General features: G+C 47.5%; 8 protein-coding genes and 4 long non-coding RNA genes across 21 annotated transcripts in view; 5 read left to right on the top strand and 7 right to left on the bottom strand.

Annotated features, from left to right (window-relative positions):
* Positions 1–28,736, bottom strand: part of LOC101075047 (transmembrane protein 132D) — a 135,554-nt gene extending 106,818 nt beyond the window's left edge. The window contains exon 1 of the mRNA XM_029830175.1: positions 27,931–28,736. Coding sequence (XP_029686035.1) covers positions 27,931–28,009 — 79 coding nt within the window. The 5' untranslated portion in view covers positions 28,010–28,736. The remainder of the gene's footprint in view (positions 1–27,930) is intronic.
* A 4,747-nt stretch (positions 28,737–33,483) lies between these two features.
* Positions 33,484–37,121, bottom strand: LOC105418063 (uncharacterized). Its single transcript, XR_965461.2, has 3 exons — positions 37,067–37,121; positions 36,912–36,996; positions 33,484–33,709 (listed from the first exon to the last, which is right to left on the bottom strand). It is a non-coding gene; the product is annotated as an uncharacterized lncRNA (long non-coding RNA).
* Positions 37,122–42,740: 5,619 nt separating this feature from the next.
* aacs (acetoacetyl-CoA synthetase) lies at positions 42,741–60,545 on the bottom strand. Of its 2 annotated transcripts, none has more exons than XM_003975118.3 (18): positions 60,158–60,545; positions 58,980–59,083; positions 57,810–57,930; positions 57,310–57,423; positions 54,764–54,861; positions 54,328–54,442; positions 54,126–54,207; positions 53,880–54,033; positions 53,197–53,277; positions 52,758–52,882; positions 49,026–49,090; positions 47,484–47,606; positions 44,732–44,845; positions 44,248–44,373; positions 44,088–44,157; positions 43,916–43,974; positions 43,622–43,824; positions 42,741–43,530 (listed from the first exon to the last, which is right to left on the bottom strand). In XM_003975118.3, exons 1-18 carry the CDS (start codon positions 60,294–60,296, stop codon positions 43,393–43,395), a joined length of 2,031 nt encoding a protein of 676 aa, XP_003975167.1. In that variant the 5' UTR covers positions 60,297–60,545; the 3' UTR covers positions 42,741–43,392. The 2 variants fall into 2 exon arrangements, with proteins under 2 accessions (XP_003975167.1, XP_029685727.1); XM_029829867.1 differs by lacking the exon at positions 60,158–60,545 and adding an exon at positions 58,201–58,270.
* A 630-nt stretch (positions 60,546–61,175) lies between these two features.
* On the top strand, positions 61,176–62,062 carry LOC115247578 (uncharacterized). 2 transcript variants are annotated; one of them, XR_003886625.1, is made up of 4 exons: positions 61,201–61,250; positions 61,391–61,491; positions 61,605–61,635; positions 61,961–62,062. It is a non-coding gene; the product is annotated as an uncharacterized lncRNA (long non-coding RNA). The 2 variants fall into 2 exon arrangements; XR_003886624.1 differs by having other exon boundaries at positions 61,176–61,491.
* A 462-nt stretch (positions 62,063–62,524) lies between these two features.
* gak (cyclin G associated kinase) lies at positions 62,525–76,784 on the top strand. Of its 3 annotated transcripts, none has more exons than XM_011616014.2 (30): positions 62,525–62,696; positions 64,249–64,310; positions 65,117–65,176; positions 65,400–65,514; positions 65,887–66,029; positions 66,116–66,241; positions 66,779–66,868; positions 66,953–67,088; positions 67,203–67,315; positions 68,544–68,622; positions 69,263–69,380; positions 69,835–69,843; positions 70,606–70,655; positions 70,746–70,894; positions 70,999–71,121; positions 71,216–71,349; positions 71,507–71,701; positions 71,776–71,893; positions 71,978–72,057; positions 72,149–72,342; positions 72,449–72,610; positions 72,685–72,851; positions 72,939–73,194; positions 73,300–73,491; positions 73,624–73,761; positions 73,859–73,948; positions 74,026–74,271; positions 74,387–74,535; positions 74,868–75,044; positions 75,150–76,784. In XM_011616014.2, the coding sequence occupies exons 1-30, from the start codon at positions 62,555–62,557 to the stop codon at positions 75,249–75,251; spliced, it is 3,915 nt and encodes a 1,304-aa protein (XP_011614316.2). In that variant the 5' UTR covers positions 62,525–62,554; the 3' UTR covers positions 75,252–76,784. The 3 variants fall into 3 exon arrangements, with proteins under 3 accessions (XP_011614316.2, XP_029685623.1, XP_029685624.1); XM_029829763.1 differs by having other exon boundaries at positions 73,862–73,948; positions 75,150–75,291; XM_029829764.1 differs by lacking the exon at positions 69,835–69,843 and having other exon boundaries at positions 75,150–75,291.
* Positions 76,785–77,106: 322 nt separating this feature from the next.
* Positions 77,107–83,743, bottom strand: LOC105418832 (fibrous sheath CABYR-binding protein-like). Of its 3 annotated transcripts, XM_011619666.2 has the most exons (10): positions 83,615–83,743; positions 82,008–82,361; positions 79,676–79,723; positions 79,170–79,214; positions 78,700–79,098; positions 78,519–78,572; positions 78,243–78,332; positions 78,048–78,155; positions 77,951–77,983; positions 77,107–77,920 (listed from the first exon to the last, which is right to left on the bottom strand). In XM_011619666.2, the coding sequence occupies exons 1-10, from the start codon at positions 83,657–83,659 to the stop codon at positions 77,777–77,779; spliced, it is 1,320 nt and encodes a 439-aa protein (XP_011617968.2). In that variant the 5' UTR covers positions 83,660–83,743; the 3' UTR covers positions 77,107–77,776. The 3 variants fall into 3 exon arrangements, with proteins under 3 accessions (XP_011617968.2, XP_011617965.2, XP_011617970.2); XM_011619663.2 differs by having other exon boundaries at positions 77,107–77,983; XM_011619668.2 differs by lacking the exons at positions 82,008–82,361; positions 83,615–83,743 and adding an exon at positions 80,955–81,238 and having other exon boundaries at positions 77,107–77,983.
* LOC115247577 (uncharacterized) lies at positions 82,312–84,390 on the top strand. Of its 2 annotated transcripts, none has more exons than XR_003886623.1 (3): positions 82,312–82,439; positions 82,579–83,878; positions 83,965–84,390. It is a non-coding gene; the product is annotated as an uncharacterized lncRNA (long non-coding RNA). The 2 variants fall into 2 exon arrangements; XR_003886622.1 differs by having other exon boundaries at positions 82,356–83,487; positions 83,583–83,878.
* A 4,784-nt stretch (positions 84,391–89,174) lies between these two features.
* Positions 89,175–94,495, bottom strand: erap1b (endoplasmic reticulum aminopeptidase 1b). The gene is made up of 19 exons (XM_011619661.2): positions 94,398–94,495; positions 93,574–94,076; positions 93,343–93,481; positions 93,119–93,253; positions 92,916–93,036; positions 92,684–92,838; positions 92,474–92,587; positions 92,256–92,387; positions 92,029–92,160; positions 91,754–91,837; positions 91,510–91,667; positions 91,349–91,428; positions 91,086–91,269; positions 90,849–91,005; positions 90,588–90,772; positions 90,345–90,506; positions 90,091–90,231; positions 89,918–89,999; positions 89,175–89,844 (listed from the first exon to the last, which is right to left on the bottom strand). The coding sequence occupies exons 2-19, from the start codon at positions 94,062–94,064 to the stop codon at positions 89,674–89,676; spliced, it is 2,823 nt and encodes a 940-aa protein (XP_011617963.2). The 5' UTR covers positions 94,065–94,076; positions 94,398–94,495; the 3' UTR covers positions 89,175–89,673.
* Positions 94,496–95,504: 1,009 nt separating this feature from the next.
* Positions 95,505–100,479, top strand: naaladl1 (N-acetylated alpha-linked acidic dipeptidase like 1). The gene is made up of 19 exons (XM_003978328.3): positions 95,505–95,836; positions 95,908–96,080; positions 96,214–96,338; positions 97,042–97,161; positions 97,240–97,432; positions 97,504–97,597; positions 97,699–97,803; positions 97,885–97,970; positions 98,029–98,148; positions 98,224–98,309; positions 98,420–98,483; positions 98,707–98,774; positions 98,854–98,945; positions 99,099–99,192; positions 99,259–99,340; positions 99,415–99,588; positions 99,669–99,756; positions 99,827–99,919; positions 99,989–100,479. The coding sequence occupies exons 1-19, from the start codon at positions 95,640–95,642 to the stop codon at positions 100,164–100,166; spliced, it is 2,232 nt and encodes a 743-aa protein (XP_003978377.1). The 5' UTR covers positions 95,505–95,639; the 3' UTR covers positions 100,167–100,479.
* Positions 100,480–100,726: 247 nt separating this feature from the next.
* Positions 100,727–113,926, bottom strand: atosb (atos homolog b). Of its 3 annotated transcripts, none has more exons than XM_011619660.2 (10): positions 113,795–113,926; positions 104,774–104,933; positions 104,567–104,676; positions 103,003–104,483; positions 102,818–102,876; positions 102,628–102,724; positions 102,352–102,510; positions 102,139–102,207; positions 101,836–102,047; positions 100,727–101,759 (listed from the first exon to the last, which is right to left on the bottom strand). In XM_011619660.2, exons 4-10 carry the CDS (start codon positions 104,320–104,322, stop codon positions 101,606–101,608), a joined length of 2,070 nt encoding a protein of 689 aa, XP_011617962.1. In that variant the 5' UTR covers positions 104,323–104,483; positions 104,567–104,676; positions 104,774–104,933; positions 113,795–113,926; the 3' UTR covers positions 100,727–101,605. The 3 variants fall into 3 exon arrangements, with proteins under 3 accessions (XP_011617962.1, XP_011617960.1, XP_011617961.1); XM_011619658.2 differs by having other exon boundaries at positions 113,542–113,916; XM_011619659.2 differs by lacking the exon at positions 113,795–113,926 and adding an exon at positions 107,166–107,427.
* A 703-nt stretch (positions 113,927–114,629) lies between these two features.
* LOC115247579 (uncharacterized) lies at positions 114,630–115,741 on the top strand. The gene is made up of 2 exons (XR_003886626.1): positions 114,630–114,702; positions 115,431–115,741. It is a non-coding gene; the product is annotated as an uncharacterized lncRNA (long non-coding RNA).
* On the bottom strand, positions 114,693–118,664 carry cenatac (centrosomal AT-AC splicing factor). Its single transcript, XM_011619657.2, has 11 exons — positions 118,291–118,664; positions 117,548–117,714; positions 117,147–117,245; positions 117,012–117,078; positions 116,806–116,868; positions 116,469–116,536; positions 116,270–116,372; positions 116,149–116,179; positions 115,799–115,900; positions 115,579–115,711; positions 114,693–115,415 (listed from the first exon to the last, which is right to left on the bottom strand). The coding sequence occupies exons 1-11, from the start codon at positions 118,405–118,407 to the stop codon at positions 115,301–115,303; spliced, it is 1,065 nt and encodes a 354-aa protein (XP_011617959.2). The 5' UTR covers positions 118,408–118,664; the 3' UTR covers positions 114,693–115,300.
* Between the last annotated feature and the right edge of the window lie 20,319 nt (positions 118,665–138,983).

Below are 138,983 nucleotides of genomic sequence, written 5' to 3'. Positions count from 1 at the left end.
CGGACTGAATGAGCTTCGGCTGTTTTGAAATGCAGATAAGGTAGCACTCACTGTCATTACGCACATGTCTGCCTGTTACACCCCCATCCCCCCCCTCACATTGGAGCATTAACCCCGGCAATAATGCATCTTAACTCCACCCTGCAATTCTTGGCTCTCCGCGGTTTAAGACCCCCCGCTGGAAAATCTTACAGTGGTAAGAAAAATCAAAAAATGACTTCTTACAAATCCTCCTCACAAGGGCAAAAGCGCTCCGATGCCGAGCGAAAAGTGCTTCTTAGAAAGTTTTCTGCTGCTGAAGGAAGCAGCGGGACACTCGCCGGTGCACTCACGGCTCGTCTCTTGTTCTGAACCCACAGCTAAGAAAATCACAAAACGGCTCCCTTTGTGCGTGCGTGCGTGCGCAGACGTGTTGAGGATGCATTGATTACGCGTGGTAAAAATCAAAGCCGGCTTTGGGTGTCGATCGATCAAAAAAGCCAACTTTTCTGCATCCAGACGAAACAGAAAGCAGATTATTTTTAAAGAATTGTGGCTTTTTTCCCGCCTCTCCTCCCCAACTCCGAATTGAAGAGCAGGAAATTGCACCTAATGCACACTTTAACCACGCAGGCCTGATGCACAGATGCGGGCTGACACGTTGGCTGGAACAAACACACGCACGGGCGCGCACACGTGCGCTCGTGCGCAGCTGATTCTGACAGGACGGCGCCCACGCAGCCAAAACACAGACATGCAGATAGGCAGGCTGCAAGCGGGAGGCAGAGGTGGGATGGGGGGGGTGGACACGGGTGGGGAAGAGGAGAACATATGGAGGAGTGAAGGCATGATTGTGGGTTGAAAGGGAGAGAAAACAAGAGAAACAAGAGAAGACAGATGAGTGATAAAGAGATGAAAGGGACTTCCTGTGAAACACGGAGCCTGGTCCCATTAGTGTGCACAGACAACAGCAACTTCCAGTCTGGCGTCTGGAAACAAACCAGGCGTCAGTTTACCGTCTGCAGCACAGACTTTAAACTCGCCATACCTTCACTGAGCGGAGAACGGGCCCTCCCGGAGCTGTGGTAACACAGGAACGAGGCGCTTCGGGAGCTCGGGGGAAGAATACACACGTGCTCCTCCCAAATTTGGACGTTCAGGCTCCGTGTTCGTGAGTGGGCTTGTACATATGGATTCCCTGGTGAGCTCCGTGAACAAGACAAAGCTTTTTCCCTCTCTGCTCCAGCTCCGTTTATGTTCTCTTCCTGTTACGTTTGGAGTATTACATAAAAACCAGCTGTTAAAGCCACGACTGCGGCCGCAGTAAATCAAACTCAGGGGTTCATATAATGTTATTTATGTTAATATAGAGCAAAATAAAGATGGAAGTCCGTCTTGTGTCGAGAGAGATGAGACTAAATTTCAACTACCAAAATTTTAAAGAGATGATTTAAAGGTTCCTTATAACATCTGATAATTCTGTGTGTGTGTGTGTGTGTGTGTGTGTGCGTGTGTGTGTGTGTGTGTGTGTGTGTGTGTGTGTTCTTGTTAATGCTACATAGTGAGGACCAAACTATACATTTTAAGGGCAAACTGGATAAATATTCATTTTGCCCTCACAACTACAAAGTTCACTTCTGTGGGATCAACTTTTGAGGGGGGTGAAAATTAGATCTACATTTTTTTCTTATTTAATTATGGTCCTAATCCAAACGGGGTTCCAGTTGTAACATGGCTCATAAAAGCCAGCGTGCTAAAGGCAGGAGAGCATTCAACGGTGTTCTGTTGAACCAGTTCCAAGAACCACAAACACAACAACTGAACACATGAACAGTAAAAACATGGCTGCACAAAGGGGGGGGGGGGGCAATGAATGGAAAATTTAGACACAAAGGGAGGAACCCGGACAAGAAAGATCACAGGTGATTGGATGGATGTTTACAGGCCTTCTGTGCTGGTTGGAAGGAATGGAGCCATCAGTCATTCTACACCGCAGATCTGAGAGGGTTTAATGAGCTAGCGTTGCCAAAGCACAGTTTGTGGGTGGTTTGTTGGCTTAGCAACAAATTGCACTTCACTGAAAATAAAAGTGGATCACTGAAGCCCCAAGGACTGTAATTTTAAAAGACTCCTGGTGGTCTGTTGAATAAAACAAGACCATGGATGGATGGATGGACGGATGGATTAGCATTAAACTTTGGCTAATGGTTAATGTGTTGCATATTTGATGTCTCGCAGTCAGACACAAACGCATCCAAATGGGGAGGTTTCTCTTTCTTTTGTTAGGTTCCCAGTGGTGAGTTGTGGTGCGACGGTCTTTTCTTCCTCTTTACCCTCAGCCTAACAGCAGCTGACCCCACACCGTGATGCAAAAAGAGCATAATGACAGAGAGAGGGACTGTGTCTGTGTTTGACCTCCCACTCTCTCTCTGCCGCCGCCTCCTCCCCCCGTGGGGATGTCTAACAGCCAAAGCTGAAAAAAGCAGAAGGGAAGAAGGACAAGAGCAGAGAGGAGAGGATAAAGAGACCTTTGAGCGGAAGTGTGAGAGACCAACGCCGCTCTTCCACGGCTGCATGTGTCAGTAATGCTCTGTGGGGGGGACAGTCGGTGCTGGGCGCAGTCGTTTTCTCAGGGAGGGCACAGAAAAGGGCAAAAGACAGGGCTTTAAAGACAGAAAAAAAGAATTCTAAATACTTACTGTTTGGAATCAATACGGCCGTAATCTGGGGGAAATAAGAAGCCCTAATTGGGAGTTTTTCCCTGTTCCTCAAAATGAAACCAGACGTTTGCTGGAGTTGAAGACGACCCCTTAACACAAGACGCCAAAATCAGCAACAAAAATTCACACAGAGACCTTCAGAAATGAAGCCACGTGGTTCTGATAAAGCAGGTCGGCTCCTTCTAAACACATCTGGGACGTGTGATGCGTGTAGCCCCTTCTGTTGGACGTAACCATGCAGCCTTCAACCACGTGACTAGTGGACAATCACTTCATAAAAGTTCTGAATGCAACATTAAGCTCGATAGTTGGGCACGTTGTTTGGGTTTTCACGTCTAAAACTCAAACTCCAACTCAAACCTGGCGTACAAATGTTCCCGTCAGTGTTTAAGGGTGACGTTTTTGGCCTGAAACACACAAAACAACAACAAAGCTTGACGTCCTGGACCATTTGTTGGTCTGTGAGTAGAAACACATGCTGCACTCTGGACCAGCGTGACGGGAGTAGCGCTGATAGCGAGGCCCGTTTCAGAGGTAAAACGGCCCCTGAGGAACATACTTCCCACTCAGAACGAGTCCTGTTGGTGCAGTATCCACGTAACCATTCAGAAAAATGTGAGAAGCTTCAACAGCGTCATGGCTTATTCAGCCATGGAGTTTTTCCCTGTTCCTCAAAATGAAACCAGACATTTGCTGGAGTTGAAGACGACCCCTTAACACAAGACCCCAAAACCAGCGACAAAAATTGACGTGAGGATTAAAAAAAGGAGACGTTCTGTGAAGTGAAGCAACAAAATTTAAAAGCAGAACCAGGTTTATCTTCTTTCAAATTTATGACACCCATAATTCAACTTTGCACAGTAAACGTCGGCGACAACATGTGACGATGGGCTGGTGGAGCAGCATAACTCAGGACGTTAACGCAGATTAATGTCATCAGATTTAATCACTAATGATTCCCTCAGGTCACCCAGAGCCACGGAGGAACCCTCCGTCACATTTACAGGTGAGCCAAGTTGCTCAACCAAGTTTTAAACATTATTTATCAGGTTTAAATTTTAAAAATCCGCACGACACAATAGAAAATAGCTAAAGCAAAGAAGGAGTAATAGAAAGTCATTATTACATTCTAAAAAAGGACGGATACCAACCCTGCAAGGCTGCCGACGCCACTGAGGCCCTAAATTGGCTGAATGAAAGTGAAAAATAGCCCAACATTGATACAAAGCACCAGAACTCTATGCAACAACAGCGACTGATAAAAGGGAAGTCCAACTCGCAGGAGCTTTGTTTCCTGCTTTGAAGAATTCTTTTATGCTCCTTTCTTAGAAATACAAAGAGGGAGATAGAGACAGCTGGAAACTAAGACTAGAGACATGACGTTTTAGCTTGAAGAAGTTTGTTTTGGTGGTAATGACAGTGATTGGTGTGTGTGTGTGTGTGTGTGTGTGTGTGTGTGTGTGTGTGTGTGTGTGTAAATGTTATTTACTGAGGAACAAATTATCAAACTGCCAAACGAGGCGAATTTGTGGGATCTTGATTTAAAATAATTGAATTTGGGTCATATCAATTTAGCTTGGTAACTTGGTTACCATGGTGAGGGTGGGGAGAATGTGCGAGACGGAGACGTGTGTGCTGCATAACTGACTGACATCTGTGCACGCGTGAACACAAGGATCCAATTGTGCACACGTTGATGGGTGTACTGTAAATGTGTGTTAGTGGCAAAGGATTGTGTGACTATGAGAATGAATAAAAGGAAAAAAATACTGTGTGTGTGTGTGTGTGTATGTGTGTGTGTGTGTGTGTGTGTGTGTGCGTCCACGTGTGTGTGTTCATTTATATTTTTAGAAATGGTGAAGTTTAGTACATCTGGTACCCATAGCCCCAGGGAGGCTGCAACCCCCTCACAGTCTCTCTCTCTCTCTCACTCACACACACACACACACACACACACACACCCCTGTAAACACAGGACACATGAACAACATGCCTCACTGATCAGTGCTCTGTCTTCATGCCTCGCGCCTCCCTTATGAATCTCCGTTTCCAGTCATCATATCTCTCCGTCTGCTCTCATCTGCATCCGCCTGGTTGAAATTTTGCTCCACCTCTCCGATTCTTCCTCCTCTCCGCCGTCTGTTACAGTTTCCGCGCGCAATAAGTTGCTCAGCGTTTGCATATCTGCCCCTCCGAGGACTGGTTCCCATCCCATCAGCAATCGCGTTGGCATCTTGCTGACAGTCGCTGTTCTCTGCAGCGTTCTTCACTCGCTTCATGATTCGCTCCCGTCCCGTCGGCCTGGACAATTCACTCACTGCAGTTCAAAGCGCCCTTGTTTAAAATGGAATTATTCAAATTTCACACACTATTGTCCATTAAATGGGAACAAACATCCGAGATGTTCCTCCATCCGTGCCTATGGACCCTACACACTGGCCCTCAGTCACACACAGAAGTCGGGGTCACTAAAATTAATTGACTCCAAACGCTGTTTTCACCGCTTGAGGGGGATTTTCTTTAAAATTTACAGTCAATTCCAGAAGAAAAATACCAGAGAGGATGATAAAATGACCAGAATATGAGCATCTGTATGATTAGTTCAGAAGCCCATCAGCAGCATTTTTGTTGGGTCAAAATAGTGAGTTTTTTTATTTAGTCTGGCCAATTATGTCCAGAGGGACCCCCCCCACACACACTTGTGCTCATTCATCTCCCATTAAAAAACACTCTCATTCTTCTGTCATCAGGTCAGAAGAAGAAAACTCCTGGGAAGTTTCCACAGAGTCTTTTTTGAGTGGTAATGCTTTAAATTCCCTATAGGAGCAGCAGGTTGCAGGTCAGCCTAAAGCAGCGTTGGGTAATTCTCTGGAGACGGATCCAGTCGGAACCATCAGTGGGAATAAGTCATTGTGGCTCCACTCGGTTCAGAAGACGTGATGATCAACTTCCCACTTTGGGAGGAAGGCGAAAATCAGGCCCTCCGTTTAATTTCAGTCAGTTTGAGGGAATTAACTGAAAACCGCCCTCCAACGTCCGCAACAGTGTCAGCAGAACCCTGACGGCAGCGATTCTCGGAGCTTTTAACAGCATGAATCTGGAGTCTGAAGCTTGAATGGAACCAAAGAGGGGCGCTGACGGTAACTGGAGGAAGGGAGAAAAAAAGAAGACATGGAGAAGAAAGCAAAGGAAAGATGAAAGAAAAGCAGGACAGCAGGTGCAGGAGATAAGAGGGAATGAGACTGAATGGAAGGAGGACGGAGAGAACAATAAAAGCTACAGAGGAGAACAAATGAGCAACAGAGGAAGTAAAAAGGACAAGGAGGCCAAGCTGACAGCACGAGTGGAGCAGCAGGTAGGAGGAACCGCCCAAACTGCCTCGTTCACCAGATTCTCCTCTCGCAGACGTGCAGAAACAGATCCGACACCGGTTCTCCGGTTAGTGTCTGATGGTACCCTGGACCACCTTCGGAGACTTTCAGGAGTTTTCTCTGATTCACCGGCATCTCAAACAGAAGCTGAAATAACTCGTGAATCAAGCGGCCTCAAAGTCAGCGACACCTCAGCGATTTCAAGGTCATTTTTTTGGGTTTGATGCCACCTTGAAGAGGAGTTTTTTTTATGCTTGACTGTCTGCTGGTGGGGACACGCGTTCCTACAGGAAGGAACCAGAACCGGGGTTGGATTTCCCGCAGAAATAGAGGCAGCAGCAGCCGGGAGGGAAGAGATCAAGCTGAGTTAATGAGGAGGCAAAAAAAAGGAGAGAGAAAATGCTAATAGTGCTAATTAAAATGCTAATACTTTAATCCAGCAGCTCTTGATTTTTATGAGATATCAAATAATGTGAACAGATCGTTTTGGAAACCAAATAAAACTTTACTTTTGTCATTTTAGTTTGTGAAATAGGGAACTTTCTTCCTAAAGGTTGCGGCTGTTGCAGCACGTTTGCTTTAGCCCAGATAATATTTCAAACATCAGTCAGTTATCTTCATCTGGATTAACGGTAACATAATCCCCCCCGAAGCTTCTTTGCGCTGGATTCCTGATCTCAGGCAGTCACGCAGAGACCTTCAGAAATGAAGCCACGTGGTTCTGATAGAGCAGGTCGGCTCCTTCTAAACACATCTGGGACGTGTGATGCGTGTAGCCCCTTCTGTTGGACGTAACCATGCAGCCTTCAACCACGTGACTAGTGGACAATCACTTCATAAAAGTTCTGAATGCAACATTAAGCTCGATAGTTGGGCACGTTGTTTGGGTTTTCACGTCTAAAACTCAAACTCGGCGTACAAATGTTCCCGTCAGTGTTTGAGGGTGACGTTTTTGGCCTGAAACACACAAAAAAACAACAAAGCTTGATGTCCTGGACCATTTGTTGGTCTGTGAGTAGAAACACATGCTGCACTCTGGACCAGCGTGACGGGAGTAGCGCTGATAGCGAGGCCCGTTTCAGAGGTAAAACGGCCCCTGAGGAACATACTTCCCACTCAGAACGAGTCCTGTTGGTGCAGTATCCACGTAACCATTCAGAAAAATGTGAGAAGCTTCAACAGCGTCATGGCTTATTCAGCCGTTAATCACGCTCTTAAGGAGAAAGACCACAATCGCTTCTCTAACAGATGAACGTGGCTGCTCCCAGCGTGCACGTTAAAGGGGAGCAGAGGTGAGTCGGAGGGGGACTGGGGGGACACCCTGAGGGACCACGTAGTTTACAAACCAGGAGGAATGTGTTGGGGCGTGTGAAGACACGTATGCATCATGTAAAGTGTGTGTGTGTGGGAGGGAGTGTGTGTGTGTGGGTGGGTGTGTGTTGGGGAGGAAGAGTAATCTTTTTCCTGTCCTGCTGCCCTACAGCCTGCAGAGAGGATGAAAAAGATTTAATACCACTGCCAAGGTGATGCCCTATGGTGCTGCCTGTCTCACACACACACACACACAAACACACACAAACACACACACACTTTGTCAGAGGATTAGTGAAACTCCTCTGGTGGCAAAGTACAACAGGCTCTAGGCATGTCCAGCCAGGCTCCTGGAATTAAGTCAAACTCTGGATGCACACACACACACACACACACACACACACACACACACACACACACACACCTATCTTTCTAAGGACTTTCATAGGCACACTGCACCCTCACACAGTCCTTTGAAGTTGTGAGGACCAGACCAAATGTCTTCCCTTCCCAAAAATGTCCTCACTTGGTTAGTGAGCCACCTATGCAAGAACACACACACACACACACAAAAAAAAAACCCTTTATAAAAGTAAAATTAACTCTCCCACTCTGATTGAATCCCGGGGAAGTTTCCTCTGACTGCCATCACCCCCCCTTCTTGCCAATTCTCTTTATTTACTGTTTTTTCGGTGCGAATTTGATCGTGTCGTTTTAATTCGGAGCAGTGATCTTGCTGTCGCTGGTTAAATCCCCTGGCAGCTGTAAGGCTCTCCGTGGGTCACACAATGAGAAATTTCCTCTCAAGTCTTTGCTCAATCATCATAAAGTTCCTTCTGAGAGCTTTTTATGTTCGTTGCCAGAAGACAAACACAACGTATTCCTGGTGTAATTGTCTTTTTTACTGCATAATTAAAAGGTATTTGGGAGTAGTTCAAAGCTGCAGCGCGTCGCTGAATTCATGTCCAAGTCCTTCAAACCCTTGTAAATCAAATCCAGTCAGGAAAATCTCTCTCTATTTGACAGCAGCCTGTTTGACTTTGACAAATCTGCTGTTGTGGTGGACGATTCCCAAGGGGTCTAACCTTTAGTCCTGTATTTTACACTGATGCTCCCGCTCAGAATTAGCCAGAGGGAGCGTTGCCCACATGGACCGCGGGGCAGTTAAGCGGCATAGTTTAAGAGCCCCCTGGAGTCTGAAATATGAAAGAAACATCAGAGGAGCAAAGAATCTGGCAGAGGAGGGATTACTGCCGCAGCAGAACCTGGACAGGTCTTTAAGGGACAAGAATCTGAGCTGCTCTTCATTTGGGGTCTTGGGTCACTGTTTGACATCAATTCCAGAGGCAGAACTACCCCAAAAGTAGGAACCAAGTGCCCGCATGGCAGACGGGCCTGTGGAATTCCACACAGTCTGGACTGGACTGTGGAAAATGAACCCTCCCGTAATCGTCTCCCGTCACTGCCCTCAGAAAAATCCTTCGGTCTCGGCCCACGCAGGAGCGATCAGCCCAACACTGGTGTTTTCCTGTTAGCATTAGCAGGGGCTCAGGGACCGTTAGGGAGCGGGGTGCTCACTTTCCCGCGTGTGAGACTCCCAAAAAATCCCCCTCGGTTACGACGCGGCTCCGTCCGAGCATCAGTATTCGGTGCGCACGCTTAAAAACTATTAAAAACCCCAAGACGGGGACAGAAACACACAGCCGCCCTGAACGCACGACAGCACACAAACGGCGAGCTGAGGAGGACTCTGGGAACAAATCAGCCAGACGGAAAAAGCCGGGAGAAAAGAGCGAAAGAAAGGGATGGAAACAGCCATTTTCCTCTGTGAGCCGCCAGCGCGCATTAATGCAAATTCTCTCATTCTGCTTCCTTTATTTCTTGTTTTCCCTCCTCCAACCATTTCACCCCCCCCCCCCCACGTCTCTCCTCCTCATTGCGCTCTCATCTCCTTGTTTTCCTTCCACGCTGAGCTCCCAGCACACATTGTTTTCATATCATTTGTGTATTTGGTTTCACATCTCTAAAGTGTGGCGCCTGCGCACCACGAGGGCCTTCGACACATGGCTCTTCTCGTCGTTCGTGCGCTCGTCCTCCTCCTCTTCTCATTCACGTGTTGTTATTTTCTCATCCTCTCTTACCCATCACATATTTGCGTACTCTCTGAACGATCACTCATCCCGGTTCTGAGCCGCCATCTTTTAACCACAATTAGAGAGCTTCTCTGACAGACTGTCAGACTGGAGGCGTGAAACCCACATGCACGGTGCCCACATGTCCGGGAGCACCCAGCGTCTCAGACAGACAGACACGGAGTTATGAGCAGACACTCTTTTCCAACACTCACCCACACACACACACACACACAGAGGATGCACGGCCATCATCACTCACGCCACTCCCTTGACAGCTGTTCTCTCAGCATCACGTCCAGTGACCCCTACGCGCACACACGTGCACGCCCCCCCCCCCATGAGAGTACAGAGTGTTTTAATCGCTGGAGGAGCAAGTGCACACACACATACACACACACACACACAACTCACTGAAGTAATACCACAAAGAAAATGTCTCCAATCCAGCATAAAATAAGTGGTGACGCAGCAGCTCGGGGCATAAAGTGGTCTCCCATCTGGTGCACCTGAGGCTGGGGGGGGCAGGGGGGGGGGGGGGGGGGGTTCACCTAGTCTTACCTCCATGATCACTTCACCGTTAATTTAGTGTTGTGCAGCAAATGTTGTGATGTGCAACTAATAAAGATGTTAAATAAGTGCACGGCAGAGCTGCACACAGGCAGGGTCTCACCTGATTTGAGCCTCATTTTGAGTCGTTTCTCTGATGCTAAGATCATGTTTTCCATGTCGCAGCACGTGAGCAGAACCAATTTCAGCAGTGCTTCTTTTCCACACATATGAACTTCATATCCAAATGAGCCTGGACTCAAAAGGAGCCCAAATGTGAATAAAAACAGGTGAAATCCCTCTTTGACCGAGCTTTAGTTTACGCAGAAACAAGACATCGGGTGTGAAAAACGTCTTATCTGGTCAGAACTTTCAAGCACAACATTCTGCTAGATGATCCTCCATTAAGACAGAAAAAGAGTCCGAAGCGATGGTGCTAAACTGGAGCAATCTGAGAGGCTCTTCTGCCAAGAGAGCAAACAAAGTGAAGAAAGTAAAAAAAAGGTGCCCTCACTTTCACCCAGAATAATATCGCTGCCATTTTTTTCTTTATCTCTAATCTGATCCTCATTTCATACCATTCTGCTTCCCCCCTCTCTCTTCAGCTGCCCGTCTAAGCAGCTTCCTCCTGAACACTCAGATCTTTAAGGCCAAAACACCTAGGTTTTTTTTTTATTATTATTATTTTTACAATAAACAAACATCTGCTGCTTTTTAGCACAAGTTAAATGATTAATGCAAAGCTAAAATGACCACTGTTTTTCTATCTAAGCTTACAGACCTGAATATGGGAGCTTTTTTAACTTTACTCCTTCTACTCTCCCCCTCATCACCTTCAGTCTTTCCTCCAGTAGTTAGCTCAGTTAGCTCTGTTTCTCTTTACCTTTACTCACCCTTTCCCTCTCCGTCATGCTCTGGCATTTGGTTTCACAGAGCAGATGGAGGATTACATCATGCCATCAAAACTCTTGTTATTACCACCACGGTGGTTAAGTCAGCTCCCAGATCTGGGTTGTGTTTACTTCAGTGCAGGATGGGCAAGTTCAGTTTTTGTTCTGTCATCAACTGCAATCTGTCACTTTTGGAACATGAGCCTCTCAACTGGAAATGCACAAGGGCACGGGGCAATGCGTTCCTTTGCTGATTGTAATGTGACGGAAATCAGTGTTGCAGTAGGACAGCCGGACTGTGATGATGCCATGGAAGGCAGCAAAGGCAATGGTCCTACTTTTCCTGGAGTGAGTTGTTCCATAACCCATGTGTTCTACTGGGATCAGAGGAGCAGGAGCTGTCCATGGTGCTGGTTCCGGGATCTGCAAGGTTGGACAGGAGCTGTCCATGGTGCTGTTTCCGGGATATGCAAGGTTGGACAGGAGCTGTCCATGGTGCTGTTTCCGGGATCTGCAAGGTTGGACAGGAGCTGTCCATGGTGCTGTTTCCGGGATATGCAAGGTTGGACAGGAGCTGTCCATGGTGTTGTTTCCGGGATATGCAAGGTGGGACAGGAGCTGTCTATGGTGCTGGAACGATCTGCAAGGTTGGACAGGAGCTGTCTATGGTGCTGGAACGATCTGCACGGTTGGACAGGAGCTGTCCATGGTGCTGGTTCGGGGGATCTGCACGGTTGGACAGGAGCTGTCCATGGTGCTGGTTCGGGGGATCTGCAAGGTTGGACAGGAGCTGTCCATGGTGCTGTTTCCGGGTTCTGCAAGGTTGGACAGGAGCTGTCCATGATGCTGTTTCTGGGATCTGCAAGGTTGGACAGGAGCTGTCCATGGTGCTGTTTCCGGGATCTGCAAGGTTGGACAGGAGCTGTCCATGGTGCTGTTTCCGGGACCTAAAGATTAGAATACTGTACTGCAAACACGTGTATACAAGCCAAGTTTCCATTTCCTCCCATCATTGTCCGTCCTTTCCTGCTTTACAGTCTCAGCCTTCCATAGATTGTGGAGCTGTCAGTACATTAAGCTCTATATCCCTCTTTTCTGGTACATAACATAACCATGGGGGCCTGCCAGGCTGGGAGATGTTTCCGGTCTACCGCTGGGGGTGCTGTCCGGTGGTCGACGCTGGCCTGGGTGGTTAGGGGGCTCTGTGCCTTGGTGGGCCTCCAAAGGTGGCGTCTCCTTCGCATCAGGTCTCGGTGCCCAGCCATGACTCAGCTTGTTTGTGTGTGTGGGTGTGTGTGTTTGAGTGTGTGTATGCATGTGTGTGTGTGTATCTGTGTGTGTCCTTTTTCTTGATTCTCTTTGTTGTTTGTATCCTTTGTGAGGCACTGTGTGCTACCCAGTGTATGAAAAGTGCCATATAAATAAAGATTGAATTGAATACATTCAAAGGTATTTTAATCCTCAAACATCGTGGACAAATACAGGAACTTTCAATCAATAAACTGCAGTCTCAGTTGTTTGTCTCTCCTCCCTGTCTCCCTTTTGGTCCTCGGCATGTTTAACACTCCTTTCAAGCCAGTCCTGTAGATTTTCCAGACTGGCTGATTCTCCCTCACTTTTTCTCTCACTTTTTTCAGTTTTTATTGATTTGAAGCCTGTTCGGACCGAGTTTGACAAATTGCAGCTGATATTTTCCAGGTTCTTCTTTTTTGCCCCTATACATCAAACTGAAGAGAATATAATGTTTCAACAATAAATCTCAATCAATAAAAGTCTCAAACAATATGCCTCTGCACTCTGAGGCTATATGGAGAAATAAGAAAATAGCCATTAAGCCACTGAGCTGTGGTTCAGTCACCCTTTAACTACTATAAAATGTTGATGCCTCACTTGTCCTCTGGCATAATGTGAACATTAAGAAGGAAAATGTCTTATTCAATGTTCTAAATTAAGAATTGCCATTTTTAATGCAGATAACCATAAATCTGTTTATATAGCAGTAAACTAGTGTTTCAGCAGTAAACTAGTGTTTGCACTTAGAGAGAAATAGCCTGTAGAGGAGCATAGCCCATAACCAGAAACGGGCCTTCTACCATGACTGAGACAAGACTGCCGACATTGGTTTGGTAGTTGTTGAAAAGCAGCTCAACATGCACCATTAGCATGGTGCTAATTAAAATGTGGGCATGAGGCATTGCAACAGCTTGGTTATGTGAAGTAATTCTTCGTCTAGTCTAACCTGCTCCATAAGGGCTGATGAAAGGCGGTGTTAGCTCAGTCTGTTGGGGACTGGGCTGATACCTGGGGGGTTCTCGGGTTGAGCCCCAGTGCAGACAAAACCTGGAAGGTGTTCTGGCAGGCAGCACCAGAGCACTGCTGAGGTACCCTTGAGGAAGCTAGCAAACCCACAAATATACTCACATAGGAAGACAATGGGGATTTTCTATAGGAGTTAAACAACTAGTCTTTTTTTAAAATGTGAAGTGTACTAATAAGCACAAATGTAAATGAAACACAATGAGCGCAGGGATGAATTCTTCAGCAGAGCAATTAGCCCAGCAGAGCAGCTCTGCGGTGAACAGTTACACTCTGCGGTTGAACGGGGCAGCTCCCAGGTGTGAACACGTGTAATTGGATAAATGTGAAGTGCAGCTCCGCTGAAAATGCTCATTCAACCATCGCGGGATAAATAAAGCATGAGACAGCGGGGTACTAAACGTTAATTTACTAGCTTGTTAACTCGTGTTTAACTCGTGTCATGTTGTAGTTAATAATGCAGAAGTGAACCAGATTTGACAGGCAGCCTAGCGAGGTAATCCGCACTTTATCGCATTGTCTTCGCATCTCCTCCTCGCCCTTCCTCCCAACACCAAACGCTGATCAAGCAGATTAAAAACACAAAAGACAACCAATACCGAGCCCAGCGTCTCAATCCATCTTCCTCTCGCTCTCCGGCTCTCGAAAATACACATGTGGAACGAAAGAAAAAAGGCGAAAGGTGATGGATGAGGCGAAGCAGCTGCGAGGGGAGTGGCTGAAGTGGGGATAGAAAAATGGGGTAAACGCGGGGGAGACGAGCAGATGAGATAAAGCAGAAGAGAGACACAGAAGGATGGATGGAAGGAGGAAAGACTCAGGAGGGGAAAGTACAGTGTTTGACCTCGGCTGGTCTGAATAGCCGCCATGATCAGAGGCCTTTCCTGAGTAGGTGATGCATTTGTGGAATGAAATGTTCATGGTTGACTGCTGCCGCTGGAAGTGGGCCCGAATCGAATTCCTGTTCCACAGCAGGAGGAAGTCTGGCCTTAAATCTCACACTAAGAAGCTTAAAATTTAGTTTTATTATTCTGTTGGTTTCACTGTTTATGAACACAACCGACGTCCCTGGAGAACAGACAGTGTTGCGTTTAGTGTAGCGAAATGGTTCTGGGTTCAATCCCGGCTCAGGGTTTAAGTGGGAGGGTTAAGATCCAGGTATGGGAGTCTGACTCTATCTCTAAAGATTGAAGATGCTTATAGAACAGTAATTCTGTAGTTGCAGCTATTATTCTAGTCAGACTAATGATCATATTTAGGGGGTTGTCTAATTATTAGGTTAACATCTTACAGTCATGCTGCTACAGGCCGAGGCTGCTGGGGTCCAGAAACATGATCACCTGACAGGCCTCCGTCACCCATTCACAGCTTCCTCCACTCTCCTCTCCATCTATAGGCGTAGCTGTATGCTGACCTGCTGACCTCTGACCCCACTGGCCCACTCAACTCTTATACCAGCAGCTTGTTACAATTAATGTACTTGCATGATCTCCACCTGTCCTCCCCCCTCTCCTCTCCCCAGCCCCCCCATCAGCAGGAGGGTCCCCCTACATGAGCCTGGTCCTGCTCAAGGTTTCTTCCTGTTAAAGAGGAGTTTTTCCTGCCACTGTTGCTTGTTGGGGGTCAGGCCCTGGGATTCTGGAAAGCACCTAGAAACAATTCTGATTGTAACAAATAGTATATAAATAAAGATTGACTGACTGACTGACTGACTGACTCCCACAGTCTAAAACCCTGACAGGACTCTAAAAACCCAGTGACTACTGGGATGGACTCCAGAAGATCCAGCCACATGATGGATGGATGGAGTCTTGAGTTCATGATGCCAGTCTCTTTAAAATTGGCTGAGAGGGAACACACACACACACACACACACACACACATGCACACACACACACGCACACACACACACTTCATTGTAGGATTTAATTGCCTCTCATAGGAACATCAAATGGCAAACGGCTCTTAAACAGCCTGCTGGGAAATGGAAAAAGAAATAGAGAAAGTGCTTGAGATAAGACAGAAAGAAAAACAGGAGTTCCAGATAGAAAACTCTCATTGTGTGTGAGGAATGGCCCATTTAAGCGATAAGGAATAAAACTTAAAACAGAAAAGAAAGACCGAAAAAAGAGAGATCAAACTGTGCGTAGGACAGGAGACAGAGAAAAGGCATCGTGGGAGGTGGTGATGGTGTGTGTGTGTGCGTGTGTGTGTGTGTGTGTGTGTGGGGGGGGGGGGGGGGGGTCCCCTTGTCCCCTCTTCTCCTTTTCTCCCCCAGTGCTGAAGGGAGGATGAACAGATGTGAAACAGAGAAGCACAGTCAGAGGGTGAACAAGGATAGAGCGTTCTGAGCTGGAAGATGGCGCGTTGGGTCATAACTGAACACACACACACACACACACACACACACACACACACACACTACCCTTTAAGACCACAATCAGACTTTTGAACTGGCCATGTGAATACTGCACACCTGACGCGATGCCCAGCCCAGAACAAACGTGTATTTTTATCGCCTTCAGCGTCTGTTTGCATTCCTTCTTTAAAGCGAGGCCCTAAGAAAGAGTGAGGAGGTTGTAAAAAGAGTCGGATCAGAGCGCAGCACCAGAGGCTGCAGCTTCCTGCTGAGCTGTACTGACAGGCTAATCCCTCACCGCTCTGTCTATATGGAGCTGAGATATACCATCATCAATGGGATAAAAGGGCAGGAAAGAAGGCCGGTGCTGCAAAATGGACCTTGGTTTATATCTACTCGCCTCCATCTGAGCTAAATGAACCCCCCCCCCACCCTTTTTTTTTTCTTAAACAAAAGCTGATCTCCCAGATCAAAAAGAAATTGTAATAAAGACAAAGCAAACTTTACTTTGTTTACAGTATAATAATATTACTTTACTGCTCCGTGTAAATGTTATATTGCTTATTAATTCTTACAGCCACAGCACATAAAATTCATAAATGTGGGCAGGGGAGAATGTCGCTGGTGCCCCCTTCTGTGACATTCGGCAACTTTTATTTTTGTAATTTTTATTACCTCGGCTTTCGGTCAACAATTTCCCAATTTGCGGTCTGAATATTGGAGTTGGTTGTGGGAACAGAACTTCAACCACACGCTCCGTCAGTGCTGACCGCTTCTTGCTTTGGTTTCAGGTGGAATGAGATCATTTATTTCAATGGAAACGATACTTTTACCTTCACATTAGATGATGAGGTTCCCATTATTTTTCTTCCCTAAAAATGAAATAAAATGACAAGCTAATTTGAGCGCCTTCGTCTCGAGCTTCAAAGCAAACGCGCTAGCTGCTATTGCGCGCCTGCAATCATAGCAACGGTGAGATAATGATGAAATTACAGTTACCCATAACACTTTACTCTCCAGCACTGAACAGTTTTTTTACCAGCTACATCGGTGGGAATGTGCCTGGAGGCAGAAAATGTATCTTCCCGTCATACTGGAATTCACAAAATAAACAGATACAAACATGAGTGTCAGAAAGAGGTACAGAAGACGGAGAAAGGGAGAGACGGTTTCACTACAGGTGACGCTGGTCACAATGATGGAGAGGAGAGCGGTAGAACAGTGGAGTGATAGAGAGGTGGAGGTGGGAGTCCTTATCAGAGAAGAGCAGACACCTTTATCTCCCTGCCCTCCAGACACACACGCATGGGAGGACAGAGGGCCACTGCCTGCCAGCACAAACACCGACACACACGCGCGCTCGCCGGCAAAGAGCAAACATGCCAGCTCGTCCACAAACACCCTCCAACTCGCGCTATCTCGGGAATTGCACGCGCCTACAGGTGACTGACAGCCGCCATTTACACATGGACAGGGATGCCCGCCTCTCCGCCAGCTGCCATGGCGATGAATACTATTAGCATCCAATAAAATGTCAGGGGGGCATACCCAAGTAACTCATCACTGCGCGCACACACGCACACACACACACACACACACCCAGTCAGAAATGTCAGAGGCCTGTGCCCAGTAATGTATCTGATGGAGAGAGAAGGCAAATGTCAGCTGTTCCTCAAAATGGCAGCCAGCAGCTGTGTTGGCTGAAAGGTTGCGACGGTGGACTGATACCGCCAGACGTACAGACAGCGTATCTGTTAAACCTGACATATAGCTATTATTCGCCGCCATATTTGGCCTTGACTGTGAACTAACTGCCCAGTTCGCTCATATCAGTTAGTTATTCAAATGTATTAGAGCACGGACAAAGTTAATGTCCTCACGAGGTTGAAAATGAAACATTTTTAAACGGCGTTCTTGGAAACCGGAGCTGGAATCCGGAGCAGAGCATAACAAATGAACTCCTCATCACTTCCTGCAAACTCCAGCAGCCATCTGTCAAGGCAGAGGGGGAAAAAAACTTTCTTTTCTCTCATCCATCAGCAGGATGAACGGATGGATGGAGGGATGGGAGTCGTGTGATCCCCGGCCAAGACTTTCTCCATCCGCCCTCCAACCCCCTGCACAGAAATCGCAGCAGCAGCAGCCACTGGCAACACTTGCCCAAGGTCATAGGGACAAAGTCAGGGGTGGGGGGGGGGGGGGATACAGCCAGGACCAGAGTGAAAGTGAGAGTGTGTGAGCGTGTGCCGACTGTCCCGCAACTCAGCAGGCTGAGGAAAACGATAATAAATAATCACCTCTGAACTGCTGCATTAATGAGCCTCACACACACACACACACACACACACACACACACACACACACACACACACACACACACACACCTCGTGCTCTCACTCTATAAGAAAAGGGGATTTATTCTTTGACCTTCCTGAATAGAGAGACTTAAGACAACAGCTTAAAAAAATGATACAGCTCCCAGGAGACGCACACTCGCTCAGACATCCAGCATTAGGAAGGTTTCGAGGAGCCCACTCACAATATAGAGCATCTGTATCAGCCAGACAAGTCTCAGTGATGGGCCCTGATCCGCCAGGAACCCTACAGCCAGGCAGAGGTCAAACCCATCAACCCTGGAGACCGGTGCCCCGAGGATACACACTTCAACCAAGAACCAATCACGACAAGCCTTTTTGTGCTTCGCAGCACACCGTACGTCACTTGTGGACAGGACCGAACGGAGTTTAGTCTACAGACCCAAAAAGAAGCCAACGTTTTGTTCCATATGAGTTTGGATAGATACATTCCAGAGACGGTGCATCTCCACGTGTTCAGTAAACTAGGCTACGCTGCTCTTGCCGACTTCAATAACTCGTTAGTTTAGGTCACGTGTAACTAGCGAGACTGTGCTGCTTCTCTGCTAACTTGTTTCCACAAGTCCCGAAGGTCAGATGAGCAGCTTTGTTGCTCTCGTCCTGCAGTCGTTTCCGTGGCGTCACTGAAAAGCAAACCACCGTAGTTTAAACTTGGGATGGGTGGCTGTTCAAGCTGATTTTGTTGGTCCTAAAATGTAATCAGGAATATCAAAAAGTGCTGAGTGTGCCCGTTCCATACAGCACTAAAGCTGGATCCACGCATCTTTCCTCCCCTTTTTCATCCCCCTCTGCTCTTCTCCTTCTCGTCGCCTTTGGGTAAACATTTGTCATTGTAATGTGATGTTTCAGGTAAAGATATGCAGATTAACTTTAACTCCTTTGCATAACGAGCTCTTATTCGCCGGTCTAATTACAGTGCTGCGCTGAGGCCGTCCCAGAGCTGCCCCCGGGGTTCATTACTGGGGTTCGTTAAGAGGTTTGTTAACAGGCAGCTAATCGCTTCCTCGCTCTTTAACAAATAGCAGAGCCAGAAAGTCCTGAAAGGAAGGAAGCGCTCAGCAAGAGGACGCGCATGAACGCTGCGCACGAGATGACTCAGTGCTCGTGGGACAAAGAGCTGCTCAATGCACAGCTCTGTGAGGGTTTACTTCCTTCCTGACAGCAGCGCCCAGACACAAACGTACACACTAAACACCCGGCTGACGTAAAGCGTTCGCTGGCGCAGCTTAAGAGGCAGAACTGGGTCCCAGTAAGCACAATGGCAGAGAAGCCAAGGACCAGAGTTGGGTTTTTACTGGGAGCCCGGGCCTTTAAATAATGACACCGAATGTATGTTGCGTCTGTTTTGAACTCTCCAGCTTGGAATTGCACATTGGATCCCTTTTCTATCATCCATATGCACGCGCTATTTATATGTCAACACTGGCATTGGGACAACCTACAGGGGCCTCCAGGATCTAAAATGTCAGTTAACTGGAGCAAACGGCGGCGCCCAACTGAGCCTCATCACGCGAGGACGTGCTGGTCTCGGAACACGTCGGGCTCGGAACAAGGCCTATCCTGTTGTGGAGCAATGAATATGGATGAGTTTGGTAAACGTTGTACGCCAGTCTGCGTTTACGACGGGGACACGCGGATCTGGCGCACAGGCAGGCAGAAATGAACAGACCATTTCAATGGAAATGGGAACGGCTTCCTCTACAGAGGCTGAAGAAGCGTGTGACTGTGAGGCAATCAGCGGGAATGGTCTTCAGCGCCTCGCCGTCTGTAATCACCGTTCTGCCGCCGCGCTCGTTCAGTTCTGAGGCACGAGCGTCGAACGTCATCAACAGGTTCCTGGAGGTTAGACGGGGGGAGAACAGGTCCGCTGCTCCGATGAAGAACTCCGATAAAGTGCAGTTTGTTTGGAGTTCTTTTTAAAACCTATTTTAACTCAATTACCGAGTGGAACGCAGATCTTCCCCCTCCAAAAACATCTTCCTCTGGTGACCGCAGCTCAGTCGATTGGAGCAGTTTAAACAGCAGCTCCGAAGGCACCAGCAGTCTCGTTGAGAGCAGAATTCCTGCCTGGGGGCTCGGAACAGAACCTCCTGTCTCCCAAAATTAATTCTCCTTTTTTACTGTACAAAATGACAGTTTTTCCACTCAATCTGTTCATCATGTTCGGTCTTCTTCCTCAACTCCTTTTCTAATATTTGACCTCAAATTTGCTCTTTGCCCCTCCCCCCACCCTTCTGTCACCACCCTGTCCCCCCCCCAATCTCCCACTCTGACCTCCACCACCCAAAGTCTCATTTCACACTACTTCTTGTTCATCCCCTTTTCATCTCCCACTCTCTTCACCGGTTTTCCCCCCACAGCATCCAGATTGTGGCCTGGTCTGGCCTTTTAATGTCTCCCTCTGCTTCTCATTCCCCTTAACTCCTCCAATTCTCTCTCTTTCTTTCAGGCTGCAGCTAATGCCATCAAGTGTTTGCAGCCTTCTTGAGCCACATTTTCAAAGCCAGTGTTTCCTCAGCCCGACTCAGACATGATGCCAAGAGGAGGCGTTCCTTCATGCATTTACAGTCTAAATGAAAAGTAATATGCCATTTCCTCCAAACAAGATTGCTGCAATATGAACTAGTCACACGGGTCACATGTCTAGAATTATTCCATTTAAGCATTTGTGCACGCGTAATCACTTTGTTTGATTCTAAAGCGGTGTGGTCTTGGAGAGTTCTATGGATCCGTCATCCCACCTGAGATTCCAACAGTTTGCCACAGGAGCAGGCTGTTGTCCAGTTGTTCCCCAGCGTCTACAGGAAGTGGGAGGAGACCTTGAGTGTTTTTTCCAGGAATGTACCCACGATGTGAAAAAGAAAAAAAACACGGCAGCGCGTTTCTACTAAAGTTTCCCAGGCTCAAAAACCCTTTCCATCAATCCCAAACATTCCCTGAAACATGTACCTGGTCATTTTTATTACCCAGAATTCTTGTGGGCGGAGCAGGCAAAGACTGACTGGCTGATTCACCTGCCATTTTTAAGCCAGTGTGCAGCTGCAAACATCTCTATTTCCACAAGCTCAACTTCACTTGTGTTACAGCTAAAAATTCTGGCTAAAATGGAGAAAAAAAGTGGACGTATGAAGAGGCCCAGACTGTTTTCAGAGGAGGAGGAAATTCAGCAGGAGCCCCAAGTCTACGGATGAGCAGCCAAACAGCTGCTGGACCTAAATGGACACATGGCAGCATATTCATGAGAAGCTAAAAAGTCATCAGCCTGATTTGGGGGGGGAAATCCTAAACTTTGATATGCACTTAACACACAAACCACACTGAGGAACCTTTTCCATCATTTCCTGGAACGACTTTAGGGGGTCACCGTGACAAAACGACTCCACAATTGATAGTTATGTCACCTTCATGCACCTTCTGACGAGCAGGGATACAAGTCCAGAATCAAAATGAGGCCATAACTAAAATCATGTGACCAGGAAATTCCAAAAAATGACAACTTACTTTTCAAAGCTAATCTTTGGCTGCAGGTTTACGCCCAGATGCTCTGACGCAGAGCTCTGCTGTTGGAAAACACCGGGGAATTTAAAGAATAAGGTTGTTTTCTATTCAGCAGGCAGCATTCCCACATTCTTCTTCGGCTACTTTTCTTTTGGGCCACGTGTGATTTCAGGTTTGAAATCAATTTGGCCGAGATGAAAGTTTTCAATTTCATTAGCTTGATCAAATGGAGCGCTGTTAACAGGCAGCGGTAATAGAAAATCATTTAGGCCGAGCAGCTCACACGCTCTCAAAGGAGCGGCTGAGAGCCGCTCAGAGCGGGAAGATAGAGGAGGAGAGATGGAGTGAAGCAGACGAAGGAAGAGAGGAAGATGGCAGGTGCGGAAATATTGATGAGAGACAGCGGCTGGGAGAAAAAAAAGTCGACTAAATGTGAAAAAGATAGGCGAGACAAGTTTAGACTGACAGGAGGAGGAGGAATACGGCATTTTAGAGGAAGGTGGGAAACAGCAGGGAAATCTGAGATTAGATGAAAGAAATGAAGACACTTTGGGGAACAAAGTAAAACTGAAGAGCGGCAGTAAAAGCAAGAAGAGTTTACAAAGGAACACAAAAAGCTCGTATACTTACAGTTAATAATTGTGCCGATACGAGCCAAGAGGAACCATAAAGCAAAGAAGGAGAAAAGCAAAGGAGCAGAGAAATTTGTCTCTTCCCCTTGTGATTTTTCTAAGTGCTGGCCCATTAAACTCCTATTATTGCTCCTCAGATGTTTGTCACAGAAAAATAGTGTTGTGATGAAAGAACATAAACTATGAGCTATCAAAGGAGTCAGCCAGGCAGCATGTCGGCAGCTAAATATCACCCATGTGATGGTGGGGGGGGGGGGCAAATACTAAATCAGAAATGGACTAATGAGAGGAATCCGGGGGGGGGGGGAGAGGGACATTTCAAATTGTTCCCCGGTACAGCGAGCGTCAACCTCTGCTGCATTTAATTGAACGCATGTAAAATTAAAGCAAAAAAATCGCTCCCTCAACGCTAATAAAACAGATTTGGTTTCCCCCTGGTGGTAGGCTGCAGTAATACTGGGATAATATGGGCTGTTGCAGCAGCCTGAAGAGAATGCGCGAGTCTTTATGGCCACGTCAGCACAGGGTCGTCTGACAGCACTGCCCAATGCTGGGACCGCACAGGCAATAAAGTGCAACATCAGAAAGTGCTAAAGTGGATCTCCTCTCCTCCTGCAGATGACCCGGTCCTCCTTTAGCCCAGGGTGAAGCGGCTGTTGCGAGGATCAGCCCTTCTAAGTCTCAAGTCACGCTTCTCCAGAAGGGAAAAAATAAATGGCAGATGTGGAAGTTGAAGTCAGCCCAAGTGTAAACGCACTGAACCTCTTTGTCCGTGTCCAGCCAGGACGTGACGCCGGGGTCAGAGCCCGGACAGACGGGAGGGATTACATCACCTTTCTGAATTAGGGGAGCCTTTGAATGATCACAGGAGCTGGTGGCTAGTGGTGGGGGGGGGGGGGTTTGGACTTCCCGACCCAGATAAAAGATGAAATGCAGCACGACGGGGAGTGGGTTTTCTGTATATATAATTCATTTATATTAAATCGGGACTCGGGAGCGTTTGTTACATAATTAAGGGTGTGGCCAATTTGAATGACAGTCTCTACTACCAATATTTGAGTCATTGAAGACTTAAGTGTCCAAATGTTACTTGTAATTACCTGTATAACACATTTTGCACCGTGTTGAAGTATAGAAATAAAACCATCTGTTATCTACAGCAGATACATCCCAGACTTTATCATTGCTATTGTTGCTTTCACAACCACTAGATGGCGCATCGTTTCAAAACAATAACTCACTACTAAAACCAATGATTGGGATCATGGTGCAGTCTGCCGAATTTTTATATAAAGTACAAGCACTCAACCTGGACAGGCATCGTGTGACCTTCCGTGGCCTTCAAATGGGGCAGAATGCCACAGGGGAAGGTACAAATCCTGTAAACGTTCGCAACAGTGAAGCCTTTATGCAAGTTTGATAAATAATCAGTAAAAGTTCAATGAAAACATGAAAGCTAATGTTGCTACTTTGGTAGTTTCCCCTGAGTCAGTGTTACAATGATAAGCAGTTTCTCTCTCTCACACACACACATACACACACACAAGCTAATCTGTTAACTGACACAGGAGGAAATAGGGAAAATATATTGCTAATTAGCTCAACCTTAAACCCCCACAAACATGACTTTTAGATCCAGTTCAGGCTCACACACTTGCACAAAGTGACACACACCAAATTAGGAGGCCATTCATATTAATCTGAAGGAAAACGACTTCCTCATTAGCGAGACCCTTAAACCCCTCGACAGGCCTTTAAACGGTGGTCACAGAGCTCGGAGGAGCGCGGGCAGACGTGCACCCGCAGCGCTCGAAATAACCCCATGACTTTTTTTGGAAAGGAAACAAAACAGAGGTGGATAAAACATCTACACAAAAGACCAAAATGCTTCAAAGCTGAACCGAGTGGCCGGTAATGGAGAACCAGGCTGGGATCCACACACGCGCTGGCTCTGCTCCACCTTCTAACCTACAGACCTTCCTCGGGTGGAGCATCAAATAAAAAGCACAGCTAATTTGATACGAGTTTCATCCACATGCCTGACCTTGACCCCGACCTCCCACCTCAGCATTGGGCCTCACGGTCAACAAGAAACTAAACGGAGAAATTAAAAAATAAGGATACGACACATCAGCATTTGTGCAAAAATTCCACTTTTCCTCTTTTTAGAGTTGTAATCTAGCTTCTAATATGCCCACACTGTGAGACCCCAATTGTAATTGCATGTTGTGGCTTCCTAATGATGCTGCTGTCATGCGTACGCCGAAGAGAGATAATGTGCGCCGGGGTGTGCGAGCACGTCGCCAGTGTAAATATGTCCACAGCCTGCAGCGGGCGGCATCTGCAGGGATGAGATCGGGCGATAAAGGAGGAGAGGACAGAGAATGGATACGCTCTCAAGGGATGGAGACCCACCCCCAGTCGCGTTCCTCAATCTCTCCATCTCTGAGGCTCCCTCTTCCCCTGTGCCACGACAAGAAAAGTTGTTCTCCTTGTGTCAATGAAAGCCAATTATTTTCCTTATCTTCCGTGTACTCCAGAGTGGACGTGCGCTTCCCCGTGTGTCCGGGTGTGGATACAGCGTTTACACACTTCAGTTGGGATGGCACAAAAAAAAATAGGTGGAAAAGTGAGACGAACAAAACATTTATTTCAATTAAGGGAACAATTTCACAGATTGTGTGCCTAGTCCCCCCCCCCGGTGGCCCCAATCGCCAGTTTTTCTGCAACATGCATGACCCCACGGAGACGCAACTCCACCCCCCCCCCCCCCCCCCCAGAAAAACGGAATGCTGCATTGACGGTGGCTGCAACAGACCGTTTTTTGGGGGGGGGGTTTCCCCTGGCACCACCTAGTTTAGTTCCATTTCCTGATAAATTGAGGGCGAGTCGGACGTGGAGCGATCGAGTGAGCCTGCAAATATCAACATTTGTGCAAGTTTTCATGCGAATTCTCGAAACACCACAGAACGACTGGAGAGAAAAATGTGCAAACATCAATAATCCGTCCAGTGATCACACAAATTATAGCAGAGTAACAAAAGCACACCTCTCTATCACACTCTCCAGCTCCCCATCTGCTGGACAACCCCCCCCCAAACCTCCCTCACTGATGACTCTTTGCACATAGAGCCGATCAGAATAGCTGAACTTCCAGGGTTTCTTGGATTAAAGTTTCAACCCAGAGTGTCTTTGTTTAGTTCTCTGCCCTAATATCTCCTCCCTCCATCGCTGCTGTCACACCATGAGGAAATCCTTATTTTAGGCATCAGAATATTAGACTTCCCCCCCAGCTAACTGGCTCTCATCACACTCGGAGGCCTCCCGGCAACAGTCCTTGGACAAAATTAGAACATCTTAGGGTTTCAGACTGGCTATTTCTTTAACCGTTTCCTGAACGAACGCCAAACGTTTTTCCAAGGGTTTTTCTTTTTCTTTTTTGTTGTCCCAGAGAGGCGACCTCGCCGTCACGCTTCAATAATCCAGGACGTGTGAATCAGCGCAGCGGAAGATCTGCTGAAAAACCTTGATTTCAAATCAGCACCTGAAGAGCCCCTCGTATCCCTGCCTCACAGTTCAAAAGCATTCCTCCAGTGCCTCTGTGACTGTTCCGCCTCTGCCCCCTCACCGTCGCCATGACAAAAAAAAGTCATGTGACGGTGTGCCGAGAGAGAGAGAGAGATAAACGTTCCATTTCCACCACCGCTGTTTTAGCAGCCTACCCCACTGTGCTGCATTCAGGAGGACATGTTTTAAGTTCACCACCGTTTCCGTCACACTCACACACACATTGTCATGTGGAGCTGCGAGTCGGGGTCGGGGGGGGGGGGGGGGGCAAGGGAAATATGCAGAGGACAAACAGAAGAGTGCACAAGGACAGGACGAGTTATTTGTGCATGTGTATGCGTGTGCATGTGCAGGTGTGTGCATGCAGGCCAGAGATTTTACATCGGTAGTTATTAATGTTCTCATTCTACGAGTAATGCTGCAGAACCCTCACGTTCTGCCACAGGTTTAGTGGAGAAGGCATTCAAGTGAACACACTCGAAATTCTCCCTCCTCTCCTCTTTTCTTCCCTTCGCCGCCTCACAAGCGTCGCCTTTGAACAAACCAGCAACGAGAACCTGGATGACGACAGTGTGTTGTAATTACCATGAAAGAGTCGCAGCACTTGTGGAATTATGAGTGGCTGACTCTGGAGACGAGATGAAAGCCCATTACAGAACTTTGTCAGGGGCTCTGCGCTCCACTCTGCCACACCTGGGTTTAACGTTAGCAAGACTCGGCTGTGACAACCTCAGAAACTGGGCGACAATCTGAGGAGTGAGGAGGTGATTTCCTGCTGGTGTACATGTGTTCGCCCAGGGAAAAGGGGGCAAGCAAATGCTGAGATGACCACGCTCAGAAAGGTGGGGAGGGGTGAAAAATCTTGCAAGGTTTGCTTTCTTTATCGGGCTAAAGTGGGTGCTTCGGCATGACAGCCAGAGCTCCCTGATGTCCGGTAAAAGGATGTTTAAACCACTGTGGTGTTAGAGGGACGGAGACAGCGGGGGAGGGTTTTCTGCTTTGCTTCATCTTTTGGTTACTCAGCCGTTTCGCCGGGCGCAGCTGTTTTCCTGCCCTCTCCTGATGGTGCGCCGTGCGCCAAAGCGGCAGAGGCGACGGCGACCACCGCGTTCCGGTGCGCACGACCACAGCTCAGTGAGCCGCGTGTGAGCGAAGCTGATTAAACAGGCGCACACAGCGCCGGATGGGGGCGACGCTGGCGCGGAGCACTAGAGCCGTGGCGCAGAGGAATTTAAACTTTAAAGAGAGATGTTCAACTTCCTCCCGTCTTTTCCCTCGGAAGGAAATGAGTGGTTGTGGTGCCCGCGCTCGATTTCGAATACACCAGCCCCGATTTCACGTTCATGTTTTGACGTAGTTGCCTCGGAGATATTTTCTGTCACTTCACCGCCTCCTTTCACAGCCTCTCAAGTCAAATGGGGGAGCGCGTCTTTATACGACATTCCATGAAACGCAAAAGAGGTCACGAGTGGTCAGACAGTCTTTCCTTCACTCCCATTTTTGTTAAAAACAAATCTGGATGTGATTTCGGAAGAACGGGCGCTTCCCCAGCTGTCCACATCCTCCAACACTTCACCGACCCGAGCACCAACTTCGGTTACGCATCCGTCATTTAATGCGATGGTTTATTATTCCGGTCACATGTGCGGATACAGCAGGTGTCAAGGTGAACGGGGGCTGATCGATCGTCATTTGGCACCAAAAAAGACAGCTGTGAGCTTCGGGAGATTTTTTTTTTTTAACCGTGAAAATAATCGTTAAATCACAACGATTATAACGTAAACGCGTGTGTTCGTCCTCAAAGATATATATTATATATATTTTAAACTTGCTTTAGTTTGATAATTTGGGGGGGGGGAATCAACCAATGCAATGTTCTAGATGAAATAACTAAGTGTGACTTTGACTCGGTCTCGAATTGTGCGCATACGTCCAACAACATTTCTCCTTAAAGCGTCCACTCACGCACGGAAAAAGCGGGATTCACACGCGCAGACACACATTAAGAGGTCAGAAAGAAAATAAAAACACCAAATGTCACGCAACCTGGATGGAGTGGGTGTGAGCCTGGCATTTCCAGCCCGGAGCATTGACGCGTCCCAAAAAAACGCATCTTTGTGGATGATGCAGCGCTTTAAACGCGCGGTGCATCCTTTCAATGTTGGACTACGTCGACATTGTTTCGAACCCGCAACAAGTTTTCATTTTCAGTCCTAATTTGCGTGTCTTACCTCTACACGCGAAGAGAAGAAACACGGTCTTCCACAGGCACCAGCCCGCAGACGCGCCTCGCCTCCGCGTCGTCTCCATCCCTCCAGTCGGCACCAAAAGGTCCGGAACTGTTCTCAAAAATGTGGAGGGAGGCTCGTTCGGGATTTGAGCTGTTTTCCTTCACCTCTAAGCAGATCACTGAGGCATCGGTGCACTGATAATCGAGTTTTGAACAAACTGCGATCTTGACCCGAGACAGCGCGCAGATGAGGGTTTAAAGTCAACTATAAATCCTCTTGGAGTCTGGAATTAAAGAAACAAAGGTCCAATTCCGATGCAGGCGGGCTTATTTTAATTCCACTTCTCCTTAAAAGTCCGCGGTGTTTCTCCTTAGAGCCAGAAGCGTGTTGGATCCTTTCTTTTCGCCCGATGGTGAGCTTTTTCCTCCGGCGCGCTCCTCTGGCCTGTTTATCCAAACTGGAGAGTCAAAACAGGGAAGAGACGTCGGAGTCTCCGCTGATCTCCGCACTTTCCTTTCTTCAAAAGTTTAAGCACGGCTGCGGAGTTGACGTGGAGCCGCGCCGGCGAATTTAAAAGTCAACTTGATGCGCCGTTTCGAGCCATCAAAACCCAAGAAGAAGAAAAAAACTGTCACTTAAGGCTTGCGCATCAAACAAGCCCGAATTAAATTCCGCTCTCCTGGCAGCAGCAGCTCCTTCTTTCCCGAACAGCGTGCGTGTGCTCGTGTCACCCGACTCTCTTGCTCTGCTCGTCTTGACTCAACTCGAGAGGCTGCTTCCACAATCGTCCGCGGGATACAGAGAGCAGAGAACAGGAGGAGTTCTGACGCCTCCACCAGCCGGCGGAGCGGAGCGGAGCGGGGAGGAGGAGGGTCTGCGAAGGCTTGGGGACTGAAGGTGGGGAGGGGGCGGGGTTTGGCCATTTGAATGGCAGGTACGCGCAGCCAATTATGGGTGTGGGAATTTATTGAGACGTTTTGGATTCCATCACGCACTGAAACGTTTTTCTCGGTTTTCAAACTTAAGGGGCTGTTGAGGCATTTAGGCTCCCAAAAACAAATAAAAACCACCTCAAAGAGAACATGAACGCGCACAAACCACAGAAGAGAAGAATGAAACACTAAAAACTCAGGGGGCGAGTGGTGAAAGACAGTCAAAGGTGATCGAGGCCTGTGCGTGGTTAACCCAGCTTCGGTCTACATTATTCATTCAAACACAGGCGAAGCACCTGTTCCCGCGATCGATACCTTCAAAACGCACGCGCGCCCCTGTTCTCCACGCGCGTACGGAAAATGGGATACGCCTGCTGCCTCGTAACACAAAAGTCATTCACTTTCTCACTTTCGGAAGGGTGGAAAAAGCCACGAGATCACCGAGATCTTCTGTGAGTCCGACATTTCCTAATGCGCCGCGCCTGGTTATCTGTGTCAGCTAAATGTGCAAAAGCTAAAGAGATGACATTGTGACTTATTGAATTGCAAATCAGTCCGCCGGCGGAGGGATGGGAGGATTTCCGGAGATGGAGATACGTGCGTCCCCGCGTCCCTGTCTCTCTCTCAGCGCGGCTCAGTCCGCGGCCCCCGACTCCAAAGAAGAAGCGACAGCCCCCCCTAGTGTTGCAATGTGAGAAGAGACAAGAGGTTCAGGTCCTCATTGACGAGGACGCCTCTCTGGCTCACAGATTAAATCAATGTCACCACCGCCGCCTCATGTGTATTCCACTTCCATATTCTCGTCTTTCCTGATTTTGCACAACAGTTCTTACCTCCCCGCTCACCTGGATTTTAAAAACTTAAACCAGCACTAGTTCAGCAAGGAAGAAACAAAAATATTTGCACGAGTGCAGTGTGTAAAGGCTTTTTAAAAACATCCAAAAAAAAAACAACGAGTCCTTGAGGACGAGCAAACAAATCTGTAGAAATAAATTTTTAAAAAGGTTTCTATAGAGCTGTTATGTCTCCACTGTTGAGTTCCAGTGGTCGGCTTAAGACAATCTGAGAGGAAACTAATATTTCCCTTTTTTCTCTAAGGTTGTTGGAGAGAAAACCTGGAGGCATCAAATATTCATTCAATCACAGAAAGATACACATTCATCATAAAGGAGGGACTGTCAGGTTTCCAAATACAGCTCGCAGTAGATGTTTAGTGATAAATGGAGATTGTTGTTTTGCTGCGTGTGTTGCGACTTGTGTGTTGTCACAGCCACACTGATCGATGAGCTGTTTCAGCTTCCTCCTTCAGTCAAGATGGCCACAGCAAAAATGTGATTAGAAGGTCATTATAAGGATCTTCTCAAACCCCTAGCAGGGTCTCTTCCTGCTGCTTCTTTTCAGAGACTGTGGTAAAGGTGAATGCAGCGCCACCTCCAGTAGAGGTGCAGTAGTGCGCTGCCAGAGGCCATTTATCTTTTAAGGGAGCTGCAGATTCTCTGTTTAGAGGAGTAGTGTCCAGCCCGACTGTCTGGAGGTCACCTTGAAACACAATCTCTGCGCAAATAAAACCCCGGAGGCGGCGCCGGTGCCTCTCTGAGTCGTGGGTGTCCACCCCGAGGCCGCTGCATCTCAGCCTGTCTGTTTCAGTCGTCAGGGAGGCGACCTTTAAACCGTGACTGACGCCACATCTGTGCTGCTGGCTGCCAATTCTGAAGCACTGAAGACCTAAAATACGTTCTGGATGCAGGTCCACGTGTCACATGCGTGCTAACCCTAACCGCTGTCAACCAATCACAGAGCACATCTTGTGGTTGGATCGTGGCAGGGTAGGTAGGTCTGGGAGTTGGGAGTTTGGAACTGGAGACATCGTTTGCAGCCAAGCTCTGTGGAACGCCTGTAGTGAGGACCAGGTATCAGAGGCAGCCTGATCAATACCGTTAAAGCAAATTGCACTTGTTTGTGGATTGCGGAAGAAAACCTACTCGACAAAACCTGCATAACCACGAGGAGCTGGTGCTTTCATGCCCAGTAGCAGCGACAACAACTCACAGTATCCGTCCACCAGGAATTCCTTTCACTGTCAGCACAAGATTGTAAAGATGCAGCCAAGAGCAGCCCCGACGTTCTGTTAATACGTATTTACAGGAGCTTTGAACGTTTCTGCCTTCTGCCTGTGAGTCTGGTTTACTCCAGGTTTGTGGCACCGGCGTAGCATGGAAACTTCTTTGCTGCTCCACGTAAATCAAAACTGGTGCTGATGAAGGTGAGAAGTGTGTTTGCCTCATAAATGTCAGACGGAGGAGAAGCAAAAACAGGTCAACGATGTCATTTATGAAAATCTGTCAACTTGTGCCGACAGCTAACGAAGGAGATGACACTGACTGACCTCTGATTATCACACACACACACACACACACACACACACACACACACACACACACACACACACACACACACCCTTTGCTCAGCGGAGCAAACTGAATACATCAGAATCCAATTAAACCTGGAAAGAACTGCTCAGGCTGGGAGTGTGCAGCCGCCACGCGGTGTTCGCCGCGCCGCGTCTGCGTGTCTGATCTGTGTCTGAGCTTACAGGTCGTGTCAGTCGGGTCGAGGCAGTCGGGTGCAGAGTCGCGTTCTGCTGTCATGCTGACCCGGTGCCAGAACATCACGAGGCGTGTTCAGCCAGCCTCGCGGCGTCTGCATGCGTGTGGAATCAATAACCCAGTGTTGCATTCTACACTGGCCATGTTCAGTCTGAAATTGGGGGATGCCGAATAACTGCATTCACACACACGGACTTCTGCCTTTGTGAGGACTTTCACAGGCATTAATTCCACAGCTCCTAACCCTTCCAAATAACCCGACCCTAACCTAAATCCAGGCACAACCCTTAAACGGCCCTTTGAAACTGGGAGGAGTCAGCCAAAATGTCCTCATGTCCCAAAATTGTCCCCACTTTGCTAGTAAAATGCATATGTGGGTGCTCAACATGTAGCAAGAACACACACACTCACTGGAGCTGCAGCAAAGAACTGCAGGGTTGATCTTGCTGCAACTGTGAGTTCAGCCACACAGCTGAACCTTCTGATATCCCAGAATATACAGTCATCCACACGTGGAGACGTCGGCAGAGTCTGGGCACAGAGACCCAACAGCCAAAAACACAGGAAGCTCAGCGGAACCACACAGGGGTCCCAATAAATGCCAGGAATCACATGGTCGGGATTAGAGGCTCCTCTTATTTCTGCTGGACAGTTCTTATTACCGTGGAAACGCTGCAACAGCAGCCACAAGCAACCCCCCCCCCCCCATACTCTCTTTGTGCAGATGCACTTTACTCAACCACCGTAAATCAATGGAGACAAGTGGGGCTAATTTAGCCCATTTGATGTCAGTTTGGCCTTGACCCCTCACTATCACACACAGACGTGCATGCGCACGCGTGCATCCTGTAACTTGTATCTTGCTCGGTTTAAATTTTCATGTTAGTTTACACCTCCGTTGGATGAAATAACCCTGGTCACTGTCATTTAATAAGAGACAGGAGACTGGTGATGGTGGGAGCAATGACCAGGAACCCCACTACAGCTGGGGCTAGGTCGAGCTTGGAAAATCATTTGTGGTGGGAAAGACCTGCAGGTACTGAACATTTGACCTTTACGACCCCCCCCCCCCCCCCCAAGAGGCCTCCCGTCTTGACTGCCGCCCTCTGGCTCGTGCTTCCCACCGTTTGTTTGCTTTAGTTTGTTACCAGGTTGGCCTCCCCGCGAGGAGCGTTTCATCGCGTCAGCGTGCCGTCCCTCCCGAGTCCCCGTTTTTGATTCTTCAGCGGTTGAACTCTTAAAACGCTCGCAGTCCCCGCCGTTATCGAGCACGGCACACGCTAGCCCCGGCGGCGAAGGCGCATTCGCGCACGTGTTTTATGTTTACTCTATTTCTGTGTTCCTGTGAGATTGTGCACAGGTGGCACTCAGACAAAGGGAGATATTCTCTGTGGGTATATTTGTAGGTTTGTTTGATTCTGCTGAAGAAGCAGAAAATCTGAATCTCAGTTCACGGCAGCTTTCCCCACAGGTAAACAAACATTTTTCAGATCTGGTCAACTGGATTTTCTTTTCCTCCAACACGAGTGTAAGAATTAATGGATGGCTGCAAGTGTGTTCCAACAATCCGTGTTCTTCAGCACAAAGCTCTGCCGCTCAAGTATTTAACTTGACTATGTGTTATTTTCAGGGAAAGTTTGAGGATGGGGGGGTGGGGGGGGATTCCCTGGTCATTTCAGATGAAACACTATTTTTCAAAATCCTGGGTCACAATTTTTTTTTTTTTGCAGAGGAAAAGAGGCTAATAATTGCTACACACACTGAAAACCATGAAGAGTTGGCATCATTCTTGTCCCGTTGACTGTTCCAGACGGATTGGGAGGGGGGCGTATGTGTACAAACATGTTTGATCGTCAATAGGTGAGGCAACATGGCGACCTCCAACTGGAACCCAGTAAACCCAAGTCGGCGACCATAATGTCACGAACCAGCTCAGGGCTCAGACAAATTAGGGAGAACACACGTGACGGATTTTAGAAAAAAGGGAATTTATTGATAGGAATTCTCTTCAACCAAAAGGATCAACAAGTTGTGAGAAGTCTGTAAGGTCAGTAATGAATGCAAGTGCTGGCATGAGGGAACATCTAGAGTAGGAAGGTGGTGCATGCAAAAAACCAAACCAAACCACCCAAGCAGACCGGGAGGGAGCCAAGCAAGAGACTGTGGAGCATGTGTAGCCCTCACAGCTGATCAGTCCAGGTGAGCTGGATGGCCACTTAGCAGCATCGGCCCACCCACTGCCTGCAGAGAGGGAGGAGACAACAGAGAGGCAGGAAGACACAGCCAGGGTCCTCACAATAATCCCTTCTGTATAAAACAGCGCCACTAAATGATGGCGTCCACTAGTCTGCTGGATCGCTGACGAACACGGCCCCAGCGCTTCCCTATTATTCAAGGTAGTTTTCTCTGTCAACTGGACTGGGTTGACAGAGAAAACTACCTTGGATACAATGACCTGGATGACTGAGAATTTACACAGACTTCCCTATTATTCCGATTGTCCCAGTGAAATTAGCTGATCGGCAGAAGGCAACATTTCAATATTCCGCTTTCGTGTTTGAGATTACGCAATTACCCAAACTAACAATAACACACACAACACGGGCGGGCCCGAGCCCGGTGGCGTTTCAAACAAACATCCAATTTACTTGGCAGATTACCCAGGGGAGGCATTGCTGTTTACAACTGGGGGGGGGGGTAATGGTGACTCGTAAGAATGATGTTAATGTCACGCAGACAAGGCCAGTAAATATAATTCAACTAGAAGCTGCCGTGACAGCGGAGAAAAAGAAACCAGGACACACAATTCAAGGGAATTCACTGTAGATTCTGTTCCAGCCTGCCATAGGTCCACACACTTTATCACCGTATTTCCACTCCTTTATTCTCTTTAGTCATTTAAGGCCTTTTTAAACGTAAAAGCAAATGGTTTGTCTCCGTTGATTAAAGTCAGATTGAAAAGAAAGCAGCCCTCTTGCTTTCAACTTGCTATAAAGGGAATCCCAAATAATTGAGGACCCTGGCATTATTTGCTTCAGTAGAATGACGATAAATTTAGATTATAAGGATAAAGGATGACTACAGAAACGAAGATGAAGGCCTATACAGACGCAAAGTGGGCCTGGCAGATGGAGGGAGCGGCGAGCAAATAAGAGTTGGCGGCTGTGGCGGTGGTGAAAGTGAGCAGGACAGAGTTTAGGGCCACTTGTTTGGACAGATGGCCGTCTGTGTGCTAATTACAGACTGAGAGCTTGACACTGTGAACACAATCAAAGAGGAAACGAGCTTTATTTGCTCAGCTTCCCCCACACGCACGAGTGACCGGCCTGGCCGTCCGACACAGACAGAGCTACACACAGCTCATCCTGGACCTGCTCAACAACACCACAAACCTCAGGTTTCATTCATTGTTCTTCCCCGTAGCTTCTGTAACATTGGGAAATAGATCTTGGATCCGTTTGGACCCGCTTTGTTTCAGAGCGGACAGGCGAGAGACGCCTGATTTAGAGCGTGTGATCAACCAGATGAGTTCTTGGACTTTGGGAGCAAACTGGAGAAAACCTAAACAGGGAGAACGTGCAGAATCCAGAAAAAAGGGTCCCAGTTGGAACCAAAGCCAGAACCTGCTGCCCAGTGCATCGTGGCGCACCTTAAAATACAGTCAATTGTGTTATGAATCCAGCCAAAATTGAGTTATTCCATAATTGTTTTAGTGCAAACAACCTTTTTCACATTAATGATGTTTTCTTTAGTGAATTGATACCTTTTTGACATGAACTTTGACCTTGTACCCAGTTTATCTGGAGCTACCAATGATTTGTCCTCGACTCGTTTTTAAATGCAGGACTGAATAATACTGAACAATGCTGAGAATGACCCCTGGTGAAGCTCCAACAAGGAGTCATGCTCAGAGTTTAATGCTGCGCGAGTGTTTAAAGCACAAAGCTTGAGGATCATAATGGCTTAAAAACAGTGACAACCCCCCCGTCAATTTGGTCTAACCTAGACCCTTCGTCGTTCACTGGTTCCTGGAGGATGCACCCACACCTCCTCTGGTCTGAGCACAGGATGAGCAGGACACAACGGTGGTTGTGGTTCACAGCTCATCAGCTCCAGATGTTCTAACATCTGAGTGTTTGAAGATGTCGATTAAAGTTGGGTAAAATTCTCTAATTCTTTCTCACACACACACACACACACACACACACACACACACAGTAAGCAAAACACAAAAGGTTGCTTTCGACCGACTACACACACAAACACCTTGGCTCGTTTAATCTTTTATCCATCCGCTCTTAATACTCAGGATTCTGCCTTTTTCTTTTAATTATGAATTATGCGGCAGCAGGTTGCTGAACCAATTTTCCCTTCGGAAAAACATCGGGAACAATTACTTGTTTTAAACCTTGAATATGAATTGGAGTGATCTCCAAGCACGCGTGGCGTCAGACCTGAATAAAGAAAAACCTTCATTATGAGGTATTCATCAGCACTTTTATGAATCCATTCCATTAAATTGGCATTTGTTCAGATTGAACAAAAAACTACTTTGTGTTTTATTTGCGCTCTTTTTTTTGTCCACTCACAATTTTTTGTAAAAAATGGTCTCAAGTGCACATTACACTATAGTATTGCCTTAAATCCATATAGCTAATGCCCCTCAAGAGACAAGAGGCTCATTAGTCTTTGTTAGGAAACTTCAGGTAGCATTTGCATCGCTAATTAGACAAGCGTAGTTTCTGAGCGTGGTTGGAGCGGATAACAAATGAGCTGATTAATTTTCTAATGAGAGATGATTGGATAAATTGACAGCAGGATAATGTGTGATCATATGATCAGTCTGCTTGCTAATCAAGGCGTCTTTTTTCAAGTCACACTTTCACTCCAGTTCATTTGTAAGCAGACAGAAAAGCATAATCAATAAACATCACGCCGTTTGCTGTGGAGCAAGGTTTCAAATGTGGGGAATATATTTGAAGCTGTACAAGTGACATGACTAATGTGCTGAACAATATATTAATGTTTAGGTTGGTGCGCAGGTGATCTGTCAGACATTTTCGCCTCCAGTTTACTCACCCACCGTTTTTCAATAAATCGATCATTGTTTAGTCACTTTTAATGAAAAAATGTTACAATTTCATTCTTTTTTTTTTAAACTGATGATTCAAAACAGTGTGAAAGAGGATATGTGATGCAAATCTAACTGCCTTGGACCCTGTAAGTTAGCGTTATCACCTCCAACGAAAGATGGGCCCAGTTGGCCCGTTCACCAAAGCATTTTTCTGCTGCTACGAGCCACATTTATTAACTAAAGCATCACACTCATCACTGTGGTATGAACAGAGACTAGCACGTAGCATCCAGAGACTGGAGGTCCAACATGCTAGAAGAGAAGCAAATAAGGTGGACTCATACGGAGAGGAAAAACTCAGAACTTTACCTTGGTGATGAAACGTCCCCGGCGGTTCGTAATCGTAGGTAAATGAAGCCAAAGATGGTTGATGCATGATGATGGATGATGTTTACTGACAAAATAAACACCTGTTTACTGCAGAAAACACATCAGAAACGTGAAGCAAACCAGACGGACCATACAGGAACACACCGGTGACACACCTGAAGATCTGAGACTGGAGGGAAAAACGGAGGGAGCGAGGTGAGGATGAGCAGGTGACATCAATAAGGTCAATCAGGAAGGTGAGGAGGATGAGGCAGGAATGACAAAACCAGACAGGAAGGACGACACAGCAAGATCATTTAACGCAGGTTTACTCAAGTGAAAGAGAAATAAAAGAATATCACACCGAAAGAATGTGTGTCCACCAAAATAATGAAGATCTGAGCCTGCCTCTCACCCGCTGTCTTCTTCTGGAAGAGCAGCGCTGCAAAATTGCAACCATGACGATGAAATTTAGTGCTAACAGTGGTGCCATCGCAGGAAAATCGCTTCCAAAGCGGTTCCAGAGCTGCCGTTAGTCGATTATTTGCCCGGCCTTTAATAAGTTTGTGTCAGCTCCGTCCATATCAGACATGATATTAGTGGTCCACCAAGACTTTCAGCTTCCTCCCCGAGGGACCCACGTAGCTGGGAAAACACTCCCGGGTGATGATTCTTTAGCCCTCTTTAATATTTTAGATGGAGATGTAATCGATCCACAGTCCCATGGAGGGCTGGGGTGAGGATCTTCCCACAGTGAGGCTCCAGGAGTTATATAAAGCAGATTAATATCACTTCCAGACTTGCAGTAATGATCTCTGCACCTAATTTACAGGAGTACTGATCTGTGCTGGATGTGTTTGCTTGCTACAGAAGCATAATGCAGGTTGTGATGGAAGAAATATGGATGGATGGATGGATGGATGGATGGATGGATGGATGGATGGATGGATGGATGGATGGATGGGTGGGTGGGTGGGTGGATGGATGGATGGATGGATGGATGGATGGATGGATGGATGGATGGATGGATGGGGTAAAGATCAGACTGGCCATTGTCTGCGTCAGTATGTTTTGTGTACACAGTGTGAGTGAGCATGCGTATGTCTGTGTGTGTGTGTGTGTGTGTGTGTGTGTGTGTGTGTGTGTGTTTAGAGAGTGGGTCAATAACGAGAGTTGAGCTTTATCCCTGTGTAATCCAGCTGCTCTGATAAAGGTGTTTTTCTGCCTGTGTGTATGCATGTGAAAGTGTAAACACACACACGTGCAGGACACACACTTTATCCCTCAGTAATCCAGTGACCCTGACAAACACAAACAGGAAGTATCTGTGCGTCGGACAGGTTTTTTTTTGCTTGCTCGGTGAATGTGATCAGGGCCGCCGGTCGATGCAGATGTGGAATATAGACTCAAGTGTGGGAAAAAGCTGCCAGCTTCTATCCTGACTCATAATTATCATTACCAAGGCTGAAACTTTCCAGATGTGGAGGTCACCTCAAATGTCTCTTTTCCATTCAGTTGCGTCCTCAAAACTTTAATTACAAAACAGTTCAGAGAGTAAAACACACATCGAAACGCTTTAAACAGCAAAAACGATGTGATGTTACAAGAAGAAAATAGATTCAAGCTCCCTGGACATGATGTAGTGAGAGGGGAGACATTATGGGCCACATCTGCAGTCACACGTCAGTTCTGAGCTCGCTCTCAAACTGTGTGAAGGAGCTGATGTCGACAGCAGAGGTGGGACCGCACGGACGCGTTGGCCCAAGTAGCAGCGAGGGGGGGGGGGGGGTGTTGCAAGATATTTAAATGTTGGCCGCCCCGGCTGATTTAAGAGTGACAGCTTTAATTTAGTCGCTGTTTCTATTTTCTGCCATCTATCTGTTGCGGCGTCGCTGGTTTGTTTTGCTGCCAAAACACATCCCACTTCATTGGCAGCTTTTGATGAAACTAAGTCCAGTTTTGTGGGGGAAAAAAAGTACAACTTCCACCACGTTTGGACCAATCAGTGAGTCACGTGTCACCGAGGAGAGCCAGGATATTTCAGGATGCGTCGGACAGAAAGAGTCCATCTTCAGGAGCTGGAAACTCAACATATATCAAGCTGTGAGAGTGAGAGAAGGAGCCACGTCCACAATGACGGGCGCCGCCTACGGCCCCTCCAACCTGGGGGTGGGGGGGGGAGAAAAAAACACATCACAAGATTGACAGCTGAAATTGGAGAAAACTCCAAATGTTGATGGCGCTCACCCCGTCTGTGACTTCAAATATTGTTCCCGGCTCCCATTTCTCTCCTCCTTTGCCTTCCCCTTGTTTAGTTCTTCCTCCTTGTTCCTCAACGGTGCCACCTCGCCTCACCTGTCTCTACCTGATTACACCTTTCTCATGCTCCCTCTTTCTTATTGTAATTTGTTTCTATGCTTCGTGCCCTCGCTGCAGCAATTCATCAGACACAGACGCGGGGAGATTTTTATTTTCCCCTTCAAATTTCCTGCCAATTAAAATGTCTCCAATGTGTTGATTATTTATCTTCGTTCTTTTTCTTGTTTAACGCCTTGTTTGCTTTGCTGCTTTAGTTTCTCTTCTGCTTTTATTTTGAAAGGGTGTAGTTACCAGCTCCTTAAGTTCGACAGCCTGGATTTGCCGTCGATCAGAAAGGGAGAATATCGGACTCTTGCGGACGCGACGCCTCTGTTGAACTTCTGTCTGTGGCGTTCCCGGCGGGAACACGTTGGGTTGTTTCAGTTTGAGAAGTGGGTCAGACTCCGGATAAGGCAACTTCTTTTTCCGCACAACACTCGTGGGTGGTTCTGAAGGCGACAGGAGTGGAAAGGCTTCAGAATCCTCCCGCTCCGCGTGCAGTCGGGAGGGGATGTGGGCCTCCTGCGCCGACAGATCGTCGACATCAGATAGCTGAAACTCTTGAAAGCGGTAATGAAGTATCAGAGAGCGATTCCACCGCTCTCGCCTGGCACTCCTAATGGGGGGGGGGGGGCTGTTTCATACCTTTAATACCAATGGAAGAGGAGTTTCGGTGATTTTGAAAAAGGGGGTTTCTGAATAAATGCTGGTTGCCCCGGAAGTTAGATGATTGCTGCGACACACAGGGAGGCAGGTCGAGCGTTTAGCTGTAGGTTGACACAAAACTGGCAGGTTTGCCCAGTTTATGTGGTCCACTGTGCCGTAAACACACCAGCGTAGCGCCAAATAAATCTCCTTTGAACAGTTTGAGGACAGACACGCTATCACAACCCTGCACTGTCTGACCTCACAGCAAAATAATGCCATGAACCCCCGGAGTTCCGCTGGGCACTTAATCAGCCGTGGCAGCCTGCAACACCTCATTTTCACAGCGGCCATTTTGGAAGAAAGCTAAATACGCTGCACCTTTAAACTCACTTAGGCAACAAAGGTGCATTTGGTCAGTATGGAGACTCGCACCATCAAGAAAAGCCTTTTGTTTACCCCGATAAAATATGAATATTGCGAACTAACCTCAAATGTAGCGGTCCTAAACTTGAATCCACCCACCTCGATGAACACGAATCTTATAGTGACACCTTGTTATGAAAAGTTCCAGGAGAGCACAGAATCCCCGAGCTAGAAGTTGTCTTTGCGGGTGTCAGCCGAAGAACGCCTGAAAAAGTCATTCATTAGCAAACACCTACGCTCGGGCTCCAGCTACACACTGAGTGGGTGGGTAAACAAAACAACCCAGGAGGCTTAAAAAAGTCCCGCTGCTAATTGGGCAAAACACACTTTTGCCTGTTTAGCTGCGCGTGTCACCTTTAAAAAGACAGCAAGACCGATGAAGTGACGATTAAATCGTCTCGTCGTCGAGGTGTTGGTGAGCTTAATTATCACCACTGCAGGACGTGCAATCGGTTTGGATATTTGGATCTCAGACTTGGTGGATTCGGCTGTTGGATCACCCCCGAGGCTCAATCAGCCTCTTTAAGTTTGTTTCAAAGCAGATTAAGAGCAACACAAACCTTCCTGAGAATGAGCTCAATCAAAGTCGACATGAAGAAGCTGCTGATACCTCGCAGAGAATTTCATTTGTTCGTCATCATGTAGAGAAACCAATAAAAATTTATAAAAAAAACATCACAGCTTGAGCTGTGAGTGTTTCGCATTTCGTGTTTAAGGTTCCTTCCTTTCTGTTCTGCCCCTCCTGAACCTGCAGCGTCAGACCAGATCAAAATGGTGCTGCTCCGACGAGGGAATCCGTCTCCTTTGACCCAACTAAAAAGGGTGCCCCCCCCCCCTCTTCAAAGCGCCGCAGCAGGTCGCCGACGTGCTGCCTGTTTCATTTCAGGATTGAACACGTCTGGGAGGCCCTTTACCATCGCTGTGATCAGGCGTCTCTGTGGGAACCAACTTAGATTTAACAGCCTGTGTGTTGGGGCGAGAGGGAGGCGGGAGGCTTTGGTGCACAGGTCCTCACCTCTGGAGCGTCTCTGAGGAGGTGGAATATGGGATGTACGGAGGTCTGGGGCAACTGAGAGCTTTCAGCCCGGCGCAAGAGTGGAGCAGGAAGGCAAATGTGTGAAATCCTCACAGCTGGAGGATGGAGATCATGGGAGACATCACAGGTTCCTTCACATGGGAGGAATAAAACGCTGCGTTGCTTTTTGTTTATTTATTTATAATTTGAAGATCCATTCAAAGCTTTGCAGATTTGATTTTTTCCAGGTTTCCTCTATCCCACCGAAATTCTGTGTGAGCCGTTGTCACAACAACGTATTTATTAGCTTCACAAGAAGATGCTAAAGGCCAAATGAATTTGGGTTGTTTCATCCATCCATCATCCATCCATCCTCCATCCATCCATCCTCCATGTTTTCCTGCTGTGTAGTCAGAACCAGTGTCCCAGCAGGATGCCTGAAGCTCCGTTAACAAGTGAGCCACCTGCTGGAACAGTGTAGTTTTCCCCTTTTTCATTTATCTAATTGAAACAGATTCAAATTCTTTTGAAAACAAGTGCTGTTTACACAAAAGCACACAAGGCGCTAAAAAAGCTGTCGTTTCCCACCCTGGTCTACTTGCTGGCTGCACTTTTTCCTGATGCAACACTTGTATCGTGCACGCGGACACGTGCGTTCTGGAAAACCATCATTTCCTTTATTTGTACAGAAACCGGGGGAAGTTTGAAACACACATTTCCATGTCAGCTGATTTCACTTGAAAAGGTCCCCATGTGAATGTAGAAGAAACACGGGTCACCAGTACTTCACACTCATCTTTCATAGGGCTCCTGACCCTCAGCCCCCCCATCTACCCCCCAACCATAACCCCAGCTCTAACCATTCTAACCTTTAATCCTCCTCTACGAGCTACTGGAGTGGCAGCTGAACACTTCCCTTTGTTTAAAGACTGAAGGCGTCTCTCCTCAGTGAAGAACCAGACACTTCATTCTTACAGTGTTGATGTCGGGCTGACTGGCAGGTCTCAGCTTTCACGCTCATAAAGGTACGAAGAATTTCCGAGCTTCTTGCTAAAGCAGACGTCTGTCGAAACAACACAGACAGATTTAATCAAACGAGCACAGTGTTCTTTTTCTCCACCCGTCTGACACTTTTTTTTTAACACCCCCCCCCAAAAAAAAAAAAAAACACAACTCTGCTGAGTCATCAAAACTGGGGTGCCGGTTCGTATTAATCACAGTTCGTTACTGACATCTTCATGGCGTTGATGCTATAAAGCTGTAAAGAATAAATCATTTATATACATTTGACTTCATGCTGAAGATCGTCACCCTAAATGAATCGCCGGGGAGACGGCGTGGCGGAGAAACTCCTGAATTAAAACAAATAAACCCCGGACTCCCTCTCATATTTAAACCATTTATTGAATGCAGGAAAAGCCACTCGAGATTAATCCAGGTTCCAAGTCACGTATTTACATTCGTACTTATTCAATCTGAAATATTGAAACACCCAACATTCCTGTAATCATCAGAAATCAGCCGATTCAAAGACAACACATGTTAGAACAAAGGTGGGATAAAATCTCAGATATATGGTGGGAATAATTTAAATGTCATGTTAAGTGAACCATGATTGTAATCCACGAACCCAACATCAGTTTTCCAGTGTTTAATTATAATGTTAAAATAACTGCAAAGGCAACTATATAGATATATTCATATACATTTATATATACATTTCACAGAGCGACAAAGCACATAAAAATGACAGGAGCTAAAAAGACGGTGGTAATTTTTTAGTACGTCCGCACGTTTCATCAGCAAAGTGCTTCTGACTTCTCTGTTGAGGCTCAAAGGTGCCTGAAGCTTTCCATTCAGTTTAAAGTCTGTCTCCTCACGCCATTAAAGCACCGAAGCATCTGTCATCTGAATTAACAGTATTTGCGAAGTTGCCATCGACAGGTTTTGCTCCTCTTTCTCCCGCTCGGCCCCCGTGTGGCCACAGCTGTAATTACACAGACACAAGTCTGGTCCAGCAGCGACGGTTCCGCGTCTCTAATAGTTCTGCAGTTCAGGAATGTTCTTGTAAAGGTCCAGTGAAGCGGGGTTGGAAAAGGCCCCCCTCTGCGCCACCTCCCGGCCGGAGATCACCTGCTTGACCGCCACTTCCACCTTCTTGCCACTGATGGTGTACTGCGGAGGAAGAAGGGTGGTTCACGTCAGAGCTGATTTTACAGGCCACAGTTGCTTCACTGATTATCCAATTGATCTGGGATTTTCTTACGGGAATGTCGGCGGTCTCCAGCACCAGAGCAGGGACATGTCGGGCAGACAGAGCTTTACGAATGGCCCCTTTGATCTTTGCTACCAAATCTGAAGAGAAAGCCTTTCCGGGCGCCATCTTTAAGAACAAAATAACCCTCTCCTCCCCGTCCGCATTGTACTGAGGGACACAAAGGCTGTCTGACACCTCCTCAAAAGCCTCCACTGTGGGAAGAGGAGATAAAAAGGTCTTCAGTTTACAGCAAAAACTTTTTTTTAAAAATAGAAGCAGGTTATCGTTAGCACCCCCGCTCACCGATGTTGTAGATCTCTGAGCTGCCAAATCGGACGCCATTAGGATTCAAAGTGCCATCACTTCAAAACGAAACACAAGACGGTGATTTTAGAGGCGTCGTACGATGCAGATTACTCACATAAAAAGTGCAACGTAATGTTGGGGAAAAGCTCTGGAAGGCTTCATGGCTGACCTCCTGCCCAGCATCACAATGCCTCCTGTCTCTGGGTTGATTTTGCAGTAATCCCCATGAGCCCACACGCCTGAGCAGACAGAACACTATTAAAAAACGCCATTCTATCTTTTTTTTTTTTTGCTTTTAAGGAAAACAATGTTGATGGTTTATGGATTACCTGGATATGTGGAAAAGTAGGCTTTGTGGTATTTGCTCCCATTCTCGTCGTTCCAGAAGTGTGTTGGCTGGCAGGGGATCGGCTTCAAGCAGACCAGCTCCCCACTGTCCCCCCACACAGGCTTACCTGGACACACAAACACACAGAACGCACACTTAAACACATGATGTGGATGCATTTACATCATGGAGAGAATAATCCCGCTGGCTGTGTCCCCGTGACTGCTGGGAGAGACTGGGACTCTGATTATTTATAACGGAAAGTGGCAGCGAGCCTCTCGCTTCTTCTATCTCTAGGTCGTCATCTGTTCTCTACTTCTGTCGCTCTTCTTGGGCTCGCATTGCTCAGGTTGGAGTGCCGATCGGGGCTTCGCTCTTGTCAACAGCACCACATGTTGAATCGGAGTGACAGCAGACTGTCAGCTTAGAGGGCGGACGCAAACGTGCGCACACACACACACACACACACGCACACACACACTCACCATCAAGACTCCAGGCCTCCACGGCCATGCCAAGGTTTCTGGTTTGGATCTCGCCACGGTACACTGGGACAGTCGGGTTCTGACCCATGAAACAGGAGACTATGTCGGTGCCCCCTGGACAGGGAGAAAAAGAAGGAGTTTGATTGGTTGGTTAATGAACGGAAACACATTTCCAAAGATTTGCGCGGACATCAAACTAATACTTCAACAAAAAAATGAAACCAATCTAGTCAGAGCAGCAGAACACACCCACACTGAAGAGTTTGGCTTTGAAAATGTGTGAATAGCTTATTTTTATATGACTTTGGGTTCTCTGCACTTCAAAGACGCGAGAAACGAACATTTTAGGTGGGTTTATAGAGTTTAAAAACAAGCTTTTATGCAAATGTTAAGTTATTAGGAATCTCCTCATGGTACAGTACATAATAAGAATCACAACAATTGTAGTAATAATAATAATAGTAACATTAATAATTGTAATAAATACAGCTCATTATAGCTTATTCTAAATGGTAAGTGGAGGTAAATGGCCCAGCTCAGGACAACTTCTGTGACGAGAGCTCCGACCTTGCTCAGGCTGCTGGAAGCGTCTCGCAACACGTGGTTGGAGGCTGCAACCAGCGGCACGATTTGCTAAATGGCAAGAAAATTAACTATTTCATGTCTTTTTAGTTTGCGTTAAGGATTAGGCCTACCGATTTCCTGTTTTTCACATCCCCCTCTATTCTTTTGACAAGTCACATCCTGACTGGAACCCTCCCCAACTGAGCTGGTATGGTGATGATTTGGGATCTGTCTCCGTCCTTGATGAGGTTCGAAACATTGAAGGTTTCACATATGAACCAGAGGCTGCACACCTCTCTGCACCTGTACCGACCTATTTATGAGTTCAACACCGTTACAGCTGTCAAGCCTGTGGTTAGCACACACATACATGTACACACACCCTCGCCCTCCATTCATCTCCCTTTCTCCGATCATATACTATTCCTGACTCCTATTCATCTCCTTTCCCTCTGTTCCTTCGCCACCTTGTTGTGTCGCTACCTCTCCATATCACAGACTCATCCATCCATCTTCCTTGCTTCCCCTCTCTGTCCTTCCAATGCCTCGCTTTCTCTCGCTTTATTTTTTGTTCTCTACACTCATCCACTCTCCCTCTCTCCCTCTGCCAAGTTCTTTATTGAGCTTTAATTGGCTCCCTGGAGGTAGTGGAAACTTTGTCTTCTGATTAAATAGTGGGAAGACGTGCAGCTATTTTATGATTACACTCTAATGGTAGGTACGCATGAGGAAAACACACACAAAGTGTATTTTCAGCCAAAAACCCCCCACTCACGCTTTCTCGGGATGCCTTCCATCACCAGCCATTAAATCTGCACGGTGTGTGTATACACCAGAGGGCAACTTCTCACAAAGACTGCTCTGAACACTGAGTAAAATCATCCACTGAACCCCCCACTTGGTGTCTAGCTGTTCGCCTTCGTGTGCACGCGCAAGTCTGCTCTCACACGTCAAGCGTTTGAGCATCCCGCACAGTGGGGGGTCGGGGGGAAAAGCCAGGGGAGAGGAGAGGAGAGGAGAGGAGAGGAGAGGAGAGGAGAGGAGAGGAGAGGAGAGGAGAGGAGGGGAAGGGAGGAGACATACGGGTAGTCAGACGGAGGTATATTAGAACAGACAAAATCCAACAGTGAAAGTGATAAAATCTCCCACTGACAGAGAACAGGGGTCTGATATCCCACCTGACACACACACACACTCTCTCACACACACACACACACACACACACAGGATGATTTGTGTGAAGGAGCCCCATCACATATGTTGCCATGGTCACAGTCAGTCACATATGCTTCAGTAAATCCCATGACCCCCAAATCCACTACACACACACACACACACACACACACACACACACACACACACACACACACACACACACACACACACAGCGATGACCTCAGGGGTCAAGGTTAGGTCTGTTGGCAGCCAAAGGGGTTTACGCCTGCTGTTGCCCTTGGCAACAAAAAGGAAGCTGCTGGGCCAGGACCTCCGTCAGGAAGACACACAGAACCAAAAAGAGCACAAACACATAACCGCTCATCATTTCAGAGGAAGATAATCCCTGATTGGGCCTGAAGAGAAGTGCACATTACATATTACACCTTTGAGTTCTTTCCTGGTCATTCAAAACAGAGGTAGAAACTTTTTAAAGTGAATTTATAAGAGAATCACTCGCATTTTTTCACTGTCACAGATTCTTTTGTGTAACATCCTTCAACCTGGATGCCATCGGGTGTGCCCCCGCGCCCATGTGTGTGTGTGTCTGTGTGTCTGTGTGTATATACATCAGTGCATCTTTGGCGGTTGTCTTTCACAGCATGAGCTTTGCTGCTTTTAGTGTTGTGCACGTGTGACGCACGCGAAATGCGTCCGTCATCCGGGCTGAGTGCATTCTTTTGCTCTGTCAACACAACAATAAGCTGAACGAGCCGCTCTTTGTGTACGAGTGTGGGCTGCGGGGAAAGACTAAAGTTCTATACAATTTATCTGAATGACAGGATTGTGTTTTGGAATTTCATTTCCTTTCTGCGCCTCAGCTCTTTTGTGTGTATATGTTGCGTTGCTTGATTTTTTAAATTTATTCTTTTTATTTTTTTATTTTTTTTTACAGGTACCAGGGAGTTTTCAAACCTCCACGAAACTGCTACATAGAGACTGACTTTATGCGTCAGAGTAAACGTTGGGTCACCTGAGATGGAGCCCAGCAGCACGTGGCTCTTGATGCAGCGGTAAACGTAGTCGTAGCTCTGCGGCTTGAGGGGAGACCCCGTCGACAGGATGGTGTGGAGAGAGTGGAGATTGTGCGTTTCCACTGTTCAGAAAAAGAAAATGCACAACATTTATGTACAGAAGACACATTTGAGTAACTTTACCAAGATGTGACCGATCTTATCGGGGCCAGCCGGTGGTTGTCTGTTTGTCTCTTCTGTTTCAATCTTGCAAGTTCTGTTTTAATACGCCAAGTAAATGCAAGTTGTTTTCATTGGTTTGATGTTCCGGTGGGGGACACCTCCCAAAAACCTTTTCAGGAGCCACATGGCGCTACCGCCTTGGTGTCTGACCGGGGCCATCCTACCCAACAGCACGTGTGACATGTGTGAACACCAGTTGAGACTGTTTCCCACAGGAGCTACATCAGCCCTCGCTGAACAGCTCCAATCAGACACAACTCTGGAGTTAACAAAGGTGCTGAGGTCATGACAAGGGCGGCGGCTGTTGGCGAGTGGTTCTTTTCCAACAATAAAGCAAAATGCCTCCATGTAATACAACACACACACACAACTTGTACTTCTATTTTTCCTAGACACAACGCATTCCATAGCTCCTTATACATATATGTAACATCACAACTAACCCCCTCACACTTACCTTTCCTAACCCCAATTCTAACCTCAACCCTAAAACTTAGCTTAACAATCAACCAGGCCTGTGTAGTTGTGAGGACCAACCAAAATCTTAGCACTTCCCAAAAATGTCCTCACTTTGTCAGTAGAATGAGTATTGTGGTACTCAATATTTAGTAAGTCCACACATCCACAAACACACACTAAAATACTCCTTTTCTGTCACCCCCCCCCCTTCAAAGGTCAAAACTTTCAAACATTTGTGCAAAGAAGAACCCTCCAGCAACCAAATCTGACCTAATGAATGCCAACGCACACACACACGCACACAAACACACACACATACACACACACAGTTCCTGCTACCCCCTGCCATGTCACCAGGTGTCCAGTCCAAATGTCAGGCAGAGAAAAGAGACCCACTGCTGAGGAAAACCAATGGAGAATCTCCTCCTATCCCAGTGGAGGCAAGATCGCTTAAACACACACACGCACACACTTTCAAACGCAAAATGGCATCCTCTGCCATGCTCCATTTCCGTGATAAGCATCCAAATAAGCAAACAAAGACACAAACAAACAAGCACAAAGTCAGGAGGATGAATAAAAAAGGGTGTAACTGAGAGTGACTACAGTACAACTGTTTATACAGCAAACATCAGGCACGCCGGCTAATTCAACATCAAGTGATAAGACAGAACAGAAATTGGAAACGTTATCTCAAGTTTGAGAAATTGAGTTCTTGAAAAAACTATCTGCAACAGCATTTTAAAGGGATTCTAAAGGGATTATTTACCTTTAAAAGCGAGAGAGAAGGAGGACGACAGAGGGCCTTTACAGGCAGAGAGCACCAGCATTTGAACAAGCGGGGCTAGACCAACACTTACTGGGTTTCAGGTTCCTCTCCTGCAGGACAGACAGCCACTTGGCTCCAGTTCCAAAGATAGTGATTCTAAAAAGAACAAGAATATATATATTCTTTTAAAAAGGCAGAAATAACAGGACCTACATGGATTTCTGGAGGTGAAAGATGGCGTCAAAAGGAAGACGATCATTTGTGTTCCTGCAGAAGTGACAGTTATTGTGTGTCCTCCCACACCACGTAGGCCCGCTGCGTTCTGCAGTATGACAGCAGAACCTTTAAAGAGAACCAAACGCGCAAACATGAATCATTCCCTGGGGTGGCGCGGCCATTGTTGGCAGATTCCATGGCAATCTGGCTGCTATTGAGTTATGACATATCTGGTTCGAGGCAGGGAAGCGCCGGGTTGTGAGGTTTCATCATCTCTAATAACACTCATTTGGGTTTGCGGCAGAACACAACCCGCCTTCAACAGGCAAGCCCCCGTCAGCCCAAGCAGTGGAAAGTCTTCCTCCCCCGACATGAATCATTTGCAAAAGCATCATTAGAAAGCACTCAATCAAATGTTTGTTCATTCTTTAATAAATGTATATATTAAAAAAAAATCTCTTCCTCGCCCACGTGGGCGGTACCTCCTTCAGACTCGGGTCCTCTACCGGAGGGCTGGGAGTCTGAGGGTTCTGACAGCTCTCGGGACAGACGAGTGTGTGTGTGTGACTCTTCACAGGGCTAAAAATAAACCACAAAATCAAAAATGTTTCGCTGGCTTTGTGGTCTCTTTGTGGAAATGACTTCAGGTGTGTGAAAGGAGACGCGCCTGACGCCTGACAGTGGACGGACGACACCTTCGGGGGGGGGGGAGTTGTCAGCTGCGCGGCTGCAGCCTCGGAGGCGGCGGGCCTCCGCAAATGGCCGAGCGCGTCTCTTAAATCAATCACGCCTCCTTTCAGTGTGATAACCACGTGTGTCACTCAGGAAGATTAAAAAAAACAAACAAACAAGTCTCTTGGAAAATAATTGCCTCGCAGGTTCAAATCGATTACTGGTAATAGACGTGTCGGGCGCGCGTCTGGTGAGTGGGGGGTGGGGGTTTATCACAGGTGAAAAATGCTGGGATTTTAAAGACGATGATGCTTTAAAAGCCTTTAAGTCATGTGACAAACATTCACTGCCTCTGACCTCTGACCCCTGACCAACATCTGGAATTGACTTCCTGCCAATTACCATGGTGATGGTCCCTCCGTTGACCAGGGGAACCTCTCTGGTGAGGATGGATGACGCTAGATGTACAGCTGTCCCTCTATGGCCGTTCCCATGGAAACGTATTACCAGTGGCCACCAAGTCAGTGTTAAGCCAACAAGGCTCGATGTAGTTCACGTTTCTCTAATTTTTCCGTCCCTCCAAAAACGGAAATCTGAATTAGTGAATGCTTGAAAACCAAAAAAATGCATTTTTGTTCCCTATGAGCCACCGTAGCCGTGGCCCCTCTCTACTTTTACTTGGCTCCAACTATCAGTGTACTCGTTCCTTAGCTATAGATTCCTTCCACAACAATGTTTCTTTGACTTCAGAACATTCTCCACTCATATGAAGCAGCAGCAGGAAACTCCTCTCGTGCATCCGTCTTCACCCTTTTCCCTTTACGCGAAGCATTAAAACGCCGTTAATCCACTTCTGCCAGCGTTTTGGCATAACTGGAAATGTCATCTTTCTTGAAAAAAAATAATCTATGAAGACAATTAAACTCTGCAAATGTCAAGCGTTAGGCAGAATGAAGAAAAGAAGCTGGAACTGCAGCGCTAACTAACCAACAAAAGTCAGGGTGATGGGGGCACTTTGGAGTAAATTCAAGACCCTCCGAACAGCTGACAGATTTAGCCCCAATTAAAATGTCCGGCCTCCATTCAAACGATGAGGGTGTAAAAATGTCTCCTGTCAGCATCTCCCTGAGGACTGCATCATATAGAGCTGAGATATGGGAAAAACGAGCGAGGGGGGGGGGCAACATCACCTAATTGGTTCAAAATTTCTGGAGCTTTCGAAGGTTCCATCCATCTTTCTGTCACACAGTCCGTTGAAGTTCTTTATGGAAGCGCGTTTCTAAATGTAAATACCTCCGCACAACAGGCGGCGGAGCTGGACGGGAGGAGTAATTCCGTTAGCGTCCACACGGCGTAGACGGATTTAAACACAACACGCAGGACTGAGAGGCTTCGACCAGCGGACGGATCAGCCTCAGCGCACCCCTGTGCATCTCTGCAGACATTTCTGCAGAGGAAGGACTATTTCCTGGCTGCCGCTCCTCCCCGCCCGTGTCATTACTCCGCTCGCTGGCGGCGATCTGCTGCCTCTGCAGCGGCGCCGCCGCCGTAAGGGTCACACTTGTGCTGACCGCATCGGATTTCTTTTTCGGAATCCAACCAAAGCTGAACTAGGTGACACACTCTCACCCTCGTGTGGCACAATCTGCCGGCTCACACACGTGGGGGGGGGGGGGCAGCAGGTGAACAGCTTTTATGGTTTTTTGTGGGGATTCTTAATCTTTATCAAAAGAGTCCTTGTGAAATATCACATTTCCCAGCAGATGTCAAAAAATCTGTTGACCAAAGCCTGTCGTTTCTTGTGATCGAATTTATTTTACTTAGATCAAGTTTATCTGATCAAACATAAAAAACATGTGCACTTTGTCCTAATGAACAGTTAGCATTGGGAGCTTTTAAAAAATAAATAAATAAAAGTCCCGATTAAATTGAGTGTAAATCGTGTTGTTATTAAGCAACATTTCATCAGTCCAAAACTTTCAACATCACAAATAACAAAGAAATCGATTTTAATCTGAAACGTGACTGAATTTAATGAGAGTTTCATTGAACTGACAATGTAAAACGTTGTTTAAATGAACAAAAATGAAAAAGTGCAACAATCTGAAGGCGCCTGGTTTTCTTCTCCAGACATAATAAAAAGAGGAAAGGTGCTGAAACCGATACGCAACTGTCCTCTTCCCAGTTAGATTAGGTGAAATTAATTGCATGCCTGAGCACACACAGACTTTGCTTCTCACTCATTTGTTTCTCCTTTTTCCTTAAAAGACAAAAGCAGATCGATTCAGGCGTCTGCAACCTCTATATTGATGGTGGTGATCTTCTATATCCTCTAAACTACTTGAGATGGGAACCAAAGCTGGGTGGAAAGAGCAATCAAAAGGTGGTATTGTAGTCATCTCAGACAGCGGGTACTCGTGTGTTATTAAGTCTTTTGATTAAACCCACCAGCCAATCAAAGAGCAGCAAAGAGGTGACCCAATCATCCATCCAAATTTCCAGTGCGCGTGAGTAGCTTGCACGTTGTCAAGAAGGAACACCTCCACCTGGTGGTCGGCGGTGATATAAAGCCTAAAGTCTAAAGCTTATCTGTGCTCATCATTCTCCTTGCCCCCCCTTTCCTTTTCTCTCTGGCAAACATTAATAAGTGAATAAACATCAGAAATGTTTATTACATGAGGAGTTGAATAAGATCCTAGTTTAGAATACACATGGTAATGAGCATAACTTTTCATGGCTCAGCTCTGCTCTCGTGTGCACGGCAACAGTTCAGATGATGAATGCTAGATTTCCAAGACAGACCTTGCTTTTGGCTAAAACCCATCATATGTTTACTATCAGCATTTTTATGCGCTCTCATCCATTTAAACATTTAAAAAGACAGTGGGTGGATACATTAATAAGTGTTGCTTTTGTTCCTGTTCGACTAACTCACCCCAGCTGGTCTGTCAGGTTCCACAGCACACTGGCCGTGGGCATCAGCGGCGATCCATCGTACAGAACCACAGAGGCCCCTACTGCCAGCGCCGACACCAGCCAGTTCCACATCATCCAGCCGGTCTGCGGACAAAAAAACCCAGAGGTCAGCGGGTTCCTGTCATCGACACAAGTTAAACTGGCTGAAAAATTGAGGCAGCAAAGCTGCAAGTTAGACAGTAAATTGCCGGTTTGATTGACAGACGCTCAATCAATAGTCCGGGAAATTCAAAGAACTTTAACATAATTTATCCAATATGTCATTAAATGATAATGTGTGTTCTAAAGAAATCATTACAAGATTAACAATGAATACGTGTTGGATTCCGCTTCTCTTAAAACTAATGTTAAATAACAAAGGGGTGGCAGAAGCTCCTGCAGACTGACTGTAGACCTACTGTGGTGTAGTAAATGATGACATCGCTGCTGGTCATGTTCCCGTGGAGAACGTGTTCTTTCAGGTGCTGGATCAGGGTGCCCTGCAGAGCCAGGGAAACAAAGCACAGCCCCTAAATACTTTCAGCAATCATCAGTACAGAGAAACAAGGAAGACAGAGAGGAAGAATGATTAAAACCCAAGCTGAAAGGGAGGCGTTTCAAACATGAAAAAGCATTTTCAAGATTAGGGTATAAAAGCTTTTAGAAAGAAAAGGCAGTGGGTTAAAAGCAAACACGAAACCCGGCAGAGCTGCGAAAAGCATCCGTGACAAAGAGGTAGAATTAACACAAATGTGCAGTTTTTTTCTAAATTTAACTTAATGATGAGTGTTTCAGCCTTCAAAAATAATTAAAAAAAACATTTGCTGACAGTCTCACTCACTCCGATGTGGTTTGTAGTGGGTGTATGTGTGTGTGGGGTGTGTCATTCAAACGCTCAGAGGAGCTCAGGAAAAATCTGCAGATGGGCTCTGGTGCCACCTTGTGGCAATTATTGTAGCATCAAACCAAAACATTTATTTAACGTATGCAAACATCTGAAAAATTCTGCAAATAACTAGAAAATGCCATCAATTGTGAATCCTTTGTGACCCCCCCATGAAGTGATAGAGATATCTCTCTTCCCTCAGCATAATGTTCTTACCCCGGCAGAGTGGACCATACATTTAGGAGCCCCCGTGGTGCCAGAGGAGTACATGATGAACAGAGGGTGGCTGAATGGAAGCTGCTCAAACTCCAGCTGAGGAAACTGGTCCAACTCACCGCGTCCAGAGGCTAAAAAGTCATCTATAAATACACTGAAGTAGATGAAGAGAAACTCAGACCAGGTAATGACCATGACCTCAGCATCCTGTCTTTACATGAATGTGCTTTTCTTGCTGCTCCTTACCTGTTGGGGATTCTGGCGAGATCGGTTTCTTGTTTGGAGCGAGCGTAAGGAATCACCACGACTTTCATTAGGTCGGGAAGACCTACGGAGAAAGAGAAAAAAAATCACAAGTCGGGTCAGGTACATCGTGAACAGGTCACCAGGTCATCATGAGACATAAAACACACCATTTGCCACCAGGCAACAACACGGGGACACCAACCTTTGACAACACTGTGGAGCTTTTCCATGTGGTCGTGTGTTTTGCCATTGTACACCACTGCAGCGACGGAGAAGATCAGCTTCGGCTGTATCTGAGAGAATCTATCGAGCACACCCTGACACACAAAAGGGCGGGAAATGATAAATCGATACAAACAAACCAAAATATATAATTACAACACAATCTGAAGAATTGCTAAATGGCACAAAGCTTTTAAAAGCATGCAAAAACTACAGATTATTATGTCATTAATGCTGTAGTTCTCTGATCTGCATGAGGGGGGCAGTGTCACCACAAACCCAGTTTAAACAGAAGAAAGAAAGAAACATTAATGAACATTATAGTTATTCCACTAAATAACACTTAAAAGACATTTCCTTTTTTAAACATGTTGATTCGAGCTATTGCCTTATTGGAGTGAGTAGTTTGTACTTACATTGACTCCAAAGTCCACAGATGTAGAGCTCCAGATAGCTCCGATGCTAGCTGCGGCTAACATGGCCTCTACTGCATGGATACTGTTGGGGAGGTAGCCTGGAAATAGAGAGAGGCCATCAAACGGTCATTAAAAACAATCGTCAGTGTGTTTCCTAAAGAGGTACGAGAGACATGTGACCATCCAGAGTGCTGAGAATATATAAGCAGTTTTACTGTAATTTATTACTTAATCAATGTGGTATGTGACACAGGGACACTACAATTGTTTTTACAGGGCAAACTTAGATGTAAATGAGAGAGAAAGGGAGGAATAAAAGCCAATATATTGACAACTGCATAATGGAATATGATTGCTACTGAACAATGATGCAAATGACATTTAAATCCCCCTGCAATTCAAATGTTGATACAAGAAATCCATTACAGTCTTCATTTATTTAATTTATGCACATATTCTGCTCTGCATTAATGGTGAGATTTTTATTCCAAAACATCCCCTGCCGGCAAAAAAACTCCAAAAAAATGTTAAAAATGAGACAGAATGATACATCTAGGAGTCATGTAGACATAATCCACCAGAAAGCCATCATTTCCCCTCCTGTGCTTCATGATTAATCCCAGTTTGCTGCCCACAGCTGGGACCAGACGCCTGCGTCAGACTGGATGACAGTTTATTTCCACAGACTCTCGTGGCACTTTGCACCAGGACAAACGTTATCATGGTTAATAATCTCTGGACAACATTTCGCTGCCCCGGTGGCCCATCTAATCCTGGTGTTTGCTCTGCGGATTTGCTGCTTGCCAAAGCAACACACCGTTTCTTCTTCTACAAACCCGACAAGGTCTGAGGGTTCAGGCAAACAGTGTGCCATCATATCAGCCTGTCCACTCATCAGAGGACCTGCAGCCACTGGCTTCCACGGGGCACATCTGCAGGGTCACCAATGCTATCAAGGTGAATCAGAGGTTTCCTGATCACCACCCAGATGCGCACACACCTACACACAGGTCGGGAATTACAACATAAGCTTTATGTCAACATGATCAACAGGAGGAACTTGCAACAGTGAGTCACACCAGGAAATGTGCAACACCTTTAAACCCCAGCGCTATTGAGCTATGCCAGACATCAATGTATGAAGGTATCTGAAGCAACTGCATGTGTGAATACAACCATTTTGTACCACATTTCATGCCTGTGGAGGACTTTTATGTGAGAATGCAGCAAAGAGTCCCCAGAGTAGAGAGAGAGGGCATAGGAAGTGGAAAGCAAACACCAAAGATATTGGGGAAAAGTGCGATATTGTTCTGGGAAATGGTGCGGCATTCTAAATAGCAATGAGAGGATGTTTCATATGTGTGAGAACAAAAACTAGTGGCATAATGTTAGTGTGTGTGTGTGTGTGTGTGTGTGTGTGTGTGTGTGTGTGTGTGCGTGCGTGCGTGCGTGCGTGCGTGCGTGCGTGTGTGCGTATCATGTACATTTTCATTAGCTAAGTGCTTATATATCTTTTGGATTATAGGCACTGACTTCTTTGCTACAACACTTACAACTGCACATTAGTATTCTCTCTTTCTTTCTTACTTTCTCTCTCTCTCTCTCCTCAAATATCTCTCTCCATCCCTCCCTTGTGTCTAATGAGATTCCCACAGACCTCCAGTCCTTTACTTAATGGATTTCGCTACCGCAGCAGGATGGAATCTTTCCCTTGAGTATGTGCTCAGGCAAGATAGCCAGCGTCACTCAACGGATCATGGACAGACCTGGAAACCTCCATTGTTCAATTAATATCTAACAGGGGAAGCACAACTTTTATTCTGGGCAGAGGAGATAACAGACAGGCCTCCTTTCCCCTTAAATGCTCTTTGTATGAACATGAGTATCAAGAAAGACCAGAATTTGGTTCAGGACGTGTTAGAATTTGAAACACTCATTGGCACGGATCACAGTGTTCCCCTATGCACGCATCCTTTAATAACCACGCCGACGATCCCTCACATAAAGGACAGTAAAAGGCAGCATTTGGTTTTGCAGCTAAAACAAGGAAACTGTGTGAAGATGCCTCGTTTATGAAAAGAGCTGGCAACAATCTTTCAAATGACCCATCAACAGCTGAGCTGCTCTGCTTTCACGTCCAATTCCAAGAGACAATGTGGTGCTTTGAAAAGTCTTTTGGCCAAAATGTAGGAGAAATATGGAGTCCCTGGCATGTGTGTGTGTGTGTGTGTGTGTGTGTGTGTGTGTGTGTGTGTGTGTCTAGTGCTGAATGTACAATGCAGTGGAGTGTTTCAGAAAGCATCAGCATTGAGCTCAGCCTCCCTCTGCAAATATGAGCTATAAGGCAACTTTCAGTAAGACCCGGAGACGGGGGCCAATCCAGTAAGAGCACCCCCCCCACCTCAGACCACAAGCACAGACTGTGTGTGTGTGTGTGTGTGTGTGTGTGTGTGTGTGTGTGTGTGTGTGTGTGTGTGTTAAAGATGCTCCAACACAAACAGACACCCGCTCAGAACAACAGCAGTACTCATGTGGGAGAGACTCACCTACGACCCTGTCACCGGTCTGAACGCCCATCTTCCTCATGGCGGCGGCGTACAGAGCCACGTCCCGCCGCAGCTCCCCGTACGTCACCTTCACTATCTCCTCGTTTGCTTCCGCTGGGGAGCAGAAACAGGAAGAGATCTCAACTCTGAGGAAGTGTCTCTGTCTTTAAGTAATAGCCAAGATGGCCCCACAAAGCTCCAAAACCTTCTCATAATCAAATGACAGCTCCCAGTGAAGGTCACGCTCACGCATGTGTGACCGTGCACAGACACTGTCATGCAGATAGGAAAAGCAGAGAGCAGCGGTTAATCTAATAAGGTGTCAGGCAACGGGCCTGGGACGCATCGTTGTGCGACAGCATGAGCGAGCACAAGAAGAGCAGAAACTGTGTGTTTCTGAACCCTCCTGGTGTGTGAGGATGCTTTAACGGAGGGAAAACCACAGCAGTCCACTGCACCCCGCCTCTCTCCTCGTGCACGAACACAGCTCTTCTACTCACTCGCAGCATAGAGAGCAACTTTGTCCTGGTCGGCGTGTTTGAGCAGGTTCTCGGCGTAGTTGAGCCGGGCTCCCTTGAACCACTCTGGGACATCCGAGATCCGTTTGGTGACATCCACAACCTGGAATACACACCCACAAAGCACATATGAGAGCGATGCGGCGTTGACGAGGCATCCGAGACCTTTGTGCATTAAACAGAATCCTCATTCTTCCTGCGTTCCATACATTTTAACTTAAATTTTTCGCTACAGACGACACAGGAAAATCCTTAAACGCATTCCCCTCATCACCCAGGGCCACGCATAGGGGCACAAATCCAAGTGAGACGTGGAAGGAATTATCTGTGCTTATAAAAGGAAAGATAACAACAAACACAGCTGCACTTTTACCTGAGACCTCATTTATGAGGACACACGCCCAGCTGAGCAGCTACCGTGTATCCTGGAACAAAGCTGCACCCTGAGACCAGACAGTACCATAAATTAAATAAACACAAATTAAGATAAAGGAATTACGCATACATCGGCCTCATTAGAAATGTTTGATTTTAGCTGTAAATCAAGAGAATGTGCACCTTGTGACAGGTATGACTGGTAAAAAAAGGATGCAGGTAATTTCCCCCTCATGTTGTGACACCCGTAAGAAGCATTTTCCGACATTTTTGGAGGCAGTAGCGATAGAAAGTTACATAACAGGTTCCTTTATTGGATGATCAAATACCCTTGGCTTTGATCTTTGGAGGATCAAAGGTCAATGTCCCTCCGGAATTTGAAATATCACCAGATTTAATCAGCTCTTCCTTGGCCCATTATCAATCTTTGCCTCCCAATTTCAGATTCATAACTGAGTTATTTTACATCCTGGGCGTGGTAATTATACATTTTCCTCAGAAGTGTTGGTTCTCCAGCATCAGCCACGACTCTAGATTAGATGTATGTCCAGGATGTTACAAAAGTCTTCTGAATGCTCTACATTAAGTAGAATCTACAATCATCTGTCAGATGCCTGGCAGGTTATTGAAATAATATCTGGGAACGCCTTGTCCCAGACAGATAGAGGACAAACATCCCGAATAACATCAGAGCCACAAAGCGTTGTCTGGGCGTCAGACCAGAGACACAAGCCATCACCTCAGGCTAGACAACGTCCGTGACCACATCGGACTGACCTCTTCGTAAGGTTTGGAGCTGAGGACGCCACAAAAGCGCCACACTTCCCCCCAGAACTCAGAGTGGCGGTCCACGGACCACTGGTACAGGTCGTTGTAGTTGGCTGAGGGAGGGAGAGCGGCGATTATTGACTAGAGCATTATGACGATTAGCAAACACAGAAAGTTAAGTTGCAACAGTTGAGTAAACAGAAGAAAGAGCAGACGTTTGAACATTGATTACATGCAGCGTGGACTGAACTCCCCCTCTGTGTCCAACGCATGGATAAAACTCACCGTTACCATTCTGTCACGTTAAACTGATTCAGTCGATGGACACAGTTTCTCTCTGGGGTGTAATTACTGCTGTTTGGCCTCTTTTGTGCAGACCTCAGAACTCTGACTCAAAGCTGTGTGTGAAAATCTAGGTGTGGAAAAGTACAAAACCTCCTCAGCTGTGATTCAAGTTGTTCTAACCAAGATCAGGCCTGTTTGCTTCAAAAAAAAAATTAATTCAAAAGTGTTTCATTAAAAACATGCAGACAAATTAAGAAGTACAAAGTTGATTTAATTGCATACCTACACCATGCAACAGGGCACCTTTCAAATTTAAAGCAGCTGCACATCACAAGATATATAGTATAATATTCCCCTCTGTATATAATGTATAATGTACATAGTAATGTACATAACATAATAGTTTTTCATTTAGTGTTGTATACCACTGGCTACTACTGTAACATGTGAATTTCTCCGATGTGGGATCAATAAAGTTTATCTTATCTTATCTTAAGATATTTGCAATGCAACTGATGGTTTTTTAATGTGTTGGGAAATGTTTCTATATATGAGTGGGGTTGCAAGGTAACTAAAATAAACCATATGGTATATCCAGATTTTCTTGTACTTATTATATTCATTCTATTGCGTCTGTCTTGGATCATCACCCAGCTGGCCAGGTTTTTCCACATTCCTCCAGATCTAAAAGAAGCATGCTTCTTTTAAATGGGATTTTGAACGTTAGAACAAGTAGATGTGCATTGCCATGTAAAAATCAGATACTACTGCTGCTTTCTGTTATGAATTAGCAAAAGGGTGCATAACAAACCAAACTGATGTAGCTAACAGGGTATTTAAAATGACTGATTAGACTCACGCTAACGCACCCATTCTCTGTCTGCGTCCTCCAGCCTACTCACCCAGATTAAGCCCATAGTCCCTGTTGACCTGCATCCTGAACCTGTCCATGTGTGTGTTCCGCTTGGAGTCCGGGTACCACAGCACTTTGCTGTCCATATCCATGATTTTGTCGCTCTTTCTCTCCGTGTCCTTAGACATGTTAGTGCCGTATCGTTAACTGCTGGACAACGTCGTGAAGGTGAAGGTCCAGCGGGCCTCTCTTAAAATAACAATCTCGACAGATGAGGGCTCCTGTGGAATTAGATCGCCGGGCTACTTAGTCTGGGTTAGCGATTACAGAGCGCGTCAGCTAGCAACTGTCACCGGAGCGTGGAGCGACCGAAGTAAAGTGACAGAGGGCCACGCCCCGGCGTGATGACGTATCCAAGGTGGATTCAAGAGCAAAGTGTTGCTTAATTTAGCGCACCCTCACGTTATCACGGTTCATTTGAATTTCGTTGGAAAATGGAAAAGTAGAATGCGAAGAAACGTTAAAAGCGGTTCGTACGCATACTAAACTGGCTACTTGAGTTCATGTGTGTGTGTGTGTGTGTGTGTGTGTGTTATGAAAGCGTACACTCACTAACACGCGCCAATAGATTGTAAATGTTCAAATAGAAATCAACAATACATTAATATTTCGAAAATTTTCTAAATATGACTGAAAATCTATAATGAACCAGTACACCAAGCAGGTGGCGACGGTTCTTGTGAATTTCTCATCAGCAGCAGCGCGTGAACGCGCCATGGTCCCAGCGTGGTTGAGGGGCTCGCGTGTGCTCTCGTGCCAGGCCTGTCGGAGTGCAGCGCTGTGATTGGTCCGCCGCGCTCTGGTCCCACATCAGCCGACCCATCGGTCTATGTGGGAGGCGGACCATCAGCGTCGGACCGGCGGCTTCCTGCGGCCCGGATAACGGCTTTGATTCGCCTCGCGGCTGGAAAATGAACCAATCAGAGGGTGGTGGTATAGACGCGTTTCAGGGGTGTGACCAATCACTGGAGAGAAAGCGCGACTCTCCTCGCGTGTGCTCTGATCAATCCCAGTTTTTCCATTAACTGGTATTACAAAACACGAACAGCGATCTTTGAACCAATATTTTGACATCTCTAGAGGTCTATTCATTTCCTGTAAAAAAAAATTAAAATAGAGTAAATGTGCTTTTTGAAAAGCTAACTATAATTGCGCGTGCTGTTATTTAATGCAGTCTAAAAGTAATAATCTTTTGAATTTACGATCTTATCCTATGTGGTAGGGTGCATCCGTCGTTCGTTGCAGAACGGCTAAAAAAGGAAAACGCGAAGCAGAGGATTTAAAGCGTGCAAGTTTTCCATGCAGCCACCTAAATATGTCTGTGTAAGTGATAAATCGTAAGAAATCACATTAACGAAGATTTTTAAGCCATGGTATTGGTGTATGTCTTTTAAAATGGTCTCGTCTCGTCTTCATAACCGCGTTATCCTTTTCAGGGTCGAGGAGAGGCGAAGGGTCCACCCCTGGGTGAGTCGCCAATTCATCGCAGTTCGCTATATGAGTGTTTATGGGTTCGGTACCTTGCTCAAGGGTAACTCGGCAGTGCTCTGAAGGTGTTCTGGCACCTTTCCCTACTACCAGAACACCTATGTTTTGTCCGCTTCTCATCCTATTACCAATGGATTGAACCACCACCACCATGTCTTTATTTATCTCAAGCCGGTGGGTTGTGGTCTGATTACAAGCAAAAAAAAAATTAAAAACTTACTCATCCTGGGTGCACGTGCACTTGCATCTTTTATCAAATATTTTATTTGTATTTATATTTAAATTTTGATCTGTACACCTGCAGTTGTGATAGAGTTTATCCCAACACTCACCAGCAGAGGGGAGAAAAACACCTTTCAAAAGTCGGCAGAATACACGAAACATGTTCTCAAACACGCACTGAGGGGTAAGTTAGAGTCTCTAACCTCATTTTAACCGTTAGAAAGACTTTGGTAAAGGTTTCTGTAGTCGTGAATTTTTAGAAAAAGTGCCTTTTTTGGAAGCAGTTGCAAACAGGAAAATGTAGTAGATAAATTTGATGACGGATCACCGTTTTTTGGTTCGATATTGTTTATTCGCATGCAGTATTTCACTATTGCAAGTTGGTCCGTTTGCTCCATACAAGCGACGTCTTTTTCTGTATTTTGTTTTTTGCGTCACATGACCGAGTCGTGTCGTGACGTAATCATCCTTCACGGAAGTCGGTGTGGATGATGGCGGCGGCCTTGTCAGAATAGAAGGAAGGGGATGTTTTTCTTTACTCAAATGATATTATCAGCCGATCGTTCACTATTGTAGTAAGATAAACCGATTTTTTTACGATAAACCTGTTGGGGGTCGAACAAGGTTTTCCTCCATTTCCGGGCTTCGTGAGACTAAAAGCTGGGAGCTGGATAAAATGTCTCTGTTTCAGTCGGCGTTGGATTTCCTAGCCGGGCCCGGCTCGTCGGGAGCGGCCAGTCGGGACCAGAATGATTTCGTAGGACAGGTGGTTGAACTCGGTGACATGAAACTGAGGATAAAGAGGGTTATTGCGGAAGGTAAGACAGTTTGCCGCCACAAGAATCATTGATAGCACTCCACTGCTTAGCTTGCTAGCTAGGTCAGCTACCTAAAGGTTAGCATCAGGGGCATACCTGAACTGGAACCAAAACCTCTACAACAGCAGAAAAACTAGTTAATAAGTAAGCGATGTCTCACAGATCAACGGTTGTTTCGTCCAGTTCTCAATTAGTTCATCCCTGTGGGTATTTTGATTGTCACAAATACATATTTTGTTGGCACAACTAGTCTGGTTGAACATTGAGGTCCAGTAAAATGCTGTTTGTATCTTTCCTGCCGCATTCGCCTCGTATCTTTAATAAATGGTTGTGTTGTTAGTAGTTTTACATGTACATAACCTAAAGTTCATGCTTACACTGAAAAACATGCAAGAGATGTTAGAAATCCAAAAAATTCAATATGTACCTAACGTGATTAAACCCCATTGAGCAACAGTTATTATAATTGTCCTTCAATAACACCAAAAACTTGAGCTGAATTAACTGCAAGCTATGGCTGTATTAAAGCATTTCTGTCCTCCTGACAAAATAATACATCTTTTAATAGCTTTTACCTTTTGTTTTGGACTCATTGTTGTGGTCGTGAGATCGCGACTGTGTGTTCTGTGTCTCTTCAGTCTTGACAGGACAAACAAGATTTTTGGCAACAATGGCACCTGAGCAGGAGAACCCGTAGTAAAGAAAGTGCTCTTTTGGCTCAACTCTTAAGCACGGTGTTCTTCCTTATTCTCACATTGTTTCACCATAGTGAGGAAAAAGGGTCTCTGTCGACAAGCTCGACATAAAACAAGAGGAAAGAATCCGCTCTCTGGGATGGGTGTGTTTTCTACGCCTGAGACCTCTGTAATTGACAATAGAGATTACGCTTTTGGATTGATGACTGGGATCTTAGGTATTTGTTGCCGTACTGCGTATTCACTTTATTGGCCAAACCATTAATGTGAAGGAACAAGCGTGATCAGCAGGAGAACAGAACAAAATGAGAACATCAGGACCATTGGAACATGCACCAGTCTTGCCTCGAGGCAAAACAGAAAAATAAATGCTGTGAAGCTTCAAACGTGAGCATGTATTTTAGGTTTGGTAACAGCCAAGGGGCTTTCTTTGGGGAATGTGAAGTACTAATACCACATATTATTACTGCAGCTTTGTGTTTATTCTCTTCACTTGTTGAGGATTCAGCCTCAACGTCCTCCGGGGTGAAAGGGTGTACGCTCAGATCGAGTGACAGACAGCCTGCGACAAAAGCTGCCGTTGTTCTCAAACAATCGTGGGGCTACTTTCAGGTTTATATGTGTGGGAAGCTTGTTACATTCATTAGTAAGTTAGCCTTGAATTCAAGTGCTGTGAGAGAGACGGCTGCTATTTAGATCTTTAAACAATCATTCTGTCCAGTAACCGGTTGCTATATGGACACGTGTTACTTTGACATCACCTTCATCATGTCATACCCTCGTTTCACAGAGCCGTGATGAATGTTGCCTGAGCAGATGCATCACATAAAGAAATCACTCTGCTTTGCCATTTTTAGGTGGGTTTGCTTTTGTGTACGAGGCCCAGGACACGAGCAGCGGTAAAGATTACGCTCTCAAGGTGAGAAAAATGCTGTTATTCCGACTTGTATTGCTAATTATCTTTGCCATATTGCTGCATCCTTTGGCTGACACTTAAACAAATCAGCAAAATCTAATCAATCTAATCTTCAGACACAACACTGTTTTAACAAGATGTTTCAGAATATAGTGCCATGAAATCGTTGCTATGGAAGGCTCACTTTAGGCACGTTTCTCATGAGGAAGTTTCTGGTAAATACTGGGGGGACAGGAACTTTATTGGAACCGTTGAGAGTCGTGTCTCCCCTACGGGTATAACGCCTCGATGGCGTCACACCAAAGGTTTCAACTGTGACGTCGCCTGGGCAGGCCAACAAAAAAAATAATAATAACAAAGAAAACAATAAGGAAGGGTATAAAAAATGATGGCAGCTGAGGCGGTGTAAGACTAAGAAAACATGATTTCTTACAGTTAGTTTTACCTACAAGAACCTTTTGTTAGACTCTATCAATGCAAGCTTTATCACTCTGTACACGTTCGCGTGCTAATGAATATTGAACAGGTCATGCTGCGTTGTGATGTTTATTCAAAACAAGGCAGGGCATTGCTGCATTTCTGGTTTGTGTGTTTGCGTACTTGCAGCGGTGCCTGCTAGGCTAATGCTCCTTTTATATTGAGCAGGGACTTAGTTATGCCATAAATGGCCGTTTGGGTGATGATCATGCGGTCTAGACATGCATTAAGGGCCCCGGCCACGTAAAATTGCCCTTAAGCTCCTGCAGTGGAATTGCGCCTTTTGTCACGGATCAACCACGAACCACTGACCTGTGTGTCTTTCTCTCCAGAGGCTGCTGTCTCATGAGGAAGAGAAGAACAAGGAAATCATACAGGAAGTCTGCTTCATGGTATCCTTATGCCATTTACACACCGTCCCATGGGTGTAGAAAAGTCCTTATTAACTCTGAATTTGAATACTGGACCAAATTATTGTTATGTGCTTCTGTTTCTAAACGTCTCTTTGGTGTCTCCCCTAAAAAAAACTTTAGTCAGTGACTTGTTTGTGACCTTTAGACAATTAACCCAAAGTCAGGCTTTTGTTGGATTTTCCTTGACCTTCACGCGCCGTAGAAAAAGCTGTCGGGTCATCCCAACACGGTCCAGTTCTGCTCCGCTGCATCCATCAGTAAGGAGGAGTCGGACACAGGCCAGGCTGAGTTCCTGATCCTCACAGAGCTGTGTAAAGGTTAGTGCATGTGGTTTTTTCACTTCACTAACTCGTACTTTGGCTCCTTCATCTTCTTTTCACGCCTGAATCAGCAACTATTCGTGCAATCTGAATTCCACCCGTCAGATTCACGATTCAGTGACTTTAACAGAAACCGTTTCCTGTTTGTAGCTGCACTACATCCTCCTCTGCTTCCTCTCTGGCCAGTGTGACTGGGTTTTAATTGCCAGCTTTACCCTAGTAGTTCCTGCAGGTTTTTAAATGTATCTAACGCAGTTTATCGTAAGTAATGTAAGATTAAATATTTCGGTAGCAAAAATGGGGATGGCTGCACCATGACTGAGACTTTTGGGCTTTTTAACTAATTAACATGTGTCTATTCTGCCTCAGGTCAGCTGGTGGATTTTATCAAGAGGGTAGAGCAGAAGGCCTCCCTTTCGTGCGACACGGTGTTGAAAATCTTCTACCAGGCGTGCCGCGCCGTCCAGCACATGCACAAGCAGAAGCCTCCGATCATCCACAGAGACCTCAAGGTCGGTCGTCGTTTAAGGGCAGAATTGTGAATAACAGGGTGCGCAATAATGTGACTGACGTGCAAATCATCACTTCCTTTGTGCAGATCGAGAACCTCTTGATTAGTAACCAGGGCACCATCAAGCTGTGTGACTTCGGCAGCTCCACCACAGTGTCACATTACCCAGACTACAGCTGGTCGGCACAGAAGAGGTCCATGGTGGAGGATGAGGTGTGTACACACACACACACTGTCATACATCCATAACCCTCATATGCTGGTGTTTTTGTAAATAAGGAGGGAAAGATGATTTTATTGGCAGGATTTACCGGTTGCTCAGGTGGCCAAAAAAGGTTGTACAAAGGGAGGTGCCTAACGATAAACAGGGTTCAGGTTTTCACCAATGAGGGCAGCATGAATGCATGTAAACCCCCAGTGTAGAGTCATGAAATGTTCTGTAAACGGAAGCGGGGACTTGGCTCGCCTTGCGTCAGCCGGGCTGACAGCAGCCTGAGAAGGGTCAGTAGATCTGTGGCAGTACTCTGAGCATCATGGTGCCGAGCAGGAACCAGAAACCTTTTGATTGAATTACCAACGAGACATGCAGGAAGCACTGGCCATTCAGGTCAATTATGTTTCTACCATAAACACACACAGGAGGTTTGCCAAGGATGACCTCAGACGTCATGACTTCCAGATTGACCAACTCCTGCCTGTCTTTGATCTCCTGCAGCTGCTTTATCTTCTCATATCTTCGGTTCTGTGCAGATCACAAGAAACACCACTCCGGCGTATCGAACCCCAGAGATGATCGACCTCTACTCCAACTTCCCCATCAATGAGAAACAGGACATCTGGGTCAGAGCTTTTCCATCCTTTTAGCGTCTGCTGAATCCCTGATGTTTTCCCTAACACCTTCTTTCCAACCTCTCACCTGCACAGGCCCTCGGATGCATCCTCTACCTCTTGTGTTTTAAGCAGCACCCTTTCGAGGATGGAGCCAAACTGCAGATTGTCAACGGGAAATATTCCATTCCGCAGAACGACGTCAAATACGTCGTCTACCACGACCTCATACGTACGTCCTCCCCTCCTTTGCTCCAGTGATAATATAAGAACCCTTCTTTTCTCCACGGTGACCATAAACCAGCATTTCTGACATGCTTCGTGTCACATTTGTCCTGCTGCTCAGGTTCTATGTTGAAGGTGAACCCAGAGGAGCGTCTGTCCATTACAGAGTTGGTCAACCTGCTCCAGGAGATCGCAGCAGCACGCAACGTCAACCCCAAGTCCCCCATTACAGAGGTAGCCCCGTTTTCCTCCGTCTTAACCAGAAGATGTGATGCAGCAAAAAAGATTGATCACATTATCGATGATAATAAGGTGGTTGATAGTTTGTTGATCTTGTCTTTGACTTTTTGTAAACGGTCACATTTTGAGACATGGCCCCTCTTATGTGGAGGCTCCATTGAAATTCTGCCCACGCTGCTTCTTCCAGTGTGTGTCTGTGTGCGCGTGTGTAAACGTGTGCTGAAATTGCTAATGTGGTTACATTTGCACACACTCACAGAGGAAGGCTCAAAGAGGCCTGTATGCTGTCTCCAAAGGTCCCCTCTCCCCACTATCCAGAGCAGCACCAAAGAAACGACTTAAACTGGCTTTATCAGATCAGCTTTTCGGAGGTGTTGCAAATGTTAAGACTGCTTTTCAATTTGTCGCCCACTGTTGGCTAATTCAACCAAATCGGATTTTAGGGTTTTATCAGGGGTTTTTAGTGAGGAAAAAAACGCACCAAATGAGCATTTTCTTATTATCTCAACACAAATCCTAATACTTATCTTGGAATCCTGAATCTCTGCTTTATAATACATCTGACTGAACACTATATAATGTATATTGTTATGTTCAGCCCCGGGTTTAATGCACAAATATGTATTGAAACATATTAAGTAGCGAGAGAGCTGCTCTTTATGATCAAAACATTGCTGCTGCCAGTAAATGAGTGCAAAGTGAAGGCAGCTTTTACGTTGATCTGATTAGAGTTAAGAAGGAGTTTCCCTGTTGGACATAAGGAGGGCATAATCCTCCTCTTCCTCCTCCTCCTCCTCTTCCTCCTCCTCTTTTTCTGTGCCATTCAGTGTTGCAGACATATGTGGAGGCAGAAGGATGGTTTCAGAGATGGAAGTGAAACACTGAAAAGGAAATATACCAGACAGGAAATGAGAAGCGGGGGGCCGTCTGACCTGAGGATTATTTTGAAAATTTTTGCACAGAAAGACAGAGACAAGAGCTGCACTTGAGCACCGATTTCTAGCTTTTTTTCTTTTCTTGATACTCTTTATGAGCATTTGTCTGGAATATACTTCCCCTCTCGACTGTTGCTCCGCCTTGCTTATACCTGGTAAACATCTTAGGCAAAGTCTTACGGCAGGGGTCAAAAGCGCCAGGCTGTCGTTTTATTGGCCTCCCTGTTACAATGTTGAGTGCGTACTACTGTTGGCGTCCAGTTTATGACGGCTATGAATGTCTGCAGCTGCTGGAGCAGAACGGGGGTTTCGGCAACAGCGCAGCCCAGCCGCCCATGCCGACCCAAAACCTCCACAACAGTGCAGGTAATGTGTGCTTTTAAACAGCGTTTTCACTCCCTCTTATTTCAGAGGAGTGCTGTGCAAGATGGCCTGTAAGAGCATGAAAATGAATCTATATTCGTGTCATTCTTCCAGCTTTTTTTCTGTCTAGGCTGACATTTACCAGCTAGACTTCTTGATTTAGCTTATTATTTTAAAGTTGGCCTAAACATTCGCATCATTCTGTCATGTTCTGTAATATGGACCCTGAAATAGTAAGTCTTGGTTATTCAATGGTTTCTGTCAGGGGTGTTTTTTAACCGTTCAGATCAATATGCACAGCCGAGTGTAGAGTCGTCGTGCTGCCCATTAAGAGGATTTCTGTCAACCATCTGTGCAGAGTCTGAAGACGTTCTTTTCCTTTAGGAGCGGCTCCGCTCTCTCTTCATATATTCAGCCTTGGCCAGGCAGTTATCTCTCAACACCAACCACCTGCAGCTCAGCTGACATTAACAGATCAAATTCAATGTTCTTACCTCCGAATCAAAAACGTTTTAAGAAGTAGTTTCCAAGTTGATTTGTTGTTGTTCTTTAAGGCTTCAGTCCATACAGATTTGGCTAGTTCATGCTCCTTTAACATTCCACACTGCTAAAGCTTGTTAATGTCTTTATATCTCACCTGTAGGGGTTTATGACCCCGACCAGCCAGGCAGCGGCTTCTTGGATATCTTAAAGGGAGGAACAGAGCGCTTCCTGACCAACATTAAGGACACGTCCTCCAAGGTCATCCAGTCCGTAGCCAGGTACGGAGCTCCAGTCTGCTTCACCTCACTCGTTATTTTCTTCTTTTGTTTCCTTTGCTGCCTTTTTTCCTTCTGAATCAGCAGGTGTTTTCAGATGATGTGGCTGCAATGAGAACATTCACATTTTGTTGCTTTAAAGATTTCAGAGCAGCAACAATTATTACTTGCTTATATCTTAATATTTTCATTTATTAATGCATCAGGTGTAAATGTAACACTTTGTTGTTGATTGAAATGATTCCTCTTATCAAAACGTCCCAGCCGAGGGTGATGCCAGGGACATTTTTGACAAAGCGTTCCTTTATGTGCCACTCTTAATTGTGTCCATCCGTCTGGATGTTTCATTTAGACCGTTTCTCACCGTTGTCTTTCATTTGTTTGGGCCTTTTCATTATTATTTTTGTTTCTTTTCTCTGCCCCACTCCCACACGGTCCCTCTCTGTCCATCACATAGCAACCCAAGGTAAATAATGGTCGACTAATCGACTAATGAGTTGTTCTGTCCGTGTGCTCCTGTAGTTTGTGTTTTTAATCTAGATGAAGCAAAAAATCTCACTAAGCAATGTGCTGACTTGCGTCCAGCATTAGAGCTTTGCTGCTCCTAACATCATATGTTCAATCATTTGTCATCAAACTATAACAGCTGAAACATAAACAGCAACTTTGAAGGAAAAAAACTGTTGCAATATTGTCTTTTAAAGGCTAACGTCATCCTCCTACGTTCATTCTAATGGTCCCGGGCCTGTTTTGTTGGTCAAAACACAATGAAACGCGTCCATTAGCGTCCAGAGGCTAACCATTGACCATTTAACAGATAGAATTTTAAATGAACACATCATTTCTGGTTTCCTCAATAATTTCACCGTTCTGTCTTTTCTAACAGCATCATTTGTCCTGAAACAGATTTATCTGTCAGCCTATCCGCACATATACATAGATGTGGTTTGTTTTTTTGCTTGGCCTAAAGTTTTTGTCTACTGAATTTTTAATTTTGATAGCCAGAATCATCTTTGTTTAAATCCTGCTCATCATCATCTCAGTATAATAATGTAAATATCTGAGACTTTGTAGCTGATTGCACAGTTATATATAATCTGGATGTTTGTGCTCATTATGCTTTGTTTGGAACTCGTCATCAATCAAAGTTCTGGATTTTGTCGTCATCCGAGCATTTTTAATGATTGTTTGACCTTTTAATTAATTCTACTGACCTTTAATTTGACAGCTATGCCAAAGGGGATCTGGATATTTCCTACATCACTTCCAGAATAGCGGGTAGGCGTCCTCCTCCCCCCCCCCCACTCGACTCGTCACAATTCCTTCACAGCTGAAGGAAACTGACTTTCCTTTTGTCCATGCATGCAGTCATGTCCTACCCAGCAGAAGGGGTGGAATCGGCTATAAAGAACAACATAGAGGACGTACGGCTGTTCCTGGATTCACGCCACGCTGGCCACTATGCTGTCTACAACCTCTCCAGACGATCATACAGGCCTTCCCGATTCCATAACAGAGTGTGTAGTGTGTCTGATGCCTCATAACAATTAGTAATTGTTTTTACCCCGCAATACTCCAGCTCTTACACTGTGTGTGTGTGTGTGTGTGTGTGTGCGCGCAGGTGTCTGAATGTAACTGGCAGCTGCGACGTGCCCCCAACCTGCGCAGTCTCTTCAGTGTGTGTAAGAACATGCATCTGTGGCTCAAACAGGACCAAAGGAACATCTGTATAGTTCACTGTCTGGTGAGTGAGGTTGATCACGTGACAGGGTTCACTTTATCTTACCGTGAAGGAGATAATTGCTCAAACTTTCCCCCTTACACGCTGCCGCCTGTAGGACGGCAAAGCGGCGTCGGCTGTGGCGGTTTGCTCCTTCCTGTGTTTCTGTCGCCTCTTCACCACGGCTGAGGCGGCCGTCTACATGTTCTCCATGAAGCGCTGCCCACCTGGCATATCGCCCTCGCACAAGAGGTATAAATGTGTAGAAAATAATGCGGATTTATTGGTGCAAAGTTTATTTTAAACAGATGGTCACTCTTTAGTGTAATTGCCTTTTATTTTAATCCAGTGTTTATTATTTTATTTGAAATGCTAATCATTTGTGGTCACGATTGCTGCCCTGTTGCAGGTACATCGAGTACATGTGTGACATGATGGCAGAAGAGCCCATCGTTCCCCACTGCAAGCCCATAATAATTCGTTCCATCGTCATGACTCCCGTACCTCTGTTCAACAAGCAAAGAAACGGCTGCAGGCCGTTCTGTGAGGTTTATGTAGGAGACGAGAGAGTCCTCACCACATCCCAGGAATACGACCGAATGAGGTAAGTTGAGATGTTTTAACAGTTGAAGATGAAGCAATTTTAATCCGTTTTGCTCAATATTTTACTTTTTGCAGGGATTTTAGAATGGAAGACGGGAAGGCAGAGATACCCCTGAATGTAACGGTCCAAGGAGATGTACTGGTGGTGATATATCATGCAAGATCCACGCTGGGAGGTCGTCTGCAAGCCAAGGTGTGTAAACACGCACACACACACACACACACACACGCTTACATCAGACATCAAATGCGTCATCGTTGTATAAACTCTTTTCAGATGGCGTCCATGAAGATGTTTCAGATCCAGTTCCACACCGGTTTTGTCCCCAGAAACGCGACCACCGTCAAGTTTGCAAAGTTCGCATATAATTTTGGCGCAAACTACTTCTAACCCGACGAGGTCACTGTCCTCAAACTCAAATTTCCCTCCCGCTGTTTCTCCTGCCAGGTATGATTTAGATGCCTGCGACATACAGGAGAAGTACCCAGACCTGTTCCAGGTGAATTTGAACATTGACGTAGATCCCAGGGACCATCCCAGGACCAAGAGCCCTCCCTGGGAGGGCTTCCCAACCAAGGGCCTCAACCCCAAAATCCTCTTCTCCTCACGTGATGAACAACAGGAGATACTCAGCAAATTTGGTATGAAGCCAAAGCCATTGTTTTGATTTGCTCTCGTCCCCCATCGTTCATCTTCTCCCTTCGAGCTGTTAATATCAGAACTTTCCACAATCTTTCCTGTCTGCAGGGAAACCGGAGCTACCTCGTCAGCCGGGATCATCAGCGTTTTATGATGCCGACTCCCCGCAGCCAGTTCAGACCCCAGAAGGTTCCAGTGCAAATGAACCAGAGTCTCCTGGGAGCACAGATGATAACGCCAACAACTTTTTCCAGACACTAGATTGGGAAGGTACATTCTCTGACCCCTGTTTAAATACTGTGGGAAGAAATTCAGTAGTGACCACTGGCCTCTTGTGTTTGCAGATGTGCGTTGCTCTCAAGAGGCCTCGGACAGTCAAGGGAGGGGCTCCATGAATGACCAAGATGATCTGAGTGATCAGTCTGAAGGAGAATCCTTTTCTTACTCGGCCCCCAGTGGAGAGCCGCTGTCACGTGAACCCAGCGAACCGCTGTTTGATGCTGACTTCCAGGTAAAGCGGGTGTTAAAATGCTGATTTTGCCATGTTGTCATCCTCCAATTGCGAGTTTTTTTGCTGACGGCCCACCTCCTTCCCCAGATCCCCCCTCCTGCAGCCCAGGAAGCTCCCGTCAGCGACACGGCTGACCTCCTGGGTTTGAACACGGACACTCAAACATCTTCCACGGCTTCATCCTCTGCTGCCCATCAAGGCGTTCAGGGAGGAATGAAAGCTGCAACGAGCAACAGTAACCTCCTCAATGACCTGTTTGCGCCCCCTGCTGGCGAGGCAGCCCCAGTACAGGAAGACTTGCTCTTCAATGAGCCAACAGGCGAGGCTGCAGCCACTTCAAAATGTATGAGAAATCCTTAATGCACTGCTGCTGCTGCATTAAAGTATTATATGTTTCAGGGTTGTTTTTTTTAATGCAGTCTAAAGTGTCTTTGTGACTGTGTTGCAGCCGTGGGTGACTTCTTTGATCCCTTTGGTATGGGAACCAGCTCTGGTGTTGGTTCCAGCGTGGGTTCATCTCAGCAGTCCTCTGGACCTGACCTGTTTGTAGACTTATTGGGTTCTGAGAGTTCAAATGCTGGCAAATTTCCTCCAACCCACGCTAACCCCGCCCCATCCAACTCAAGCCTCTTTGACCTCAGTAAGTACCAAAGTTAATAGTGCCTTCTTGTCTTGTGAGACACCAAACTTGTCCTTTTTTTCCTGCTGTTATTTTTACAACCATGTTTACTATTGCTTCAAGCAGTCCCTGAGGCTCTTATGGTTTTTTCAGATAAACTAGTGAACGATACTCCTAAGATGACCTCATCAGCCAGCCAGCCGGACCTACTTGGTGGCTGGGACAGCTGGGCCACTGGGAAAACTGCAAGTGTGAGTGCTACCACTAACAAATCCAGCTATACTAACACAGGTGAGCTGAGGAGCAGTCTGAGTGACCTTTTAAATGTGCTCTGAGTGAAAAAACCCGAGACACGAAAGCTGTAACTGTGAGACTTCTGTGCTTGTAGCAGCTTCTGGTGCACCATCTATGTCAAAGGCCAAGTCTCAGACCTTTGATCCTTTTGCTGACCTGGGAAACCTGGGGTCCAATTTACCAGGTAGCGTCCCTGTCTGCACTGACATCGTGATAAATCTACGATCTACTGCTATTCATTTATTTTTCGTGTCTTCGCAGCTTCTTCTGGGACCTCTTTTAGCTCAAAGGTTCCTTCTTCAAAGCCTCAAGCCCAGCCCTGGCAGTCTGGAAGACCTACCACAGCCCCAAACAAACCTTGGATGTCTGGGTCAGGACCTGGTTCAGCCAAACCACCCACCGTGCCTCCGCCCACAAGCACACAGCACCCCAAACCCAACTACAACCTGAACTTCTCTTCTGTCATTGGTGGCAGAGAGGAGAGAGGGATTCGTGGGCCAGGTTTTGGTAGGTTACTACAAGTGGAATAATCCTGTTGCCTCATCACAGGAAAAGTCTGCACATTTATTTCCCACAACCTCTCTGTCAGAAGTTGAGTGCTGTGCTTTGTTTCACCACACAGGCCCCAAACCAAAGGTGAAGGAGGACGACTTTGAGGAGTTGCTGTCAACTCAGGGTTTTGCTTCAAGACCCGATAAGAAGGGACCAAGGACCATAGCAGAAATGAGACGGGAGGAGATGACGAAGGAAATAGACCCACTTCAATTACAGGTAACTGATTTAGAATATTTAACACTTAAGACTGAACATGCCGGCAGTTTAGAATCTGTCACATTTGTAAAGTTTTTGATTGTTTTACACTCCTATTTTAACAAATCCCAACTAAGGGATGAGGCGCTGGTGGGTCTCAGGTGATAGAGGCTTCGTGCTCTGCATCTTCATCATCATCATCGACGATAATCTGACTTTAGTTACTGAGGTTGTCCAGTGACTTGTGCCTCAGATGAAGTCAACCTGTGTAAAAGAGGCTTAAGACGCTGAGTTAGAATCTTTTGTTAATATAATAAAACAAATGAAAGCTGGTTTCTGTTGTCATGCCACAGATTTTGGACTGGATCGAAGGGAAGGAGCGAAACATCCGAGCGCTGATGTCGACTATGCACACGGTGCTGTGGGACGGTGAGACCCGCTGGAAGCCCGTGGGCATGTCTGAGCTGGTGACGCCTGATCAGGTGAAGAAATACTACAGGAAAGCTGTGCTGGTGGTCCATCCAGATAAGGTGCACTTTTACTGCTTATCTGTCCGAAAGATCATTGAATTTACTACAAACCTTGTTCCCCATGTTGTTTTTAGTTATTAATATATATGTTGTGTCACTCCACAGGCGGCAGGAAAGCCGTATGAAGAGTATGCCAAGATGATCTTCATGGAATTAAATGATGCCTGGTCAGAGTTTGAGAACCAGGGCTCCAAAGCGCTCTTCTGAAGCGCAGATCTGGAGCCCAGATCAAGCTCGACTGGATTTTGGCCTAACCTGTCAAACGTTGGGCCGAGCCAGGTTTGACTGAGCCCACATTGGGCCTGAAGGGGCGCTGAGCCTCTGAGAGGCGTCCTCTCTAGCATTCCCCTCACTCCTTTTTTCACCCATTTACTCAAGAAAAGAACAGTTTGCATTGTGCATCAAAGTGAAAAATTCCTCACCACCAGTAAAAAGAATCACTGGTTTTTAGCCACTGCCTACTTGTGTGAATGCCAGGCAGGGGGGGGCAGAAAGGGTGACAATCACACCCCACAGAGAAACTGGACAATTATGTCAGAATGAGACCAAATCCATGGTAACAAGCTAATTAGCGTCACAGTGGAGTTCCCATAAAAGAGGAATTTAGCCCAAACTGTCATCGTCCTGTGGAGGCAGAGCAAACAGCCTGTCACAACGTACTTTATAAGGCTGTAAAACATGGACATTTGCAAAATCATTTGAATGTTTTCAAAGCTATTTGCCTCAGAAGTGATTAAATATCTGAACACGGACTAAATGGAAGCATGAATTAAAACATTCCCTGGGAAGATTAGAACCCAGGAGTTTTCCGAAGTGCTACTGCTGCACCTTTATAGGCTGTTCACTTTATTCCTCCTGAGCCACTTCCTGTGTGGAAAGACTACCGCCCGCTAGATGCTGTGCTCGCTGCTTCTACAATCACGTCTGAAACCTGCGTCCTCGACAGTTCTGGAAGCCCACGAAGGCCCCGTGTTTTTGAAGTGCTCTTTCAGTCCCACACTCTGTGTGTGGCTGAGTGTTTACTCGCCGTAACAGGGTCTGAGAACGGGGGATCCTGAACTGGCAGCCTGGGCTCATTCATCCAAGTGCTCTTTTACCTGTAGCGCTCACCGTCTTTATAAACCTGTCTGTGTGGGCGTTGACCGGCTCCGGATAATGACGTCTTTCCGAGGTCGTCAGCAGAGGTCAAAAAAATGAAGGAATGAAAAAAGAAAATGCAGTGATTCAATTTGATTTCTCTTGGTTTTACTCACAATTTGGGCCTAATTTTCAGTTTATACTCCCTGCAATGTAAATATTTGAGTATTATCATCTTTGAAAGGGGCTTCGTTAGCTATCGATTCCTTCTAAACCTCTTGAATTGAGTGTGAATGAGTGTATGTGTGTTTTGAGAGGGAAAAAGATTGTACAGCATCATTGTTATTATGTGATCACAATCTTTTCCTTTTAATCATTTCTTTCCTCTCATCTTTTGAATATTGTTTCGCCCCTTTTTACCCCGTGGACCAATCAAATTGCCTGGTTTCTTATTTATTGTGGTTTTGCAGGCAGGTATATCGACACCTACTCGTGCATCAGGATGGCAAAATTGAAAAAAGAAAATCAGATAATATATAAAGGGGTTGGGCGGTGTGCAAGTGGAAGCAACAGTTGACCACACTGAGCCTCATTGTTGCTGTTTTCATTCCAAAGCATCTGATATGAATGTGCATTTACAAATATATATTTCTCCTCTGTCAAGTGGAGTGTGTTGATTTACTTTAATTGTTCATCTCACGCAAAACTGAGGTTTTATTCTTTTGACGGTGTATTAAAATTCCGCCCTGACAGGACAGTAAAGCAACGCCACAAAAACGCCTGAAATTCCCTCTGGAACCTTTTGGGGGAGAAATCCTGACGGTTGCATCCACATTAGCTTACTGAACCGGCTACATCAGACTGCTACAGATATACATCCCAGAAAATTAAAGGGGGAAATACGAGAGTTTTGATCAGTTTGTTTTGCATTGTAAAATAAAAATGCACCTTTTTCTTCAGACAGACGGTAGAAAGGAGCCTTTGGTCACTGCGCGTTACAGCTTTATTTCAAAGGTGGATCGAGTCGACCGAAGAGCGATACACGCTACCTCCTGATTTTCCCTTTGAAGACAAAAACTGCAGCGCAGCTTATGTCCTTTACAAAACAAAGGTTTTTCCTTAAAGCTAGAGGTGACAGAAAAATAGAAAATCTCCGTAAAACTGCGACAGGCCTCCCCGTGTCCGTAAAATACAAAACGTGTACAAACTCCTCGCCTCTGGCCCCGAGAGAACAAAGAGAGGAGATGAAAGGAATTTCTAAGAGGGGGAGACACAACAGGTCACATGACTGCAGACTTAAGTCCCAACAACATTCATTTGTGCTGTGATGTTCACGTGTGGGGGTGGGGGGGGTCTCCATCGTGCGTGTGAACCTGCAGGGTCGTGTTGTGATGACTCAGCAGTTTTGGAGCCCATCTGGTTTAGAGCTCTGACGGAAACGAGAGGCCAGAGAAGGCACTTGGAAGGGCGGACGTCTCCTGGAGTTCCGGTCCTTTCCTTCTTTACAAAATGTGGGCTGGTTTCCTGAAGCGGCTTTTGCCCGTGCCGGTTGTCCAGAGGAGAGACTGACAGAGGCCAAGGCCAAAAAAAAATGGGGGGGGGGGGGACTTACAAAGATAAAAACAAACGAGGTTTTCAAGCTTCCTGCCATCTCCTCATCCCTCGATGGTGACTTCTGGAACGACGTGTCCGCTCAGCGAAGACTCCACAGACATCTCCACGGACTCCACCGCCAGCTGCTTCTGACACGGCATTTCACACACTTCCAGCTTCGGCTCTTCCAGCTTCGGCTCTTCCAGCTTCGGCTCTTCCAGCTTCGGCTCTTCCAGAGGAGCGTCTAAACATGCCTGTCCATCTGCATCCTGGAGGAGAGGACAGGATAAACAGGAGGATTCCAAACACAGCGTTTCAAAGGTGACTCGGTACCATCGCTTCTTCTGCAGGTGGAGCAACCACCTCGGCAACAGACTCAGCAACAGACTCATTCGAGGCTTCTGATTGGCTGTTGAGAGCTTCGCTCATCTCCACGGTTTCCTAACGCAGACACCAGAGGCAGCATTGAAATCTCTGAACATCAGCGATCACGATCTCTTTGCACCTGAGAAGCGGCCTGTCCCTCACCAGCTGGCCCGAAGATTCTGCGATGGCGACCTCCACTGCCTCGGCGGTCTCCGTGACAACAAAGTCATCGGCCAGGTTGTCAACGATCTCCTGGTTGGTAGGGAAGGGGGAGAAAAAGGAGGACAAGAGGACAAAGTCTGCATGTTACAGAAGTTAAGCTCCTAAACTCAGGGATGAGATGTGTTCAGGCTAATGTAGCAATGAGCTTCTCCCTTTAGTGGGAGGGGAAGACTTCAGTCCAAATTCATGATAACGCTTCCAGAGGTCAGGTTTTACCTCTTTCACCTCGGCTGCAGATGCTTCAGCCTCTTCTAGCGGAGCGTCTCCAACCTGCCGATGCAGCAGACATGCAACACTGAGCGTGTGGATGAAACCCTCGGTGCTTCTTAAGCACGGGTTTTCACCCTGAGGTGCACTTCCTGCTGGACCCGGTGGCTTTGGTGGGCTGAATACTCACCACTTGGATTTCCATGGGCTGGACAGGAGCATCCTGGGGCACCTCTGTCTTGGTGATGAGGTCAGTGGTCTCAGCAGAGACTTCAGATGCTTCTTCTGCAGCCAGGACTTCCATTTCTGCCTCTTCCTCCTCTTCCTCCTCCCCACCAGAGACGATTTCAGTAACGGCTTCGGGCTCGAGAACCTCGGCGGCGACCTCCACCTCTGCCGGTTCTACGGCGGCCTCTGCGACCGCAGCCGGTTCCTCCACCGGGGATACTCGGCCTCCAGCCTGTGCTGTGACCTCGGGCTCCTCGGGGGCTTCCGTGATGGCCACTTCCATCTCAGTCTCCACGGGGGCCTCCTCCTCTGCGGGGGCCTCGGGCTCCTCTTCAGTTTTTGCTTCAAGGGTTTCATGCCTCTGCAGGGAGAAGATCCAGACATTAAATTACAAATTTTCAGCAACTGGATGGTCTGGGAATTTCTTCTTACCAGTTCAGGCTCTGTTGTCACATTTGCTGTTTCTTCTGTTAAGATCTGGAGAAAAAAGCCAACAAATTCATTAAATCAGTGAGATAGTTGACAGATAAGAGACGCTAATGAGCTAGCTGATCCCGGCTAACCTGTAGCATTCATTTACACTGAATCAGAAGAAATTCACATCACAGCTGTGTCATATGGGGAGAACCTTCAGAGTTCTGCACGCTGGCTTTAGTGGCTTTTCTCTCTGGAACTTCAGCCCGCTGATCTCAGAGCTGTGCTGTGCCCGCTGGTTTTTATTTGTGACGCTTATGTCACCAAAACCTTTATTGGAAAGCTCTGTTTGCCCCACTGCAGCTGCTTTAAACCAGTAAAATGCGAGTGGAAACTGGGAGCAACACCAAATTACACTGAAACACACTATTGTTGCTCAATATTAAGAGCATAATCGTGCGAATTACGAGCCCCAAACAGGAAAATGCATGCGCAGGAAGGGGGTTAAGGGTGTGTGCGGGTACCTCGGTCTCCTCTGGAGCTTCTGCTGGAGCCTCAGCTGGAGAACTCACCTTCAGAGGAACAGGGGTGAGAAGTGTTACAGGAATCAAACAAAAGGAGACGAGCACGTTGTCGTTACCAAAAAAAAATCAGGAGAACCGTCAAAGCAAGGATGAAAACTTGAAAAATTCAAACTATTTGGTGACTGTCGGGTTTTAAAGGTCATATTCTGGGAGGAGCATCGATGCTGTGAGGGAACTGTGCCGGGAGCAAACCAACCTTCTCACGCATCCGTCCCGCCGCGGGCTGCTCTGTCCTGGAGGGGTTTTCACAATTCCAAATGTCAGTTTGAGATGTTTTACATCTCTGCTGCTCACTTTGGGTGTGATTTGACGGACCAAGAGGCTGATTATTGTACATCCAAGACAACAATCACCTATAAATATTGGATGTCCTCATCTGTGAATTATTTAGTGACTTTTGAAGCGGCCTCTTTCTGGGACAAGCCTGGTGCCTTCGGGCTCGGGCTGGGAACTCACGACGTCTGCAGTTAAGCTCCAAAATGCAGCTGAGAACGGTAAATAATGACCCCGGGGAGGAACAATCTTTGTTTCATCGATAGCGAACAAACAAACACACGAACGACCGTCTCCCATAAAGTACACACACGCCCTCCCAAACAGCCACAGAACAACGTGTCCCAAACCGATCGGCACACGGACGCGGCCTCCTGCTCACTTCCAACACCCAGATCTGGAATCCTAGACGTCGGGGCAGGCCTGAACTCAGAAGCTGAAGAATCTGAAGCGTCTGAGGGGACTTTTTTTTTTTTGGCTGAGTCGGCACAAAGCCCTCCAGTGCTTCAGTGCAAACAGACTCGTAAAACCTCGTTGCGCTCGTCGGCGTGCTGACCTCGCATGCTTCTGCCACAAGGTGATAGCCTTTGAAATGGAAGGCGAAGCGGCTAAAAGGATCAGCGCTCGCATCGCTGAGCTGAGGCGACAGCTGTCGGAGCTCCTCTGAACTGGGAGGCGACTCAGCCGTGGACGTCCTGAACCCCCCCGCTGACAGGAAGAGGGAGCTTTCGTGCAAAAATCCGTGCGCAGGGTCAAGATAACGTGGGCCCAGAGGTGCCCGAGAACAAGAGGAGCGGAGAAACGGCAGGATGCAGGAGGGTGGGGGTGAGTTTACAAGGGGAGGGACTGGGGGGGGGGGGGGTCAGAGGACTGGAGAATCAGAGCAAGCTGGTACATAATGTTCTGAGGCACATCGCAGACGGGGCAGGTGTTGGAGGGAACTCACCTGCGTCTCCGCGGCGACTCCAGGAAGCGCCCTGCGACCCCAGAGCCAGCTGAAAACCAGCCCCATTTCAGAAGGTCTTGTCGTAAACCTGTGTCCTACTGGCTGACCGAGCAAGTGGCATCCACTTCTAGCCCGTCTGCTCGGAGCACATTAAAAAAAAAACAGGCAAAAGAATTGTAGCGAGTAAAAGCCGCCGCCACTCCTCTTGCGCAGGTTCAAAAAACTGAAGCGTCCGTGTCAGCTCCGACACTGACTGTGGCACATCTGCAGGCAGTAAAGGAGGGGCAGAGAGGGGAGGAATAACGAGGGATGGGTGTCTGGAGGGAGGGAGGGAGGGAGGGAGGGCATGGAGCCTGTGGGTGTGCGCTCAGCGAGGGGATGGGGGGTCCGTGTCACACCCATCATCCTCCCCTCTCGCATGCCTACAAAAACAGCTTACGTGTGCGAGTGCACGTGCGCGCGCGCGTGCACGCGGCCATGGACGTGCAGCCTGCAGTCGACCGGCTGAACATTCTGTTCTCAAACGGGACTTTGTGGACACCTTTCAGGGTCAGTTTTAGCTTTTGTGAAGCTTTAACCTGTGATTTCGTCGTCTCCCCGAACGAGCACAAACCAGGACCCGCGTCTTTGAAGTCTCTCTCTTCTGTCCAGAAACGAGTCCTCCTCCGCGGGACGATTCAGGAAGTTTCACAAATGTTCTGTCTACTTGATGGACGGAGCTCCGACACTTTAGGGCCACGGATTCTTCCCAACCCGTTTTTCCGTGCGGTGTCGAAGGTCAAGAGCAGCAGCCCCGCCCTCTCCGTCGTTGCCACCTCTTTGTTAAAGGGAACAAGTTGTTCTTTCTGCCTCACACCTACCGTCCCTCCCTCCTCCCGGCCCGTTTGACCCCCACAGCATTTTTACGGTTCCCCCACAAAGACCCAAACAGGCAGCTCTTTCTGCAACCTGACGGCCTCCTGCAGAACTGCTGCCTTTAACTCTTTCCTGACCTTCTGGGCGCCGCCTCCGGCGCCCGTTCAGCCTGGCCACGAGGCGCTTCTCCTTTCTTACCTGAGTACCTGCTTCAGTGTCAGGAAGGGCCGCTTCGGCCTCTGGTGTCGCCTCAGATTCAGCTTCGGCCGTCTCCGTGGCGACGGGCGTCTCTCCAGCTCCCACATCTGCAGCTTCGGCCTGCACTTCTGTCGGAGACTGTTCCAACGCCGCCGCCGCCGCCTCGGGCTCGGGCGTGACAGGTTTACTTATCACTTCTGAGGTGGTAACGGCCTGGAGGATCTTTTGGGGAGCGGGCGCTGTGCATTTGAGCCTGGAGGCTGCCGCCGGGGGGACGCTCGCCCCAGTCCCCCGGCTGGCTTTGGCGGGCGGGTTGGCTGCATACTGCTCTTCAAGAATTCTCCTCTGGGCCTGCTGCAAAGGAGGAAGAACCACGGATCAGGATGATCAAGAACCATCTTTCAGAGTGTCTTCTCGCCCATTCATTCTAAGGTTTGGTCTTTTCCTGTCGAATTTTTTTTTTTAAACGATGCAGCCGAAGCGTCGGTGGTGATTCTGTCACCAGCGAGGTTCTGATCTGGGTGTTTTTTTTCCGTCTTTGGGTCCGATCTGGCGCGTTTCTGTGCTAAAGAAGGCCACGCGTCCCATTCCAGCCGCGTGCGAGATGATTTCAGCACCCTCCCCCTGGAGGGGAACGGTGAGAGAGGGGGCAGCGGTGGAGAAGAGGAGTGGTCTCTGGGAGTGGGCCCAGTGACGGTGGCCAGATAATGGGAGCTAATTAGTTGAATCAGAGCCGACCTGACAGGTCTGGTGAAGCGGGAATGGAAACCGCTGGAGTCAGCAGCACTGCTGGGTGCCCTGCGGGCCAGACAGTCGACCTAATCACATCATAATCAGCTTATAATCGGGTTACAATCACGGTGCGTAAATGCTTTTGTTAGGACAGGAGCCAGTCGGGCACTGGCAGAGCCAACCAGACTTGTGTGTACATGTGGTAGCGTCTGTGGAGTCACCGTCAAAACAACCCCCCCCCACAGCTGACCACAAACAGCCGCGTTGCCCGTGGGATATTTTATTACATTGAGGATTTAAGGAGGAAACCCTTCAGCGGAGTTTATGTGAACGTGTGTGTCAGGGAGGGGAGCGCTCGGCCTCTTCTCCGAGGCTCGTAAGCGTGTCCAGGCCACGGCTGTGGTGACCGGGGGGGTCACGACTATCTAGATGCTGCAGCCAGACACAGTCTGGCGCTGCTTTGATAAAAGTAAAGCAGGACATTCCTCAGCCCAGAGCAGTTGCGTGTGTGTGTGTGCGTGTGCGTGTGTGTGTGGCGTTGGGCCATGGGAAAACTGAAGAAGTGAGATTTCTCCCCCGGCCACGCCCACTCCTCTTTAGGCACTGAATGTTCAGAAGTCAAAAGTCTCTCCTCGGGCACAGGAGGGCAGTAAAACAGGAAAGACGAAAGTTTTTACTCATTTTAACGAGGCAAAGGCGCAGAAATGTGAGCAAGGACGATGGACCGGACCGATTTCTAATGTCAAAGGTGGGGAGAAAAGATGCGCATTAAAAAAAACCAGATATGACCGGATTTTTTTTTTTTTTTTAAAGGAGAGTTTGGCCTTTTTCTTTGCTCCTCAGGTGAATAAAAATGAAATGCAAAATCCTCTTACCACCCTGGTCATGCGGCGCTTGTTCTTCTTCCTCTTGCTGGGCATTTCGGCTGCACGTTGATGGAGGAGCGGAGCGGAGCAGAGAGGAGCGGAGCGGAGCGGAGCGGAGCGGCGACTGAGGCGGCGCAGCTCGGTGGGATCTTTACCTCCGCACGCGACCTATAAGACTGCGAGGGGGCGTGGACAGCGAGAAGCGCGCGCGTGCGCGAGCGGGCGTCAGACCCCCGAGGACACCCGAGTTGGGGAGACTCTTACGTGGATTACGTAAGAAGCGTCATTATTTCACGCGCCTTATTTTGCCTGGTTTGGACAGAGCGCGGCGGCCACTCAGACGGTCACTTTATTTACAGGTGATTTCAGAGACGCTGCGAAATGTCCCGGATTTGGAGCACAAAGGTCCTTTTTCCACTGCCACCCGCGACCGCTCCACTCACGCGCAAATTCAAAAACCAAAGGCGGGTCTGACGTCACAGCGCTGCAGGCGATTCTGACGTCATACAAGCGACTGCCTGTATAGCTGCCTATGCGTGAGGAAAACAACGTTTAGATGGCAGTCACCAAGCAGACACACACACACACACACACACACACACACAGTCTCTATTCACGCTCATGTGTTTTCTTCCATCCCGGTTGCTGGGATGCTGATGAACGCATCTATGGAACCAAATCTTTCCTTTTTTACTCATGTCATTAGCATTAGTGCAATCATTAGTACCTGTGGCAACAGTGTGTAGAGTAGCTGCAGGACTGATGTAACACCCCCCCCCCCCCCCCCCCCCCCACACACACACACACACACACACACACACATGCACATGCACACACACCACTGTATTTTTTGCAATGTAAATATTTCAACAATGCCCCAAGCAACAGTGCAACGGTTCTTTAAACTGCTCTGACGATGTTTTCTAGGGATTATTTAGAGCACATTAGGAATATGTTAGAATACATGTTTTGGTGACTGAGTCACAGTTTGTTAAAGCAAAGTTAAAATTAGGAAAGAACAAGATTTTCAAAAAGTAAACTGATCAGAGGAGAAGGAGCATCTTCAGACCTGGGATATCCTAAACTGTAGTGTATCACACACACACACACACACACACGCACACACACACACACACACACACACACACACACACACACACACACACACACACAGAGGAATGTTTTTCATCAACAAACACCCGTCCCGTTCCAAAGTTACCACCCCTGTCCAGCAGTGCAAACACACACAAAGACTTCCTAAATAGGACATTTTAGAATTGGCATTTTTAGATGTTTTGGCATCTTCTGTTTAAAAACATCCTATAGGAAACGCGAGGCAGAAAAAATTTAATAATGGAAAAAATTGAACTTTATTTCACTTTATTTATTCATTTATTTATTATTTCACTTCAAAGGTGAATGGTTGTTCTAACGAGTTTTTTTTAAACTAAAATGTTTCATCCTTTGTCTTTAATGACCTCGGTGGGGCCAAAGGTTAACTGTCAGCTGCTTCATTAGAAAAACCTTTAAAAATGCAGCAAATATGTTTTAACAACTTTATTATTTTTGCAGGGCAACCAAATTTAAGTATGATTTTCATTATCAATTCTGGCACTGTCTGAATTGCACATTGACATTACCTCACATGTTTTTGTGTTCTCTTACGATTCCAATAATATTAAAGGTTATTGAAACATTAAACCAGGTTTTGGAACGATGAGTTTTACTTCCTCTGTGAATTTAAATGTGATAAGTTTTTTCAAAAATTAAAAAAAAAAAACATTCTTGAGTGGATATGTCTCCCTCTGCTGGTCACACTGTGTATTACCTCCACCAGCTAAAACCAGGTCTTGCGTATTCAGAGGAGCCAGAGAATGGGTTAGTTTCAGTCAGTAGGCATTAAAACAGAGGAGACATTTATAGATTTGAAATGCTGCCTAAAGGCAACATTGTCAACAATTGATTACAGCTGATCCTTTACTGAGGGGGGAAAGAAAGCTGCTTAGTTAAATATTAGTTAACAAAGAGCAGAGATAAGGTCAGGCCGCAGGTAGGAATGACCTGCTGCATGTCAGCCCTTCATACTGGGCCAAACTTTAAGGCAGCACCACCAGGAGGTCTAGTTCCAAACCCCCCCCGCATATAAAATTCCTGGCTCTCCTGCTCACCTCAGACATCCCAAATGTTGCCCGATGCTGATCCCAGAACACAGAACATGTCGACATGGTTGGTGTTTTTTAACAGAACGTGGAAGAGGCAGAGGCAGCAACGCCGGTACAGAATGTTGCAACAGTCTGCACGATAGAGGAAAACACACCGTATGTCCCTCTCAATTGCTGCCTTATCTCCGCTCGGCTGCCGACCTTTGCCCTCCCATTGAAATTCTATCACCGCTGGTTCTGAATTACATGATCTGACATAGACCAGCACATCTCAGTCCGATCACCATAAAGTTCTTGATTGCGTGTGTAAAATGACAAAGCATTTGTCAAAAACAGAGATTCTGAAGACGTTTAGCAGTTTTTTCCTCCCGTGTGTCTGTCTGTTGTTACTATAATAAAATAAAAAAAGCCCCGATAATCCTTAAAAAACAACCCAAATCACGGATGTGCATCCCTCCACTCAACAAATAAAAAGGAAATAAGAAAACATGATTTTTATTCCCTTAAAATACTTCCTTCCTCATATACATATAAACTGTACATACAGATATCACAGTCTTTTCTTTTTCTGAATTAAAGCCAAATATAAATACGTGCGCAATTGTACAAAAAGCAGCTGTTTGGCTTTCAGGAAGCCGCTCTCATTAAATCAAAGTCCCCATTTTACGGGAGCTCATTTTGAATTTCCTTAAATTGCACATAGTGTTCCAGAGGCGTATAAAAAAATCACGTGCATAGATTCTGTTTATCTCTTGGGCGGCTCAGCGAACACGTTTCAGAGGCTCCTTTTGGCGCTCGCGCCTGTAAATGTGTCGCCTCTGCAGACCGTTTCCTCGTGGTGCGTTCACTGTCATTCAAAAAGTGTGGGGGGGGAGAGTGCCAGCGTGCCAGGCAGGAAACAAGGTGTGTGTGAGGTCAGCACAGGTGCGCTGTGATGCTCCCGTTATTGTGTTTGTGGCCGAACCTCGTGGGTGTGAGGCGGGGGTGTGACGGGCAGCACCGCGGGGGCGTCTTCCGTGTAGGCGGGAGGGAGATCCTCGGGTTTGAATCCCAGCTGTGAATAGACACAAATTTCAGGAGCGGAATTTCAGGAGCATTTCGGGTTTTTGTGGCACTCGACCCACCTCGCTGTAGGAAGGCGGGGGCCCGCAGCTGACGGCGCTGTACTGTGGTGGCGGGTGGTCCTGGCTGTAGCGGGGGTCCCTGCTGGGATCCTCCGCGTCGCGGTGCGATAAGTTTCCAGGGAAGGGGATGAAATATATAGAAGGGGGCTGCCCGTCGTGGGCGGTGCGTCGCCATGCCTCCCGCTCCATCTGCGCCTCCCTGTAACGGTGGCAGGCCCGGCAGAAGCTGCTGCAGAACAGGATGGAGAGCCCCACGCCCAGGATGCCCAGGAAGATGCTTGAAGGAGAAGAGGAGGTTGAGGATGATGAAGAAGCAGACCGCTCCCCCTTAGCCCTGACCTCAGGAGCTCTTATACAACAGCTTTATCATGGTGGAGGTCACCGAGGATGCGGCTTTACTGTCCTGTTACAGATAGCTGCTCCTTTAGCCAACAGACACGGATGATTACATGAACTTATGACTGGAGAAGAGAGAAGCTTGAGTCCGACTCTTCAGTCAGGCGCTGAATAAGTGAATAAATGTGTCACTAATGTGGTGTAAACACCACAATGACCAGGAATTATGACTCAAGTGTAAACATCACTTTAGCAAGATTCCAAATTTGAACCATTTTCCACTGTGTCAAATGAAAACAAGATGAAGTCAAAAACAGCAACATAGGAGCAGGAACGTCACCCAGACCCCGGATCAGACAGGTTCTGACACAGATGATAGAGGAGAGAGAGGAGCGTGTCTTACTCTAGGAAGGGGAAGAAGTCATCACTCATGGTTAGAGGTGTGTGGAGGATCTCTCAGTGGAGCACAACAGACCGGGGGGGGCAGGAAGCTCAGTGGGAATCTGAGGAGGATAAAACGTCACAAGTCCATCAGTGTTCCTGGAGCTCCTGGAAATATACTTTGACCTGAAGACCCATAAATGTTTAGTCTGAGGATATTTTATGGCTGTGCTGAGACCGGTGACGAACATCACGTGTGTTCCAGGCTGAACCGGCTTTAACTCGCTCTACCTGTCAAAGGTGTCTCGATCAAAGAGGGTTGTTGGCAGGAGCGCCGGGGTCACTAATGACGGCTCATTGGGGGGTTTGGTATTTATTCCTGGATTCCTGAGTCCAGTTGCTGCTTGGTCCAGTCCCACGCCTAAAAAACCCCAGTTGGGTTCCTTCAAAACGCTCCTCGATTCACTTTCTGATGAGCTACAGATTCTAGTGATGAGACCAAACTGATGCGATTTCAGATTTCCTGTTAAAATCCAACATCAGGATTTCTTTTTCCTGAGGTTTTCCGCCTATGAGCTGCTTAAACTGGTAACAGCTAAAATAAACAGATCTATATTGAAGCGCTGCTGTCTGGTGATTACAGCTACATGATTTCCATCCCATAACTGGTCGTTAATACAATCTGGGAGGAATAAACGGTACAAAGTAGAGCGGAGAAATCACATGAGAGGCAGGTGAAGTCAAAATTCAGCCCACACGACCCGGTGGAGCAGAGGGCCAAGTCTACAAGAACTAAACAAAGAGTCCCCAATGAGGGGTCGTGGGGGGGGGGACACTCACCGAGGGTTCAGGTTCAGGAACAAAAAACAGAACAAGAAGAAGAAGAATTTCAGGCTCTTACCTCCGGTCGGCTCGTCTCAGGCGTGTGACTGTGATGGAAAACTCAGTGGAGCAGAGTACACTTTCTATTGTGGGTGTGCTGCCAAGGTGGGCGGCGTGAGCGTGCGTGCACACGTGTGTGTGTCTGTGTGTGTGTGTCAGGGAGAGAGAGCAAGTGCAAAGCCCCGCATGTTTATCAGCCTCTGAATCACCTTTCAAAATCAGTTTCAGGGTTCTTTGTATCTATTACACACACTGTTGAGGGAATATGAACGTATGCGTGTGCATGTCTATTTTATTAGCTTTAGCATTTAGCATTGGTTTATTAGTCTTTGCTGAAGGTTCTTCAGGTGGATTTTATGGCAGCGTTGGAAAAAATTTAAAGTGACAGACACCTGAGACCTGGCAGTCCATCTGGATTCAGGGACCCAAGATCAAGTCCAGCAGAAAGTCTCAGTCTGTACAGGAAGAATTGTTTGTGAGAGTTTGTTCCTTCCATGTTTACTCGAGCAGAGTCCATACTGGCAAAATTGAGAGAAGAAATGATTCAACCGGGTTTTAGCTCCGACGGCCGCTTGGTCCCTCCTTTAAAGTTAAAGTTTACACATTTAGCTTTTTTTATGCTAGCAGAGTAACAGATCCAATACTGTGAGATCACGAGAGAGGAAAGAATCTGGACTCAAGACTCAAGATGGTTCATTGCTGCTTTACAAACGGCCCCGGCAAGACAAAACAGAGGTGGAAACACAATGTCAGAGACAATTTGTCATTCATTTTCCAGACCAGTAAAGCTGCTCTGAAAATTGCTCATAAAAAAGCACCTGTAATAAACCAAAGTCCCGATCGTGGCCATCGCATTGGAATCAATCAGATGTGAGCAGTTCCACAGAAAAGACGAGCGGCAGTGGGGGCTCGCAGCAGCAGCGCTGACCGATGACATCACTGAGGGGTTCCTACAACCAGATTAGGCTCCTGTCACATTTCAGGGGCGAAGGAGAAAAAATAGAGACGTTTAAACCGATTTCCAGCGCGTCCGCATCCGCGCTCAGGAGTGTGATCATCATTAAGAATAAGAAGAAGCTCTTTTAAGTTCTTCTGCATCAGCTTCTTGTTTGTTTTGGGTTGAACTCCCAGCTGGGCTGTGACAGGACCCTTCTGGGCGGAGTCACCTCGTGCACAGCTGGCACTATAAATCCTCGTGCACCGTGTGGCTGCTGCGTTTGTCCAGCCAGGCCTGCAGATGAGGGAGGTGCGCGTCCATCCAGCGGATGTTGTCCCCGATGGTCTCGTAGGTCTGCTGGATGCACCTCATCTCCGAGCCCGTCTCCTCGGTTAAGGAGCCAAAGAAGAGCTTCACCTGAGCACAGAGCGGCGACATTTACAAGCCCGCACACTCCTGCGTCGACGCTTCCCCCCCCCCCCTCGCTTACCTCGTCTAGCATCTCAGTGGTGGAGTACTGGTTGGTGACTCCGTTCACCATGTAGGCGACGAGGCTCGTGCCCAAATCAAACCTGTGACGATCCAGGAAAGAGTTTTATTTCATCTACCAGCGGAGTCTAAAGTTCGAAATGAGTGCGCAGGTGCATCACGGGTCATACTCACTTCTTGATCAGAGTGTGCCAGTTGGCTCGCAGGAAGTCCCAGGCTAGTTTGTAGCCATGAGGGTTCCTGCTGATGGTGACGAGCACGTCCGGGAGGTCCTGCAGCTTCATCACCTCGCCCCGGAGGCTCTGCTCCATCATCCTTCAGACGCGGGGACGGGAAGATCGAGCGCATTTAATGATCAGATGTCAGGAGGAGGTGCTGTGTTTAGAACGGTGGGAGATGCTAGTGGGGGTGTGACGTGCCGCACCCACCTGGTGAGCTTGCCCTGCAGCGGGCTGAACGCCATCGCGACCTTCATGCGGCTTTTTACGGACATCTGCAGGGACGTGCGGTATCTCTCAAACAGGAAGTCCCACCCCTCCGGCGTTCGGGCTCCAACGGTAAACACCGCCATGGTGACGTCAACCGGGAGGCTGAGGACAAATCAGTTCCCTGTTAGCTGTCGCTAACGGTCTCACAGTTTTAACGCTCACGGGGGGGCGGCGACCCCTGACCTCATGTGGCCACCAGAGGCCCTCCACGCGTTGAAGAGTTGGGTGGCTTTTTCCACACAGGGAGGGTAGTTCCTCACGGAGCCGAACAGCAGCAGGTAGCTCCTCAGAACTCGCTCCGACACTGATCCGGAGTCAGTCCACTCCTGCCGATCGATCAGGCCGCGGAACAAATCCACGATGTAGCTCTGGAAAACGCGCACGGAATGTGTAGGAAGCAAAAGAGCAACGGTGGTGTGGTCCACGGCTGGCCTGTGTTCTAACCTTCATCCGGTTCTCCAGAGCAGCCATGTCCCTCTTCTCCATCAGCTTGTACAGAGGTACGAGCTCCTGGAAGCCCTGGGTCACAGCCATGGTCTCCGTCTCTCTGGACAGATACAGGGACAGTTCCAGAGCCGTGTCCAGCCTCACCTTCCCCACGCTGCAACAAAAGACAGGAGTGAAGGACGGAGCGGCGGGAATTCCACGTTCCGGGACGTTGTGCCGCTTCTTCCGACGGACCTGACCAGCTGGAAGACGTCGTGGACGAGGCTGGCCCGGTCGTTGCTGGTCAGCACCGTGTGGTTGTGCTGCAGCAGGTTGATGATGGCGTTCCAGCCGTCGCCCTCGTAGTGGACCATGTAGTAGCCACTCATGTCCACGTTGAACTTCACCCAGTCCACCTCCTGGGGGAGGTAGAGGACGTCTGCACGGAGACGGATGGACAAAGACGTGTTTCACTTCTAGATTTCCTCAATGATCAAGAGTTTAACGTCGATATTAACCCGTCTTTGTCTTCAGGAGGAAGCGGCGGATGGTGCTGGAGGCGCTGGTCACGTAGGTCAAAGGGATCTGCCAGAGGAATCTATCGAGACACGTGGACACGTAGGAGACACGTCGGAAAAACAAGCAGTCCCCTACGGGAAAGACAGGAGTCTGTTTTTACCCGTCAGTGAGGGAGGGCTCGTCTGTCTTCAGGTAACGCTCCTGGCTGAGCCGGACCTCGCGACCTCTGACCTCTACAGTGACCAGCGGGAAACCCTCTTGCAGTGTCCAGGTGTCCATGATGGCCTGGACGTCCAGCTCATCGCCAGAGTACCACTTCTGCACGCACAAAATACAACCCTGTGACGTGCACGTGGTCAACAGCAAACGCGGCTTTTTTTTTTAAAAACGCGGACCAAACTTACGGAAGCTCCAGAGGGACGGTTCCGAGCGGAGCAGAATTCCGTATGTTTCCTGTCTCCTTGGTCCAGAAGATCTGGGCTGCAGAGCTGGTAAAGACCCGACCCAACAACAAACAGTCAGATGTGAACCCTCATGCACACTCATACTGGGAAAACAACTTTTGACTTTAAAAATCCCGTCTTTAACGGACAAATTAGGTCCTGCCGCGTCTTTTAGGCAAGTTCTAATCTCTGAACCGCACGCACGCACGCCCGCGCGTGTGCACGTGAGCACTCACGTCCGTCAGGCTCTCCCACAGGTGTCGGCTGACGGTGTTTTGGTAGCTGAAGCGTCTGAGGTATCGGATGATGCCGATTTCAAACGCCTCAGGAGTCACAAAGTCCCGCAGCATATTCAGGATACACGCTCCCTGGAAAACCAGGAAGGGTTATTAAAGCTGACTGGTTTATTATGGACTCCAACACACCGGGATTGAACGGTTTATCCCAGTCCACAGGTTCTGACCTTGTCGTAGGAGACATCATCAAAGATCTCCTGGATCTGCATGGGATTCTCCACGTGAGTGGAGACAGGATGGGAGGAGGGGAGGGAGTCCACCTCCATGGCCTCAAAGCATTTCCCCAAGAAGAAGTCATCCTGGGACACAGCTTCCAATCATCCAACTATTCCTGCTTTATTGGAGTCTCAACAGTAAATCTTAGTCAAGGAATTCATTCGCTCACCACATGCAGCTCTGGGTTGGTGACGTTGACGGAAATGAACTCCATGAACTTGGCAAAACCCTCGTTGAGCCACAGGTCGTTCCACCACTCCATCGTCACCAGGTTTCCAAACCACTGGACACAGAAACGGAACCCGAGTCTCAGAAACGGAACTGGATCTTCCACCGTGAGAACAATTCATTTACTTGGAAGTGATGAAACGTCGGCTACCTGGTGTGCTAGCTCATGCGCGATCACCTTGGTGATGGCCAGTTTATCCGAAGGGGACGATTTGTCGGGATCGTAGAGGAGGGCCGTCTCTCGATAGGTGGTCAACCCCCAGTTTTCCATCGCCCCAGACTGGAAGTCGGGGATAGCTGCCAGATCTGCAGGGAGAAGGACAACCTAAAGTTGCGGCTGCTGCGGTGGCCCGGCGCCACGCTCCTCCCATATCTCCACTGACCCTGTTTGGGAAGAGGATAAGGGATGTCGAAGTAGTCTTCGTAGAAGTCCAGGAGCCTGACGGCAGTGTCCAGGGCGAAGGCTGTCTGGTCGATCTTCTCCGGTACGGCGTAGACTGAAATCTACAATTACAGCATTTACAGTGTGAAGTGTGGTGGGGGGGGGGGGTGGACGGGTGATGGACGTTTTCATCAGTCTCCTCACCTTCACGCCACGCTGCGTGGTCCTGCTCACAGACAGGAAGTCGGAGACGATGTACGCAACCAGGTAGGTGCTCATTTTCACCGTGGTGTCAAAGTGATCCTCCAGCAAGCCGCCCGGCAACGCCACCGTTTTCACCTGAGACACAGAAAGGAGACGTTAGACTAACCCTTAATCAATCCCGCAGACCCCAAACATGTCGGAAGACAAGCTAACCGCACGCCTACAGTGGGCATGTTGGAAACAGCTATGTGGCGAGGCTCCCGGATGATCCTGATGGTGAATTTGGCTTTAAAAGCTGGCTCGTCAAAACAGGGGAAGGCCGCGCGAGCAAAGGTGGCTTCAAACTGGGTGGACGCCAGGACCCTAAAGAAAGGGAAAGAAACGTTCCATCTACCGTGTCCCGCACCCAGGAATGATCTCAAAGACGTCTAAAGGAGAGGGAGCCGCGCTCTCACCTGACGGCCCCGCTGCTGGTGTGGTAGCTGCTTCTGTAGAACCCATGGAAGCTGTCGGACAAGGTGGCAGCAAAGCCCAGCAGGACCTCGTAGGTCCTGCCTCTGGTCAGCAGGGTGTCTGACAGCAGGGCGAGCTGATGGAAGGGAGGATACTCCAGAACCCGGAGGGGCCGCACGCCTTCGGGAGCCAGGAGCAGCGCCTCGGTGATCTGCATCTGCTTGGCGTGGAGAACGATGACGCCAGTGTCTTCGTGCACCTGCAGCTGGATACGGACGACTCCCGTGAAGTCGAGCGTGGTCAGGTTGGGGTGTATGCCCAGGTCGTAGTGGAGGGGGGACACTGTTTTGGGAAGTCTCATGTGGTTCCAGGGAAACGGCTGGCCACTGCTGGATATCAGCACTTCCTTGTGTTGTTCTGGGTTTGGTGGCTGAGCTCCCGATGGGGAGGCAAAGAGGAGCAGCAGCAGCAGCAGGGGGGGGCTGTCCAACATGGTGTCCCTCGTCTGTAACACAGTAGTTAGAGTCATTGATTTTATTTAAAAGTGCCTCATGATAATCTGGGAATCGTCAAATTACTGGAAATGTCGGCATTGTAGATGAAGAGAGGGACCATTGCGCGCCAATGTCTCCTGAATTCAATTTTAGTGGAATTCAAAATTTCTGAAAATGGTGGCTCATAAAGACTTTCGATTTTGTCGAGACCATTCATTCGTTTAACCGCAGTCGCATTGGAGGGAGAACGTTCATTTCCCCAAAAGAGCTTATTGGCTAAAGTGTCTAAGCATTTTAAACAGACACCTGAGAGCTAAAACATGTCAACTTACTGTGTCGAGCTCCGCAGAAATAAGAAAGATTGAAAGTGAAACAGAAAGAGTTGCATGCTGGGTGATCTTCAGTCCTTCAGCTCATCACGGACGGAAGTCTGAGAAAAGAGTATTTATGCCATTTATTTTGAAACCCAACAAAGCCTGCATAGATTCCTGGTTTTATATTTATATATATTTAAAAATTACAATCAAACCGGAACATTTCTAAAAGTAGGACTTTTAAAGAAAACGTCCCAGTAAACAGGAAGTCGTCATTTAAACATGCAATCACACCGATGACCACTAGATGGTGTAGTTGTTTAATAATGTTCACTTTTCAGAGTTCTTGCGGTAATAGACTGTCGTCTTGGTGCAATAATGGATGGATTTGATTTATTTAAATGTGTATGCGTAATAACAAGTTATCGCGTAGATTTCTGATTGCATAAATGTGTGAATGATTCACAGTTTGATCTAAAGTCAAATTTGAACACTCATTTCATAACGGCTGGTACTGATTACAAGGATTAAGGTACTTTATTGTTGAGTTTTAGAAAAAAAAAAAAGTTTTAGAAAAAAAAAAAGTCTCCACATAAACATTTAAATATGGTGGCATTCTGGGAACCCTGAAGCAGCACATCTATCTATCTATCTATCTATCTATCTATCTATCTATCTATCTATCTATCTATCTATCTATCTATCTATCTATCTATCTATCTATCTATCTATCTATCTATCCATCCATCCATCCATCCATCCATCCATCCATCCATCTATCTATCTATCTATCTATCTATCTATCTATCTATCTATCTATCTATCCATCTATCTACTCTTTAGTCAAAATGTCACACACTGAAGATATTTTACTTTTAAGCTGCATGAATACTCAAATCAATTGCTAATTTTGCAATGAGACCAAGCAAAAGATTGCAGACGTATATTTTTAAGGAACAAAAAGCGATCTAACCCCCCCCCCGCTACCCCCCCCCCCCCCCCCCCCCCCCACCGCCACCCACCCACCCCCCGCCACACCCCCCCACCCCACCCCCCAACGACGCATAAACAAAAGGGGATAAAGTCCATTTTGACTGCAAACATTAATGAGTAAACTTTACAGTGTCTCTTATGGGAGGTCACTCTGGCAGCGGCACCGGTGCTGAACACTGATCATCTGACAGATTTAGAAATCAGCGGACGCACTGTTGCCCAGAACCAAAGACGAGCCGGACTGAGTCTTTAAGCGTTTCAAGAAGGATGATAAAGATTTTGATCTCTCTGCTGTGCTGCGCTGTTCTTTTTACAGTCGGCATCTTAATTGGACACTATGGCATCCCCAAAAGCAGCAGCCCTCCACCGTCCTGGGTGTTAGAGGTGAGCAAAGATGTGGACGAGAGCTTCATTGAGACCTTTTTATCAGAGGTGGACAACCTCCGGATCCAGGACAACCTGAAGTAAGTTTGTGAAGGGTTTAGCTGTCGTTTGTAGTGTTTTGCTCAATCTTAATTGTCACCTTCCTCCACAGGGAGCTGACAAAGGTGCCCCACATGGCCACTACAGCCGGGGACGAGCAGACGGTGCAGTACATGCTGAAAAGGTGGCAGGATCCCGAATCGGGCCTGGACCAAGCGTGGAGGGAGGAATACAAGGTCTACCTGTCCTTCCCCGATCCCGAGAACCCCAACAAGGTCACAGTGGGTGAGTCAGGGCGCTGTTGCTGGGGTTACGACACATCTTTGTGACTTTTCACCTTCATTTTGGACTTTAAAAGTCTCCAGTCTGAGAGTTAAGTGTCTGACGCTGGCCAGTCACCCAGAACTTCCCGTTTCAGTGAGCCCATCTGGTGAGGTCCTGCACACCGTCCAAGAGAAAGAGAAAAACTACACCAATTCAGACCAAAATGATCCAGACGTGGTTCAGCCCTACGCTGCATACTCTCCTGCTGGACGCGTAAAGGTAGGACCTTTACGGTAGAGGTAGAGCTCTAAGGTCCACCATCACTCAGACTCTGCTGTTCACAAAGGTGATGGATGTGGATTCTGACCAGGCTAACCTTCATTATTTGTGAAGCTAGATTTATCCCAACAAAATGAACACAGAATAATAAAAAAGAAGATACGGAGACAATTTCCACAAAGGGAGTGTTTTACTACACACACAAACACTGATAAGGTGAGAGGTAGCCTGTGTTGACAGAACTTCTGGCTGGAGATAAAATAAATTATGTAAAGGGGAGCTATAAACGTCATAACATTGAGGTGTCCCTTTGAGTCTCTTTGTGACTCCTGAAACACCCTTTTTAGTCTTCAGAACAGTAATCAATGCTCTAATTGCTATAGATTGTTATTTATAGCTATCTGTGCGCGTCCTTGCGAGTGCTGATGACTTTACGGATTCTTACTGGTTCTTTGTGGTTAATAAAGCAGGCTGGGAATATCAGCATTAGGGGAAGTGAAGGCCATGATAAGGGCTGTAAAGTTAGATTAGTTCTCAGGCTCGTTGAGAAGAGAGAAAAAAGTATGTTTCCAGGGTCCTTGAATGCTACAATTAAATTAAAATTCAAGGACACAATGGAAAAGAAAATATTTGGTCTGGAAAACATAAAGTCAAAGAGAGATTAGAAACAAAAGGTGTTCATTGACTTGCTGCTGCTTTCCAGGGTAAACTGGTGTACGCCAACCAGGGGAAACCCAGCGACTACCTCCATCTCAACGAGACGGTGGACCTGAGGGGAACCATCGCCATCACCAGATACGGAGGAGCAGGACGAGGCGCTAAAGTGAGCTGACGAGATGTCCTGAAAATGCGCCTGCGTGTCCACGGTGGCGAGGAAAAACCTTGACTTGTTTTCATGCAGGCCATCAACGCAGCCCCCTACGGCGTCGTGGGCGTGCTCGTCTACACCGACCCTTTGGACATCAACGACGGACTGATGTCGGACGTCAACGAGACATATCCTCACTCGTGGTACCTGCCGCCGTCCGGCGTGGAGAGAGGCGCCTTCGCCACCAACTACGGAGACCCGCTGACCCCCTACCTGGCTGCCAAAGGTAACAATGTAAAGTTTGCTCCTGTGTGTTTACTGGCTGCTTTAATGACCGTTCTACTCATTAACCTGCAGAGGAAACGTACAGAATTTCCCCAGAGGACATCACAGGGATCCCTCCCATTCCAATTCAGCCAATCGGATTCGGGGACGCCCAAAGACTAATCTGGTTTGTCCTGGAGCAGGTGCACTTTACAAATGGACAAGAGCAAAGACAGCTTGAGAACAACAGCTTTTTATTGGTTTATGCTTTTACATTGCTCACCTCAGCGAGCTGGGTGGAGACGCCGCTCCGGACGAATGGCAGGGTTCATTCCACTGCAAGTACAACTATGGAGGCCCAGGATTCAAAAACACGTCCACCTTCAAAGAAAGGTAACAAAATGCCCGACGTGTTCCGGCTTTCAAGCTTTTCCAGCTGCTCCCGGAGTCGCATCTTCCTTTCCTTTTTCCCAGCGACGTGCAGATGAACATCAGCAACTACGGGGAAGTGAGGAACTCCTCCAACGTGATGGGTGTCATCAGAGGGAGCGTCGAGCCAGGTGAGGCTGAGATTCCCACCCGAGTCTGGCGAACATCCTTCCCGTTTTCCCTCTGCAGACAGGTACGTGATCTACGGCAACCACAGGGACAGCTGGGTGCACGGCGCCATCGACCCGAGCAGCGGCACGTCGGTGATGCTGGAGCTGAGCAGAGTGCTGGGCACGAAGGTCAAGCAGGGTGAGCTCTCGGTCAAAAGGAAGACCAACGCTTATTCCAGATGTGGAGTTTGACCTCTGTTGCTCTGGGAGGCAGGAACATGGCGGCCTCGCAGGTCGATCATCTTCGGAAGCTGGGGCGCTGAAGAGTTCGGACTCATTGGATCGGCCGAATACACAGAGGTGATGAGCAGTCAAGCCTGTCGTTATATTACTAGATTACTATTATATCACTTTATATTACTAGATTTGCTCTTTATGTCTTGTTTATGACGACTCTTTTATCACTCCAGCAATATTTACCCAAGCTGAGCCAACGCACCGTTGCCTACATCAACGTGGACATTGCCGTCTTTGGTAAGAGATTTTCATCTTTGCTGTTAGCTGCCAGGATGAAAAAAGGCTAACGTAATGATATCGTAATGGAATAAAAGGAGCATCAGTAGGAGGCTGGTCCTGCTCAAGGTTTCTTCCTGTTAAAGGGGTGTTTCTCCGAGCCCTAGTCTTCGCCACTTGTTTAGCTGAGTCCTTCTGGAGGATCTGAACCCGGAACCATAACAGACTCGTCTCCTCCCCGCAGCCAACGCCACCCTCAGGGCCTCGGGAATGCCGTCGGTGCAGAACGTCATCTTCCAAGCCGCCAAGCAGGTGAGCTCAAACCCCCGAGCGGACCCATCGCAGGCGCTGCGTCGGGAACGGCTCACCGGAACAAACGTTTCTTCTGCAGGTCGACGCGCCCGGAGTGGATTCAACGTCCGTGTATGAAAACTGGCTCAAATATTCCAACAGGACCAGCCCGGAGCACGGGACCATTCCCAGGTAAAGGGGTGTGACTTTATGAGGGTCTAAAGGTCACTGGGTCAAACTCTGGACAGACAGATTCGTCCCCAGCTTCACTCGTCTTAATGACGACTTAAGGGCACGTAGGCGATCGTGTTTGCAGACTTTTTAGATCAGGTGTATCGATTCCAGGATGGGATACCTGACAGGAGCAGGAAGTGATTACGCCGCCTTCGTCCATTACCTGGGAATAACGGCCTTGGACATGTCCTACACATACGACAGGGTAAGTCCAAACCACGGAAGCCAGTTTGTTTCCTCACACATCCTGACGTACGAATGTTTCCTTCAGAGTAAAACGAACGCGCGGATCTACCCTGCCTACCACACGGCGTACGACACCTTCGATTACTGCTCCAAGTACATCGATCCTGGTGGGTGACGCCGCGCTCCGGGTTACGCCTGAAAGGTGGATTCGGTTCCTCACACGTTTGCATCTTGACCTCAGGGTTCCTCAGCCACCAGGCGGTGGCCAGGACCGCGGGGAACATCCTGATCCGGATGGCCGACAGCCTGGTGCTGCCGTTGAACTGCAGCGACTACGCCGAGAGCCTGGAGGACTACCTGAAGACCGCCGTGTCCCTGTACCAGGAGAAGCTGCAGACGTGGAACATCTCCATGGGTAACCGCGAGGAAACACGGTAATTAGAGACGTGGGTACGTAAAGGAAGGGAAGCAACTGCTCCTGCTCCTCTCTTATAGAACCTCTCCAAAGCGCGGTGGCCAACTTCCGTAAGGCAGCTACTCAGATGGACCAGATGATCCATAGTTCGGACCTGGCGAATGAAACGTAAGAGAAATCCTTTAGAATCATGGTCATCAAGTTTTTTTTTAAAAAGAAAAATGACCCCCCCTCTCAGCCCACTGAAGGTCAGAAAGATCAACGACCAGCTGATGCTCCTGGACCGAGCTTTCTTGGACCCTCTGGCCTTCCCTGACAAATATGCGTTCAGGTACGGAACCCTCGCCGAATGTCCCATAATCCTCTTCTACAGACTTTATCTATACCTTCCTCTATACAGGCACGTGATCTGGGCTTCCAGTAGTGCCGGCAAGTCCACTTTCCCGGGTCTGGCCGATGCCTTTGCCAGTGCCGAGTCACCAGGTCAGCCCAGCGCCTGGGGCAAGGTCCACTATCACCTGTCGGTGCTGAGTCAGGCCATCAACAGTGCCGCCGACATGCTGGTGGAAGTCATATAGCCGAAGGAGGAGGACCCAATCGCTGAGGAAATAAAAAAAATAAAGACAGAAACAGTGGGAGCAGATACACAAATCTCATCTTCTCTGTCTCAGAATTAACATATTTTATTATTAGACTTGGAACTGGAACTGGAACCAAAACCAGTTGTTGACATTTTTGGCTAAATTAAATTTGCTATACAGAGTGGACGGATATTGTATTATTCTAAGTTTGACTGTATGAGCTAAATATTACTTTCTGTGGTGTAATCATGTGATGAAAAGGTCTGATGGATCCTGTTAAAGGTGGGGAATAAATAAAAGCTGTTCTGTTTCTTGTGTAAGGACAGTGTCTTTCACACACGAATCAACCATCGCTTACAGTCAGCAGAACTTGATCCACCAAAACGTTCAACATTATTTGAGATTAATCGGCAACAATAAACTCTGCAGGCTTTAACCGTTTATTTTTCCAGTGTCGGATTCCCACGGCGGACCTGCCAATACCGGCCTCTGCCACTAGGGGTCAGAAAAGGGTTTTAAAAACCATCATGCCCGAGACAAAAGTGAACAAACACAAGACAGATGACACCAAACACGTGCCAGTCGCAGAGTTTATTCAATTAAATATACATAGACTTTTCCCATGTTAAATACCCCCACCACCCTTTCTTTTCCCCTCACACTCAGTTCACTGCTTTCTCCATCCCCCCTTCAAGAGAGAAAGATCGTCAAGCTGCAAAACACACTCTACTTTGTGCAGTATATTGCTTATTAAGACATTTTGCAAAAAACATAAATTAAAAATACTACTTTTTTTTCTTTTCTTTTTTTTTTTTTTACATGTTCTGCTCCAAAATGAGATTGTTCTGAACAGAATCTAAAAAAAGAAACAGCACAGTGTCCCTCAGTCTGGCTACATTTAGTCAATTTATCCCCCCGTTTTTCATGACTTGGTATGTCCCTCTTGGCTTGGAGTTTACACAGTGGTCTGTCCCATTACAGCTTCAAATAATTTTTTTTAAATGCAGAAAACCTCATCCTGTTGGTTTTAATCAGATCACTGTATTGTTTTTTTTTAAATTCAACGCCTTCGAATTTGAGACAAAGGTTCTTTGTTTTCAGCCGCGCGCGCGTGTTGCTTTGTGACGAAATGAAATCATTGCCCTGGCGAGGCGGGTGCAGGCAGAGTGAAGGACAGTGTGAAACGGCACTAGAGGAAAATTCAGATGTGTAAGTCACAAGGCATGCAAGTTAACACTGAACTCAGGCGCCAGCAGGTGTGTTTGGCGTGTGCACCGTGTGCTGCGGTCGAGTCTTGTCGGGTCCTTTAGTGTGTCTGTATCTGCATCACCTCTCCTTAAGTTCCTTGTCCATCATCTTAGCAGTCTGTTAGTTCCCCCCTCCCCCCATTTAGGAAGAATGGGCTGGGTTAGCGTTGGGTCGGAGAATGAGGCTGGTCACACACGGGGGGAATATTTGGGGTTTCTTGGCACCTCTGTGAAAGATTTGAGATCATAATGGACTCCCGCATCCACCTCGATGGATTTTCGGGAGAAAAGCAGGCGGATATCGCTGTGCAAGTAGATCTTCCCAGATTTGGAACTCTGAAATCTGAGCGAGCAGAAGACAAAAACACCATCAATAAAACACCATTAATAAAATGGAAAACCCGAGAGACTGGTCATACCTGAGATGCATCAGGTAGCAGAGGCTCTTGGGTCTACACGGCGCGGCGCTCTGCTCCCTAGCCGACGCCTCACTTTTCCCTTCGGCTCCCTCCTCTACGGGCACCAGGAAGATGCGCTGGCGTAAGAAGGTCATGTGATTGACCGGCATGTCGTTGAAGTTGTAGGTCACCACGAACATCTTCACCACGCTTTTGTTGGGATTAAATAAGGTCTGAGAGGAGACGTGAGTTAGCAGTTAGCATTTCAGACTGGAAGGGGGTGCAAAAAAAAAGGAGTGAGCCACGGACAAAAACCAAACTCACCACTTGAATGGTCCCTGCTTTGGGTATGCTGTATCCTTTCTTCCCGAGGGGCTCGAGGAATATCACCCCCTGTGAGGGACAGAGAGTGAGAGCTCTTACTCTCATGTGTTCGCGCTGGCCTTTATTTGGGGGATGTTTTGCTATTGGGTATTGATTATGCATCTGTTTTTACGGCCCGTTTTAGCTAGTTTGCTCCAGCTTTAGCGTACTGACCAGGAAGGGTAAGGGTGCACTGTGCTCAGAGATTACGAAGTAGGAGACTTTCACTGGCAGGGTGACGTGCTGCGGGCAGTAGGAGCCGCTGGCGCCGATCTCAGCCGTGAAGCCTTCAATCTGGCCCGATGGGGGAAATCTTTCCTTTAGTATAGACTCCTGCGGGGGGGGGGGGGGGGGGGGGGGGCGATAGTGTCAGAGCTTTTCCTGCTGGGTTACACCTGCGAGACCTTCAAGTCTGACAGTTAATCAAATATTTCTAAAGCTGCACGGCACCTCCAAGTTGACCAGTAAAGACCTGCTGACAGAACAAGAGGGCCTGCTGGAGCGTGTGGAGCGTACGGCGTCCGTCCGAGTGCCGTGCAGCTTCCGACTGAGTACGACCACAAACACAAACAGACAGTTTTTTTTTCCCCATTACAACACGTTTGTCTGCAGGTCCAGAGGTGATTCTCGTAAAACTAACCTTTTTAGGCTGCGCCGGCTTTTTAGTAGTCTCCCAGTTGGGCTGGTATCGGTCCCAGTCTGGGGGGCACAACAGAACATATGATAATCTTCCGGGAGAATGAAATATTAAAATGGATTTGGTTGTGACACCAACAGGAGTATTTCCGTCTAGATTTGTGGTTGTGTTTGCGTGCATCCGCTCACCTTAGGCTGCTCCCTCACAGAGGGCAACAGGTGGTTCCAGTATGGAGCCGCTTTCGAGTCGGTGCTGCGACACGCGTCCAGTCCCAGTCCTGGAGCCAACAAGGACAGCCTGCTGCTCTTGGAAGTGGAGGGTTTCTCATCTTCCACACATGGCTCTGCTGTGTCCGGCGGGGACAGAAGTCTCTTTTTGGCTTGACAGTGGCCTCCAGAGAACAAGCGGTGGCCATTGGTGATGGGAGTTTTCTCCCAAGAAGAAAGGCCTTTGGAGGAGGAGGAGGCCGCCTGGGTGGCACTACGCTCAGGTGGGGAGGACTCAAGTCCCGCTTCCCATTCTGTGGCCTCTCCTGGTTCCTGCATCTCAGTGTGGTGTGGGGGGGAGAAAGGGCCCGGCGGGCTGGTGGGACTGGCGGGGTTCGGAGTCTCGTACACTGGTTTTTCATATGTGTAGGGGCTGGGCTGGCCCACAGGGGACCCGTTGCTACAGCTCTCATAAACGGGGCTACCGGCAGAGTAAATGTGGTTGCCGTTATGGTTCTCAGTCCTGGCTGAGCTCATGAGGTAATGGCCCGGTGGCTCGCATACTGTAACAGATTTAGACGACAGGGGTGCGAATGCATCGGGGAGTTGCCTGTCGTGATTGTGCTGAGTGGAACGGCGGGAGGGATTGTGACTTGGGGACAAGGGTGGAGACCTAGGTAACGGCCCACCCTCAGAGTCTCTCTGCTCCATCTGCGTACACGAGTAAACAGATGTGGGCCCGCCGGCGCCCATGGCTAACCCCGTCCCTTGAGCCGGAGCCGAACCACATAGCACCTCCCCTTCCAGCGAACGCTTCTCCGAAGAATCCCCCAGGCAGGGGCGCTTGGTTGCCGGCCGCTGTGACTCCTCTAGGCCGCGCTTCACACCCGAGCGGACGGGCCTCTGCGTGTCAGAGAGGGATTCTGAGGAGATGGAAACACCTTGAGCAGGTGCTGGCCCGCAGAGCACCTCTCCCTCCAGCGCGTCCTCATCTGAAGAATCCCCCAGTGACGGACGCTTGGCAGCAGGCCACTGCGGCTCCTCCAGGCCTCTTTTCACACCCAGACGTACGGTTCTCTGGGTATCCGGGAGGGACTCCGTAGAGGTCGAAAATCCCCTGGGCGGGGAGAAAATAGACACTTGGTAGACCTTTTGGAGCCGCATTTCCTCCTGCCCAAAGTGCCGGGGTGTGCCCGGCACAAGGCCTTGTGCCGGGGCTGTCGTCGGAGGCAGGTGCCCCTCTTGGGCTCGGAGATCTAACGGAGCCTTTTTATGAGGCAACTCAACGTGGATGTGCCGCATGGCTTCAATGCTAAAAGTCTCTCCTAACTTGTGTGCAACAGGCTGGAGCGGGTCCTCAAGTCCAGGCTCAGAGCAAGGTGTTCTGCAGAAATGGGAAGACCTTACGTTCCTGCTTTGAGATTCTCAAATAGAGCGAATCAGGAAGTGCAACCAAGTAGGACCTGATGGGAAAAAGCATTGTTTGGTTGTTAGGAACAGATTGAGAAACACGGAAAGGCCTCCGACACCTGCGCGAGGGAAGCACCTCCATGACTGTCCTCGTCAAATTCTGCCAGCGTGGACAATCTGCATCTCGCACAGCCAGCGGAGCTTTAAGACGGTCTGGAGGAGGAACCCATCTACGTCAGACGACAGCTGCCGGGAAACGACAGGAAAACCCCAGCGTCAACAGAGGAGCGGCGATGAAGAAGAACCTCAGTGGGTCACGGGAGGAGGTCGCCCTTAGACTCACCAGTTGGGCAGACTGGAGGAAACGTCGCCGAACTGGAATCCAAGCTTATTCTCCTGGGGCTCCCTCTGTGATTGGCTGCCAGCCAGAGACGACCTGCTTGGTCACCTGGTGATGGGCGGCGGTGCGGCTGCAGCGTCATCGTAGGCTCATTCCAAATTCCCTGCAGGAGGCAGAAAGGAGACAAAGGCGGGAAGATTTTTACCATCCAACAAAACGGCACAAATGAACAAAAACACACGAAGGTAGCCAGCATTTCAAATTCGGTGTCCCTTTATTTCACTTTCATGACCGGAATTTAAGACGGGAGCAGGAATCTCCGCGGACATCTGCGGGAATCTCGCGCAGGACTTCAGCCGACAGTTCCAGTTACAACTTGGCGCCGAACGGAACTGTGGCAGCAGAAGTGGGACGCTTCCCAACCCACTTGGACCCCAAACTTGGGAATGTGAAGAGGGGGGGGGGGGGGTTGCTGAGTGTGTGTGGAGGTCTGTTGCCATGGTAACCAGCAGCTCAAGGATAACAGCGCCTTTGTCTTGGTCACAAAAGAGGAAGGGGAGAAGCAGGGCTGCAGAGTGAGAGGGTGGAGGAGGTGCAGAGATGCTCCTTCAGGGGAACAACAGGTGAGCCGCTCTCCATCAGGGCTCCAACGGCGGCGAAGCAGTTTTACGTGACCCGCAACTTGATGGCGAGGAAGGAAGGAAGTGAGACGCTCGTTCTCTGATGTTAGAGAGCTTTCTGTTGACAGTAAATACCGGTTTCACTGCCACGTATCCGACACTCCTCAGTTCTTCTCTTGTGGAATTAGAGGCAATTAATCAAATGTCAAAGCGTTTTCCTGGCATCACTTTAGAAGTGAATCTACCAACTGGGACGTCCCGTTTGTTTTAGCAGGCTGAAACTCAATCAACATAACACTGGGATCACCTCCTGTTTTCTTGTCTTTGAGTCATGACAGGTGGGGTCTCCAGAGGTGGGCAAGGAGAGGGGGAGGGGGGAATTATAGATTAAGAGCAGGCAAGGAGTATTTATAGAGGCTGAAAATCAGAGCTCACATGGAGGACATGAGTCTCTGTGACACGTCCCGCTTGATTCCTGACCTTATTTTGGAAGAACTGACCCAGACGGTGGCAGAGACGGCAGCCAGAAAAGAACGTCGAATCCACACTGGCTGCTTTACTCGCCAATAAAAGATGAAGACCGCTTCAGTGCCTTTAAAAGTGAGCAGTGAGGCTATGATCGGCCTCCGAGGCCAAGCATTTCAAGAGTTTTACTGGCTGCTGCCGAGGTGCGCTCACGCATGCCTGTTCGGCCGCGTTCAGCCAATGAAGAATGCAGCCGGGGCCGGCAGTCATATGACACTAGAGCACATCAGGAGACCCAGAGGCACTTCATCTCCTGGTCGTGACAGAAGTAAGAGGGCTGGTGATGAGGGGCTGACGCTACGTGCACACTGTTCAGAGCACTTTATGGTGGGGACGCTGTCCTGGGATGAAGCAATGTTATTGAGACGCAGAGCGAGTAAAGAAAACAAGTCCAGAGGAGAGAAACCCCCTGAAAATGACTTCTTCTGGGGGATGTTTCCAGTGGTTAAGTGCAGAAAACAACACTCCTCTTAAACTTTATTAGAGGCTAACTTTACTAGCATGCTCCATGCGGAAAGCACGCGCTAGTGAGGGCTGAGGGAGCCACAACATTTCAAGGTGAGCAGAGTAGAGCGAATCAGCTCCCTTTGTGTCTGCGTCGACCTTTTACGCCCAGCCTGCCAACAAGGTGTGATGTGATAGCATCGACATGAGCGGAGCCGCCTTGCAAAAGAAGAAAAACCCGCAATTGTTTCATCAACTTTCAGCACAACCCCACCCGAGCTACTCCCAGTCCCTGCTGTGTGCTCGACGGCTGATAAACACACGCGCGCGCGCGCACACACACACACACACACACACACACACACACACACACAGAAACTGCCCCTGCAAACAATCACCTGTTGATTAGATTACAGGAGTTTGGAAAACTGATGTCACTGTGCACGAAGGGATTGGTCAACAGCTGTTTGTGTGTGTGTGTGTGTGTGTGTGTGTGTGTCAGTGTGTTTCCTGAGTGCGAGACTGAAGACAGGATGTGATGCAGAAAGAGAGAGCGAGCCCAGAGAGGCGTCGAAAGTGAGAAAGCTGTGTTGCAGAGCGAGCCGAGCCGCGGCCGTCTAAACTAAGCCGGCCCGCTGACAGAGCTGCTGAGAATGCAGTCTGACACGGGGTCCCGTTCTGTCTCTCCCTCTCTGCCCGTCTGTCTTCCTGCCATTTTAGGATGCGGCAAGTCATCCCGGCTGTGCCGACGGCACGGCGGGGACGGCGTTAACGCAGCTGACAGCGGCGGAGCTTGTGACACTCACCGTCTCAGAAGGCTGGCCTTTATCTCACTGTCTGACTCTTCCTCCTGCCTTCCTATTTGGACGTGAAGGAGGACAGCCGTCTCGCCTTTCCGTCCTCAACGGAGTTTCTGATTCCAGTGTGTCAGGCTGCCTCCTCTCCCTCTGGGCTGATTTGCTGCCTTTCTCCTGAATAGGTGTTAAAAGACTCCCTCTGTGTGTTTTGCCAGGAGCCCTGTTAGCCTTGACTACAGGCCCCCCTCTCCCCGTCCCTCTCCCCGTCCCTCTCCCCGTCCCTCTCTTCCTCTCTCTTGTTTTCTTCCTGTCTCTCCTCCCTCACACAAACACAAATCAAAAACCCATCAACTCCCCTCAACCATCTCGCCTCTCCCCCTCCCTCCCGTTGCCTCTCCAGCTCCTCTTGCCCTCTTTATACGATTCCCTCATGTGTGCCCCACCAAAATATCATGAATACAAAAGCCGCTCTCCATGTGCCCCCCCTCCCTGTCCTGCCATTCCTCCTCTTTCTCACCCCTCTCCTGTCTTCCTCTATTCTCAGGCCCCTCCTTCCAGCCCGCGCTCTCCTTCCCCTCTTGTGTTCGGACTGGTTTCCTCTCAGCTGATGGAGTGAGCCTGCTTTGCTCATTCAGTAGCAAAGGCATATAGGGTATAGAAAAAAGAGGGGGGGGGGGTTGCTGTCAGCTGATTGGCCAGTGAAAAGCGGAGCCAGCTGTAGTGGCTGCAACCCGGATTGGACGGGGGGGGAAGAGACAGAATGGGGGAGGAGAGGTGTTGGAGCCAAAACCCCGCCCACCTCCTCCTGCTCGGCCGTCTCTGCAGAAATATAAAGAATAAAGAAGTCAACTAAACTGTGCGTCAAAGTTGCCGCGATGCTCATCGCGTTCACACTTGACATCAGGCGCGTTTGCATGAACCGCGCGCAGCGCCTGCGAATTCAATTCACACGATCACCAGAGGAGATCCGTTCTAAACAAGACGCTGTGGTTAAAAGTGCAGAGCGCAGCAACAGTTTCACAAACCTACTCCACAGAGGGGTTGAGATTACACCCGGCGCGCGTGGCCCCAGCCTAACGCACACAAACACACGCAGGCTGCGCCCGTTATCAGATGCCTGCCGGTTCAGACGTGCCAGCAGGGAGAGCGCAGCCATTTCTCCTCATGATCTCCTCCACAGGTTCTCCTGAAGGAACCAGCTGCTGTCAGGACTTTTTTTTTTTAAAGGTTTCAAGAATGCTTCCTCAAATAGAATGAGGAACTACTCACAAGATAAGGTGTCAGTGTCACAATGATTCCAAAGTGCATCGTATTTGGTGTTGCGTGACATCACAAGACCTGCATCACTATTTTAAATCAGCCATGTACTGTTGAATGGTTTAAACCATATGTAGCAGTGGCCAAAATATTAAATACTGTATGCAAAATGGAGGGACGTTTGGACGTTGGAGCCAAATGACGTCAAAATATTAAGATGTGGGAGGGGTAGAAGACAGCAGATGGACTGACACAGATAATCTGGCAGAAACTGGGTAAATTAAAATACTTCAGCCTCCACCTCCGGAAATCTTTTGAAATTTTTGCCTTCAGAAGTTTTGCGTGCCCTCAAACGCCAACACAAGTGCACGCGGCTGCCCCTTTAACAGCCCACGTTGCCGTCCATATTAGGAGAGGGGGCGTGGCTTCCGTGTGACGACATAAAGGGGAGGGGCCGAGTGGAGAGAAGCTCTGAAAACACACAATGACATTCCATCAAACACATGCACTGATGAAATCCTGCCTTCTGAGCAGGGCCCACTTTGTTTTGATTCCTATGAGGATAACGGGGGCTGGGTTTACAGCGCTGACATATAACATGTTTATAAGCACATGCAAAACCATGTTATTCCAGGCCTCTCAGAGTGACACTGTCTCACCGAGGTCTCAGGGGGTTCTAACATTCGACATCCACCACACTCAGCACGACCTCTAAAAGGTCCGGCCAGTTTGAATAGCAGAGATTTAGGCTACAATCCAGCAAAATAGAGTCCAACTCATCTCCAGGAAAGGCCAGAACTGCAGGGTTGGAAGATGGGTGTTGAAGAAAGGCTGGAAAAGGAAAGTATGCGTAGTTTGGGGTGGGGGAGGGCGGCCAGAGAGCATGTTTAAAGCAGCACAGGCTTCCCTCGTCTACGTCGGCGTGTCTGAGGGTGAAATGCCAAAACACACTTGTTTGGACATAGAAGTAAAACGGGATGCGACACGATTCCAAGCACCTGCGAAGAGTGTAGAAAAAGTCGTGTCAAACACCTTGAAAACAAAACTAAACTATTACTGGCTGCATCACTCACCGGGTTTAAGTTTTAGGTGCTTATTTTAAACCAGGGACTGCACTTGCCCTGCACAAACTATTAGCTGCAGCACTCATTTCTATTTTTACCACCCCCGCACAGTATTAACATTAGCTTAAGAAACCAGAAACACAGAGAATAAACAGGTGTCTGTCTTTTTTCTGACTCAAAAGGAGCACTGTAGCAGCCCAGCGAGGAGAGCAGGCTCCCAGTATGTTTAACCAGCTGTGAGTCAATAAGCAGAAGACAGAGAAATCCTTATTTGACTCTCCAAATTAGATAACAACTGCGTGAGCCCTGTTTACTTAATGACTCTTCATCAAAACAGCAGCAAACTTTGAATCCGTTTATTTGATTTCGATCCACCGGATTACGTCTCCGAACAAACAGACATGGTGGAACAGAGGGCTTCTTGTTAATTTACTAACAGCATACTGTCCTAAAAAAGCATTCCTGAAATAAGGACTGTTTGTTTTTCCAGTAACGGATCCGTCCCTGCAAGTGGCGTCATCCCCACCGTTGTCGGAGACGTCCGTCATGTGAGTGGCAAACTCGACTGGAGAGGGAATTCTGTGGGATGGGAGGCAACGTTGAGATGGGAGGACTGTGGCACCCTGAGTCCTGGTGACGAGCCAGCCCAGCTTAGCAGATGGAATGTTCCAAATTAATATGCTGCCTATTCAGGGAGGGCAGGAAATAATGCTCTCTGCCTCATCTCCTCCCTCCCAGCCACCCCCCCCAACCTGTTTCTCAACATCTATTACTGGTTCTTTATTTTATTCAGAAGTCTTTATCTTCTTTTTATATATGGAACCAGTTTAGATGGTTGGTATCACCTGAAACCAGTAGAATGTGACAGCTGTTCAGTGGGGGAGCAGAAGGAAATGACTGGGTTTTCTTACTAGATGCAAAAATGCTTGAATGTTATTTATTGATAATGTTATTTACACACACGTGTGTTTTTAAATCGCCACAGAACGGCTGAGCCATTCTGGCGTTACAGAGCGGAGGCCAGAGAGAGGTCCCGGAAGGGTTAATCCTGAGATCAGGCCAACACAAACACACACTTGCACCATCATTAAGCAGCAGTTAATAATGATAAGCTTTGGCTCCACATGCGTCGCCACTAAAATGCTGATCTGCAGCAATTAACACACAAACTAAACACAAACATTAATGCTTTCATTAATACGCCATTCAGGTACACATAAGGCAACACTTTCTTTAGATTTTAGATGATATGTTGATTTATTTAAACTAGCATTCTCTCTCCAGAATATTATTGACCTTAAATTGAATTTAGGTCCATTTTGCTCCGTTTCAGTAGCAGGTGATGCTTGACATGTTGGAGCGATGGGGGACACAGAGCAGCGATGATGGAGTGAAAGACTAATGGACAGAGGGGACAGGACAAGGACAAAGGGGAGCGAGGCCGAGAGCGAACAGGTCTTAGCTTGATAAGCTCTGTATTGACCTATATAATGCACAGAGATACATCTGCCTGCTCACGTCCCACCGACCGGAGCGGGTCTCTATAAGCTTCCTGAGGCTTCCTGATGTCACCGTTGAATCATCCCCTATCGGACGTGCAGTTGAGTCAAACGATCTTTTCTCTAAAATCCAGAATATTTGTAGCGCAGTGGTCTTACAAACCCGTGTGGCCTGTCCGGTGCCACTCAGGGCGTAATGTTAAACCACGTTGATTTATTCAGCAGGTGGTACTGTGGCCGTGACACCAGGCTCCCTTTCTCCGGATGTCTGTTGGCAGCTGTGTTTGAATAAAGGTGCAGAATCGGCCCCCGCAGCCACTTCAGATCGACCCCTTCAGCGCCGCGTGAGGAATAAGTGAAAGAACTGCAGCCCCATGACGCTTTAGAGGAAATACTGCCATTATTAGGGGCAGAAGAACATCCAGAAACTGTAGGAGGAATAACCAGTTTCTCTTATTGACAGTGCTAACTTAAGCTGTGTGTGTGGACCCAAGGTGACAAAACAAGGGTTTTAGGGTTAAAGTGGCACCAGTAAAAGCTGGATAGGTGCTATTTAAGGACTAGCCTGTTTTTAACCAAGGGATTAAACACATTAATTAGCACTGAGTGATCCATATCAGGATTTTCATTGTAATCTCCTCATGGGCGTCTTAACGGCCGAATACATAATTAATCAAAATCAAATCATTGTCACAAGACTGTAAATTTGGAACAGAAATGTCTCATCGCTCCCATCAGCGTAACACATAAGTATTTTCACATTCCTGTTAATATTCAAGCATCACTCGGAGGTCGATAATGATTTCCCTGGCCATCAAACCCTCGATGGCTAAATAGATGGACCATTCAGAGCACACAAACAACCACACAGATCAATATAGTCCCAGAGCAGTGTCGAGGACTGGGTCTAACCCACATAATCATCAGTAATCTCTGACATCAATCCTGCAACGACACGATGGAGGGCTGACAAGCCTTCACCAGCTCCACACTTAATAACCAAATCCACCACACACACACACACATACACACACCTTCCAGGTTCGGATGGCGAAACAAGAGACTTGCAACCAGGACAGCAGGCGTCCAGCCAATTCTGCACTTAATGCCAATAATGTCACGGATGGTGAGCTGAGACGGATGTGACGACGCCTGCAGGCTGCAGACCCACGTTCACGGGCCAGTCCTGGAGAAGAGAGGCGACTCTGACACGTTCAGCCTGTTTGAGGATGGAGCTCTTAATAAAATGTGTTTTAATAAGCAAATGTAGTAGTCATTACTGGGGATCCCTTCTGTTGTTCTCCTTTGATGCTAAAAATATCCCATGCATGCTCAGAGCCCCGGTTTTAGATCCCATTAGTCTATTTTCTTTTGATGCCAGAGCATTTTCTGATTTTCCTTTGTTTGATTGAAAAATATGAAAAACATTTAGACAGATAGGGAATGATTGGGCCGGCCCAAAATCTTGGAACCTCACCTTCAGGGCTGAGTACATCAAAGATGCATGACGTCACACTGAGGACAAAGCCCACTGGTTTCTCCCAGACAGAGAGGTGGGGGGTTGGGGGGGGGGGGGGGGGGGGGGGGGGGGGGGGCAGCGATGGGAAGAGCAGTGCAGTGACAAGTGAATGAGGGAGAAAAATGTTGAGTGCATATAAATCTGCTGCTGTGATACTTGTCTGCGTGCATGTGTAAATTTGCATACACACATGCAATGCAGCTGGAAGGGTGCATGTGCACGTGTGCTGTATGGGTGCTGCAGAGAGAGTGCATGTGCACACATGTGTGCCTAATGACAATGTCAGTGCCGTGATGGCGGTGATGGATAATAGCAGGCCCCTGCACTGCTTTTCAGCCAAGCATGCCGACACTAACAATTCCTACATTTTATGATACATACAACATGCTAGTGGATCTAATCCGTTCTATTCTTTATTGTACCTGATTTTAAAAAAAATGCTGCAACCTACAGGTACACTTCCCTAGATGCTTAAATGATGCAAAGCAAAATCAGAGTGCAATGAAAGGAAACAATACACCCACACTGTCACTCATAAGCTTTCCAGTTATCATCAGCACTCCTCCCGTTGAGCTCCAGCCAGAACCACTAATACATATAGCTGCTTCATCCCTTCGGCCATCTATGGACGCTGCCAGGTGGGTATGAGTATGCAGCGGGGCAGAACTAAATGGTTGCACATGCATTTTGACACACAGTGGTATTTAATTCACTTTGTCGCTCACCGCTGCAGAATGCGTGCACACACACACACGCACACACACACACACATAAAAAAAATGAAGAAGGCAGACAAAGCAGGGGAACGCCCCCCACGCGAAGATACTGTACTGTCAGTACAGGGTAAATTTCCCTTTACTCGTATGTAAAGATAAATAATAAAACGCAACAACACCAGAGGCCGAACACAAAAGATCAGATGGAATCCATAAAATAGCACACGACCTGAACCTAGAAAACTAAAACCTCTTTGTGGCTAGCGTTCAGGTTCAGACAATGACAAAGATTAAGAGGCAGCTAGCTAGCAAAGGGTGAAGCCTACTCACCTGACGAGAAGAAGGTTGGCCCGGAGAGAAAAAAATATGCAATCTGAAGCCTGAACTGACGCCTTCCTCTTGTCAGTGACTTTGGCCTTTTTTTAAAACCCCTAGTGTCTCTGCTGCGTTGACGGATTCAAGCTAGGAAACGGTGTGGAACGGAGACTGAACCAACGAAAAGCTGTTAGCCGTCCTCAACGATGTTCGATCGGGAGATATTAAGATGATTTCAACGTAGATCCTCCACTCCCTCGACACATACCTCACCGAAGTGTTGACCAGTCTCTTCCTCTCCGTGGGTCTTTTTTTTTTGTACTCGCAGCTGTTTTCGTTGTTTCAACCTTTGCTTGAAATTCCTCCTGTTTCTTTAAGCGACGGTGTTTCCGGGGTTCGCAGGACTTTATATATGGTGGGCGGGGCGTCGCAGCCAGCTGAGCGCCTGTCATTTAAACGATTGGCCGCTTCCGTCGTTGACAACCAATCAGCACTCGTGATTCTGGTCCCTTTAAATCATGCAAATGAGTTTAAAAAAACTCCACCTTCTGATTGGCCAGCGGGTTAAGTAGAGACACGCCCAGTACACGTGCACTTTTCCTCCTCCCATATTTCAGGGCCAAGGGTGTCTGCTGTGCAAGAGATCTGGGTGTCAACAGATTTAATTTTCTTTAAACTAAAAACAAACACGATAATCCATTATCAGGCGTGGGGGTGAGCCTGTATGCTGTTATATATGAGGGAATAAGTGACTTTTTAAAAATGTGTATCGGATTAAACCCGTAGCCGTGCGTTTAGCCCCATTTCTTCAGTTACAGCCATGTTGTCAGTGCTAAGAATAGCTCAGCTACACGTTGAATCCCTGTTTGCCTTGCAGCTGCACCGAAATCCACGCCCATCTCACCAGAGCACACTAGGTACTCATTATACTGCTGTGGACAGGAAGGCTGTTCAGATAAAGGGCCCACTGAAAGCCCGAGAAGTGAAAAAGACCCAGTTTGAACCGGCGTTTCACTTTCCCAAATCACGACTCTGCAATTACATCCATCGTCAACGAGTGACTATAACTCCCTTGTGCGTCATAGGTACGTTCTTCAACCCTCAATCCGGATTGTTTTGTAATAGCAGAGGATATTGGTGATGTTCTTCCCAGTGACTGATTTATGCTCACCAGCTGTAAGTATCTTTTCCCCTGTACTATAAAAGGTGTCTCTCTCCTTTTTTTGGCAACATGGTTGCGGTTATCTCCTTAACTACATGTTTGCTTTCAAAATGACAACCATTTCAACCAGGATTTATTGCAAATGAGTGGAAAATGAGCAATAAAAGCACAATAAATATGCGACAACACAACTATTGCACACAGTGTGATTACAGCCTCCTAGCAAACCTCAAACCATTGCAGCATTTTAACATTTACTGAGGAGGGACATGTTGGAAGCCTCGCTCAGAAGAGACATTTGTCATGGCCTTCAGAAAGTGGTAAGTGCTGTTCCAACAACCCACCCACCCCAAATTAGGTTGCTCTACCTCCCCCCACTGTCATTGTTTGACATTGCTGATTTCCATCTTGTGTTGTGCTGTTAATCATTCAGGATTCACCTACACGGTCTTTGAAGAGGTGACTCATAATTCCAAAGTAACTTTCCTCCCACAAATAAATCCAATGGGTTCTGTTTAAAATACTAATTTATTAACTGTACAATGCCAATCCCATACCCGGAAACACATTTTACGTGTTACACTCATCTTCCAGAAAGCTAAGTCCACACTCTTAATGCTTGTCAGAACCAGTCATCTGTTCTGTTTTTGCCTTCTTTGACCCCTCTGTTCCATGCTCCTTCCTCCTCTTCTGTCTTTTCTGTCCTTCCTCCTGTCTGAACTGGTGCCTGTTGGGAAAACAGCAACACACAGTGGTGACGTTGACCTGCAGCCCTAAACATGTCCATTTTAAACTGGGCCAGGGACAGGAGATGAAGATTAAAGCGCATATGAAAGACAAGTGAAGTCTCAGTCGGCGTGCAGGTGGAGCCAAGGCTGCCATTATCTCACCTGGACTGCCAGCGTCTGCCACTGTTCCACACTCTGCCGAAGGAGGGGAGCCAGTTGGCGTCAGTGTGTGAGCTGTGGTCAAAGTTGGCTCCAACTCTGTTTGGTGGAAGCTTTCTCAACTTCTCTTGTTCCTCTGGAAATAAAGGAGATGCCTTTAATGACACTCAAAGTTGTTTAGGCTAAAACACAAACGATGATGAAATGTTGGGAGGATTCTTACTGTGTTTGAGGAAATCCTGCAGTGACGGGCCGATCTGGGCGTGGGCTGCGGTGCCAGAGGATCCCTCCAGAGGATCATCCTGGAGCCAAGGAGGAACAGCACCTACAATGCAACAAACCAAAGCTGAGCCTCTGAGTCATTGCTCTCATGAATTGACCTAAGCTCGGGATTTCTGACTCGTACACTAAAGAACAAATGGAGCAACAAACACTTAGATCCAATTTAACATACAATCATTTCAACAGCGCTTTGCATGTGGACTCATTAGAGGTATTGTTTGCCGTGATTTGCATCCTCCCCCAAGCACACGGCCACTCCTCCCTCTGAATCTGAGTCTGACGTGACTGTACCTGTATGAACATTTCCACCGTTTGATGACTCCTGGAGGACAGGAAACACACGAGCGTGTGAGCGATGCGTTGAAAATTCGCCTTTTGAAAAAAGCTAACTTTGTTTCCTTCATCTGATCACCTGATAGCCGATGAAAGTCAGGCCTTGTCCAGCGGCGCTCCACGGTCCGTCATCATCCACGCTTCCTGTTGGCCGGTTGGATCCCTGTGGTGTAAATCCAGAGCTGCTCCCGAGACACGATGAGCCCGATTCATGACAATTTGTGTTATTAGTGAAGTGTTAGCGAGGATGAAAAGCCAGCGGCAGACGCGGCGCCTACCTGACAGCGTTCCCTGCAGATGTGTTTGTGCCTCTGGATCCGTTCAGCAACTCCGGCTCTGCCTCACGCTGACATTGATTCAGGAAAAGCCAAACGTGGTTCACACAGGAAGCCTGAGCACTAATCATAACTCTCCCCCCTTTTTTCGGCGTCATAGTTTCATTTTCATTCTTTTTTTTTTTTTTTGCACTTATATACAAGATTTTTAATGAATTCAGCTGATTATGTTTTCTGAGAATAAGAACATTTCTACTAAAATGAATAAAACATGTGGAGTGAAATAAATAAATGAAAGCCACAGTGATGGATACTGCCAGCGCATCCTTGGAAAACAAACCTCTGAAAGAGACTGAAGAACCTCTTGACGATGCATTTCCTGGGCCCGGATGTGATCAGCTTGCTACGGTCAACCAGATTAAACAAGAGACTCACGTCAGCTGTTGTCATGCAGTTCTTGGCACATCACAAATGGATCGCTCTCTAACAGCTCTCTGACAGAAATACATATTCTGGATGACAATTCATGATTTCTTGAAGCATCACCTGCTTTATGAATTCATCCTCCTCCTCCACAAATGACTCCAGAGCTTTAGCCACCTCAGTTTTGAACCTGCACAAAAATTAAACAGGATCACATATTTCCCAAGAACTGTTGATTTCAGTGTTCGTCAGTCCTACCTTTCACTTTCTTCCTCTGTGAAGATGAATTTGTCTCTAAATTTGGATTCAGCCTTATTCTCCCACCAGAATTTATGAGTATTCTTCCTGTGTTCTGGGCTGAAATCCAACAGAGTTTAAAAGTCAAAATAAAAGATTTTTTCATGTAATAAAAAACAATTTAGGAAAGAACTTAGAAAACATTTGACCTAAATCTGTTAATTTGAGAAACACATATCCAACACACACCAAAAAAACCCATCTGGGAAGTGTATGGGATTAGGCCTATACTTCCATTTTTAGCCTAAATCAAACAATGGTAAGAATAGATTTGTGTTAATGTTGACAGGTCAAGCACATTCATGGAACATAGACATGTATCACTTATCATTAAGGTCAAATTTGATTTACACAAAACTTACGTGACCATATGCTCTATCAAGCCTCCGTGCAGTACACTCATGTTTCCATCTGTAACATTTCTTTCTACTTCAAGCCCACAGCAGTAGCACCAGAATGTCTCCTTATGTTGGGTACCATCAAACTTCTCCACTTGGGGTTTCTTTAGTGTTCGACGGGCTTCCTTCACCTGAGACGCAGGAGGTAAAGAATAGTTTTTAATTTATTTACACCTAACCCTCCTACACATCAGCTGGTGTGATTATAAAACCTTAACCACTGACCTTTCCAAGTTTTGTATTATAATCTACATGTATATAGCAAAAAAGTCATGGATTTGCAGTTTGAAAACAAAGAAACCCTAAGCCATGGTAAGATATTATGGGTATTGTTATTTCTTACTGTGACACCTAACAGGGGAAACCTTGGCCTAACTATAAATATCAAACTACTACTAATCTACAATTTTTAGTAGCATTTTGGCAGTTTTAATGTCTCAGTTATACCCTCTAGAGGCCACTGTGACATTGCTTAAATCTTTGAGTAAAGTTGGAGAATACTAAAACATTAGTAAATGCTCGATTTCTTAATTTAAAAAAAGGAACTCAGAAATTATGTAAATACTTATCTTAAGAATGAGTTTTACCCAATAATCTCACCATAATTGAATGCGTTAACCAAATGAATATAGCGATTGGCTATACATAATACAGATTATGAATATAAAAAAAATAAAAACAAAACAATCATAACATATATGACAGACCTTTTCTAGGAATTTGAGTAGAACCACTCTCAGTCTGCTTTGATGACTTTTCCCGTAGATGTGTCCCTTCCCAACGAACGTTGTTTGTCTACATACGGCACAGTAATGTGCGCCCATTTCGACAGCAAGATAAATACAAACCTATACAAAAACGCCTTTTTTCATTTTTCGCTTATATACCACAACAACCCCAACATAAACAACGAGCAATCGCCACCTGCCACTCAGCCGGAAGCTGTACCGTCCTAAGATTGGTTCCCCCGAAGCACCAAGTAGCTATAGTTCCAGTTCCGGGGTGAACAGCGTCTTTTAATGCCCACCGACTGTGTCATTAATAATACGGGAAAGAAAGACAATTGCTTTATACAGTAATTAACTTCAAACTTTAACCTACTGTCTGTGAGTTCCCGTAGGTGTTTTGCGTTTGTGTCGAAGTTTACGAAAAATGCCAGTGTTACAGCCTACGTCTAGATGGCAGCACTGTCCCAATGTGGCCTCAGACCAACATGCAGAAGAAGAACAGTTATTTCTTTAAAAAAAAAACAAAAAAAACCCGCATGTTGTTTAAGTTTGATCCATTTGAACAATACACCTGAAAATTGAGTTTAGAAAAAAATATTACAGCATTTTTTTTTAATGGCATGTGGATTAACAGCAAAACTGACAAATTGGCACCAGACCTAGGCCGCGGAGTGTGTCAGGTAAATCCAGCATCTTTGGTGTTTTTACTAGCATATTTGCATTAAAATGTAGCCATTTTTTTCACCATAGCATGTCATTCGTATTCCGTCTTGCAAATGTATTTTACTTTGTTCATCTATCATCAAATCTTTAGAACTGGTATACATTTCTCGTATTTTCCTATTTTATTTAAATGGTGAAACTGATCGTTCTCCCCAACTTTCCCTTTGACAACCCTACATCAGGTCAAACATCCCACACTTGTAGGGAATTAAAACTCCACGGACACCACTTGGTGGCGCTGCAACTCCTTCCACAGTCTGACACACTGCGGCACATATGAAACTTTCAAACAATCATTTAGAACTCATTGTTCAGAATCTGAAACTGTTTGATGAAATGCAACACATTCTTAGATTTTCCTTGAGTTCTATTCTGAGTGTGCCTCAAGATTGTGAACCTGCAACTTTGCTAAATCATCTTTATCAGCTCGACAACATTACAAACTCTCGCAAAGCAACCGCTGATGGATTGAACCGGAGGTTTCAGGAGGATATTAAAAAGTGATGGACGCGGTGACAACTCCAGACGTCTCATTTTGCAGCTTGAAAGGCAGCAGCTGATAGTGTAGATCAGTGATCAGTCATCTCAGCATGTCTGAAAGCAAAGGGAAAAAGTGCAATAATAATAAAAACAAACCTCTCCGATTCTTTAACAATGTAATAGAGCTTTCAGCTATGTTTATGCTGTCACAGATACAGCGGGAGTTTCCCTCGTACACACACACACACACCCACACACACACTTATTTTCCAAGTAGACTGTGAGCCCAAAATGGAGACATAAAAAGATGAAACGATTCTGTATATTTAACCATATTACATAAAAGCCAAAATGGACGTGTGATGAAACCCTCAGCTGAAAAACCAGGTCTGCAGAATCCATCATGGTTTTCACAAGCTCTCCAGGGTGATTAGCTTTGGCTGGTGCATTGGCGTGCCCTGCAAATCAAAACCATATTTGTTGAGGCCCGACACGCTCGTGTGCTCTCAGAAAGTGTCTCCAATGTGAAACCAGTGATTCATAAAACATTATTCTCACCTCCGCGGCCAAATGAAAGACCTGCGGAGAAAGGAACAAATTAACGGAAAGGTATTTAGCCTTTGCAAGAGACCCCATTCTGAAAACCGCACTATTCATAAAGCCTCAGTGCATAATTATGTTTTTATAGCTTTATAAACTATAGCGTTGACTTGTAATTTCATGGTTAGTAAGTTAGCAATTTTGAAACCCAAGTTTGTCTTTGGTTTTGTTTGTTTGCATTTTGTAGAAGTCATGTATGATTTTCTGTTCCTTTATAAGTGCTTGTTCTCACAGAACTTGGGAATTCTGCCATGTTTGATTCTGGAAGTCAGATGAATGTGGAGGGACGACGTCTGGGGCTGTTATACAGCTGTTGGTCTTTGTTCTGTTTTGGATTTTTCTTTGTTATTTATGAAACTAGTGATGCGACAGAAATGCCAACAAAACTGTACATTCTAAAGAAAAATATGTTTAACGTTGTGTCAACTAATGACTTTTATGAATGTAAGAGTTCATCTCCAGACATCGTTGTTGCCGTGTCAGTATTTCACCACCAGGGGGAGGTAGTGAACCGACTGCGAAATGATGTCACCACCATTTTTCAACTTTACCTGTGAGATAAAATCATCAAACCCTCCGTTGCAGCATTAAAAAGTTTAACATATTTGTTGGTTTGCTTCGTTGGTTGCACATCCTGAATGCAGCAGAAGTCTTCAGTGGTTTTATGTGAGCTTCTTTCTGGGTGGCCTGTCACCAGCCGAGCGGCGAGGAACAGGCTGTAGATCTTCCTCGGCTCTCAGTGCTGTTGTCTCACTGACACCAGTGACAAAAGCTCAAACAGGCCCCGGTCCCAAATGGACCTGTTGCCTCCACTGTTGCGGGCTGAGCTTGTCCAGCTGTTTCTGCTGCCTCAGACAAAAATAAGGCCTCCGTTTAAAAGTCCGACGCTGCTAGATTTAGCTGCACGTCTCGGTCGTGTTATAAAAGAGGGCGCTTTTGTCAGAGAAGAACAACAAAAACAGCAAATAAATAAACGCGTCGTTCCTGAATGAGGGAAAACACTTTGAAAAGCGTCTTCAGAAGGCTCTGCAGGAAGGCAACTCTTCAACACTTTTCATTCTTTTAACTTCTTGTCCAGACTCACGGTGCGTTTGAGGCCCACAGGATGTCTGTGTTTTCCAGTGACGACTGAAGCCTGCCAAGCACCTCCTCGGCCATACGTCGCATTTATGGACTCTCTCCGCGCCTTAACTCTCTGTTTTCCTTTCATTTTCTTGACCACTTTATCCCTTTCAGGGTCTGTATGTTACCATCCATGTTCCCTCCCCCTCGCGCTCCTCTCCCACCCCCGTCCTCCCTCCTGCTCTCTTCCCGTCTCCCCCCTCTCGAGTTGACTTTTCCACGTCAGAGACTAAGCAAACACAGTCGTGTGTGAGCGGCCTCGTAACTCCGCGAGCCCTCCTGGCCCAGCGCAGCTGCGTCTTCGTCTCCCCGCCATCTTCAACATTCTCCACATTTCTCCGGCGGCTCCGCTGCCTTTTGCCTGCTCCGGTTTGACCTCCCGACCCTGCGGAACGCCAACGAAACAAGACACGTGTTCACCGGGGACAGAAACTTGTCCGCCTTTGCTGAGTTCAGGTTCAGTTAAATCCAACCTTAAAACAGTTGAGGAATTTATCATCTAAATCTGTGGGTTTTTTTAATCTAATTGTCAAATCAGCGCTAATGTGGCGACGACAAACAAGCCCAAAGTGTTCGTCATTAATCTGCCTGTTAAATGTGACGCAGTTTAAATTTTCCTGCCATTAGAAACAGACGTGAGAGGCCGAAAATGGAGAGCGCCAAAGGTCAGGGGTTCAAAGTTAGCAGCAGAGTGTGTGTGTGTGTGTGTGTGTGTGTGTGTGTGTGTGTGTGTGTGTGTGACAGCTAATGCAGACATCAGCAGGAGGCCAGCATGTGTTTTCTTCGGTTTGACTCACCCTCCTCAGTCTCCTCACCCCTCCCACTCCTCCTTTTTCTCCCCCCTCTCTCCGTCCCTCAGCACCCTCACTCCTCTCCTCCCCCCTCCTCAATCTCCTCACCCCTCCCACTCCTCCTTTTTCTCCCCCCTCTCTCCGTCCCTCAGCACACTCACTCCTCTCCTCCCCCCTCCTCAGTCTCCTCACCCCTCCCACTCCTCCTTTTTCTCCCCCTCTCTCCGTCCCTCAGCACCCTCACTCCTCTCCTCCCCCCTCCTCAGTCTCCTCACCCCTCCCACTCCTCCTTTTTCTCCCCCTCTCTCCTTCCCTCAGCACACTCACTCCTCTCCTCCCCCCCTCCTCACTCTCCTCACCCCTCCCCACTCCTCCTTTTCTCCCCCTCTCTCCGTCCCTCAGCACCCTCACTCCTCTCCTCAGTCCTCCTCACTCTCCTCCCCCCTCCTCACTCTCCTCACCCCTCCCACTCCTCCTTTTTCTCCCCCTCTCTCCGTCCCTCAGCACCCTCACTCCTCTCCTCAGTCCTCCTCACTCTCCTCCCCCCTCCTCACTCTCCTCACCCCTCCCACTCCTCCTTTTTCTCCCCCTCTCTCCGTCCCTCAGCACACTCACTCCTCTCCTCCCCCCTCACATGTTTGTCTTTATTCCCGTCCCTCCTTCACTGTGGGGAGACAGGACAGCAGGAGCGGGTGGACTCATCTCCTCTCGCCACGTGTTGCTCATGAGCAGCACTTTGGTGTTTTAGCTCCACGTGGACGCTGAGAACCTGCCGGTGATGCCCGGAGACGCGGTTTCTCTGCACGCCGACACAAAGTTCTGCTGCTGTAATCCTCCAGAAACCAACAGGCGGAGGTTGTAATGGTTTCAGGCTGGCGGTTTATCCTCCCGACACACCTACGGAACGCCACGAGCACGCCTTCCCTCTCCGCCCTCCGTCGGCTTGAGGTTTTTCTTTTTCCCGCTCTCGGAGCACCTTCGCTAGCACCTTGCAAGCCGCAGAAGTGAAGCCGAGAAGTGACAAATTGAGGGGGTTTTGGCAGGCGGCTGGCGGTGAAACGCGCCTGTTTACATGGGAGGACGCCGCAGAACCACAGACGTGTCTCCGGCTGCCGTCAGGAGAGGAGAGCAGGAGGGAGAAGCAGAGCGGCAGGAGCCGGAGCAACGTGTACGCTTCCACCAGTCTGCTCTTCATAATCGGGCTGGCCCGTCATGCTGTTGTTAGCCACCAATTAATTCCACGCACCGGTGACCAGGGCCTTTTTAAACCTCTCCTGATTACCTTTGGCCTCGTCTCAGCCGTTATCTCCTTTTTTCATATGGATATATGGGCCAAAACAGTGCCGCCATTCTGGGGAGGAAAAAGGGCACTAATGGGCCAAAATGTGACCGGTGCAGATGGATGTTGAGGGAGAAATTGTTCTAAGCTGAAAGTTTATTCAGGCATCTGGAAATTACAGCCTCTCATTGAAGTAAAAGGCAACGTTTGGATTGTTAATGTAGATCTTTAAATACATTCTCACACGTAAAGAGAACCATGTGGCAGTTGTTTCTGCCCCTCAGCTGCAGAAAAGATTTGCTTTGTCCACAAGTAGTTAACATTTATAATACCAATATACCAGGCGTACTCATCGGCACATACTCACTCAAATGTTGAACTCAGAACGCTTATTTTTCAAGTTTGTTCATAAACATGTAGTAGCACAAGGGGTCCACCGGGGGAGCTGTCCCAATGGCTACCCTCTTACATAAGGATGAAAACTGGATTTCTTTTGAAGTCTTCTATCTTTAGATGGTCAAGAGCTGTTCCTGATGGGCTCTAAGAGGGGTTGAAGAAGAAACTTGACATATTTATGTGTGCAAAAATATCTGGGATAGAGTAGAAAGGTCCACATATCTTGGTTTATTTTTAACTACGCGCCTGACATCGGTATTATTCTGCCTCTTACAGCAGATCAGACAGTTATGTGGCAGATAATCACGTGTTTTAAGTGCTGAAACAAAGATGAACAGAAAGCTTTTGTATGTCTCATTAGCTCGGCCCTCTGGCAGCCGTTGAAAGGTACCGAACGTTCATTTACAGCGTTCAATTTACAGGAAACCAAACAAAAATGAGCCAATTAATAACAGCTGCTTCATGGAATAACACGGACGGTTTTTCCAAACATCTGCAGCAAATAAACTGCAGAGATGCAGAGAGAGAAGATAATTATGTAGCGCTCGATCGAAGCCTCATTATTATCAGTCATAAAAACTATGGAAATAACTGGATTAGGCCACGAAACACATGCGCGCACAGATATCCTGCAGCGTATCATAAATATATGCTATGAATGCGTCTAAAAACAAACGTTTCGCATCAGACGTGATTGATCTCCAGACTTGAGCCACATGTTGGAGCCTGATATTTGTGGCCTCCAGCTGTGAGATGAGCTGTGAGAGATTAACGGACGCCGGGACTCATTTCTTCAACAGATGTGTGGAAAGATCACCTTTTAAATCCGCTGTGATCGTTATTAGCTACAACGCGAGGACCTCTTTAAAGACTTTTCTGGGGAAACGCTCTTTTAAAGGTTTCGCTGCATGATTTTAGAGACATTCCTTAATTCCCAGTCCTTGGCTACCAGGATGAGGTCTTGCTGCTATATCGGTGGAGCTGAGGGCCCCAGGCAGCCATGTTCTTCCCAGCGAGCCCGGGTTCCTGTGTTGTGGTGGGAGGGTTAGCGGAGGCGTCCCGGGCAAACGTCGCTGTTTATTTCCATTCTGTCATGTGTGCAAATCTGATTACAGTTCGCTAAAGTCAATATTTAACTTCTGCGGATGGCATCGCCGTCGGCTAGCTTGTTTATCCGGCGCCCCGCCACATCTGCTGCCAGTGTCGCGCGCGGTAGCCGACGTGTGCCGCCACTGAGAACAAAAGCAAACAACAAGCCCACAGTCCGGCGGGTCGGAGGTCAGAGCGAGAAAACCCACGTTTGTCTGTGGGAAAGCAGCGCTGGGAGAGGACGGAGGGCAGCGGGACGCTAGAGACGTGCAGCAAAGCTGGTTTCTCACATCAGCATTCTTCATATGTAAATGTGGGGAAAAAGGAAACCACAAGTAGCCAAAACCCGATTACAGAAGAAGCGGCATCCGCGTGGAGCTTGCATCAACCATCTCCTTTGATCCCCCAGTCGTATGGCGAGAAGCAACGCGGACGTTAATTGCATTTCTAGCATTTTTCTTCATTGGCTTCCCCGTGTGTGAGAATCTGCCACTTTGTTGCGAGCCAAGACAAACAGTCGGCCCGGGCGTCTCCTCATCTGGCCCTCCGGCGCGGAGGATTTGGTATTTATTAAAAATAGAGAAGACTGTATTTCTTCCAGTTGTGACTTCATTACCTCAGGTTATTCCACTGAGGCAGACCACACACAGTCAGCAGATCTGAAACCATTCCTCTGGTTGTTTGCATAACCCACTATTTGAATTTGAGGGTTTCGCGGAATCGTGGGCTTTTTTTCCTGCCAACGATGCACAGATCAGGACTTTATTAGACTTGTAGTGGCTCCTATGTTGTTGTTCCCTGGATTGCTTTGACAAACATACAAGTCTGCCTGTTCTCTTCATTGAAAACAACAGGAACATCCAAGTCCCCCCCCCCCCCCTCCACATGTGCCATCCATGTAAACTAATGCAGAAATATGCGCAATTTTACAGCTGAAACATGAAACACGTGATGTTTAAAACATTAAGGAAATTGTGATGTTGGAGTCTCACCATGTGGAAGGGGCCTAAACTGGATTTAATGTAGGCGACATACATACATTACTCTCACTGTGTAGGCCCCCCTCCACCCCGTCACCCCTTCCTTAAAATTCACTTTCGTCTGTGCAACATCTGGAATTCATTGGGAGAAGGAGGTTTAGGGGGAAATGAACTCTGACAAGAGTCTGTAGCTTTGTGTTCCGCCTCCTGCTTTAAGTTTCCTTAAGATGCTTAAGATAGGCCCGCAGACAAAAACCCCATTGGCCGGTCTCACGCAGCCTTTTACCTGTCCCACGCTGAAAACAAAACAGAGCATTGTTGAGATCGCAGCGGAACCACAGGAACTAGCGTTAGCACAGGCATGGTTTTTAATCATTAAAATATCAGCGGGATCCCGCAGCTGCGCATCAGGATCGAACCGTTCGTTGTTTTCATCGGACACTTAAAAAGACCAACAAAGAACAAACGTCACCATGGCGATGTCTTGCTCAACGTGGTTCTGAATGGTTGAACTGTGAAGCGAGGGCGCTATCATGCTAACATTAAAGGCCATTTGGCTATTTGGGTTCGCAAGCTTGGTGTGAGATCTATAGTTTTTAACGACCAAATCCATTGGCGAGTGAAAAAGAAGATAAAACATTAGTGGCTGATACATTCTAACGGGCGTAAACATGGCGGCAGCTAGCAGAACTATAGAACATACCCAGTGAGAAAACTTTTGTAAACTTTGCACTTTTAGGTTGTTTTGTCGCCTGAGCCTCACCAGCATGGTGGCCGGAAATATACATCAGGGATTCGTGCTCATAATCATAAAAGTTGCCAACTTTAAATCTATTAAATTTCCCGTCAAACGTGTTGCGTCCCAGCCTCAAACTGAAAGACTTACTGCTGCTGTAATATCTTTGTTCTTTACGCCCTAAATAAAAGACACGTATGGGCCTATAAGCATCCTTGTTCTCGGAAAATAAGCACGTAGCAGCGCCTGCAGCAAATAGTTGGAGTGAAATCCGCTGGTCCAGCCTGCACGCCGGCCCCTTCCTAAACAGCACTGCATCTGTTTTTTGTTGGTCTGGGACATTAATTACGTCCCCCTGCAGCTGTGTCTTAGTGTAATTGTCAAAAGGTTGGAAACACGACACGTATCCCGAGAACAATTTACATGGTTGCCTCAGATTCATAAACTATAGCTACATTTTCAGCTTTGTAGCACACCAAGGATAACTCAGGCTACAATTAAACAAGAAGTACTTTTAAAAAAAATAAAATAAAATAAAGAATTCCCACGTGCAGAAATACCGACTTTTGCTTTCAGCTGTTTCTCCAGATCTTCGCGTTATTAGCTTAGCTAGTGGAGTAATCCTGACATGACCATGAAAATCTGACTGTTTCCTGATAAATCGTATCAAATCATGCTGTTTACATCATCACTTCAATAATCTGATGGTCATGTGATGAGCGGGATGTCACCGGGGGGGGGGGGGGGGGGGGGGCAGTTGTGGGAAACCCTCAGAGCCGCCTGATTTAATGGTGACGGACGTTAAAAGACGTTCTCTGTGTATTTTGGGAGAACTCCATCTGTCTGTTTTAAGCGTTCCCAGCTGACTCGTGTGTCTGCAGCGCGTCGCATGAAACACGGTCGTCCACCGAAGATCTGCGCGCCACCATAGACCGCCGGGCCCCTCCCCTAATCGCCTCAAGTATGCGGCCGTTCATACGAGCGCGGCTCTGACAGAAAACTACACCCAGATGCAGGAATGAAAACCCCGACCCCATCAGCTCACTGTCAAAACACGGCTCTGGGTCGGGCCTCGATGCGGGTCACCAGCGAGTTCTTCGGGTTCCTGCTGCTGTCGCGTGAAAGCCGCTTATTCGGTTGAGGGTGTCCGAACGGCCGTCTGCTCTCGCAGGGTGGAGCTGCTGAGGTCATTCGTCACCCAACGGAACTTTGCTCAAGTGGAAGGAACACTTCATCGCCGGGGCACCAACGCGTTTGGAGAAGGCGGGCCAGGCCCAAATTCCCCAAATCCCCGACTTTACCCCCCCCCTTCAACTACCTGCCTGTCTTGGTGGCTGTAGAGTTGCTGCTTTGGGTGCGTTGGCTTTGTTGAGTTTGCGGATTCCAACTTTCCTCGTCCCTGAAAACACCTGTTGCCAAACATCGGGCTCTCCTCGGCGTTCGGTAGCCGAACGCTCCCGATTATCATCTGAGCCCTCGAACAAAGCTCGTGGCTGCGTAAACAAACCGGCCTTTTCTCGCACTTGCTCGGTCTATTTTCTTTCCCTCCTCTTTTTGGCCCCCGCACTAAAAACAAACATCTCCTCGACGGCAGCTGCTCTTCTGAGGATTTGTAATTTATCTGTCCATAAATTTCTGGCCCCGCTCGTGAAAAAAGAAAGAAAGAAAGAAATAGAAGTAGTAAACAAGCGTCCGTTTGAGCCTGGTTGCCTGCCAAGGCAAATGGTTGCGTTATGATAACAGGCCTATTTCCTGCAGTTAAGATTTTTGTTTAACATCAGGCCTCTTTCTCATCCTGCGACTGGTGAGCAGCTCTGGCCCAGTTTCACCACTCTTAACCTCTGCCTCGCTCCGTCCAGCCAGATGTGACTTCCCTTAAGCAAATTATTATTGGTTCCTAGAACAGGCAGGTTCCCCTAAGTGTTTCCAGATCAGATTTGGCAGGACAGAGAGGAGACATTCCGCCGCAGCGACATCATATTTTCCCTGAGCCGTTGCAGAAATCCATTTCTGAACTCTGACTGTTGCGTCTTAGCCTCTTATTTCCCGAACTGCCCGTAGCATCATCTCAACAGTGAGCGGTGAGAACTCAGGCGACTGAGCACCCCGACCTTTCCTCGGGGTGTTGGGGATCCTACGGTGGCTGCCAGGGAACAAAATGGATTTTTCTACCACAGTTCCCACAACAAGTGCCCTTTAAGTCCCTCTGTGCTACCATAGAACCGTGGAGGAGCATCAGCCCAGCGCCCAGGGAGGGGCCGCGTAAATCACCGTTATATTCAAATTCTGATCATAGATTCACGACGGTATGAAGTGAAATTAAAGGCAACACAACCTTTTTGAGCGAAAGTGTGCAGTTTTCCTCATGTTGGGAACATTTCTGCGGGGAGGACCTTCAACCACGGAGTCCCCACCTCTGGCAGGGAGGGCAGCTGACAGCTAAAGAAATATTTACAGTAGAGGAACGCTCACACACGGCGGTTGTGTCTCTCTCGCCTGAGCTGGTGTCAGTGGAAGGCGGTCGGTCCGAACATAAACAGCCAGCCGGGGCAGGAGCCCGCCCGCTGGGAACGCCAAACTGTTGGACGCGTAAACACGCGTTTTGGGCGTAAATGTCAACCCCGCTGGAGACCCGGAAAAACTGCATCTGGATGTGTCGGGCTCTGAAGTTGTGAAGAGGAAGAATGAATAAGAAGCTAGAGAGGTTAGAAATACACGCTTGTCTATGGTTCCCAGAGGTCTGCCTTTGCATCCCATCATGGCCGGGGGAGACAGGAGGGGTGTTTAAGCTCAAGATGATCCAAACCAAAGAATGCATCCAGCCTTCTGACAGATGAAATATGTTCTGTGAGGAACCCAGGAACTCCCCAGTGAGGCATTAATGCACAATCCTTCCATCCTCCCTCTCCTGGACACAAACCTGATTTAAGTGAATAAAATGTGATTACAGGATTATTTGTTCAGCTTGTTCCACTTAAAGGTTCTCCTCTTCCCCCTGTTCGACTGATCCAGGAAGTGGCTACAGTATGCGATCTGGTCCTCCCCCCCCCTCCCGAAGAACGAGATCATGTGATGTTTACCTTTGACCTTGCTCAGACTGCGGCTCCAGCGAGCCGAAGAGACGACCTTCAGGTCCCGGAGGATTAAAGTCAGGCTGGTCAGATGTGCTGTGATGGCTGAAGCTCTCTGTCACTGATGATGAGTGCAGACAGCCCATAGCTCCACACACACACACACACACACACGCACACACACACACACGCACACACACACGCACACGCACACACACACATGATTGATTATTACGACTGTCTTATCATGTTGTAAGACCAACTCGCAGTGTTCCACGTCAGCAGGACCGTCCAGGTCCAGAGGGGGTTTTTGGCTGCTGCAGCTGGATTCAGTGAACGTTTCTCTGGTCTTCAGTCTGACGAACAAAAGTCAAGTTCGTCAGCAGGACCGTCCAGGTCCAGAGGGGGTTTTTGGCTGCTGCAGCTGGATTCAGTGAACGTTTCTCTGGTCTTCAGTCTGACGAACAAAAGTCAAGTTCGTCAATGACAAAAGATCAAGTGATTCCTTTAATCATTCACTTTGCTGCCTCAGATTGAGGCTGGAAAGGTTCTTTGATCCCCTTTTACAGTCAAAAACCTTTTTACTCACAGTTGGCAGGGTTGTGTGTCCTAACGGTCCATTTCTGTCCCTTTGTCCCGTCAGCGAAGGCTGCAAACATCACTTTTATTGCACTTTATTCGCTCAGCGTTCACATTCTTTACCGCTGACTGTAAATCTGTAAAGAGGGGTCAGGGTGTCGACCTCTCTGAGCAATTAACTCTTGTTCCCTATAAAATCCCGCCAAATGCCGACATTTTGTTAAAACATACATTGTTTTATTCAGCTATTACGCTGACAGAGGCTGTTTGTTTCCCCCAAGATGGAGTTAAAAGGGGGGGATTTTGAGCGGAGCACCTTTTTTCTGAAGGTTTCTGCGTATCCAACAGCAGTTGCGCAACACAGCGGAGCGTCCAGCAGCGTCACTTTTCCCTCTCTTTCCTCCTGGTTTCCATTGTGAAACAGCAAAGACGTGAACTGAACTATAAACCTTTTTCAGGAGGCCTCTAAACTCGGACAAATGAGAGGAAATAATCAGCGCCGACTATTTCTGCTGCTCCGTCTGTGGCAGCATCATCAAAGAGCGAGGATGATGTCCAGGATTTTCCATGACTGCCGGGATCGCTCGTTTCTCATGCGCCCCCGCGACCTCTGAGCGGGGACTTCACGTCCGACCGACCCTCCAGTTAATTCAAAACCGGAGCTCCTGGTTTGATAAGGAAACTTTTGTGAGTGTTTTCCCGCTCGTGCAGAGGGGAGAACCTCATCAAAGCGTCGGGAAAGGCTCCTGTTTATCTAACTTATCATTTACATCCTGAAGAGCCGGGACCACCCGAGCCCGGACTCCCACAGGTGGGATCCTAGTATTCCGGCTGAAGTTAAAAGTGATTATTGTGTCTCCAAACAGGCCTGTCTACACACTAGCATGTCAAATAAAGCTCTGAAGAGGGTGAAAATAGGCAGCGGTGTAGCGGTGCGGTGGATCCCGAGGCCACAGCCGCCTGCTGCTTGATCTTTAACAAGGCAGCCATTTAAACGGCGCTAATAAAACCTCTCCTGCTGGGGGGATAGACTCTTCATAAACCTCCGCTTAACAATGCGGAGCGCACGTTTTCCCTCTGCGGCCCTGCGTTCGCCGCGGCTCCTCGCCACCAGTGAAAAGTCCAAGCAGCCACTTACGCAGGTGTCGTTGTTTCAACCGTAATTGGAGCGATAAAAGCCAAACGGCCGCCACGTTATGGCGGCTGTAACTCTGCCCCTGACTCCGGTCACCCGTCCGGGCGTCTGCACGAGCGTGGTAGCTCAAGCTTTTATGAGCTCATATCCTGCATCATTAAAGTAGCATAAAAATTACTTTAAATGTGGGAAATGGCTAACTAAGATTCTAACTAACCTCACTAATCAAGACAGAGAATCTGTAACCACTGATGATCTACTGACACTTTGGAGTGTAAAATAAATAATAAACACAAGAACACAATAAAGTATAATGGCAGCGCTTTTGTTCAGTCATATATTTAATGGTGTGGCCCCCCTCAGAAATATTACTACAGTAGCCTAGAGGGGACAATAAGCACCAATAACAGATACACTGGAATATTATGTATTTTTGATCTTATTATGATGATCTAACAATATTCTTAAATAGAGGAAATGTACATTTTTTTGTTTTCATCTCTTGATACCCCTTCAAATGGAATAAATCAATTACAAGTAGATGATTATGATACAAGTAATATTATTCTAAGTTATAGTGCTCAAAGGTTTTTTATGTTATGTCGACGTTTCTCTGTTTTGCTGTGTGTTTTATTTTATACAGCTCTTAATAACCCAAATCAGACACGAAAAAGAGCCACATAAAATGGGAACTTTCTGCAGATTTCATGTAACTTCCAAAATGACTGATGATTAGAGTCAGGTCTCAGGAGGGCAAAGGTTAAAAGGCCTGGCCGGGGGGGAGGGAGGGGGGGGGGGCGTTACTAATATTAGGTTTCTTCTGCAGAATGTTTGCCTTTATGGAAGGCTGCGTTCGAGACGCCAGACCTGATGATAAAGCTGCTTCCCATGATGAAACCTTTAGGAAAAAAGCAAAACAAAACATGAATTAATTACAATCGTAAAACAAAATGACCTTAACGGGGTTCAGGAAATGGTTTTAAAGACCTGGAAAGTCCGGATTTATGGGCTTGAAGAGAGAGAGAGAGAGACCTGAATTATGCGCCGCGTTTGTGCACGGGAGGACCCAGCGTGCACGGCGCCGAAAAAACACAGCAAAATATGCAGCTATTTCAAAATGGCTATCGTGTTGCGGAGTGTTCTGAAGCCCCCATCTGCTTCTGGACCTCTCAGCCATCACATTAGCCAGACTGCAGCTGCATCCTCCTGTGCACACACACGCACACGCACACATGCACACACACACACACACATGCACAGAGCTCTCCACTCTGACCAGCTGTCACCGCCAGAAGTTGTCGGTGTCTTATTTCCCTTTAAGTATTTAGAAATCACCACTGTGAGATGATAATAGATGCAGCGAATTCGTCCGTCCTCTCGCCTCAAAGTTTGTTTTAACTGGCCGCAGTTTAGGAGATCGAGCAGATTTCTTCACACACACACGCACAGACACACACACACACACACACTCCCGTGTTGGTGTCATTCACGTGGAAGCTGCGCTGGATCGGAGCTCCGCGCCGTCGCTGCTGAACTTCAGGCTAAAGAATTGATGCAGTTCTCGCCGGGGCTCCGACTCACTTTCCCCTCTGATGGATTCAGGGGTCAGAGGTCGTCTCGTGGTCTGTCTGGAAGCAAAAACCTAAACCCAAGCGGGCAGATAGAGGAGAAGAGGAGGAGGCTGAAAACGTTAAAAAACAACCCGCCCTCACTCCTTAAAAGAACAACCTCAGTGATCCTCTTCATCCACATGTGACGGTGGAACCTGATCCGTCTCCTTCTGGATCCTTCTGTCGGCGTGATGGATGCAGGCAGCAGATCGGCTTCCTGGAGGCGGCTGCATGCGGGCCTGCAGCTGCTGGTAGACTGAGGACGCAACAGAGGACAAACTGCAGCCTGGAGAGGCAGGAAAGGGAGGGAGCCCCTTTCCTTTGATCCCCACGCCGATGATCAATAATCGAAACCATCTTTCTCAGTTTGAGCTGCTCTTGATGAGACCAGGACGTCAGCGAGGCGTCACCGGGCAGCGGCGGCAGTAAATCCTGCTCCTCAACTGTACGTCAGTGTTAACAAGAACGCTCAATTTGTCTCCTTCCTGTTATCAGAGGCTCCTCTGACATCAGCCGAGTGTCTGAACCTGCGCCGCCGCTGGTGCATCAAAGCGTGTCGGCCCAAATTACTACATGAAGTTTTACTGCGCTGAGCCAAGTCAAAAGTCGGAATTAGCGAAGAATGAAAGCGTGTTGGTGCACGGCGCTCGAACGCACCGCGCTATATAAGTTCCCATTAAAAAAAGTTCCCATTAAAAAAGTTCCTTGTTTCTAAGTTTTAACTTATTAGGCCAGTTAGAAGTGGTAATTAGCCCCAGGTCACATGACCACCATATTTTTTTTGGAGACCAAAAATGGATCTGTCGTTGGTGGTGGGATAAGAAATTCCTTCATGCCTGATGCTAACCCCCCCCCCCCGGCTTCCCTCTCACCCACCCCTGACTGGTGACATCACTCGATCAGATTTCACCCAAGTCCTTCTGGAGCCACTCAAAGATCCCCCCCCCCCCCGTGTGTGTGTTTGGATCTCCAAAAGGGCTTTGATGTCTAAAATCAGCTCCACTTCAACTATTGACCCCCGCCTGAACGCCACGTCTGGGGGGGCTCAGTCTCGGACATCGAGCACGCGGGTCCGAAAAACTGGGAACCCAAACAGCACCCATGAAATCCAAGATTACGAGGCGGGATGAGGGTTTTGGGGGGGGGGTTGATCCCACTGAAGTCATTAATGGGGTATTTATGATTTAATCCCATCGCGGCTGCAGGAATGATGGGATAAACAGTATCAGAGGGGAGTGTGTGTGTGTGAGTGTGAGTGTGTGTGTGTGTGTGTGTGTGTGTGTGTGTGTGTGTGTGTGTGTGTGCGCTTTGTTTTCCTTGTAATTTGCCACAGGTTTAAGGCCACTGGCGTCCTCATAGCTGCACAGATTGGAATCTCGGAGGGGGGGGGGGGCTGGGCGAAGGCTTCACCGGGAGACTCTGACGCCCCGGATGGAACGGGCGGGACCAGGAGAACCCGGATACAGGGTTCTGACGGCTGCTAGATCCTCATTCATTTCTGAAGAATCGGCCAGTTTTGTGTTTTTCCAGTGACTCTTTTTCATTTTTTTCCGCTTCACCTTCGGGGGGAGAAGTTCTGCCGTCTCGTTGAGCTCTGTAGAATTTCTTTATAAAGGCTGAATCCTTTTAAAAGTAAATAAAATGACCCCCCCCCCCCAATTGAAGGCTACAGAGCCCAGCTTGTCCTGAGGTCATATGGAAATTCCTCAGTTATCACGAGGTCTTCCGGCTTTCTTCAATTTGTGATGTTATTTTTGTAAAGTTTTTTTCTTTAGAAGCAGTAAAATGTCGGATCTGCCCCAACTTCCCCCCCTAAACGCCCCCCCCCCCTCCCCAATATCATGATCCAAGTATGACAGAATGGCATAAATCTGCTCTGACTTGTAATGGATCCGACACTTTCTTGGAATTACAGGAATTTTCTGGAAAATTAACCTTGAAACAGATATTTGTATTAAATTTATTCCCTGCTCTTTTCTACGGGGGTTTGAGTGTGGGAATGTGTCGGTTTCGGCATTTTTCCTCGGTGTTGCAGGAACATCCGGTGGGAATGTTTCAATAATCCCACCTCAAGTGACAAAATCTGGCATCGGAACCGGCGAAGAGGGCTGGAATTTCATCTGTCTGGGGTTCTGTCCGTCGGCCCTCGAGGCTTCACAAACTGGGCCGTTTTCTGTCTGGGAACGCTTTAATTTTCCCTCCAGCTCCGGCTCACGCTCGTCTTCCTCTGTTAACGACAGCATTAGTGGCCGCTAACGACGCTCCGTCCTCTCTCTGATCCGCGGCGTTGCCGATGTTGCCAGCGCATGGACGAGCCCGACCCGGCCCGTAGGTGAGAGTTCTGGGGGCGGCGGCCTCCTTTAAAATTAGAATGTCACATTGAGTGTTGACAGGAATGCTGAGAGCCGGGCGGCGCTGCAGGAATTCTGGTGATGGCATGGGCGATCTGTCAGGAGGCGCAGCTGCTCCTGTCCTGCAGAGGCTGCGGGGGGCTGGTCTGGGGGGGGTAGATCCAACCGGACCAGCCAGAGGAGCCAGATGGGGGAAAGAAGAAGATGAGATTTACTGTGATGTGGATCACGTGTTTTGATCTGTGAGATGGATCCAGATCCAGGTTGGGAATCCAGGAGAGCTGATCATCTGAGGAATCTGTGTGCAGTAGCTGGATAGAGCGACCCTCAGAGGGCGGGGGGGAAGGGTCACGGCGCCGACGCCGTCCAGCCGCTGTTCTGCTTTATCTTCATCTGTGGTGGACAGAAGAAGGAGCGGCTTGTTCGGGGGGGGGGAGACGCCTGCTGGGGGGGGGGGGGCGCCTGCTGGGGGGGGCGGCGCTGCTGGGTGGAAGAGTGCGTCCACTGTGCACCAGAGTCGGCACAGAAGGACGGCCAGAGCTCGCTGCCGGGCCCAGGAAATGACCGTGATTATGCCAAACGTGGCCTTTGTCGGTGACGGATAGGGAACGCAACAGCGCGGAGACGTGGCGGTGGGGTGGGGGGGTCGGGGGGGGGGGGGGGGGGGGTCCGACGTCAGCCCCTCGCTCACGTCTCTAGAAAAGAAAAATCCTCCGTGAACCCTTGACACCACATGGGGACACACAAGTGTTGAGAAAATCTGCTTCTTTTTGCACATTTCAACCCATTTTGGGGCCTTTCTTTTCTGCCCTCGGCTCCTGTTTCCCCAGGCAGCCGACTGCTTCCAGCATTCAGAGAAAGACTAAACACATTCCACCGCTCCTAATTTTATGTGCGGTTTGATTTACTTTAAATAGTCTTACGGTTGTAATGGTTATTTTAAGAGCTCACCAAGTCAAGATGATGCCAAAAAAGCCTTTTACCTCCCAGGACCAGGCTTTTAAATATTACTGATGTTAGCCTGGATGTTAGCGAGCGCAAACAATCAAACCGTTAGAAACCATGTGATGAACCTGTTCAGAGAAAATCAGGAAGATTGGATTGGATATGGATTTCCTCTTGGAGGAAACTTGCTAAAGAGGGATTGTTGGTTCTTTTCAGGTTTCAAGGTGAAGCTTTTGCAACTGAAACAAAGATGGAGACTTAAAAATGGTAAACAACAACTAAGTGGGAAAGTTTTAGTCATTTAGATGCATCAAGGTTTTCCTGCTTAAAGAAAGAAAGAGAGAAAAGGGGAAGAAAGAAAGAAGGAAAGAAAAGCATAGTCCTGCAGTCTTGGGAAAAAAAGGGAATTAGAGAAAATGATACCTCAGTAAATATTTGGATGAATTACACGGTTTGTGCAATATCTATAAGCTTCACGCATGACGACGCTGAGCTCTCTCTTCCTGCGGATAAATGCTAAATTAGCTGTAAATTCCACTCAGCTTATTGCTTGTTTACGCAATATAAACCAACGAAATATACACTGTTGCGCTGGAGCGAGAAATCTGATGAGAACTCGAAAACCACCCGACGTCTGACAGAAGTCACATCACAAAATGCATTTTTAAAATTGACAATCACATTTAAGCAGTTGTGTGATTTTAACTATTAAAAAGTATTAGCTGTGTTAGCTGTGCTCGCTGTGTTAGCTGTGTTAGCTGTGCTCGCTGTGTTAGCTGTGCTCGCTGTGTTAGCTGTGTTAGCTGTGCTCGCTGTGTTAGCTGTGTTAGCTGTGCTCGCTGTGTTAGCTGTGCTCGCTGTGTTAGCTGTGCTCGCTGTGTTAGCTGTGTTAGCTGTGCTCGCTGTGTTAGCTGTGCTCGCTGTGTTAGCTGTGTTAGCTGTGCTCGCTGTGTTAGCTGTGCTAGCTGTGCTAGCTGTGTTAGCTGTGTTAGCTGTGCTCGCTGTGTTAGCTGTGTTAGCTGTGCTAGCTGTGCAGGCCTCCCCCTGACTCTGCTGGGCTCTCTCAGGGCCCTGATGGATTACCTGGAGCTGACCTTGGGTGCTAGTGGTTATCAATCTGTCTGAAACCACCTGGGGCCCCTGGAGTTATTGGCGGGCCCTTATCGGGTGAAAGCAGACACCGATGCGCCATGTTGTGGCAAGACATCATCACCAGACCTCTTTTGTTTTCATTTTTTGTCTTCCTTTTACACAGGTGGGGGCTGGTTTGGATGGATTTTTGTCCTGATTGCCCAATGTTGAACTGGTCCTTGTGTAATTACAGCGAGTCAGTGGAAGAGGACTAAATCACAGCCACGAATCCATTTGTTAGGCTAGAACATTACATGTTAACCATTTACCACTGATCCTTAGATCAGTTGGACCCACATGTTCTGATCTTTAATCACAGTCAGAGGGAACTGTTCCCTCAGCTTGAGTTCAACTTGTCTTCTCTGATCGTATCTTCACTTAGCATTTCCCCTTTTCTTGTGTTTGCTTTGCCATTGAGAAAAAAGCAGGATTAGCATGAGAAAATAGCTTTTTGCTCTCTCGGAAACGCTGCCATTTCCGCTCCTCACGTCATGTCTTTGATCTTTGCTGAACTTCCTTTACAGACTTCTTTTATTTTCTTCGTCTTCGTCGAGCTTTGATCGTTGAAACTGTCTCTCTCTGATTGGCTGATATGCATATTGTGTTTTAACAACCAGACCAAAAACAACCAAAAAGGCCTCGGTCCGTTATTTTGATCCCTTTGTTCACATAATTCCAAGTACTCGGGTATAAATCGAGCGGATCAGTCCCATTTTTACCGGCAATGATCCACAATCACGGTGCTGATGCGTCTCTGGTAGGAAGTCAGACATGTGCTTTTTATTTTGCCGCCGGCGGCCTGATTGCTTTATCAGCACAGCGGAGCCAGCTGGGAATGCGCTCCAGCACCACTGGGGACGTGGCAATTAGCCGCCGAAAGCAGCATTCCAGCTTGGATTTCACAAAAACAACAAGTTTATCTGAGCCATCCTCATACTCTTACTGAAAAATTCCCTATGGCGGGAATTTAATGGTGGAAAGTTAGCGTTAGCCTTTAGCCGCATTAGCGTTTCAGGAGAACAGAACCTTTATTTCCATTAGCTGATACTGCTACTGCTAACTACCGGTACTACTGTAAATTGGATTTGGTCTGTTGTGGTCAGCTTATTTCCTCCATATGTAAAGGAGGGGGGGGGGGGGCAATTAATTAATCAGCCGGTGCAGACGAGCGGTATCACTTGAGCACCGAGGCCGGAATAGAGAAGCGTTTGTGGGGAACAGCTGCAGGAGCTGAGCAGCCCTTTGCCTTTCTTAGACATGTGAACAGAGAGAGAGAAGCAGAGAGGGTGTGTGTGTGTGTGTGTGTGTGTGTGTGTGTGTGTGCGTGTGTGTGCGTGCGCAGCCTTTTACAGATGGGATTGAGGAGGGGGGGAGGATATGAAAAGGCTGAGAGGGAAAAAAGAGGTTTTAACAGCCTGCCCACATCTGTTTATTTAGAAAAGCAGCCATTGTGTCACTCGGTTATTCTAACCCCCCCCCCCCCCCCTACACACACACACACAGACACACACACACCCCACCAGAGCAGCCGCCGTCCCACAATGACGGCTTTTTAAATACACAGTTTACACTCCTGTGAAGTGGCCTCATAACTGCGACGGGGCCGCGGGATCCAGCCAAATGGGGAAACATGCTCGAGTTTCACATGCGCTCC

This window comes from Takifugu rubripes, chromosome 21, assembly GCF_901000725.2.
Source record: "Takifugu rubripes chromosome 21, fTakRub1.2, whole genome shotgun sequence".
NCBI classification, from domain to species: Eukaryota; Metazoa; Chordata; class Actinopteri; order Tetraodontiformes; family Tetraodontidae; genus Takifugu; species Takifugu rubripes.
Note: the sequence above shows the minus strand (reverse complement) of the source record. Positions and strands in the feature narration are given on the sequence as shown.

Coding starts and splice junctions, on each gene's coding strand:
- naaladl1 (XM_003978328.3), top strand. CDS start 95,640: ATGATAAAGATTTTGATCTCTCTGCTGTGCTGCGCTGTTCTTTTTACA. Junction 96,081..96,213: donor CCCCAACAAGGTCACAGTGG/GTGAGTCAGGGC, acceptor TTCCCGTTTCAG/TGAGCCCATCTGGTGAGGTC. Junction 98,775..98,853: donor TCTTCCAAGCCGCCAAGCAG/GTGAGCTCAAAC, acceptor TTTCTTCTGCAG/GTCGACGCGCCCGGAGTGGA.
- erap1b (XM_011619661.2), bottom strand. CDS start 94,064: ATGTTGGACAGCCCCCCCCTGCTGCTGCTGCTGCTCCTCTTTGCCTCC. Junction 92,161..92,255: donor ATGATGTCTCCTACGACAAG/GTCAGAACCTGT, acceptor CTGGTTTTCCAG/GGAGCGTGTATCCTGAATAT. Junction 91,429..91,509: donor GAGCCCTCCCTCACTGACGG/GTAAAAACAGAC, acceptor GTGTCTCGATAG/ATTCCTCTGGCAGATCCCTT.
- atosb (XM_011619660.2), bottom strand. CDS start 104,322: ATGCGGCACATCCACGTTGAGTTGCCTCATAAAAAGGCTCCGTTAGAT. Junction 102,877..103,002: donor CTGTGAGGGAGCAGCCTAAG/GTGAGCGGATGC, acceptor TGTGCCCCCCAG/ACTGGGACCGATACCAGCCC. Junction 101,760..101,835: donor TGCTACCTGATGCATCTCAG/GTATGACCAGTC, acceptor CTGCTCGCTCAG/ATTTCAGAGTTCCAAATCTG.
- LOC105418832 (XM_011619663.2), bottom strand. CDS start 83,659: ATGCCCAGCAAGAGGAAGAAGAACAAGCGCCGCATGACCAGGGTG. Junction 79,215..79,675: donor AAGCTCCAGAGGAGACCGAG/GTACCCGCACAC, acceptor TTTTTTCTCCAG/ATCTTAACAGAAGAAACAGC. Junction 79,099..79,169: donor TGACAACAGAGCCTGAACTG/GTAAGAAGAAAT, acceptor TTCTCCCTGCAG/AGGCATGAAACCCTTGAAGC.
- cenatac (XM_011619657.2), bottom strand. CDS start 118,407: ATGGGCGCACATTACTGTGCCGTATGTAGACAAACAACGTTCGTTGGG. Junction 117,715..118,290: donor TACTCAAATTCCTAGAAAAG/GTCTGTCATATA, acceptor CCTGCGTCTCAG/GTGAAGGAAGCCCGTCGAAC. Junction 117,246..117,547: donor TTGATAGAGCATATGGTCAC/GTAAGTTTTGTG, acceptor GTTGGATTTCAG/CCCAGAACACAGGAAGAATA.
- aacs (XM_003975118.3), bottom strand. CDS start 60,296: ATGTCTAAGGACACGGAGAGAAAGAGCGACAAAATCATGGATATGGAC. Junction 57,931..58,979: donor GCTCCAAACCTTACGAAGAG/GTCAGTCCGATG, acceptor TGTGTATTCCAG/GTTGTGGATGTCACCAAACG. Junction 54,034..54,125: donor CTCGCCAGAATCCCCAACAG/GTAAGGAGCAGC, acceptor CATCTACTTCAG/TGTATTTATAGATGACTTTT.
- gak (XM_011616014.2), top strand. CDS start 62,555: ATGTCTCTGTTTCAGTCGGCGTTGGATTTCCTAGCCGGGCCCGGCTCG. Junction 66,869..66,952: donor ATGAGAAACAGGACATCTGG/GTCAGAGCTTTT, acceptor TCACCTGCACAG/GCCCTCGGATGCATCCTCTA. Junction 74,272..74,386: donor GATTCGTGGGCCAGGTTTTG/GTAGGTTACTAC, acceptor TTCACCACACAG/GCCCCAAACCAAAGGTGAAG.